We start from the raw sequence: 144,179 nt of genomic DNA on the forward strand, positions 1-144,179 counted from the left end.
GCTGGGAGAGATGGCTCAGTGGTTAGGAACACGGGCCGCTCTTCCAGAGGATACAGGCTCAGTTCCCAGCACCCACATGGCAGGCTTACAACTGCCTGTAACTGCCTATAAGTTCCAGGGGATCCAACTGCATCTTCTGGCTTCCATAGGCAATAGGCATATGCGGTGCACCTATACATGCAGGCAAATCACCTATAAACACTAAAATAAAGCTACTGTCCTTTTGTTATTTTGTTGAGGACAGGTGAAAACACCATCACAGACCAGCAAGGATCTGAGGGCTGTCATTAGAACTTACAAGTTCTGCTGAGTCCTATTGGCCCCCGACAACTTAGAATTATTGAGTCTTAGACCTCATCTTCTCTCTGGGCATTCCTCCCACAAGTAGCCTATTATATCTTCCGGAACACCTTTCACAGGCCCCATGAGCTCCAGTAGTTATTTGGAACCATTCTGATCCCTTTCTAAATTTGATTCTCCTCACTTTACTCTAGCTTCTCATTCCACTCAGGCCCAACGCCACATGCGTACACCACCAGAAACTCCAGGACAACCAGGGACATGTCTTTAAACATTTCAACCGCTAGACCCCCTAGTGACTGAGTTCTGCTTAATCTAGCATATTTTAAACCCCCTAAAGTTAACTCCAAGGAAGCCATCTTTAGAAGTCATTTCCCACCGGTTCAACGGTGCTAACTACCTACTATTTTAATCTCTTCCGGAAGTGAAGGTGAAGCCAACTGGATCCTGCAAGTCTACTCTTAGAAAGTACGCTTGGATAGGGGGATTAGCGTCAACTCTAGCGCTGGAGTGGTGCGGCTGGAGCTGAAGATTGAGAAACAGAGGTCAGCCAGGTGATCAGGGCGGGGAGGACGCGGGGTTCACACCCCTTGCTTGTGCGCCTGTGCGGAGGCGTTGCTTGCGCAGGCGCCGTGAAGGTAAGGAGTGGGCGTTGCCGCAGGAGCGCGAAAGCGTTGAGTGCGAGCTTGAGCTCTGGACCCTCAGGCCGAGTCCTTGCAACTGAGGGGCTGTGCTGAGGATGTGTGATGGATGAGGCCGCCTCCCTCGCCTGGGCAATCCGGGTCCCCTTGGCTTCGAGTTTCAGCTGCAGGTAATAACTTCGGACCCAGGGCTAGAGGACCAGCTGTCTGAGAGCCAGCCGGGCGCCCTCAGCCATCCGAGCTTCTGCGCAGGGGCAATGCTCGGAGTGGAGAAGGGCGGGGGATGAACGCTCAGGTGTGGCCCTCACACAGCATTCACTGTTCGCTGCGTTCTCCCAGGTTGGCCTTCTGTACATATAATCCAGGTCTTCCTGAATCCTGAAGTAGTCTGCCCGGGTTTCTACACCATCGAGTTTTACTAGGTGAGGGTCGCTGGTAGAGCCTAAAAGGCATGCGAGCGGAAGGAAGCATCGTTTTCAGACGTGGCCCCTGAAAGGTGGGTAAAAGTGAGGGATCTGGAGTGGAGGTCCATGTTGAGCAGTGAGCTAGCATCTGTGCTGCTCTCTGGTTCATAGTGCACTTCGGGTGCATTTTCACTGAGCCCATGGCTCCAGGCTTCTGTGTGGTTACATGATATATATATATATATTTTATTATATATATATATAATAAAAATATATATATATTTTTAGCAGTGACTTGTGTGAGGTCAAACCCAAGTGTACTCATGTAGAATATTCCGCACCAGTTTATGTTGCCTTTAAATTTAAGAAATCACAAGATTGGCTTCTGTTGCTTGATCTGGATTTAAGATATGTAAGATGTGGTTGGTATACCTGTCATTTGTAATCCAAAGGGGATAGTTTGTCTTGATCACCTTTAAACTGTCTGTCAAAACTCCCTTTAGTTCCCAGAAAATTGACTCCATTGAGGTGTTGAAGAAACGTCCTTCCATGTCAACATGCCAACCAACTTAATTTCCAAGAACTTGCCTCAGGGCGACTTCTCATTATGTTCCCCAAGTCAGACACCTATAATGATTGGCCACTTGATCTTTCTTTGCTGCCTATTTTTATTTTTGTCCATGTAGCTTTTATTGAATCTGGAAATTCTGCTCAGTAGTGAATTATTACACTATCTCTGCTTCTATACATTGTTCAACACTCTTTTCCATTTTAGATCATTCACTTCTGATGACTGAAGAGATCATCTATCAAACATTCATTAACTACGCTGATCTATTTCTAACCTGTGAGTAGGTCCAAGCATTTGTATAGTATAGATGTCATTGGAGAAATTACAAAGCAGTAGTGAGTTTTTATTGGATTTTGGAAACACACCATTTTATAAATCTTAGGTTTTAAGAATTTTACAAGTTAAGCTCATCATTGAAAAAGTGAAGTCATATTTATTGCAGAGCCTTGCCTTAGTCTTGTTCACCCTCCTGCCTTGTTACCAGTTTAACTATAATTATTCTTTTAGTTCCAATGACTATAGGTAGTTCTGCCTTGTCCCCCCACTCTCCAGTACACACACCTTTTGTAAACATAGAAAAGAGAATACTGTTTAAAATAACATCAAGAAAGGGTATTAAAGCACCTTAAATTTTTATTTCATTTTCTCTTCATGAAGGAAGGTGACTGCCAGAAATAACTATGGTAAGCTTCTCTGAGGTAACAACTCTGTGCTTCTTGCTTGTCCACACATCATATGGCCAGTCTACCTTGCAATACTGGACATTTCTAATAGGCAGTTTTAGATCTTCAGATAGAGAAATCAGTTTCATTTTTAAATCATTTATTCATTAATTCACTTATTCAATTGACATATTATCAATCTCCTAGTAGATAGTATAGATTGTGCTTGGTTCTGGAAAAGAGCAAATTATTGGCCTATCAGGTACTTAATTGCTTATAGACTTGTGACAGAGAACTAAGGTGCATAAACAGATACACAGGATACTACTAATTTATTTATTATTTTGTATTGTTCAAATCTTATGAATATATAGTAATTTAAAATTGAAGTAGATATCTTTGAAAGAACTACTGTACTATAAGGCTGGGAAATAGTTCATTTGGTAGAGTGAGTGCTTGCCTAGCATGAAGTAGGCTTCTATTTCTAACATCACATTAAAAAAAAGTAGACAGATCGGTATACACCTCTAATCCTAACACTCAAGTTGGAGATAGGAGGATCAGAAGTTCTCTGTCTTGGGGCAACACAGAGAATCCACTTGTAGGAAGCCTTGCCAGCAAAAGAAAAGAAAAGTAAAGAAAAGAAAAATCCACGATGATTTATAAAATATTTAGAGTTAATGTTAGGAAGAATTTGCATTCTCACAGAAGAGTAGTAATGCAAATGAACTTCTCTCATAGTTTTAGTTGCCTTTAAAATTCATAGAAATAGGTACATTTCTTCCTTTTAGTGGACTAGCAATTTGGAGAGGATGGCTAGTTGGGTGGCTAGTTCATCTCCTTTGCGTTTTGGATCCTGTTCTGCTAGGTGCCTTTGCTCACTCACAGTTCTATGCTTTTCTCTGCAGGACTTCCTTGTTATTACCACTGTCCACCAAGAGAGGGAAACTAGTAAATCATGTGTCCTGAAAATGATGCAAGAAAGAGCCGTGTCTTAAAAAAAAAAAAAAAAAAAAAAAAAAAAAAAAAAAGCATTTATTTAGAGTTCTCTCTGAATACAGTTAAAAAAAGATCTTTTTCTTATGCCATTTAATCTTCACATCTACTCTGTAAAATGAACATTGAGTTTCAAGTATATCCAAAATAGAATTTCTGGCAGATTATGATATTGTAAATCTCTATTGTAAGATGAAGTGACTAGCTTCATTATACAGTAAATATAAGGCAGCTCGACATCACGCTCTTGTCCTAAATGGCTCACAATGCCAAGAACGGTCAAATTACTACTTTGGTTTCCATTGGTCAGACAGGGTCATGAAAACTTGGTAGACTTTGACTAATCATACTTTCATGTCAACATAATCAAAAACTTTAGACAAAAGGATTGAACTGGATTATGTGGAGAACATGCAAGAGGACAACTACTGTTGAAATTAGTGGATATATATGAATTAACCTACCACCTAGAATTAATCACCTTAATCATTTGGGTAGTCCATGTTTTCTTCACTGCTTCTGAAATATGTAATCATAATGCCAACATCTAGTGGTTCTTTTGCAAATATTAATCGATTTTGAAGCTATAGGATACCTCACTGTTAGCTGGGGTTGTTTTTGGTTTTTTTTAAAAATATATTTCCATTAAAATTTTAGGGTTTCTGGGGATGTAACTCAGTGGTAAAGAGCTTGCCTAGTACTCATAACACACACACACACACACACACACACACACACACACACACACAGAGAGAGAGAGAGAGAGAGAGAGAGAGAGAGAGAGAGAGAGAGAGAGAGAGAGAGAGAGAGAGAGAGAATATTCTAGAGTGGACTTTAATTCAAACTCCTAATAGCTTTACAGACTTTAGTTATTCTATGCTGCAGAAGTGGTGCTAATGCCCCACAAACACAGAAGCCCTTGAGTTGTTGGTGCCCCCAAAGAGTCTGTGTATGAGCTGGAGGAAGCTTTGTTCTCAGCATGGAGAGGGGAATAGAGGAGAGATGCATTATTTTTAATTTCTTTCTCGAATTGCCTTTTCAGTGGCAAGTTTTTTTATTAAGCATATACTTGACAGAACTTTTAAATTTACATTAGGAGAGTTGACCTGTCCAAAAGTTTTGGAGGAAAAAGGGAATCATATTTCTCTATTTCCTGGTTAAGGACTTGCTTTTATGCTAAAATAGTTGTTCAAATCCAAATGTCTTCAATTACCTTGGCAAACCATTATCTAAATATTTACATAAACTCTTGTGTGAACATCTAGTTTTTTGACTTATGGGATGGCTTAAGCAATGAATAAATCCAATGTTGAAAAGATAATCCAATTGATTCTGAGGTATTTTTTTCCTAGACTAGTTCTAAGGCTAGGGAGTTCTAAGTCAGAAGCAGGAGTTCCAATGATGGAGTGGAATGGGCCCACTATCATCAGTTCTACCAACCAATTTTTTTCAGTGTGTGATTCAAGCCTTGATCTACAAAAGACAAGAGTCTGCAAGAAGTATATGTTCTACCTGCCAATATTAAACCTGTGGGTATGTAAGATTCATGCCATATAGTTGGCTTAGATCCCTAAACTGGCACCAGGAACTTCTGGAATAGATTAGGGGCAGTGGCAATGAGTCCTATTAGAATGTACCTAAAGTAAAGCCAGTTAGCCAGATGTTATGTGTTATGACTGCCTTTCCTCACTAGGATAATGGTCTAAGAATTATGGCTGTAGTTTTGTTTTTGAAACATAGAACAATTATTATTCTTACAAGCATTTAAAAATTCATTTATTTGGTTGGATATAGGGCAGTCATCATTCTGTTTAATAATGGCTCAGGTTGTGTTGCTGACAGATATTAAGAGCCATCAGGTCTTTTCAGACACCTATTTCTAGACAGCTGTCTTCAGTATCTTCTGAGTTTAGAAGAAGCTCTCTTCAACTTTGAAAAAAATTACTGATAGTTACATGCAGAATTTTCTATATTAATGTAATAAACAGAATAAAACAAGTCTAAGAAGTAGAGTCAATGATAGAATAAATAAGAAACTAGTGGGAAGTTATAATCATTTTATACATTATTGATACATTATATATCTTCATATACCAATAGTGTCCAAAAGAAAAGCAATGATACAGACTGAAACACAAGTTTCAGGGTTAATAGCTATGGGTAATTACCTTTGTACTTAAAGTAAATATCTTTTTTGTTTGCTTGAAGAGACAAGTTATTTTTTTAAAACAGGTTTCAAGTTGAAACAACTTTAACTTTGTGATGTTCTTGAAGCTATAAAGACTCAGATAGATCTTACTCTAGTGAATAACTGTCTAAGTTCCTTCCATCTGAGTGGAGTGAACTTCTGTGCACATTGAGATGTCAGCAAACATCAGAAGATATTTGTATCTCAACCAAGAAGCATCTGAGTAAAGTCTAACAGACAGTCTTTTCATAAAGAATATGTCATTCCATTTTTCCTGGATTAAGGAAAGACAGTGACATAGTATAATCTCTAGGTTATTACCAACACAGAGCAAAGAGGATTTTGGGACTCTTATGGATTGTGGATGCCATATAGTTTCCCACCACCAACAAAGGTGTCCATAACTAGAGTTCTGTATATGACAATAGAATCTCACTGAGTCTATTAGCTTTATTCTTGCTGAGTGGCCCATGTCCTCTGTTTCTGTATTAGGTGGGCTTATGCTTAATTTTGGCACATAGGTATAAAGCTGTGTAGCTCAGAGCACTTGTTGCAATTTATAAGCATCCTACTTATACACATGACAGTATGAAGTATGGCATAAAACGTTTTTAAATTTGTAAAGAAAGTATAACAAAGTAATCAATTGAAAAAGGAGACACAAAAAAGGGCATAGATATAAAATACATTTTGGTAAAAATGGTTTAAAAATGCTTTCAGATGAGAAAGGATTTGATATAGTAGCTTTGTCCTAATCAGTGTTCCAAAATGTTCATCAAAATTTAGGACAAACCCAGAGAGGTTAAGCATATTACAGGTCTTTGTTAAAAAGGTCCATGAGGGCTAAAAACTTGAAGATAGTAATGTATGATTAAGTTTATATTCATGGCCTGCAGGTAGTTCAACAGATAAAGCTACTTGCCACCTCATAATGCAATCCTGATGATCAGAGTTCCATCCCTAGAAACCTCTTAAAGGCAGAAAGAGAACAAACTCTATAAGCTGTTCTTGGAGTTCTGCATGCATGTTGGAGCATGTGCCCTATTCACTATATAATAATAATAAAAATGTATGACTTTATTGTAATTAAACATTATTTTAAAAGTCCTAACAGCAGATATTATTTGGTGCTTATTTCATTGATCAGTCTACTGTGAACACTAAGAAGATGCTACAAAAGCAAGAAACAGGATATAAATACTCCAAGATAGCTTAAATTTGGAATTTTCTACAACAAAGTTGAAGGAGAGATAGTCCAAAAGGCCCAGGAAAAAAGATACAAGGCAAGAGAACAAGCAGAATCCAACTGGGACCCTGCCCAGTAATGGTTTTGTAACAAAGGTTAACTGTCATAAATAAAGGGCGGGGCAGGGCAAACTGGTTGCCAAGGTTCCGGGGGCTTCCATTCAGGTTCCCACCAGTGTGGGACAGCACTGTGGATCGGTCCCTACTGTATGTCATGTCTCTACTGCACTTTGGCGCACGAAAGCTTCTCTTCACGTGGCAACTTTTTTGGCTGCTGGCCCCAGCTGTTCCCATTCCAGAGTTCACTGGAAATCCAGTCCAGTTGACTTCAGAGTCCTGGGTGCCAACCAAGCTCTGGTCTTGGCACCCTTCTGATCATCCACCTAAAGCTGCACATACTCGAATATCCAAGACAGAAGCAGGGGGCGTTGATCACCTGGGATCCTCTGTTTCCACAGAGATGTTGTCCCCACTTGAGGAGTTGACTGACAGTTTACTTCCGTTCCAGGACCCTAGTACTTTTCGGGAGCTGAACCCAGAGTCCGAGGAGCTCGTTTCCCATAAGGATCTGACCGACAAGCTGATACCAACTGGGAAGCAGCCAGGGAATAATTTAATGCTAAGTGGGGATCAAAATCAGGCTTCCACTCTGCCTTTAGAGTTCAAAAGTACTGCCAGTCTAGTTGGGGCTGCAGATAATCAGTTGTATGATATACTTGTTCCAACACTAGACAGCCAGAGTTCAAAAGCAACAACGTTCATTGTTTCACCCAAGGAGCTGAAGAAAGATCTAGCTCAGCACAAGAAACCTGCTAAAGTTGTTGGAAAACCTCAATTTCAGAAACAAATCATGGATGATTATTATGAAGATCTGACTATGAATAAACCTCATTCTTATAACCTTCCTCTACAATCCCAGGAGAATGCAGGTGAAGCTCCTGAGCTCTTAGAGCAAGTTGAACTCAATCAGATGGGGACACAAACTCGAAATCCAGAGAACTTCCAGCAGGAAGCTCCAGATTATTTCTCACAGTCCCCTGAGGAAGATGAACCTTTAATTCAAAAAGAAGACTCAGCTCACCATCAACTCCATTATACTTTGCCCACTATTACAGGTAAGCCTGTAGATACAGAACTTAAAATAACTTCTGAGCCTATAAAGGAGGTTGAGTCATCTCCATATGAGGAGGAGACTCCAACTCAGACTCCAGGTCCTCTTGTTGGAGCTGAACTTTATCTTAGCCAGCAGCAGCAGCCAGCTAAACCTTCTGAGACTCCTGAAGAAGGTGAATCTTCTGTAATTGATCTGGAGTCTTCAGTTCAACCCCAAGAGGATTCAGAGGCGTTAGGGCCCTTACCAACTCAACAGGAAGATCTATCTCAACATTTAGGCCCTGTTTTGGAGGATGAATCTTCTCTCAGTGAACTAGAGCAACCACTTCAACTTTCTGAGTCTCCTGAGGAGGTAGGATCAGGTTCTGAAAACCAGCCAGAAGCTTCAGTCCAGCCTACAGTGCTCCCTCTAGCCGAACAAGAGGCTCCATTTGGAGCTCCAGAGTCCCCTATTGAGACTGTAGTTGAAACTTCACCAATTCATGAAATCCAGCCAACTCAAAATGAAGATTACCAATATCACTTGCCAAATGTTACAGTTAGACCTGTGGCTGTGATGCTTACTATAACTTCAGAGCCTATCAAGGAGATTGACTCTTTTCTGGTCCAGCAGGAATTCCCAGTGCACACTTTAGAGTATTCTAATGATATTGAACCCTTCCTCAAAGAGGAGGAGCCTCCAGCTCAGGTGTCTGAGTCTCTTGGGGAGAGTCAGTTTGAAAGTCAGCTGGAAGTACCAGTTCAAGCCTCAGAGTATGATGAAGAGTTTAAAAGTTCTGCAGCTGAACAACTAGCTCAATTTCCAGAGAATCATGAAGTGACAGTTTTTCCCTCAGATCGCTATCCGGCTCAGCAATCTAGCTTGTCAGATGTGACTGGTCAACCTTCAGATCTGGATATTACCATAACAGAAAACCCCATAGAGATGGTAACTTCTGTCTATCATGATGCTGCAGCAGCTCCTGAAGAGGTTGAATTCCTGATAAATCAACAGGGTGTTCCATCTCAATCCCTAGAACCTATTTTGTATGATAAACCTTTAAGCCAGCAGGAAGACACAACTGGAATATCACAGATATCTGAGGAAGGAGAATCCTTTCCAGCCCAACAGGAGACTCTAGACCATAGTCTAGAGATGTCTACTGAAGAGATAGCTCAACCTCCAGGTCACCATGAGGTAACAGGTTCACCCCTAGGTCATGGCCAAGTTTATTCTCCAACATCACAGAATATCCTAACTCAGTATCCAACTTCCCCAGAAGAGGATCAGTATTCTCCAGTTGGTCAAGGGGTTCCAAACCAACTTGAAGAGCTTTCTGTGGAACCTTCTCCAAGTCAGCAGAACTCAGCATGGCCTTCAGTGACAGACATGTTTCTTTCACCTGCAGATCTAGAGGCAATATTCAGAGCTACACATTCAGAATCATATAAAACAACCATTAAACATGAGGATCTAGTCCTTAGCATAACTCCAGAGCCCTCTATGGAGGATGGATCTATTCTGTTTCCACAGGAGGACCTACTTCAGCCTATAGATTCCACTGAGCAAGGTGAATTTTCACATATCAAGACCAGTGCCCTTTCAAAACCTCCATATTTCTCCAACACCGAAGCTCTATCCTTCCAAGAGGCCATAGCTGAGACAACACACAACTCTAAACAGGTGGATCTTTCTTCAATGTATCAGGAAGCTCCAGAACTACCTCCAGGTCACACTAGGGGATTAGGACCTTCTCTATATCAGCAGATTACCCAATCTCATCTCAAAGGCCTCCATGAGAATCTGAAACTATTTCCAGTGTTAAAGCCCACTGCAGCTCAGGCCTTAAAACCTTGGATGGGAACATTTTCTCTAATCCATAACATTATTCCACATTACCCTCCAAAACCACTGAAAAATATGGCAACTCATATTCCAGGACACAAAATGACAGTTCCAAGACCAGATCAGGATCAAGGTGAATATGCAATATCATCTAATGGTTCATTTCAATCTTTGGACCTGGAAGTTACTGTAACTTCAGGAATTACTCCAGAGGATAAGCATATACTACCAAATAGAACTGTAAATCCACAGACTAATTCTCAAGTGAAAATCCCACATTCACAGCATGTTGAGACTCAGCATTCAAACCCAGCTAAAACCACAGTTCAACCTTTGGATCTGGAACTTGCCATAAATCTGCAACCTACTCCTAAGGAGAACTTTGCTCAAACTTTGCAGGAGACCACAACTCAGATGACAGGGCCACCTAAAGAGGTTATAGCTCAAGCTCCAGAACATCATGAGGGGAAAATTCCAATACCAACTCAGGATCAAGCTGAGTATTCAACTTCACCCACTGTCTCATTTCAGCCATTAGACCCAGAACTCACCATAACTTCAGAGGCTACCAGAGAGCCTCATCATCCTTCAGTTCCACAGCAGACTATAATAGTTTATCCTCCAAAGCAACCTCTGGTGATAAATTCAGAACAAGTTTACACTCAGCCTCCAAACCCAACTGAAGCCACAGTTCAACCTTTGAATTTGGATTTGAACATAACTTCACAACCTACTGCTGAAGGAGAACTTCCTCAAACTCTACAAGACAGCACAACTCAGATTTTAGAACCACCTACAGTGGTTCTAGTTCCTGTCCCAATCTATCAGGAGGTGACAGTTCAAACAAGTCAGTATCAAGCTGAGTATCCACCTTCACCCACTGTCTCATTTCAGCCCTTAGACCTGAAACTCACCACAACTCCAGAGGCTACAAGAGAGACTCACTATCCTACAGTTCCACAGCAGACTATAATAGTTCATCCTCCAAAGCACCCTTTGGTGATATATTCAGAACAAGTTTACACTCAGCTTCCAAACCCAACTGAAACCACAGTTCAACCTTTGGATCTGGAACTTAACATAACTCTACAACCTACTGCTGAGGCAGAAAGTTCTCAATCTCTACAAGACAACACGTCTCAGATAGGCATAGAGCCACCTATAGAGGTTGTAGCTCTAGTCCCAATCTATCAGGAGGTGACAGTTCAAGTATCAAGTCAGGATCAAACTGAGTATCCAACCCCATCTACTGTCTCATTTCAGCCATTAGACCTGAAACTCACCATAACTTCAGAGACTACCAGAGAGCCTCATCATCCTACAGTTCCACAGCAGACTATAATAGTTCATCCTCCAAAGCATCCTCTGGTGATAAATTCAGAACAAGTTCACATTCAGCATCCAAACTCAACTGAAACCACAGTTCAGCCTTTGGGTCTGGAACTTACCATAACTCCACAACCTACTGCTGAGGGAGAACTTCCTCAAACTCTACAAGACAGCACAACTCAGGTCACAGAACCACCTACAGGGGTTGTAATTCCAGTACCAGTAGATCTGGAGGTGACAGTTCCAACACTAAGTCAGGATCAAACTGAATATCCAACCTCATCCACTGTCTCATTTCAGCCCTTAGGTCTGGAACTTACCGTAACTCCAGAGCCTACTAGACAGGCTGAACATTTTATAACTACAAAGAAGACTACTGCGTTTCCTCCAAAGTACACTCATATGACACTTCCACAACAAGTTCCTGTTCAGCACCTAAAGCCAATTGAAGGCATAGTTCAACCTCTGGATCTGGAATTTACCATAGCTCCACAACTTACTGCTGAGGGAGAACTTTCTGAAACTGTGCAGGAGAGCACAACGCAGATTACAGAACCTCATAAAGAGATTGTAGTTCCAGTCCCTCTATATCAGGAGCTAATAGTTCCACCACCAAGTGAGGATCAAGCTGAGTACCGAACATCATTTCAACCATTGGATCTAGAACTCACCATAACTTCAGAGCCTACAAAAGAGGCTTATGATTCTAAAATTTCAAAGAAGACTGTAACAGTTCATTTTCCAAAGAACCCTCTGGTGATGAATCCAGAACATGTTCACACTCAGCATCCAAACCCAGCTGAAGTCACAGATAAACCTTTGGGTCTGGAACTTACCGTAAGTTCCAGTCGACAACCTACTGCTGAGGGAGAACATTTTCAAAGTATGCAAGAGACCACAACACAGATTTCAGAACCACCTAAACAGGTTGTAACTCCAGGCCCAGAATATCAAGAAGTGGCACTTCAAGCACCTATTCAGGAGCAAGCCAAGTATCTACTTTCACCCACTGTCTCATTTCATACCTTGGACTTGGAACTCACTGTAAGTTCAGAGCCTCCTAGAGAAGCTCACCATATGACAACTCCAGACAAGACTATGGTTCCTCTGCCAAAGTACCCTCTGGGGATCTACCCAGGTCATGTTCATACTCAGCATTTAAATCCAACTGATGTCACCAGTCAGCCTTTGAATCTAGAACTTACTGTAAATCCTCAACCTAATACTGAGGAGGAACATTCTCAAACTATTCAGAAGAACACAATTCAAATTACAGAACCAGCTAAAGAAGATGTAGCTCTAGCTCCAGAAGTTCAAGACATGACAATTCCAATGCCAGTACTGGAACAAACTGAAGCTCCAACACCTCAAAGTATGTCATTGCAGTCTATGGATCAGGAACTCACACTACTTTCAGATCCTCCTGATAGGACTGACCACCCTCCAGATCCAAAGGAGACTAAAAACGATACACAAGGAAAGATATTCCTTCATTATGCAGAACCTCCAATGGGAATGGTAGTTGAACCACCAGATCTGTTTTTTCTCACAACCATACAATCTAAACCTGTGCAAGAGACTACAACTGAAATTACAAAATCAACTAAAGAGGTTGCAGCTCACACCATAGAGTATAAGGAGGGAGTATTTTCAGCTCCAGTTGAGGGTCAAGCTAAGTCCCCAACACTACCAAATATATCACTACAGCCTTTGGATCAGGAACTCACCCTATCTTCTCAACCTTCTGGTTGGCCTCACCGCCCTCCATATCCAAATGAGCCTGGATACCCTACACCAGGAAAGATTTACCTTCATTATGCAGAACCTCCCAGGGGAATGGTGGTTGAACCTCCAGATCTGTTTTTTCTCAAAACTACAAAATCTAAACCTGCACAAGAGAATCCAGCTCAGATTCCAAAATCACCTAAGGAAGTTGCAGATCCCACCCTAGAATATAAGGAGGGGGTGTTTCTGGCTCCAGTTGATCGTCAAGCTAAGTCTGCAACTCCACCCAATATGTTGTTACAGCCTTTGGATCAGGAACTCACCCTATCTTCTCAACCTTCTGGTTGGCCTCACCGCCCTCCATATCCAAATGAGCCTGGACACCCTACACCGGGAAAAATTTACCTTCATTATGCAGAACCTCCCAGGGGAATGGTAGTTGAACCCCCAGATCTGTTTTTTCTCAAAACTACAAAATCTAAACCTGTACAAGAGACCCTAATTCATATTACAAAATCATCCAAAGAGATGGTACCTCAAAGTCCAGAATATAAGGAAGCTGTGCTTCCAGATCCAGTTGAGGGTCAAGATGATTCCCCAACCCCACCCAATATGTCTTTACAACGTTTGGATCAGGAACCTATTATATCTTTTCATCCTCGTGGACTAGTACAGGACTCTCCAAATGCAAAGGAGACTAAAAAACATACATCAGGAAAGATTTTCCTTCATTATGCAGAACCTCCCAGGGGAATGGTGGTTGAACCTCCGGATCTGTTTTTTCTCAAAACTACAAAATCTAAACCTGGCCAGGAGAACCCAACTCAGATGACAAAGTCACCTGAAGAGGTTGCAGCTCACACCTTAGACTATAGGAAGAGGATGCTTCTGACTCCAGATGAGGGTCAAACTGAGTCTACAATTCCATTCAATATGTCATTACAGCCTTTGGATCAGGAACTTACCCTATCTTCTCAACCTCCTGGTTGGCCTCACCACCTTCCAAATCCAAATGAGCCTGGACACCCTACACCGGGAAAGATTTACCTTCATTATGCAGAACCTCCCAGGGGAATGGTAGTTGAACCTCCAGATCTGTTTTTTCTCAAAACTACAAAATCTAAACCAGGGCAGGAGAACCCAACTCAGATTGCAAAATCACATAAAGAGATTATATCTCAAAGTCCAAAATATAGAGATGCTGTGCTTCCAGATCCAGTTGGTGGTCAACATGAGTCTCAAACACCACACAATATGTTATTACAACTTTTGGATCAGGAATATATGATATCTTTTCTTCCTCGGGGACTGGCACAAGAGTCTCCAAATGCAAAAGAAACTTGGAAACATAAACCAGGAAAGATTTTCCTTCATTATCAAGACCCTCCCATTGGAATGGAGGTTGAACATCCAGATATATTTTTTCTCAAATCAACAAAACTTAAACATGTGCAGAAGATGCCGATTGAGATTAAAAAATTACACAAAAACCTTGCAACTCACACAATAGGATATAAAAAGAGGGTGCATACAGCTCCAGTTGAAAGTCATGCTGAGATTGACGCACTACCCATTATGTCATTAAGCCCTTTGGAAAAGGAAATCCTTCTATCTTCTCAACCTCCTAGTTGGACACACCCCGCTCCGACTCCAAAGGATACTAAAAACCATATACCAGGAAAGATTTACCTTCACTATGCAGAACCTCCCATGAGAATGGTAGTTGAACCACCAGATCTCTTTTTTCTCAAAACTACAAAATCTAAATCAGTTCAGGGAATCCCTTTCGAACAGCATTCTCAACCTCCTGCTTGGATTCACCACCCTCCAAAGCCAAAGGAGCCTAAAAACCATACACCAGAAAAGATTTTGTTTCATTATGCAGAATCTCCAAGGGGAATGGTAGTCGAATCGCCAGATCTGTTTTTTCTCAAAACTACAAAATCTAAACTTGGGCAGGAGAACCCAACTCAGATTACAAAATCACCTAAAAAGGTTGCAGCTCAAACTGGAGAATATGATGAGGGGGTGCTACTGGCTCCTGTTGAGGGTCAACCAGAATCTGAAACACCACCCAATATGTCATTACAGCCTTTGGATCAGGAACTAACCCTATCTTCTCAACCTTCTGGTTGGCCTCACCGCTCTCCCTATTCAAATGACCCTGGGCACCCTACACCAGGAAAGATTTACCTTCACTATGCAGAACCTCCCAGGGGAATGGTAGTTGAACCTCCAGATCTGTTTTTTCTCAAAACTACAAAATCTAAACCTCAAATTCCCAAATTGACTAAGGAAGTTGCAGCTCCAACCCCCGCACATGAGGAGGGGGGGCTTCTGGTTTCGGTTGAGCGTCAAGCTAAGTCTGCAAATCCACCCAAAATGTCATTACAGCCTTTGGATCAGGAACTCACCTTATCTTCTCAACCTTCTGGTTGGCCTCACCGCCCTCCATATTCAATAGAGCCTGGGCACCCTACACCAGGAAAGATTTACCTTCACTATGCAGAACCTCCCAGGGGGATGGTGGTTGAACCTCCAGATCTATTTTTTCTCAAAACTACAAAATCTAAACCTGGATGGGAGACCCCACCACAGATTACAAAATCACCTACTGAGGTTGGAGGTGAAATGCTAGAATATGAGGATGGGCTACTTTCAGGTCCGATTGAAGGTCAAGGGGAGTCTCCACCACCACCCAGTATGTCATTACAGCTTTTGGATCAGGAACTCACCATATCTTCTCAACCTTCTGGTTGGCCTCATCACCCTCCATATCCAAATGAGCCTGGGCACCCTACACCAGGAAAGATTTACCTTCACTATGCAGAACCTCCCAGGGGAATGGTAGTTGAACCTCCAGATCTGTTTTTTCTCAAAACTACAAAATCAAAACCTGCACAAGAGAATCCAGCTCAGATTCCAAAATCACCTAAGGAAGTTGAGGCTCCCACCCTAGAATATAAGGAGGGGGTGCTTCTGGCTCCAGTTGATCGTCAAGCTAAGTCTGCAACTCTACCTAATGTGGCATTACAGCCTTTGGATCAGGAACTCACCCTATCTTTTCAACCTTCTGGTTGGCCTCATCGCTCTCCATATCCAAATGAGCCTGGGCACCCTACACCAGGAAAGATTTACCTTCACTATGCAGAACCTCCCAGGGGGATGGTAGTTGAACCTCCAGATCTATTTTTTCTCAAAACTACAAAATCTAAACCTGGATGGGAGACCCCAACACAGATTACAAAATCACCTAACAAGGTTGGAGGTGGAACTCTAGAATATGAGGATGGGCTGCTTTCAGGTTCGATTGAAGGTAAAGGTGAGTCTCCACCACCACCCAGTATGTCCTTACTGCCTTTGGATCAGGAACTCACCCTATCTTCTCAGCCTTCTGGTTGGCCTCACCGCCCTCCATATCCAAATGAGCCTGGGCACCCTATACCAGGAAAGATTTACCTTCATTATGCAGAACCTCCCAGGGGAATGGTAGTTGAACCTCCAGATCTGTTTTTTCTCAAAACTACAAAATCTAAACCTGGATGGGAGACACGAACCCATATTACAAAATCACCTAATGGGGTTGGAGGTGAAATGCTAGAATATGAGGATGGGATGCTTTCAGGTTTGATTGAAGGTCAAGGTGAGTCTCCACCACCACTCAGTATGTCCTTACAGCATTTAGACCAGGAACTCACCCTATCTTCTCAGCCTTCTGGTTGGCCTCACCGCCCTCCATATCCAAATGAGCCTGGGCACCCTACACCAGGAAAGATTTACCTTCATTATGCAGAACCTCCCAGGGGAATGGTAGTTGAACCTCCAGATCTGTTTTTCCTCAAAACTACAAAATCTAAACCTGCACAAGAGAATCCAACTCAGATTCCAAAATCACCAGAAGAGGTTGAAGCTCCCACCCTAGAATATAAGGAGGGGATGCTTCTGGCTCCAGTTGATCGTCAAGCTAAGTCTGCAACTCTACTTGATATGGCATTACAGCCTTTGGATCAGGAAGTCACTCTATCTTCCCAAACTTCTGGTTGGCCTCACCGCCCTCCATATCCAAATGAGCCTGGGCACCCTATACCAGGAAAGATTTACCTGCACTATGCAGAACCTCCCAGGGGAATGGTGGTTGAACCTCCAGATCTGTTTTTTCTCAAAACTACAAAATCTAAACCAGCACAAGAGAATCCATCTCAGATTCCCAGATCACCTAACGAAGTTTCAGCTCCAACCCCAGAATATGAGGAGGGGGTGCTTCTGTTTCCAGTTGAACATCAAGCTAAGTCTGCAAATCCACCCAAAATGTCATTACAGTCTTTGGATCAGGAACTCACCCTATCTTCTGAGCCTTCCGGTTGGCCTCACCGCCCTCCATATCCACATGAGCCTGGGCACCCTACACCAGGAAAGATTTACCTTCATTATGCAGAACCTCCCAGGGGAATGGTGGTTGAACCTCCAGATCTGTTTTTTCTCAAAACTACAAAATCTAAACCTGCACAAGAGAATCCAACTCAGATTCCAAAATCGCGAAAGGAAGTTGCAGCTCCATCCCCAGAAAATGAGGATGGGGTGCTACTGGTTCCACTTGAGCGTCAAGCTAAGTCTGCAAATCCACCCAAAATGTCATTACAGTCTTTGGATCAGGAACTCACCCTATCTTCTCAGCCTTCTGGTTGGCCTCACCGCCCTCCATATCCAAATGAGCCTGGGCACCCTATACCAGGAAAGATTTATCTTCATTATGCAGAACCTCCCAGGGGAATGGTAGTTGAACCTCCAGATCTGTTTTTTCTCAAAACTACAAAATCTAAACCTGGATGGGAGACCCCACCCCAGATTGCAAAATCACCAACTGAGGTTGGAGGTGAAATGCTAGAATATGGGGATGGGTTGCTTTCAGGTTCAATTGAAGGCCAAGCTGAGTCTGCAACTCTACCCAATATGTCGTTACAGGCTTTAGATCAGGAACTCACCTTATCTTCTCAACCTTCTGGTTGGCCTCACCGCCCTCCATATCCAAATGAGCCTGGACACCCTACACCAGGAAAGATTTACCTTCACTATGCAGAACCTCCCAGGGGAATGGTGGTTGAACCTCCAGATCTGTTTTTTCTCAAAACTACAAAATCTAAACCTGCACAAGAGAATCCAACTCAGATTCCAAAATCGCGAAAGGAAGTTGCAGCTCCATCCCCAGAAAATGAGGATGGGGTACAACTGGTTCCACTTGAGCGTCAAGCTAAGTCTGCAAATCCACCCAAAATGTCATTACAGTCTTTGGATCAGGAACTCACCCTATCTTCTCAGCCTTCTGGTTGGCCTCACCGCCCTCCATATCCAAATGAGCCTGGGCACCCTATACCAGGAAAGATTTATCTTCATTATGCAGAACCTCCCAGGGGAATGGTAGTTGAACCTCCAGATCTGTTTTTTCTCAAAACTACAAAATCTAAACCTGGATGGGAGACCCCACCCCAGATTGCAAAATCACCAACTGAGGTTGGAGGTGAAATGCTAGAATATGGGGATGGGTTGCTTTCAGGTTCAATTGAAGGCCAAGCTGAGTCTGCAACTCTACCCAATATGTCGTTACAGGCTTTAGATCAGGAACTCATCTTATCTTCTCAACCTTCTGGTTGGCCTCACCGCCCTCCATATCCAAATGAGCCTGGACACCCTACACCAGGAAAGATTTACCTTCACTATGCAGAACCTCCCAGGGGGATGGTAGTTGAACCCCCAGATCTGTTTTTTCTCAAAACTACAAAATCTAACCCTGTGCAGGAGACCCCTTTTGATCAGCCTTCTCAACCTTCTGGTTGGCCTCACCGCCCTCCATATCCAAATGAGCCTGGACACCCGACACCAGGAAAGATTTACCTTCACTATGCAGAACCTCCTGAGGGGATGATAGTTGAACCTCCAGATCTGTTTTTTCTCAAAACTACAAAATCTAAACCTGCACGGGAGAATCCAGCTGTGATTCCCAAATTACCTAAGGAAGTTGGAACTCCCACCTTAGGATATATGGAGGGGTTGCTTCTGGCTCCAGTTGAGCGTCAAGCTAAGTCTGCAACTCTACCAAATATTGAATTAGAACATTTGAATCAGGAAATCACCCTATCGTCTCAACCTTCTGGTTGGCCTCACCGCCCTCCATATTCAAATGAGCCTGGGCACCCTACACCAGGAAAGATTTACCTTCATTATGCAGAACCTCCCAGGGGAATGGTGGTTGAACCTCCAGATCTATTTTTTCTCAAAACTACAAAATCTAAACCTGCACAAGAGAATCCAACTCACATTCCAAAATCGCGTAAGGAAGTTGCAGCTCCATCCGCAGAACATGAGTATGGGGAGCTACTGGTTCCACTTGAGCGTCAAGCTAAGTCTGCAAATCCACCCAAAATGTCATTACAGCCTTTGAGTCAGGAACTCACCATATCTTCTCAGCCTTCTGGTTGGCCTCACCGCCCTCCATATCCAAATGAGCCTGGACACCCTATACCAGGAAAGATTTATCTTCATTATGCAGAACCTCCCAGGGGAATGGTAGTTGAACCTCCAGATCTGTTTTTTCTCAAAACTACAAAATCTAAACCTGGATGGGAGACCCCACCCCAGATTGCAAAATCACCAACTGAGGTTGGAGGTGAAATGCTAGAATATGGGGATGGGGTGCTTTCAGGTTCAATTGAAGGCCAAGCTGAGTCTGCAACTCTACCCAATATGTCGTTACAGCCTTTGGATCAGGAACTCACCTTATCGTCTCAACCTTCTGGTTGGCCTCACCGCTCTCCATATCCAAATGAGCCTGGACACCCTACACCAGGAAAGATTTACCTTCACTATGCAGAACCTCCCAGGGGGATGGTAGTTGAACCTCCAGATCTGTTTTTCCTCAAAACTACAAAATCTAACCCTGTGCAGGAGACCCCTTTTGATCAGCCTTCTCAACCTTCTGGTTGGCCTCACCGCCCTCCATATCCAAATGAGCCTGGACACCCGACACCAGGAAAGATTTACCTTCACTATGCAGAACCTCCTGAGGGGATGATAGTTGAACCTCCAGATCTGTTTTTTCTCAAAACTACAAAATCTAAACCTGTACAGGAGAATCCAGCTGTGATTCCCAAATCCCCTAAGGAAGTTGGAGCTCCTACCTTAGAAGATATGGAGGGGTTGCTTCTGGCTCCAGTTGAGCGTCAAGCTAAGTCTGCAACTCTACCAAATATTGAATTAGAACATTTGAATCAGGAACTCACCCTATCGTCTCAACCTTCTGGTTGGCCTCACCGCCCTCCATATCCAAATGAGCCTGGACACCCTACACCAGGAAAGATTTACCTTCACTATGCAGAACCTCCCAGGGGGATGGTAGTTGAACCTCCAGATCTGTTTTTTCTCAAAACTACAAAATCTAACCCTGTGCAGGAGACCCCTTTTGATCAGCCTTCTCAACCTTCTGGTTGGCCTCACCGCCCTCCATATCCAAATGAGCCTGGACACCCGACACCAGGAAAGATTTACCTTCACTATGCAGAACCTCCTGAGGGGATGATAGTTGAACCTCCAGATCTGTTTTTTCTCAAAACTACAAAATCTAAACCTGCACAGGAGACTCCAGCTATGATTCCCAAATCCCCTAAGGAAGTTGGAGCTCCCACCTTAGAAGATATGGAGGGGTTGCTTCTGGCTCCAGTTGAGCGTCAAGCTAAGTCTGCAACTCTACCAAATATTGAATTAGAACATTTGAATCAGGAACTCACCCTATCGTCTCAACCGTCTGGTTGGCCTCACCGCCCTCCATATCCAAATGAGCCTGGACACCCTACACCAGGAAAGATTTACCTTCACTATGCAGAACCTCCCAGGGGGATGGTAGTTGAACCTCCAGATCTGTTTTTTCTCAAAACTACAAAATCTAATCCTGTGCAGGAGACCCCTTTTGATCAGCCTTCTCAACCTTCTGGTTGGCCTCACCGCCCTCCATATCCAAATGAGCCTGGACACCCGACACCAGGAAAGATTTACCTTCACTATGCAGAACCTCCTGAGGGGATGATAGTTGAACCTCCAGATGTGTTTTTTCTCAAAACTACAAAATCTAAACCTGCACAGGAGACTCCAGCTGTGATTCCCAAATCACCTAAGGAAGTTGGAGCTCCCACCTTAGAAGATATGGAGGGGTTGCTTCTGGCTCCAGTTGAGCGTCAAGCTAAGTCTGCAACTCTACCAAATATTGAATTAGAACATTCGAATCAGGAACTCACCCTATCGTCTCAACCTTCTGGTTGGCCTCACCGCCCTCCATATCCAAATGAGCCTGGACACCCTACACCAGGAAAGATTTACCTTCACTATGCAGAACCTCCCAGGGGGATGGTAGTTGAACCTCCAGATCTGTTTTTTCTCAAAACTACAAAATCTAACCCTGTGCAGGAGACCCCTTTTGATCAGCCTTCTCAACCTTCTGGTTGGCCTCACCGCCCTCCATATCCAAATGAGCCTGGACACCCGACACCAGGAAAGATTTACCTTCACTATGCAGAACCTCCTGAGGGGATGATAGTTGAACCTCCAGATCTGTTTTTTCTCAAAACTACAAAATCTAAACCTGCACAGGAGAATCCAGCTGTGATTCCCAAATCCCCTAAGGAAGTTGGAGCTCCCACCTTAGAAGATATGGAGGGGTTGCTTCTGGCTCCAGTTGAGCGTCAAGCTAAGTCTGCAACTCTACCAAATATTGAATTAGAACATTTGAATCAGGAACTCACCCTATCGTCTCAACCTTCTGGTTGGCCTCACCGCCCTCCATATCCAAATGAGCCTGGACACCCTACACCAGGAAAGATTTACCTTCACTATGCAGAACCTCCCAGAGGGATGGTAGTTGAACCTCCAGATCTGTTTTTTCTCAAAACTACAAAATCTAAACCTGCACAAGAGAATCCAACTCAGATTGCAAAATCGCGTAAGGAAGTTGCAGCTCCATCCGTAGAACATGAGTATGGAAAGCTACTGGTTCCACTTGAGCGTCAAGCTAAGTCTGCAAATCCACCCAAAATGTCATTACAGCCTTTGAATCAGGAACTCACCATATCTTCTCAGCCTTCTGGTTGGCCTCACCGCCCTCCATATTCAAATGAGCCTGGGCACCCTATACCAGGAAAGATTTACCTTCATTATGCAGAACCTCCCAGGGGAATGGTGGTTGAACCTCCAGATCTATTTTTTCTCAAAACTACAAAATCTAAACCTGCACAAGAGAATCCAACTCAGATTGCAAAATCGCGTAAGGAAGTTGCAGCTCCATCCGTAGAACATGAGTATGGGGAGCTACTGGTTCCACTTGAGCGTCAAGCTAAGTCTGCAAATCCACCCAAAATGTCATTACAGCCTTTGAATCAGGAACTCACCATATCTTCTCAGCCTTCTGGTTGGCCTCACCGCCCTCCATATTCAAATGAGCCTGGGCACCCTATACCAGGAAAGATTTATCTTCATTATGCAGAACCTCCCAAGGGAATGGTAGTTGAACCTCCAGATCTGTTTTTTCTCAAAACTACAAAATCTAAACCTGGATGGGAGACCCCACCCCAGATTGCAAAATCACCTACTGAGGTTGGAGGTGAAATGCTAGAATATGAGGATGGGGTGCTTTCAGGTTCAATTGAAAGTCAAGCTGAGTCTGCAACTTTACCCAATATATCATTACAGCCTTTGGATCAGGAACTCACCCTATCTTCTCAACCTTCTGGTTGGCCTCACCGCCCTCCATATTCAAATGAGCCTGGGCACCCTATACCAGGAAAGATTTACCTTCATTATGCAGAACCTCCCAGGGGCATGGTGGTTGAACCTCCAGATCTATTTTTTCTCAAAACTACAAAATCTAAACCTGCACAAGAGAATCCAACTCAGATTGCAAAATCGCGTAAGGAAGTTGCAGCTCCATCCATAGAACATGAGTATGGGGAGCTACTGGTTCCACTTGAGCGTCAAGCTAAGTCTGCAAATCCACCCAAAATGTCATTACAGCCTTTGAATCAGGAACTCACCATATCTTCTCAGCCTTCTGGTTGGCCTCACCGCCCTCCATATTCAAATGAGCCTGGACACCCTATACCAGGAAAGATTTATCTTCATTATGCAGAACCTCCCAGGGGAATGGTAGTTGAACCTCCAGATCTGTTTTTTCTCAAAACTACAAAATCTAAACCTGGATGGGAGACCCCACCCCAGATTGCAAAATCACCTACTGAGGTTGGAGGTGAAATGCTAGAATATGAGGATGGGGTGCTTTCAGGTTCAATTGAAGGTCAAGCTGAGTCTGCAACTTTACCCAATATATCATTACAGCCTTTGGATCAGGAACTCACCCTACCTTCTCAACCTTCTGGTTGGCCTCACCGCCCTCCATATTCAAATGAGCCTGGGCACCCTATACCAGGAAAGATTTACCTTCATTATGCAGAACCTCCCAGGGGAATGGTGGTTGAACCTCCAGATCTATTTTTTCTCAAAACTACAAAATCTAAACCTGCACAAGAGAATCCAACTCAGATTGCAAAATCGCGTAAGGAAGTTGCAGCTCCATCCATAGAACATGAGTATGGGGAGCTACTGGTTCCACTTGAGCGTCAAGCTAAGTCTGCAAATCCACCCAAAATGTCATTACAGCCTTTGAATCAGGAACTCACCATATCTTCTCAGCCTTCTGGTTGGCCTCACCGCCCTCCATATTCAAATGAGCCTGGACACCCTATACCAGGAAAGATTTATCTTCATTATGCAGAACCTCCCAGGGGAATGGTAGTTGAACCTCCAGATCTGTTTTTTCTCAAAACTACAAAATCTAAACCTGGATGGGAGACCCCACCCCAGATTGCAAAATCACCTACTGAGGTTGGAGGTGAAATGCTAGAATATGAGGATGGGGTGCTTTCAGGTTCAATTGAAGGTCAAGCTGAGTCTGCAACTTTACCCAATATATCATTACAGCCTTTGGATCAGGAACTCACCCTATCTTCTCAACCTTCTGGTTGGCCTCACCGCCCTCCATATTCAAATGAGCCTGGGCACCCTATACCAGGAAAGATTTACCTTCACTATGCAGAACCTCCCAGGGGCATGGTGGTTGAACCTCCAGATCTATTTTTTCTCAAAACTACAAAATCTAAACCTGGATGGGAGACCCCACCCCAGATTGCAAAATCACCTACCGAGGTTCGAGGTAAAACGCTAGAATATGAGGATGGACTGCTCTCAGGTTCAACTGAAGGTCAAGCTGAGTCTGCAACTCTACCCAATTTGTCATTACAGCCTTTAGATCAGGAACTCACTTTATCTTCTCAACCTTCTGGTTGGCCTCACCGCCCTCCATATCCAAATGAGCCTGGACACCCTATACCAGGAAAGATTTACCTTCACTATGCAGAACCTCCCAGGGGGATGGTAGTTGAACCTCCAGATCTGTTTTTTCTCAAAACTACAAAATCTAAACCTGTACAGGAGAATCCAGCTCTGATTCCCAAATCACTTAAGGACGTTGGAGCTCCTACCTTAGAATATAAGGAGGGGGTGCTTCTGGCTCCAGTTGAGCGTCAAGCTAAGTCTGCAAATCCACCCAAAATGTCATTACAGCCTTTCGATCAGGAACTCACCCTATCTTCTCAGCCTTCTGGTTGGCCTCGCCGCCCTCCATATCCAAATGAGCCTGGACACCCTACACCAGGAAAGATTTACCTTCATTATGCAGAACCTCCCAGGGGAATGGTAGTTGAACCTCCAGATCTGTTTTTTCTCAAAACTACAAAATCTAACCCTGTGCGGAAGACCCCTTTTGATCAGTTTTCTCAACCTTCTGGTTGGCCTCACCACCCTCCATATCAAAATGAGCCTGGACACCCTACACCAGGAAAGATTTACCTTCACTATGCAGAACCTCCTAAGGGAATGATAGTTGAACCTCCAGATCTGTTTTTTCTCAAAGCTACAAAATCCAAACATGCACAGGAGAATCCAGCTCTGAATGGCAAATCATCCAAGGAAGTTGCAGCTAAAACCCCAGAACATGAGGATGGGGTGCTTTTGGTTTCAGTTGAGCGTCAAGCTAAATCTGCAAATCCACCCAAAATGTCATTACAGCCTTTGGATCAGGAACTCACCCTATCTTCTCAACCTTCTGGTTGGCCTCACCGCCCTCCATATTCAAATGAGCCTGGGCACCCTATACCAGGAAAGATTTACCTTCATTACGCAGAACCTCCCAAGGGAATGGTAGTTGAACCTCCAGATCTATTTTTTCTCAAAACTACAAAATCTAAACCTGGATGGGAGACCCAAACCCAGATTACAAAATCACTTAATGAGGTTGGAGGTGAAATGCTAGAATATGAGGATGGACTACTTTTAGGTTCAATTGAAGGTCAATCTGAGTCTGCAACTCTCCCCAATATATCATTACAGTCTTTGGATCAGGAACTCACCCTATCTTCTCAACCTTCTGGATGGCCTCACCACCGTCCTTATCCAAATGAGCCTGGACACCCTACACCAGGAAAGATTTACCTTCACTATGCAGAACCTCCCAGGGGGATGATAGTTGAACCTCCAGATCTGTTTTTTCTCAGAACTACAAAATCCAAACCTGCACAGGAGAATCCATCTCTGAATCCCGAATCACCTAAGGAAGTTGAAGCTCCCACCTTAGAATATATGGAGGGGGTGCTTCTGGCTCCAGTTGAGCGTCAAGCTAAGTCTGCAACTCTACCTAATATTGCATTAGAACATTTGGATCAGGAACTCACCAGGTCTTCTCAACCTTCTGGTTGGCCTCACCGCCCTCCATATTCAAATGAGCCTGGACACCCTACACCAGGAAAGATTTACCTTCATTATGCAGAACCTCCCAGGGGAATAGTGGTTGAACCACCAGATCTGTTTTTTCTAAAAACTACGAAATCTAAACCTGTACATGAGAATCCAGCTCAGATTCCCAAATCACCTAACGAAGTTGAAGCTCCAACCCCAGAACATGAGGAGGAGGTTCTTCTGGTTCCAGCTGAGCGTCAAGCTAAGTCTGCAAATCCACCCAAAATGTCATTACAGCCTTTGGATCAGGAACTAACCCTATCTTCTCAACCTTCTGGTTGGCCTCACCGCCCTCCATATTCAAATGAGCCCGGGCACCCTATACCAGGAAAGATTTACCTTCATTATGCAGAACCTCCCAAAGGAATGGTAGTTGAGCCTCCAGATTTGTTTTTTCTCAAAACTACAAAATCTAAACCTGGATGGGAGACAGCAGCCAAGATTATAAAATCACCCACCGAGGTTGGAGGTGAATTGCTAGAAAACGAGAATGGGCTGCTTTCAGGTTCAATTGAAGGTCAAGCTGAGTCTGCAACTCTACCCAATATGTCATTACAGCCTTTGGATCAGGAACTCACCTTATCTTCTCAACCTACTGGTTGGCCTCACCGCCCTCCTTATCCAAATGAGCCTGGACACCCTACACCAGGAAAGATTTACCTTCACTATGCAGAACCTCCCAGGGGGATGATCGTAGAACCTCCAGATCTGTTTTTTCTCAAAACTACAAAATCCAAACCTGCACAGGAGAATCCAGCTCTGATTCCCAAATCACCTAAGGATCTTGGAGCTCCCATCTTAGAATATATGGAAAGGGTGCCGCTGGCTCCAGTTGAGCGTCAAGCTAAGTCTGCAACTCTACCTAATATTGCATTAGAACATTTGGATCAGGAACTCACCGGATCTTCTCAACCTTCTGGTTGGCCTCATCGCCCTCCATATTCAAATGAGCCTGGGCACCCTATACCAGGAAAGATTTACCTTCATTATGCAGAACCTCCCAGGGGAATGGTGGTTGAACCTCCAGATCTGTTTTTTCTCAAAACTACAAAATCTAAACCTGAACACGAGAATCCAGTTCAGATTCCCAAATCGCCTAAGGAAGTTGCAGCTCCAACCCCAGAACATGAGGAGGGAGGGCTTCTGGTTCCAGTTGAGCGTCAAGCTAAGTCTGCAACTCTACCCAATATGAAATTACAGCCTTTGAATAAGGAACTCACCCTATCTTCTCAACCTTCTGGTTGGCCTCATCGCCCTCCATATTCAAATGAGCCTGGGCACCCTACACCTGGAAAGATTTACCTTCATTATGCAGAACCTCCCAGGGGAATGGTGGTTGAACCTCCAGATCTGTTTTTTCTAAAAACTACAAAATCTAAACCTGCACAGGAGAATCCAGCTCAGATTCCCAAATCGCCTATCGAAGTTGAAGCTCCAACCCCAGAACATGAGGAGAGGGTGCTTCAGATTCCAGTTGAAAGTCAAGCTAAGTCTGAAAATCCACCCAAAATGTCATTACAGCCTTTGGATCAGGAACTCACCCTATCCTCTCAACCTTCTGGTTGGCCTCACCGCCCTCCATATTCAAATGAGCCTGGGCACCCTACACCAGGAAAGATTTACCTTCATTATGCAGAACCTCCTATGGGAATGGTAGTTGAACCTCCAGATCTGTTTTTTCTCAAAACTACAAAATCCAAACCTTTATGGGAGTCGGGAAGCCCGATTACAAAATTACCTACTGAGGTTAGTGGTGAAACTCTAGAATATGAGGATGGGCTGCTTTCACATTCAATTGAAGGTCAAGGTGAGTCTCCACCACCACCCAATATGTCCTTCCAGCCTTTGGTTCAGGAACTCACAGTATCTTCTCAACCTTCTGGTTGGCCTCACCGCCCTCCATATTCAAATGAACTTGGGCACCCTACACCAGGAAAGATTTACCTTCATTATGCAGAACCTCCCAGGGGAATGGTGGTTGAACCTCCAGATCTGTTTTTTCTCAAAACTACAAAATCTAAACCTGCACAAGAGAACCCAGCTCAGATTCCCAAATCGCATAAGGAAGTTGCAGCTCCAACCCCAGAACATGAGGAGGCGGGGCTTCTGGTTCCAGTTGAGCGTCAAGCTAAGTCTGCAAATCCACCCAATATGAAATTACAGCCTTTGGATCAGGAACTCATCCTATCTTCTCAACCTTCTGGTTGGCCTCATCGCCCTCCATATTCAAATGAGCCTGGGCACCCTACATCTGGAAAGATTTACCTTCATTATGCAGAACCTCCCAGGGGAATGGTAGTTGAACCTCCAGATCTGTTTTTTCTCAAAACTACAAAATCCAAACCTGGATGGCAGACCCCAACCCATCTTACAAAATCACCTAGTGATGTTGGAGGTGAAATGCTAGAATATAAGGATGGGCTGCTTTCAGGCTCAATTGAAGGTCAAGGTGAGTCTCCACCACCACACAGTATGTCCCTACAGCCTTTGGATCAGGAACTCACCCTATCTTCTCAACCTTCTGGTTGGCCTCATCGCCCTCCATATTCAAGTGAGCCTGGACACCCTATACCAGGAAAGATTTACCTTCACTATGCAGAACCTCCCAGCGGAATGGTGGTTGAACCTCCAGATCTGTTTTTTCTCAAAACTACAAAATCTAAACCTGCACAAGAGAATCCAGATCAGATTCTCAAATCGCCTAAAGAAGTTGAAGCTCCAACCCCAGAACATGAGGAGGGTGTCCTTCTGGTTCCTGTTGAGCGTCAAGTTAAGTCTGCAAATCCACCCAAAATGTCATTACAGCCTTTGGATCAGGAACTCACCTTATCTTCTCAACCTTCTGGTTGGCCTCATCGCCCTCCATATCCAAATGAGCCTGGGCACCCTACACCAGGAAAGATTTACCTTCATTATGCAGAACCTCCCAGGGGTATGGTAGTTGAACCTCCAGATCTGTTTTTTCTCAAAACTACAAAATCTAAACCTGGATGGGAGACCCCAACCCAGATTACGAAATCACCTACCAAGGTTGGAGGGGAAATGCTAGAATACGAGGATGGGCTGCTCTCAGCTTCACTTGAAGATCAAGCTGAGTCTGCAACTGTACCCAATATATCATTACAGCATTTGGATCAGGAACTCACCCTATCTTCTCAACCTTCTGGTTGGCCTCACCGCCCTCCATATCCAAATGGGCCTGGACACCCTACACCAGGAAAGATTTACCTTCACTATGCAGAACCTCCCAGGGGAATGGTAGTTGAACCTCCAGATCTGTTTTTTCTGAAAACTACAAAATCTAAACCTGCACAAGCCAATTCAGCTCTGATTCCAAAATCACCTGAGGAATTTGGGGCTCCCACTGTAGAATATAAGGAAGTGGTGTTTCTTGCTCCATTTGAGCGTCAAGCTAAGTCTGCAACTCTACCAAATATGTCCTTACAGCCTTTGGTTCAGGGACTCACCCTATCTTCTCAACCTTCTGGTTGGCCTCACCGCCCTCCATATCCAAATGGGCCTGGACACCCTACACCAGGAAAGATTTACCTTCATTATGCAGAACCTCCCAGGGGAATGGTAGTTGAACCTCCAGATCTGTTTTTTCTCAAAACTACAAAATCTAAACCTGGACAGGAGAGCCCACCCCAGATTCCAAAATCACCTAATGAAGTTGCAACTCACACTTTAGAATTTAAGGAGGGGGTGCTTCTGATTCCAGTTGAGAGTCAAACTATGTCTGCAACTCCACCCAATATTTCATTACAGCCTTTGGATCAGGAACTCACCCTATCTTCTCAACCTTCTGGTTGGCCTCACCACCCTCCATATTCAAATGAGCCTGGGCACCCTACACCAGGAAAGATTTACCTTCATTATGCAGAACCTCCCAGGGGAATGGTAGTTGAACCTCCAGATCTGTTTTTTCTCAAAACTACAAAATCTAAACCAGGACAGGAGAGCCCACTTCAGATTCCAAAATCAGCTAAGGAATTTGCAGCTCCCACTTTAGAATATAAGGCGGGGGTGCTTCTGGTTCCAGTTGATCGGCAAGCTAAGTCTGCAAATCCACCCAATATGTCATTACAGCCCTTGGATCAGGAAATCACCCTATTTTCTCAATCTTCTGGTTGGCCTCTGCACCCTCCACATTCAAATGAGCCTGGAAACCATAAACAAGGAAAGATTTACCTTCATTATGCAGAACCTCCCAGGGGAATGGTAGTTGAACCTCCAGATCTGTTTTTTCTCAAAACTACAAAATCTAAACCTTTGCAGGAGACCCCAACTCAGATTACAAAATCACCTAATGATGTTGTAGATAAAACTCTAGAAAATAAGGAAGGGGGAGTACTTTCAAGTCTAGTTGATGTGCAAACTGAGTCTCTACCACCACCCAGTATGTCATTACAGCTGTTGGATCAGGATTTTACCCTATCTTCGCAACCTCCTGGTTGGCCTCACCACCCCCCAAATCTGACTGAGCCTGGAAACCATACACCAGGAAAGATTTACCTTCATTATGCAGAGCCTCCTAGGGGTGTGGTAGTTGACCCTGCAGACCTGTTTTTTCTCAAAACTACGAAATCTAAACCTGAACAAGAGACCCCAACTCATATTACAAAATCACCTCGTGAAGTTGTAGATCAAACTCTAGAATATAAAGAAGTGGGAGTACTTTCAGTTCCAGTTGAAGGTCAAACTGAGTCTGTACCACCACCCAATATGTCATTACAGCCTTTGGATCAGGAACTCACCATATCTTCTCAACCACATGGTTGGACTCACCACCCTGCAAATCCAACGGAGACTAAAAAGTATACACCAGGAAATATTTACCTTCATTATGCAGAACCTTCCAGTGGAATGGTAGTTGAACCTCCAGATCTGTTTTTTCTCAAAACTACTAAATCTAAACTTGCAGAGCTGACCTTAACTCATATTACAAAATCACCCAAAGAGGTCAGAAGTCAAACTGTACAATATAAGGGGAGTGTACTTTCAGGTCCTATTGAGGATGAAGATGATTTTTCAACTCTTCCCAATACATCATTACAGCCTTCAGATCAGGAACTCACCATGTCTTCTCAGCCTCCTAGATTTATTCACCCCTCTCCAAGTGCAAACTGGACTGAAAGCCATACATCAGGAAAGATTTTCCTTCATTATGCAGAATCCCCCAGGGGAATTGTAGTTGAACCTCCAGATCTGTTTTTTCTCAAAACTACAAAATCTATCCCTGTGCAGGGGACCACTTTGGACCAGTCTTCTCAACCTCTTAGTTGGACTTACCCTCCAAATCCAAAGGAGACTAGAAACCATACACCAGGAAAGATTTTGATTCATTATGCAGAACCTCCCAGGGGAATGGTAGTTGAACCTCCAGATCTGTTTTTTCTCAAAACTACAAAATCTAAACCTGGGCAGGCGACCCCACCCCAGATTACAAAATCACCTAACGTGGTTGGAGGTCAAACTCTAAAATATGAGGATGGGCTGCTTTCAGGTTCAATTGAAGGTCAAGCTGAGTCTGCAACTCTACCCAATTTGTCATTACAGCCTTTGGATCAGGAACTCACCTTATCTTCTCAACCTTCTGGTTGGCCTCACCGCCCTCCATATCCAAATGAGCCTGGACACCCTACACCAGGAAAGATTTACCTTCACTATGCAGAACCTCCCAGGGGGATGGTAGTTGAACCTCCAGATCTGTTTTTTCTCAAAACTACAAAATCTAACCCTGTGCGGGAGACCCCTTTTGATCAGCCTTCTCAGCCTCCTGGTTGGCCTCACCACCCTCCAAATCGAAAGGATCCTGGAAACCCTACACCAGGAAAGATTTACCTTCATTATGCAGAACCTCCCAGGGGAATGGTTGTTGAACCTCCAGATCTGTTTTTTCTCAAAACTACAAAATCTAAACCTGGGCAGATGACCCCACCCCAGATTATAAAATCACCTAAAGAGTTTGGAGGTCCAACTCTAGAATATGACGAGGGGGTACTTTCAGGTTCAATTGAAGGTCAAGCTGAGTCTCCACCACCACCTAATATGTCATTACAGCCTTTGGATCAGGACCTCACCCTATCTTCTCAACCTCCTGGTTGGCCTCACCATCTTCCAAATCCAAATGAGCCTGGGCACCCTACACCAGGAAAGATTTACCTTCATTATGCAGAGCCTCCCAGGGGAATGGTAGTTGAACCTCCAGATCTGTTTTTTCTCAAAACTACAAAATCTAAACCTGTGCAGGTGACACCAACTCAGGTTACATTACCTGCAAAGGTTGAAGCTCATACTCCAGAATATAAAGAGGGCTTGCTTCCGGTACCATTTGGTGGTCAAGATGATTCTTCATCTCTACCCAGTATTTGGTTACAGCCTTTGGATCAGGAAATCACCATATCATCTCCTCCTCCTGGAGGATCTCAGCAACCTTCAAATCTGAAGGATAGTAAAGAACATGAGCCAGAAGAGATTTTCTATGACCATGGAGAACCTTTAATGGGAATGGTAGTTGAACCTCTGGATCTGGTTTTGCTCAAAACGACGGAATCTAAACCTGTGCAGGAGGCCCCAGCTCAGATTACTGAATCACCCAAAGAGGTTGTAGGTCAAACTCTAGAATATAAAGAGGTAGTGGTTTCCTCTCTAGTTGAGGGTCCTGGTAAATATCTAACACCTAGTGTTTCATATCAACCTTTAGAACTGGGAGTCTTTGAATCCTCTGTCCCCACTACTGAGGTTCATCATTCTACTAATTTCAATGAGACTACAGTTCCTTCTTCAATTCATCTTCAAGTCACAAGTCCACATTTACACTTAACATTTTCTGTAAATCAACAACCTAATACAGTGATTAAACATTCTGCCCGAATGAAGGAGTCTCCAGCTCAGCCTTTAGAGATTCCTATGGAGACTGTAGCTCAATCTGTCAAGCATTATTCAACAGTTTTAACTTCAGTTTATCTTGAAACTCAACATTCAAATTTATCATCTATAGCGACTACACATTCTGAAGTCCTGACACCTACAGCCTCTTTTCCAGAGGCTGTACATTCTGAAGTCCCAACAACCACAGCTCCTTATCCAGAGGCTATACATTCTGAGATCTCAACAACTATAGGGCCTTATCCAGTGGTTAAGCATTCTGAAGTCCCAACAACTATAGCTCCATATCCAGAGGCTGCACATTCTGAAATCCCAACAACTATTGTTTCTTACCCAGAAGTTTCACTTTGTGAAGTCCCAACAACCACAACTCCTTATCCAGAGGTTGAACATTCTGAAGTCCCAACAACTACAGCTCTTTATCCGGAGGCTACATATTTTGGAGTCTCAACAACTACAGCTGCTTCTCCAGAGATTATCCATTCTAAAACCACAGAGACTACAGGTCCTACTTTGAATTGCTCTGGGATAACAGGTCTACCCCCAGATCAGGTTGAGAAACATTCAAGTCCACCTGAAGTCACAATTCAAGTTTTGAAAATTGACTCTACCATAACTCCATATTCTGAAAGTCCTAATACAGAAAATGATTTAACTATAGAAAAAATTGTGTACAATTACACCAACATATGTGACTTCTGCTTGTGTGAAAATGAGACACTGTTGTGTGTTCATCCCAGCCCAAAATGGAGACTCCAGCAAGTGCCTGTGCCAAGACCCAACACCTACAATGACACTTTTGCTATCTTGTAAGACTCACCTTTTCTTATTTCTGTTTTACATTCTGCCTGATTTGGTGACCTTTCCCTCAAAGCCTTCCCAGACCTTTCTTGTCACACCAGCTCCTATTGATTTTTTTTTTTTTTTTTTTTTTTTTTTTGCTTTTACCTTGGCTTGTCAACTTTTTATTGTATGTAGGAATTGTAAGGCGGAATTCTTACTTCAGTGCCCCTTGTCTAAACTTTTAATGATAGCTTTTTTCCCAAATTCATTGCTTAACTTCTGTTCTTCTGTTCCACTACACCCTCTTTATAATTTAATTATTGAAAATGTAGCAAACTGATTAGAGTAGATTGCAGAGCTGGACTCGTGAGGTTGGACCCCAGGTCTTTCATGTGGTAGCTCAGCAACTCTAGGAAGAATGCTTAGCTGTGGATGAACTTCCTCACCTGTAAAATAGGAAGTCTGATAGCTACTCTTTCATAGGACTGTTGTGAGGCTTAGTTGAATACATGGAATATTTATCTTAGTTTTTAGTACACATGAGTGCTAGCTGTTAATACTTTGAAATCTCTCCGTTTTGTCCAGAGCTCATTCTTGTTCTAAGCTTTCTATATTTCTCATTCATTGTGAGCACTACTCAGGGCTAAGAAGTATGGGAGCAATATATGTATGGCGTTTTTCTCTGGAACATGAAATACTAGACAGGAAAAGGGGGAATGCTATGTTAAAACTTTACCTTTGGCTCAAAGTGTTTCTAATTTTTAAATAAAGTAAAAATAGGGATTGCAGCATAGGCAAAGGCATAGCTACAAGAATAAGGATTTATTTACCAGCAAATAAGTAGACTTATTTACCAGCAAAGAGAAAGCAATGAGACATATGAAATACTTGACTATCAACTCTAGTGGTTTGAAAGTCACAGTATGATATGGAGAACTATAATAAATTTCTAAGAACTACTGGACAAGTATTTTAAATGGAGGGCAGAACCATACTGTGTAGTACATAGTGGCCCTGAGTTCATGATCATTTTGCCTCAACCTCTTAAATAACAAATATAGGCATGTGTCATATCACTCAGATATAGGATTATTGGATTATTTTAGCGCCTATGTGTTGAGCAATCCAGGGTAGAAGCTTAATTCTTGATGACCATGTAGAAGGATCTAGCAAAATTTAGGAATAAAGTAAAGGAGAACTGAGCCACTGTAGCCATTTAGTGGGAAGAAAACCCTAAATCCGCACAGAGTAGGAGAGGATAGGATTTAGTGACTGACTACAGAGCTAGAGACTGATGCTGCCTTTAGTCCCAGCACTCAGGAAGCAGCCGTGGTAGGTCTCTGTGAGTTTGAGGTCAGTCTGGTCTACAGAGCGAGTTCCGCACCAGACAGGACTTATAGGTGAGACCTCATTTAAAAAAAATGATCCCACATTTTCTGCCCTTGATGAAAATGAGGAAGACAGTTTAACAGATGGACTCAGGAATGAGCAGTTAGGAACGAGAGCAGCATGGGGGTGTTGAATTCAGTTGTAGGCATTTCCTTTATTGGTGAACATAAAATTAGCTTAGGTTGAGTGGAGATGTCCACTATCAAGTGAAAAGTTTTTTTTTTCTTGCCTAACATAAGAATAAATACATTTAAACTGAGCAAGAAAGTCTTCACTGTGAAGTAAGAATACAACAAAAGGTAAATGCTCAGTGAGTCACAGAACAAAGAAACTGAACATAACTAAGGTATTTAATAGCTTTTTAAAAGCACGTGCCAGTCATGTATATATTTTCATTTTTGAAATGTCGTGGAAGCCTTGTGTGGTGACATGTACCTATAATCTTAGCACTTGGGAAATAATGAGAACCACAAGTTTAAGGCCAGTCTGGACTGTTAGAATGACCAAGGGACTAGGAATACAGCTCAGTGGTAGAGTGCTTGAAAGCACACACAATGCCCTGGATCCCATTATTAGAGCTGACAAAAGGGGGGGGGGGGAGCTGGGACACCTAGGCAGATTACTCAGTTGTTCACATGTCCAAATTGCAAGTGTGGGGACTAGAGTTCAAATACTCAGAAACCCATATAAGTGACAGGTCAGTGTGACAGTCTACCCGAATTTACAGCTTGAAAGCTAGATCCCATTCTCCAGAACAATCTGACTGACAAGTCTACTATATTAGTGAAAGTCTAAGTTTGATTGAGAGACCCTGACTCAGTAAAGTGGAAGAGTGGTTGAGGATGACTCTTAACATCTAACCTGGGCCTCTACATGCATACATGAGGAATGGAAGCAAAATGTACAATGTTTATAAGAAAATTTGAACACTTAACTCCTAGGGCTTGTCCCTATTCTTCTGTGCCCTACCATCCATAACATAAATTCCACTTGCATTTTGAGGTGCAAAATGCAATTTCATTTGTGTTTTTCACAGATAAGCTAAAACTCCTTTCACAGTGATCTTGTGCCTTTTCCCTACATGGTGTGACCAAGAACTATTTCCACACCAGTACATTTCCTTCCACTAATTTTAATTTTCTCATCTTTCTAAAACCTACACAGGCTTCAACAACCGTTGAGCAAAGTTTTGGTATTACTAATGTTTTTATTGGCTAATCGTCATCAAATTTTGCCTATTTTCCTGATTAATTATTAACCACTATATTAAATTTTAAATCACATATCTTTTTGTGGATTCATAGAAGGAATTAATTTAAACACAAGTAGTTTTGAGAAAAATACTTAGTAATTAACTATCATTTTTAACCAAAGGGTAGGTCAGATTAGAAGTTCATCTTTTGAAGAAATATCTCACTGCTTGCACCATTAGCCCTGCATTTACTGTACCCCTTGGAAACTGATAGATTCAGGAATGATAAAGGTGGTGGTGTTCCTTGTTAGGATTTTTACTGATTCTGATACTGATTCTGCTTATTCTTTTCCTACTTATTCAAGTATATCAACTGTTTCTCCACAGAAATTTCAAAGGAAATAATATTTCTTACATTGATAAAAATGTATGGAAGGTATACCGTTGGACTGAGAAACTGTGAGTAGTGTGTGTGTATGTGTGTGTGCATAGATATATTATATCCAAATATTATGCAAAATATTGCACTAAGGCTCTTTTTGTCCAGATTTCGAGGTCAGTACATCTGAGGAAAGACATTGCCTCTGCTCATACCAGTAAATTTCTGTAGAATAGATAATTTAACATGGAAGGTTTAGGGTGGAGATAGGGAGTTCTAATTCTACTAAATAAATTGGTATTCATTACATTTTCTGGTATATTGCATGAGGACTGGGGTGTGGTTCAGTGTTAGTATACTTGCCTAGTGCATGAGACCATGAATTGGAACCTCAGGCAAAAATTTTAATTTAAAAGTTGTGGGTTTTCATTGCAAGAAGAGACAGATTTGTTTTGCAGTACAGAAATAATCTATGATATCATTTTTAATGGTTAGTAATAAGATGGATAGTGAAACTTTCCTTGTGTCATAATTCCTCAGCTCTTAGGTAACCACCCCTCTAAATTGGTATTTATCCATCCAGGCACATTTGCATATAGAAAATTAAGAGTGTCTCTTCTTTCCTTATCATTTTTACATAAATGATAACATTTAATAACAACTCATGATATTTAAAGTTTTCGTTCACACTTGTTGAGGTTTATACTATTCATTTCCATTTCCAGTCCTGAATAATATTTCATAGTATGTACACATTTGTGAGAATTTAATAGTATCCTGCTGGTGTTTAGAGACTATCTGGCTTTTCTGTTACATGTCTGGTTGTAATAAATGTCCTGTATACCTTGGACAGAGTGTTTCTAGAGACCAGATATCCAGAAATAGAATCTTTAGGATGGAGACCATTGTACATATGAAATTTTAATTGACGTAAAAATAAGTAGTGCCAACTTCTGCTCTAGGCAATAGCACATGACAGTGTGTATCTCTTCATCCCATTTCACCACCAATGTTCTCTGTCTGTTTGATGATTTTTGATCCGGGCAACCTTTTAATTTTCCAGAATTCTCAGTGAAAATCACCTGACTGAATTACATAAGGATTCGTTTGAAGGCCTGCTATCCCTCCAGGTTTTGTAAGTTAGTTGAGCATATCTATTTGTAAGTAATGAGTTATCTGTGGATGGATTAGATACTAACATCTCTTCAAGCAATAAAATTGTGCAGTTATTGACTAGATTCAGCAGTGCTTACCTATAATCCCAGCACTGATGAGGTGGAAAATGGGAGGATTGCTGCAAGTTGGAGATCTGCATGGTCTACACAGTGGGTTTCATACCTGTTCCAGGGCTGCTTGGTAAAAGCCTGGCTCTAAAAAACAAATAAAAAAAATCTGCAGTTATGTCAGTCTATGGGTGTGTCAGCCTATCTCTAACATTAAAATGCCGTCTATGTATTTTAAATTTCCTAAATCATATAGACAAGCTTCAAATAGAAGAACTCCATTTATAGAAGGAAAATGTCAGTAAGTAAACGTCCCAGAAATATCTCTGTCATTCACTGATTAAACAATAAAATTCAGGGATACTGGCATATCACTTTAATCATAGCACTGGCGACATAGAGGCAGACAAGTCTCTTGAGTTTGGCTGAGGCCAATGTGGTCTATAGTGAGTTCTAGGCCAGTCAGGGCTTATGTCTAGAGACTGTATGAAAAGGTAAAAAAAAAAAATCTCAACAATTTTGTCAAGGAAAAAAAAGACTTGCAACAGTAACTCAATTTGTTTAGAGATAAGAATATTCTATGTTGTTTAGCGCCAGGGCTAGATTTCTAATCTTTACCCATAGGGTCCATAACAGTACAAATCTTCAATCATTACTGAGCTAAAAAAAAATAGTGACATTTTTTTAAATGAACGGGGTACATTTTTAATTAGAGAGCATTGGGGAAGTGCATATACAGAGCCTTATGTGGTGTTAAAAATTCTTCCATCTGCTGGGTGTGGTGATACACGTCTTTAATCCCAGCATTCTGGCGGCAGAAGCAGGTAGATCTCTCTGAGTTTAAGACCAACCAGGGCTGTATGGTGAGATTTGTCTTTTAAAAACAAAAACACTTTCCTTCCATAGACACTCAGAGGATGATCATGATTGGTCCTATTTTGTATTGGTATTTTGGGGGTGGAGGCAGGGGCTTTTGTGACTAAACTACCAAAGTGTACAAAAATGTTTCGAGAAAATAAAATTAACTTAGTGGAGTAGTCCTCTTATTATTTTAGTTTATAAACAATTACTTCATGTTAACATCATTCATTTATTTAAATGACCCTCAATTTTAAAAATATGTTAAATAGAACATGCTAAATACTGTCATTGGAGGCACATAGATACATAAGACAAGGCTCCCTCCCTTTCAGAGCTCACATACTATGAGAGAAACAATACACAAGCATGAATCTTAATGCTGCTGAGACACAGAAGATTAAGCCATGAAGCCATAAACTTATTTCTTCCAAATAAGCCACTTATTTTTTAATTCACCAACTATGTGTTTATTTTATAAATAATTGAGTTTGCTCAAATACTTGTGTTAGTCTCAAACTTGGTGGGTAATGTAGATAAGTTGAGTTCCATGCTTTCAAGGAGTTTATAATTTAGAAGAAGAGATGCAAAAATAAATTTAAGAGCACGATAGAGCTGGAGAGATAGCTCAGCAGTTAAGAGCACTTGCTGCTCTTCAGAGAACCTGGGTTTGGTTCCCAACATCAACATCAGGGGACTCACAATCTGAATTTCTAGCTACAGAGGATCAGAAGCCCTTCTGGTCCTCTGTGAACATGTGTACAGACACATATATACACAAAGTAAAATATTTTTAATGTAATGAGTCCTGAGAAGCAGGCTCTGTGGGTAAGAGCACAAGTCAGGAAAGCCAGTGACCCACACATTTAGTCCTCAGAGCCCACACTAGAGCTAAACCAGCTGCAGTGGTGTGCATCTTCAGGCAGCCAGCCAGCCTCCAGTAAGCAGTATGGCAGAAACAAGAGACCCCGCTTCAACAAGGTAGAAGACAGGAACTGACTTCTGGAAACTGTCCTCCTACCTCCACACATGTACACATTCATACATGCATAATTTTATAGGTCACTGAGGTATACATTGTGTCTAGAGCACAGAAGAGAAAAACTTGAGTTTGGTTCATGAAAGTTGTTCCTGCACCAGTGTAATTTGAGTAAGACCTTGAAGAGTAACTGGGAATCGTCAGGGAGGTCTCTTGGGGAGAATGTGCTAAACACTAAAAACAAGAATGGAGAAAAAGGTACACATCAAAGTTAAAGGGGTGCCCTGATGAGCATCTGCAGAATAAAAGAGGGAAGGTAGATCAGAGCCAGACCTTCTTTGGATTTGAGTGCCAAGCCAAGGAGCCATGATGGAATCATGGCTCTGTAACTCATGTGCTAAGACAGCTGGGAGACTTAGTGTCACCTAGAGAACTTGTTAGAAAATAACACTATTAAAAATAGGGTACAGAGCTAAACAGAATTTTCAACTGAGGAATATCGAATAGTCGAGAAACACCTAAAGAAATGTTCAACATCCTTAGTTATCAGGGAAATGCAAATCAAAACAACCCTGAGATTCCACCTCACACCAGTCAGAATGGCTAAAATAAAAAACTCAGGTGGCAACAGATGCTGGCAAGAATGTGAAGAAAGAGGAACACTCCTCCATTGCTGGTGGGATTTCAAGATGGTACAACCACTCTGGAAATCAGTTTGGCAGCTCTTCAGAAAATTGGACATAGTACTACCTGAGGACCCAGCTATATCACTCCTGGACATACACCCAGAAGATGCTCCAAAATGTAATAAGGGCACATGCTCCACTATGTTCACAGCAGCCTTATTTATAATAGCCAGAAGTTGGAAAGAATCCAGATGTTCTTCAACAGTGTAATAGATATAGAAAATGTGGTATATTTACACAATGGAGTACTAGTCAGCTATTAAAAATGATAAATTCATGAAATTTTTAGTCAAATGGATGGAACTAGAAAATATCCTGAGTGAGGTAACCCAATCACTAAAGAACACACATGGTATACACTTACTGATAAGTGGATATTAGCCCCAAAGCTCAGAATACCCAAGATAAAATTCACAGACCACATGAAGCTCAAGAAAAAGGAAGACCAAAGTGTGGGTTCTTTGGTTCTTCTGAGAAGGGAAACAAAATACTCACAGAAGTAAATCTGGAGATGAAGTATAGAGCAGAAACTGAAGGAAAGGTCATCCATAGACTGTCCCACTTGGGGATTCATCTCAGATACAGTCACCAAACCCCAGCACTAATGTGGATGTCAAGAAATGCTTGTTGAAAGGAGCATGATATGACTGTCTCATGATAGGCCCTCTCAGAGCCTTTCAAATACAGAGCTGGATTCTTTCAACCAACCATTGGACTGAGCATGGGGTCCCCAGTGGAGGAGTTAGAGAAACGACTGAAGGAGCTGAAGTGTTTGAAGTGATAGGAAGAACAACAATATCAACCAACAAGACCCCCTAGAGTTCCCAGGGACTAAGCCATCAACCAAGGAGTACACGTGGCTCCAGCTGCATATGTAGTGGAGGATTGCCTTGTCAGGCATCAATGGAAGGAGAGGTTCTTGGTCCTATGAAGGCTTGATAGATGCACCAGAATGGGGGAATTGAGGGTGGGGAGGTGGGAGTGGGGTGGGTGGAGGAACACCCTCATAGAAGCAGGGGGAGGGAGGACAGGATAAGGGGCTTCTGGGAAGGGGGAAACTGGGAAAGGGGACAACATTTGAAATGTAAATAAAACATCCAATTAAAAAAAAAAGATTAAAAAAAAAAAGAACTTTCTGATAGCACCTCATCCCCAGATACCAATTCAGTAAGTTTTGGGTAGAGCTGAGAATTTCCATCTTCTAAAGCTCCCAGGTGCCACATTTGTGCTTGTAAATTCAGTATTCAGGAGGCTGAGGTGGGAGGGTTATTTTCTACATAAAAAGACCCTGTTTCAAAAACAAGTCACTTAATTCTCTCAGGAAAGACAACCTCTGAAATTTACCAGGATTTGTAGATATCTATTTATATATGAGGAGCATAAAGGTTGAGATACTTAGGATAGGGTTTCAGGCTAAAGAAAGTTCAAGTATAAAGCCAAAGGTTTAGAGTTTAAACAAAAACAATAATATTATCAATTCTAAATTCTGTTGTTTATTCATACTGATGAGATACCTAATAGCTAATCAAAACAATATTTCCCTTTTACTTTTCCTAGGGATTTATCCTGCAATAAAATACGCTATATTGAAAGAGGGACATTTGAATCATTACCCTTTTTGAAGTACATGTAAGTTACAAATATAACTTGTTCATATTTGGAATTTTAAAACCCCACGCTACTTATTCTGATGCACAATTAAAATTTTGCAAGTAGAAAATAAGCCACACTCAGTACAAATAGCACATGTTTTCTCTCAAATGTGGAAGATAGACTTATGCCTTTTTTTTTCAGTGCTGGGGACCAAACCCAGGGACTTGTACTTGCTAAGCAAACACTCAGTGAGCTAAATCCACAACCCTTAGACTTACATGTAAATACACACACATGTCTCATGAATATAGAAGATGCACTATAAAGAGCAAGAAATCTAGAAGTATATAGAACAAAAGAGGATGATGGGAGAAAGACAATGTGTTTTCTATCAGTTGAAATCTAAATTTAAGTGAATAGTGTGTGTGTGTGTGTGTGTGTGTTTGTGTTTGTGTAACATGAAAGAAAAAGTGAGACTGTGAGGAGGAAGAGAGAGAAGGGGAAGGGACAGTGGAGAGTGGTAGGAAGGATAAGTAAGATATAATGCATACATATATACATATATACCATACATAATGTGAACTGTTATGATGAAACCCATTATATTATATAAATGAAACATTTTGTAGCTAATAAAAAGTAGCTAAAATACACAGCAAATTATTGTGGGTATGTTTATGTATATATACACCCATATGGATGTGTTTATATTTTCTAGCCTTCTACTATATGAGTCCTGGGACTTAAACTCAGCTTGGTGGAAAGCATTTTTATTCACTGAGCTATCTAACCAACCCACAGTTTTTTTGTCTGTGGTAAAACGAGTGAGACTTGTCTTACGATATAGCTTGGGTTCTTAGTCAGTGTGACTGTGCACCCAGGTGATATTTGGCAACTGTAGATTTGCAACTGGCATCTAGTATTCAGAAACTACAGCTATTCTAAACACTCTCCAGTATATAGGACAAACCTCTAAGACAAAACAGTGCTCCAGCCCAAAAATTCAGTGGTACTGAGGTTGTGAAACCCTGTTCTAGAGAAGTAAGATCATTGAAGAAAAGGGGACTTAGTTATTATTTAATGTAGTTGGTACATTGCATATATAAATATGAAGTATAAATCATAAGCCAATATAATCACTGAGATTTTCTTAGTGAATTGAGAAAACACTGAAACAGTTTCTGAGAAGGGTTATGTTTCATCATATGTATATTAGGATGATTTTTAGTGTTTTGAAGGATTTGGATCATGTCTTTAATTTTTTTAAAAATTATTTCAGGAACCTTGGGTGCAATTTACTCACGGAACTGAGCTTTGGAACATTTCAAGCATGGCATGGAATGCAGTTTTTACAGCAGTTGTAAGTAGGCAAAAGAGTCATAGATCCCCCCCACTCCCACAATTAAGAGTCCAACAAGAACACCAAGTCACACAACCATAACATATGTGCAGAGGACTAGCTCAGATCCACACAGGATCTGTTCTTGTTCTTTCAGTCTCTGGGATCCCCTATGAGCCCTGCTTAGTTGATTCTGTGGGCTGTGTTCTTGTGGTATCCTCAACTTATCTGGCCTCTGCTGTCCTCCCCTCCCCCTTTTGTGGGGGTTCCCCTGGGTCTACATAGTGTTTGGCTGTGGTTCTCTGCAATTGCTCCCATCAGTTGCTGGATGGCTCTTCTCTGATAACATCTGGGCTAGGCACTGATCTGTGAGTATAGCAAAATTTCATTAGTAATTTGTGGCCGTCCAGCGGCTTATAGTTGAGCAGGGCTCACCCTATAGGAGGGCTGGAAATGAAAAGGGTGGGGAATGAGAGAAACATGGAGCCAAGACAAGGTTCTGATCAAGGCTCAAAGTTAAATATTCAGCACAGCGTGTATATATAGGGAAAAAAGACAAAATCCATCACCAGAACAGCAATGCAGGGTAGCAACAGCACAGCAGCTAATCTGACAAGTTTCCATATCTTGTCAGCTCATTATTTCCAGTACATCAAAGCTTCCAGCTGCAGCCAAAGCAGTGTCTCTTTTCAGGCTGATAAATGTCAGGTTGACTTGACAGGTTGAACCTGGCGTTCAAGGTCTGTATATCCTGCCTATTATGGCAGTTATTCAAGGTCTGCTTATCCAAGGTCTGTTCAGCCTGACTGGAAAATGTTCAAGGTCTGCTTGAACAGTAATTATTTCACAGTAATTATGTCATTGAATATTTTTCCCAAGTCATGTTTGCTTCTATCCTGGGTCTCTAGGCTGTCTTGCCTCTGGTTCCTAGCCATTAATCATCGTCAGGTGTGGGTTCCCTCTAATGGCATGGACCTCAAATTAGACCAGTCATGGGAGTTGTCCTGTCCCACAAGTTCTGCACCATTGTCTCAGAACATCTTGCATGTGGGATTGAAGCATCATTATTTGGCCTTTCTGCTTTTTAAACTTATTACAGTTGGTGGGTTGTATCAAAAGTATTCTGTGCTTTTTGACTAATTTCTTATTAGTGAGTATATACCATGCATATCCTTTTGGGTCTTGGATGCCTCACTCAGGAGGATATTTTCTAGTTCCATCAATTTGCCTGCAAAATTCATGATGTGCTAATTTTTAATAGCTAAAAGGTATTCCATTGTGTAAATTAACCACATTTTCTGTATCCATTCTTTGATTGCGGGACAAGACCACATGGTATCAGTACAGAGATAGACAGGCAGATCAATGAAATAGAATGGAAGACCCAGAAATAAACCCACACACCCATGGACACTTGATCTTTGACAAAGAATCCAAAAACATACAGTGGAAAAGAAAAAGTATCTTTAATAAATGGTGCTGGTCTAATTGGAGGTCTGTAAGTAGAAGAATGAAAATAGATCCATATTTATCACCTTGCACAAAGCTCAATTCCAAATGGATCAAGGACCTCAACATAAAACCAGAGAGATACACTGAATCTAATAGAAGAGAAAGTGGGAAAGAGCCTGGAACTCATTGGCACAAGGGGAAATTTCCTGAACAGAACACCAATGGCTCAGGCGCTAAGATCAACAATTGATAAATGGGACCTCATGAAACCAAAAAGCTTCTGTAAGGCAAAAGACACCATCAACAGGACAAATCAGCAACCTACTGATTGGGAATAAAATCTTCACTAACCCTATATCTGATAGAGGGTTAATATCTAAAATATATAAAGAACTCAATAAGTTAACTTCCTAAAACCCAATAATATAATTAAAAAAAATGGAATACAAAGCTAAATAGAGAATTCTCAACAGAAAAAAAAATTCAAATGGTCAAGAAGTGCCTAAAGAAATGTTCAACATCCTTAGTTATCAGGGAAATGCAAATCAAAATCACCCTGGATTCCACCTTACACCAATCAAAATGGCTAAGATCAAAAACTCAAGTGACAGCAGATGCTAGTGAGGATGTGAAGAAAGAGGAACACTCCTCCATTGCTGGTGGGATTGCAAAACAACCACGTTGGAAATCAATTTTGTGGTTCCACAGAAAATTGGAAATAGTTCTACTTGAAGACCCAGTTATACCATTCTTGGGAATATACCCAAAAGATGCTTCACCGTGCCACAGGTCGTGTGTTTCACTATATAGCAGCCTTATTTGTAACAGCTAGAGTCAGGCATGAACTTCTTTAGGTTAGGAATGTTTTTATGATTTTGTTGAAAATATTTTCTGGGTCCTTAAGTTGGATTTCTTCTTTCCCCTCCTCTTCCTCCTTCCTTCTCCTTCCTCATCCTTCCTCCTCTTCCTCCTCTTCCTCCTCCTCCTTTGCCTGATTTTCTTAGGTTTGATCTATTCATAGTTTCCCAGATTTCCTGGATGTTTATTGTCAGAAACGTTTTAGATTTGACATTTTCTTTGACCAATGAATCTACTTCTGCTATAATTTCTTCAATGCCTGAGTCTCTCTTCCATCTCTTGTATTCTGTTGGAGATGCTTGCGTCTATAATTCCTCTTCACTTACCTACATTTTCCATTTCCAGAATTTGCTCAGTTTGTTTTTTCTTTATTGCTTCCATTTCCATTTTCAGGTCTTGAATAGTTTTGTTTGCTTCATTCAACTCTCTTTCTTGGTTTTCTTTAAGGTTATTACTCATTTCCTTCTAATTTTGTTTCTTTTCCTTGATTTCTTTAAGGGATTTATTCGTTTCCTCTTTAAGGACCTCTCTCTCCTTCATAAAGTTTGGCTGAAGGTCATTTTCTTGTGCTTCAGCTGTGTTGGTATATTCAGGGCTTGCTAATAGTAGGACAACTGGGTTCTGGTGGTAACATATTACCTTTGCTGTGGTTGTGTTCTTACACTAGTGTCAAGGTATCTGGGTTGAGGGTGATTATAGATCTAGGTGCTGAATTCTGTTTGTCTTTGTTGGATGGGTGTTTTCTTCCTTGGTTTCTGTTTCCTCTCTGGTCTTCTGATGGGGGTAGCTGTGGTTGAATAGAAGATCTCCACCCAAGTTGGTGGCTGGACTTCTGATGCCCAGGTGGCCTTTGTTGGAGCAGAGGCCTTTCACCAGAGTTGTGGGCTGGGGTTCTGGCAGCCTGCATAGCCTCAGAGGATCTGGCAGTAAGCATGGATCTGGTGGGACACAAGATTCTTGCGTCTTTTCCAAAGGCAAGTTGCCAAGGGAGAGAATAGGAGTTTTGTGACACCTAAAATGTGATTCCTGGAGTGTTTTTAAGTGAAGTTCTATCTTCCCTGCATTACAAAATTTGTACAAAGGTCCTAACTGAGGTGGGTTTGTCCAGAACTGAATGGAACCTAACCTCAAAGACTTCTCATTGCACAGAATGTGTCAAAGTCCTGATTGGGGCTCTAGCAACTTCAATATTAATAAAGTCTGCATGATTATTAATCCAATAATTTCTTTCCAAAATTAGTTAAGGCCAGGCCCTTCAAGATTCATAGTCACCTCTGGTTCTAGGTACCTACTTGCATACAACCTCCATGCTACTGTCAAACACTGATGCTGCATTTTAGCAGATGCTTTTGAATCTAAAATTTAGGTTAAAGACACACCAAAAGCTCATTAGTTACATACCATTGTATGGTTGATAGCAGGAATCTTATTTGTAATATTTTATATAAAAATATTACAAAAAAACTAATGGTAGTTTATAATCTACATGGTAAGAGTTTCCCCCCTCCCCCAAATTAAAGTGCTTCCTCATTTACCTACAGAGATCCAGACTGGTGGTTTTAAAAAAAAATTTTAGTCAATTAATTGCTTCTAACAATAAAAATTTATGATTTTACAAACTGAAGAACTCCACAAAGCATATCAGCCTCACATTATTCACATGCTGGCTTCTATAATGCATGCATGCATTATGCTAAAAACAAATACATGCTCAAAGAAAGTGAAAAACCTAAGCTTTACTCTTAGCTTTACTCTTACTAAAGCTTCTAGTTCCCGTTGAACTTACACCTACAGAGTATTATCAGCACTGAGTATAGCCACACGGAGACTAATGGAGCTGGCAGCCTGTTTTGGAAACACCCAGTGTTTCTCCTGCTCCAGTGGAATTGGTTTCCTGTGGGAAAGTTATCCATCTTCAAAAGTTTGCTCCCTTCAGGAAATGCTCCTCCCTTGGGTTTGGACAGGAGACTGGCAGCTGCCTCTCACATTCAGAGAGGCACAAACATTGGGGATGAAAAGAGCAACTTGAGTCTGTCTTTTGGGATGATTTAGTTGGATGTTTAATTTGTAGTCACCCAGCAGTTGTGAGATGGTCACATCCAACACTTTATTTATTTATTATTTTTTATTGAAAAAAGAAGTTAAAAACATTTTATGATAAAATTGAAGATTTATGTGGAAAATATTTCTGATAAAATAGAAGAGATATATAGAAAAACACATTAACATTGACAATTTTCATGGAAAATTAGAGTAAAGTGGTAGACATAAAAAGCATTGCTACATTAATTGAAAAATAACTGATAAGAACAGATACTACACTTGATCTTAGCCAAAAGGCCAAGAAGCGATTAATTGAAAAATAAAATAGAAACATTTTATGATAGAATTGAAGATTTACATGGAAAATATTTCTGACAAAATTGTAGAAAAATATAGAAAATTGTAAAATTGAAGATTATCATGGAAAATTTTATATATATAATAATGGTAGGCATAAAAGTATTCCTAAGTTGATTGAAAGTGGAATTATAAACATTTTTCTGATAAACTTGAAGATTTACATGGAAAATATTTCTGATAAAATTGAAGAAATATATAGAAAAACATGTTAAAATTGAAGATTATCATGGAAGTTATACAGATAAAATGATAGGCAGAAAAATAATTCTAAGTTGATTGAAAGTGGAATTATTAACATTTTCAGGTAAAATTGAAGATTTACATGGAAAATATTTCTGATAAAATTCAAAAAATATATAGGCAAACACATTAAAATTGACTATTTACACTGAAAACATTTCTCTCTCTCTCTCTCTCTCTCTCTCTCTCTCTCTCTCTCTCTCTCTCTCTCTCTCTCTCTCTCTCTCTCTGACAGGGTTTCTCTGTATAGCCCTGGCTGTCCTGGCACTCACTCTGTAGACCAGGCTGGCCTCGAACTCAGAAATCCACCTGCCTCTGCCTCCCAAGTGCTGGGATTAAAGGCATGTGCTACCACCGCCCTGCCATTGAAAACATTTCGGATAAAATAGAAGAAATGTATAGAAAAACATTAAAATTAAAGATTATCATGGAAAATAGTGCAAATAAAATGGTAGACATAAAAAAAATTACTAAGTTAATTGAAAGAGGAATTACAAACATTTTCTGATAAAATTGAAGATTTACACGAAAGATATTTCTGTTAGTCTATATGTCTTTTTACTGGGGACTTGAGTCCATTGATGTTAAGAGATATTAAGGAATAGTGATTGTTGCTTCCTGTTATTTTTGATGTTATTTTTATGTTTCTGTGGATATCTTCTTTTGGGTTTGTTGAAAGATTGCTTTCTTGCTTTTTCCAGGGTGTAGTTTCCCTCCTTGTGTTGGTATTTTCCATCTATTATCCTTTGTAGGGCTGGATTTGTGGACAGATATTGTGTAAATTTGGTTTTATGATAGAATATCTTGGTTTCTCCATCTATGGTGATTGAGAGTTTTGCTGGGTATAGTAGCCTGGGCTGGCATTTGTGTTCTCTTAGGGTCTGTATGAGGTCTGCCCAGGATCTAGTTTTCATCGTCTCTGGTGAGAAGTCTGGTGTAATTCTGATAGGTCTGCCTTTATAAGTTACTTGCCCTTTCCCCCTTACTGCTTGTAATATTCTTTCTTTGCTTAGTGAATTTGGTGTTTTGATTATTATGTGCCGGGAGGAGTTTCTGTTCTGGTCCAGTCTGTTAGGAGTTCTGAAGGCTTCTTGTATGTTCATGGGCATCTCTTTCTCAGAGGATTCAGCAGCTGTCTAGGGGCCATGGCCGTGGTGGAGGCCATGACATGGAGGCCGAGGGGCTCGTGGATGTAAAGCTGAAGAAGACAAGGAGTGGATCCCCATCACCACCAAGCTGGGCTGCCTGGTTAAGGACATGAAGATCAAGTCCTTGGAGATTTACCTGTTCTTCCTGCCCATTAAGGAGTCTGACATTATTGACTTTTTTCTGGGTGCATCCCTAAAGGATGAGGTTCCAAAAATCATGCTATTGCTGAAGCGGACTTGGGCTGGCCAGAGGAGCAGAGCAGGTTCAAGGCTTTCATTGCTATTGGGGACTACAGGGGTCACATTGGCCTTGGTGTTAGGTGCTCCAAGGAAGTTGCCACTGCCATCTGAGGGGCCAAGCTTTCCATCATTCTTGTGTGGGATGGGCTACTGGGGGAACAAGATTGGAAAGGCCCGCACTGTTCCATGCAAGGTGACAGGCCACTGCGGCTCTTTGCTGGTGCATCTCATCCCTGCCCCCAGAGGCACTGGCAATGTCTCTGCTCCTGTGCCCAAGAAGCTACTAATGATGGCCAGTATAGATGACTGCTACACTTCAGCCAGATGCCATCTCCAAGACCTAGAGCTACTTGATCCCTGAACTCTGGAAAGAGACTGTTCCCCAAGTCTCCTGATCAGGAGTTTACTGATTGTCCTGTGAAAACTCACACCAGAGTCTCTGCTCAGAGGACCCAGGCTCCAGCTGTGGCTACCTCATAAGGATTTTTATACAAAAAAATGAAGTGTGTTTTTAAAAACATAATATGTTGAAAGTTCATAGAATAGTATTTGGCACATAATAAATGCTCAAACATCATTATACCTCATTTCTTTTCTTTTTTAAATTAATTTACTTATTGTATATGAATGATCTGTCTTCAGACACACACCAGAAGAGGAAATCAGATCCCATTACAGATGGTTGTGAGCCACCATGTGTTAGCTGGTAATTTAACTCAGGATCTCTAGAAAAGCAGCCAGTATTCCTAACTGCTCTGCCATCTCTCCAGCCCTGCAGTACTACTATTCTTATGCCCAATTTGTGAATGAAAAATGTTGAAACTGAGAGATCTTGACTCACTTGTCCAGGTTCATACTGCTAACATGTATAGAACTTCTTAGCAGCTTGGCATGTAATTCTCTGGGTAGCATTCCTTTCCTTATAATAGGAGCTAAAGTCATCAATCCGTTTCCCTCAGGAAACACTAGAGCTCTGGACACACCACCTTCACCATTCTCAGAGCTCCTGCCCCTGGACCATTGGACATGTGAGCTCACTACTGCCGAGTAGATCTTCTGGGCATGCCTCTCTTAGATGCCTCTCCCTTTCTCATTCTCATTTAGGAAAATGCTATTAAGGACTTTGTAAATCTGAGGTTGTCTAACCCAGTCACATCAGTAGAAAGGTACAGATCTAGAATTTGAGTCTTGCTGGTTCTAGCAGTCTTCTCTCTATTTTCATCGCCAGGCAATCCTCCTTAAGGTGATTCTCAGTATTGTGATTAAGATATCTTGACTTTTCTATTTCCTTGGACCCTACTGGTATAACACAGAATCCTATACTGAGGAGCTTTGAGTGGGGGAGACATTCTTGAAGGCTCATGGACCTTATAGATGAGGAAAAGAAAGGATTTTTTCTTTCCTCACATTCTTGTACATTGAAACAGGGTCTGGGTCACTGCTTATTTTTCTGACTGTTTTCCTCTGAGGAAGCTGTTTCCCTGCCTGCCTTTGGGATTCTGGTGTGAGTGCTTTTGGAGGCAGCCTTAGCTTCTCCCTTCTGCCTGTGCAGAACTGCAAGGTCAGCGGGGTGAACTTCCTTGGGTAGTCTTGGCTGTTTTTTACCTATGCTCATGCATCCACATGAGTATGGGCTTCCAAATAATCAGATATATGCTCCTCTAGTTTTTCAGGGATAGATGGAGGCATCTTAGATTTCCTACAGATGTCTTATTCTTCAGCTTTTCTGTTAAGCTTGTTGCTTAGGCTATTTTTCATCCTAACTATAATCCAATTTCTTATGCAGTTGTCATAGTTAAAACATTTGCCTGGAATTGTTTTCTAAAATCAACTCTTAGGAAGGTTAGCATGCAGTTATATCAAATAAAGACAGGCCATTCTAGTGACATCTCCCAGGGACCCACCAATGAGTCTTTGAAGGATCTCAGCTCAATTTTGTTCACCCTAGTAGTGGGGTTGTGGGCTGTTATGTTTTTATTATAATTATCTATTTAGTCTTGTATATTTTATATTATTTTGAGAATTTCATACTTTCACATAACTCTTTCAGCAGTCAACTGATTTATTGAAAGCAGAAGCACATGTATGTATGCTTGTACACACACACACACACACACACACACACACTCATACACAGTAAAGCACACAAGAGGCATACTCCCCAGGTGGGAAGGGGGCTCAGAACCATGTTTGGCATGGTTCTGACAGTGAATGTTTTTCATGTAACATGTTTTATCCAAACCCATCTCCACATTCTTTCCCCTTTAGTCCATCCCCTACACCTCCCACTACTTTCCCTTCTAACAACTTTGAGTGTTCTTTAAAAACAAAAACTCACTGAGTCTTCTTGGTGCTGCCTGTATGTGCATGGCATGAGTGTAGGACCATCTACTGGAGCATGGATAGCCTCTCAAGACCTGCATCTCTGAATGTACTATTCACCATCACCCAGAAGCCATCAGTTGTCAGAAGCCCCTCAGATAGGGATAGAACTTCATGAGTCTTTCCCTCTTCCATGCTGTGATTTTAGCTAAGTTGGTCTTGTACCAGTCTTGTGCATATAGTCCCAGATAGTATGAGTTCATTTTTACAACAGTGCAAATGTCTAGCAAATACATGTTTCTCTGAAGACATCTACTCCCTATAGCATTTTCAGTCTGTCTTTCCCCTCTTTTATGATAACCCATGAACCTTGGGAGACAGGGTTCGGTATAGTATAGATGTCCTATTTATAGTCGAGTACTCCATAGTCTCTTATTATTTGCATGTTGGCCACTTGTAGGTCTTTGTATTAGTCATCTCCTGTAAAAATAAATAAAAAAGAAGATTCTCTGATTAGAATTGAAAGGTGCACTAATTTGTTGGCATAAAAATAAGAAAGTAGGGAACAGTTCATTATTATGTCCAGAATATAGTACTTGGGTCTTGTCTTAGGGTTTCTATTCCTGCACAAAGCATCATGACCAAGAAGCAAGTTGGGGAGGAAAGGGTTTATTTAGCTTACACCGTCCACATTGCTGTTGATCACTAAAGGAAGTCAGGACTGGAACTTGAGCAGGTCAGGAAGCAGGAGTTGATGCAGAGGCTTGCTTCCTCTGGCTTGCTCAGCTTGCTTTCTTATAGAACCCAGGACTACCAGCCCAGGGATGGCACCACCCACAAGGAGCCCTCCCACCTTGATCACTAATTGAGAAAATGCTCCACAGCTGGATCTCATGGAGGCACTTCCCCAACTGAAGCTCCTTTCTTTGCGATAACTCCAGCCTGTGTCAAGTTGATACACAAACCCAGCCAGTACGGGTCTCCTTTAGAGCCGATGAACTAGCAAATTACAGGTTCTTGGCCTAGTTTGTGCCAGACATGAATTCGGTCTCATGTAGTAGGCTTTAAATCTAATCAGAAAGTGATTGGTAACTTGGATAACAATTATGCCACTATTGCACCAGTGGCATGTTGTAATTGCTGAAGTTTGCAGATTTCAAAACTTGGTAATTTCACCCCCATTAGTGTACATAGAACCTTCCATCATTTTCCAGCTATGAAAACTATCTATTAGGGGATGAAGCTTCCAGATTGAATGACAATAGCCCCCATAAGGCTCATATTTGAATACTTGATCCCCAGTTGGTGAAATTGTTTGGGAAGGACTAGAAGAAGTGGCCTTCTTGGAGTAGTTTTGTCACTGAGTGTAGGCCTTAAGGTTTTAAAAGGTTCTAGCAATTTTCAGTGCTCTTTTCCTCTCTACCTTCTATTTGTGGATCAAGATGTAAGCTCTCAGCTGTTTCTGCAACCTCACCTATGCTTTCCATCAAAGACTAACCTGCTGGAAGTGTAAGCTTAAACACTTTCTACATTTTCTTGGTCATGGTGTTTTATCACAGCTATATAAAAGTAGCTCAGGCAGGTAGCCTCTTGCTTTCTCTATGCCCTATGACTCAAATATGTTGTATCTTCAGCTATATGGTCTTATGATCAAGTACTAGAGGGTAACCAATAGCATTGTCAATAGCCTTTAGTATTTAGAAGGGGATCTAAGGGAACCCCTCTGACCAACAACTTGAAAAGAGGTAATCCATACTAGGTGTGCTTCAGCTTTTTATTTGATAGTGAATGTTGTCTGAAGGGGGCATTCCTCTCCATTATAGAGTGACTCTGTTAAACATACACTTAGACACACACACACACACAGTTTTATTCAAATCCACCTCCACATTCTTTCCTCTTTAATTCAGCTCCTATGACTCCCACCACTTTTCCCTCCCAACATTTTAAAAGGTAGCTTTTATTCTCCAGGTGTAATTGTCACCTCAGAAGCTTACTGTTGAATAAACTCACTCTTGCTAGCTCTTTTTGAACTCTGGCTGGGCTGGTTTAACTTAGCTGTTCTGACTCAAACTCCTCTCCAAGCTTACTGATTCAAACTAGCTTTTCTCAGCTTCTGACTGAATTGCTCTACTTGGCCTCAAACTAACTATAGCATTCTGTTCTAATCTTTTGGCTCTTCATTTTCTGGCTTGTTTTGTCTTCAACCGTGTTTAGCTTGTTTTCTGGGACGTAAAACTGTCCCAGTAAAAAGTGCCTTTAAACTCCATGAATTGAACTGCCATTAACTGAACTGCAATGAACTCAACTCTGCTGTACTGCCTCTCAACTGACTTCCAACTTACTGAACTAACTCTCTCTCTCCCCCTCCCTCCCTCCCTCCCTCCCTCCCTCCATCCCTCTCTCTGTCTGTCCCTCCCTCCCTCCCTCCCTCCCTCCCTCCTTCTATTAAATAGCACCTTTCATGTGTTGTTCTCATGAGAGTTGGGCATATTCTATCCTGTCAAGTCTTCATCACTTTGTTCCTCAATTAGATCTTTGTTTGGGATTAGAGGTGTGTATTAAGGGTTTGTCTGTAACCAGCCAGATCACACAGACCTAGAAGGTCTTTGGATGTCTTTAGAGCAGTCATGTTGCTGGATTAAAATTCCTCTACAAACTTTGGGTGATTATTTTTTTGAAAAAGAAAAAACCCTTACTGAGTCTACTTGATGCTATCTGTGTTTGCATGAATGTAGAACTATCTCCTGGAACATGGATAGCTTCTCAGGGTCTACATATCTGAGGACAACTCATGATATTTATTTTAGAAAAAAATGTATATACTTTAGGAAGCTTCTATAGTGGTAAGTTTCCATGTGGCATTTAAAAGGTCTTTAGTCCAGACAAGGCTGCCCCCTTTCTCCTTATCTTTTCAATATTGTACTTGAGGTACTAGCTCGGGCAATTAGACAACATAAGGAGGTCAAAGGGATACAAATTGGAAAGGAAGAAGTCAAACTATCATTATTTGCAGACGACATGATCGTCTACCTAAGTGACCCAAAGAACTCCACTAGAGAGCTCCTACAGCTGATAAACAACTTCAGCAAAGTGGCAGGTTATAAAATCAACTCAAGCAAATCAGTGGCCTTCCTATACTCAAAGGATAAGCAGGCTGAGAAAGAAATTAGGGAAATGACCCCCTTCACAATAGCCACAAACAGTATAAAGTATCTTGGGGTGACTCTTACCAAACATGTGAAAGATCTGTATGACAAGAACTTCAAGACTCTGAAGAAGGAAATGGAAGAAGACCTCAAAAAATGGGAAAACCTCCCATGCTCATGGATCGGTAGAATCAATATAGTTAAAATGGCCATTTTGCCTAAAGCACTATACAGATTCAATGCAATACCCATCAAAATCCCAACTCAGTTCTTCACAGAGTTAGAAAGAGCAATTATCAAATTCATCTGGAACAACAAAAAACCCAGGATAGCTAAAACTATTCTCAGCAACAAAAGAAAATCTGGGGGAATCAGTATCCCTGACCTCAAGCAATACTACAGAGCAATAGTGTTAAAAAACTGCATGGTATTGGTACAGTGACAGGCAGGAGGATCAATGGAACAGGATTGAAGATCCAGAAATGAACCCACACACCTATGGCCACTTGATCCTCGACAAAGAGGCTGAAAACATCCAATGGAAAAAAGATAGCTTTTTCAACAAATGGTGCTGGTCCAACTGGAGGTCAGCATGCAGAAGAATGCGAATTGATCCATCCTTGTCTCCTTGTACTAAGCTCAAATCCAAATGGATCAAGGACCTCCACATAAAGCCAGACACTCTGAAGCTAATAGAAAAGAAACTGGGGAAGACCCTTGAGGACATCGGTACAGGGAGAAAGTTTCTGAACAGAACACCAATAGCGTATGCTCTAAGAGCAAGAATTGACAAATGGGACCTCATAAAATTACAAAGTTTCTGTAAGACAAAGGACACCATCAAGAGGACAAATCGGCAACCAACAAATTGGGAAAAGATCTTCACCAATCCTACATCAGATAGAGGGCTAATATCCAATATATATAAAGAACTCAAGAAGTTAGACTCCAGAAAACCAAACAACCCTATTAAAAATGGGGTACAGAGTTAAACAAAGAATTCTCACCTGAAGAACTTCGGATGGCGGAGAAGCATCTTAAAAAATGCTCAACTTCATTAGTCATTAGGGAAATGCAAATCAAAACAACCCTAAGATTTCATCTTACACCAGTCAGAATGGCTAAGATTAAAAATTCAGGAGACAGCAGGTGTTGGAGAGGGTGTGGAGAAAGAGGAACACTCCTCCACTGCTGATGGGGTTGCAAATTGGTACAACCACTCTGGAAAGCAGTCTGGCGGTTCCTCCGAAAACTGGGCACCTCACTTCCAGAAGATCCTGCTATACCACTCCTGGGCATATACCCAGAAGACTCCCCACCATGTAATAAGGATACATGTTCTACTATGTTCATAGCAGCCCTATTTATAATTGCCAGATGCTGGAAAGAACCCAGGTATCCCTCAACAGAAGAGTGGATGCAAAAAATGTGGTATATCTACACAATGGAGTACTATTCAGCCATTAGAAACAATGAATTCATGAAATTCTTAGGCAAATGGATGGAGCTAGAGAATATCATACTAAGTGAGGTAACCCAGACTCAAAAGGTGAATCATGGTATGCACTCACTAATAAGTGGATATTAACCTAGAAAACTGGAATACCCAAAACATAATCCACACATCAAATGAGGTACAAGAAGAAAGGAGGAGTGGCCCCTGGTTCTGGAAAGACTCAGTGAAACAGTATTCGGCAAAACCAGAACGGGGAAGTGGGAAGGGGTGGGTGGGAGGACAGGGGAAGAGAAGGGGGCTTACGGGACTTTCGGGGAGTGGGGGGGCTAGAAAAGGGAAATCATTTGAAATGTAAATAAATTATATCGAATAAAAAAATATACAAATAAAATAAAATAAAATAAAAGGTCTTTAGTGTTAGATACTCTCATACCTCCTCCTCTACCCTGCCTTCCCATCCTGAAGGTCACTTAATCCTTTCTACTGCTTTCTTCCTTCATATCACATGCATTCTATCTCTGTTCCTTTGAAGTCCCTCCATCTTCATGGCCCTTTACTATTTTCCTACCCTCTATTTAGACACACATGGACTGAACCACTGACACTGTAAGCCGGTTCCTGTCTCAGTTAGTGTTTCTGTAACTTTGTCCTTACTTCAGTACTTTCATTGATGTCACCATATTGTCATGGCTCTGAGTCTCTCAGGTCTCAATGACAATGAGCTAATTAGGTATTAGTCCTGGTACAAGAATAAAAGAAAACTATATTTCTTGTAGAGATATTTTCAGATAAGCACATGAAGTTTAAACCATTGGCTTAGTTTTAAGTCAGTGTTCATGCCTGTAATCCCAGCACATGATATTTAAATCAGGAGGATCAGAGTTCCAAGGACATTTCTGAGCTGCATAGTAAGTTCTAGTTTGAAGCTATAAAGTGATCTACTTGATGCTTGGCCTCAAAAAACAAAAACAAAATGAGAAGTTATATCTAACTATTTGATACAATTGATATACACTAAAAATTTAAAATCTTTCTATATTAAGTCCTCTGAAAATTAATGTTAAATCACAGCTGTCTTAAATTCCATCTAATAAGTTAAACATAAGCTTTGGTGTCAGAACTGACTTTAAATTCCTACTTTATTTTTTATGATCTTAGAAACACACACATTGTATAGCCTCTGTGTGCCTAGTTTTCTCATGGGTAAATGGACCAATAATAACTTAACCACTTAAGTTATTGTTACAATTAAATGTAAAACAGCACAATAGATTTTAATGCAACGTTTTTATTATTTCTTTGAAAATTTCATACAATGTAATTTGATATTTACCTTCTTTTTCCTCCAACTCCTCCCAGACCCACCCCTAACTTCATGTCTTCTTTTTTAGTCATTTGAATGAATACATGGTCCCCAGTTGGTGGTTCCATTTTGGAAGGTTTAGGAGGTGTAGGCCTTGTTAGAAACTTTGTCTCTGGTGATAAGCTTTAAGGGTTTAAAGACTTGTACATTTCTAGTTTGCTCTCTCTGCTTTGTATGGTTAAAGACGTGAGCCCTGAGCTTCCTACTCATACCTGTGCTCTGCTACCATAAGTCTTAACTCTCTAAGTCCAAATAAACTCTCTTTTTCCTGTGTTGCCTTAGGTATAATGTTTGTCACAGCAAGAGAAGTACACACATTAGGTCCATGCATCCTGTGTGTGGAAGCATCACTGGAGCATGATCATCTCATTCTGAAAAACTGACTTACCCCACTCCAAAAACACTCAGCTGTTCATAACTCTTCAGCTAGGACTGTGTCTTAGGGTTTTATTGCTGTGAAGAGACGCCATGACCACAGAAATTCTTATAAAGGAAAACATTTAATTAGGACTGGAGAAGGAGCTGAAAGTTCTATGTCTTGATGGTCAGGCAGCAGGAAGAGAGAGTGACACTGGGATTGTTTTGAGTTTCTAAAACCTCAAAGCCTACCCCTTGTGACATTCTTCCTCCAACAAGGCCACACCTCCTCCAACAAGGCCACACCTCCTCCAACAAGGCCACACCTCCTCCAACAAGGCCACACCTCCTAACCCTGCCACTCTCTGTGGGCTTATTCAACTACCCCGGGATGGGATCATGAACCCCTTTACACTCCAGACAATTAATGTTAGTCAAAGTAACTATTTATTTGTGCTATAGACATAAACTGAATCATGATTGGCTTTAACCTGAAGGCAGATTTTCTATTCTATTTAATTTCAATTAAATTTATTTTTGGTTGTTTCCCAGGCTGGACAAGAAAACAAGCCCTGTGTCCACAGTGTAGGAGAAAGAATTTATTGATTTCATTGATGTATAAACATTGTTGTTTATTTATCCAGCAAATACTTGTTTAATACCATAGACATTTCAGGCACAGGGATAGCAGCAGCAATAAGTCATGTTCCTTGTGGTCAGAAGTTTTAGACCAGGAGACTGACAGATGAGCACAGATACCCTCACACAGGCTTTTGTTAATCAAGAAGACAAATGAGAGTATTTGATGGAGCATGGATGTGGATCCAGTTCTCCTTCTGACATCCTCTTTTCTTTGGCTCCACAGCCAGGGAAATGGTCCCCCAACCACCCACACAGACCCTCCCACATGTTTCTTCTTTGACTGAGTGAACTGAGCACAAATTCTTTTATATTTTTTTAAATGGACAAGCATCTTGAATAATGGAATGCATTAAAAATAATGTTTTCTACAGTGAAAGGATTTACTACCAGTGTACTTGTTTGTGGGATTAAAAAAATTAGGTGTATTTATTTTTTGTTTCTGAGTATTTTGCCTGTGTGTATTTATATGTACACATTGCCCTCAGAAGACAGAAGACAGTATTGAATCCCCTGGAACTGGAATTATGGATGGTCATGAACTATTCTGTCAATGCTGTGACCTGAAAGCAGCCAGCAGTGCTAACTACCTAACCATATCTCCAACCCTGTGTCTGTAGGATTTTTGACCTAAACGTTCTCTGGCATTTTTTCTTTTTCATCCACTATTTTTTCTGTTTTTCTCCCCCTGATATTGTCTGTTTTGTTTTGTTTTGTTTTGTTTTGTTTTGTTTTGTTTTTTAATGTCTGCTCATTTGTTTTGTGTCTGTGTATGAGTACATAAATGCCAGGTCATGTGGTTGCCATGACTTGTATGTAGAGATCAGAGGACAACTTGGGGAGCTCAGAGTTTTCCTTCTCTCATGCAGGTCCTAGAGACTGAACCTAACTTGTCAGGTTTAGTGGCAAGCACCTTTACCTGTTGAACAATCCTGTTAGCTCACAAAGTGATTTTTTTAAAAAAAAAGTTCCATATTAAAAAAATTAAACTTTATAAGTAGACTCGTACATATTGAAAATGCTGGTAATTTCAATTAAATTGCATTTTTTTTCAGAATTCTCAGCCGTAATCCTCTCACAGTTGTGGAAGATCCCTACTTTTTTAAATTGCCAGCATTAAAATATCTGTAAGTATTATAAGCTTGTGAATCATGACTTCTATCCTTACTGACTTTCACCAGAGAACATTGTTTTTCATTTCTTATTAGTTGTTTGATAGCACCATACACTGTTTTGATCATATTTATCCCTTCCCCAACTCTTCCCAAATCCATACTTCATCCCTTCCCACCCAACTTTGCATTCTTAGACTTTTGTGTGACTTTCCAGTGGAATATGGTCAACTTACCTGGGGCCACACTTTTTCATTCTTTTAATATTTATTTATTATTATATATAAGTACACTATAACTGTCTACATACCAGAAGAGGGTATCAGATCTCATTACAGATGGTTGTGAGCTACCATGTGATTGCTGGGATTTGAGCTCAGGACTTCTGGAAGAGCAGTCAGTGGTCTTAACCACTAAGCCATCTCTCCAGCCTGGGGGCCACACTCTTAAGGAAGGTTCTCCCTGTCTTAGTTGCTATCAGTTTCCAAAAGCCTTTAGCTATGGCCATCACCTCATGCTCCACTTCCCTCTTAGGGTTGGAATTTTGTCTGCCTTGTCTTTGTATAAATGTCTTACGTACATGCTATCACAACTGCGATGAATTCATATGTGCAGCTGCCCTGATGTGTTTGGTAAACAGTTTGCTTGTAGTCATTTCAGGGAATGATGACACCTCTGGCTATTACAATCTTTCTGCCCTTTTTCCTGCAATGACCCTTGGGCCCTAGAAGAGAGACGTGATATAAAATGTCCCATTTAGGGCTGAGTATTCTGCAGTCTCTTATTCTCCGCACCTTGACCTCTGTGAGTCTCTGTGTTAATTGCCATCTATTCCAAAAAGAATATTTCCTAGTGAGAGCTGAGGGATATATTAATGTATGAGTTTAAAGATAAGTCATTAGAATTTAACTTAATACTATGTCCTTTGGCAGGGTACAATAGTAGGTTCTCCCCTAGGGCCTATGACCTGTCTAGTCACAGATTCATGCCCAATAATGTGCTAGCTATGGAATTCTGCTTGTGGAGCAGACCTTAGATTCCATCAGGTGGTTGGTTGACATGTGTGCCAGTATTGTATCAGTGACCATATGTTTCCAGGGCAATTGTTATTTTATCTTGAAAGATTCATGGTTGAGTAAGACTGCGACTACTTTTATCCTCTGGTAGTGTGCACAGCACCTTCCAGCACTATTATAGCCAGTAAATGTGAAGCTTCCAGTTGAATACTACTTTGATTTCTTCATAGTCTGTGGCTTAAGTATGTGGTATCTTCTGCAGTAAGGTATTACCATCAAGTTTTGGAAGATATCAAGAGCATTGGTGATAATGTATAATAATGGAAATCTAAGGGACCTCAATGGCCAACAACTTCAAACAAGTGATTCATCCTCAATACTGGCCTTTTTATTTGTTAGTCTGTGGTGTCTCATAAGGAAATTGTTTCCCTATTACAGGATTACTCCACTTAAACTGTGTGTGTGTGTGTGTGTGTGTGTGTGTGTGTTTGCATGTGCACGAGTACTTTAGGAAGCTCTATAGTCGCAGGTTTCCATACAACATTTTCCAAAGATTTTTAGTGTTAGTTATTCCACCCTATATTCTGTCTTCTGCCCTGCACATCAAAGAATATTTTGTTTTAAGGATAAAAAAGTTGCCAGGTGGTGGAGGCACATTCCCTTAATACCAGTACTTGGGAGGCAGAGGCAGGTGCATCTTTGTGAGTTCCAGGGCAGCCAAAACTACACAGAAAAATCCTGTCACAAACAAACAAGTCACAGTTTTAGTTTTCACTATATGATTTTAAAATGCTAGTGAGGGGCTGGAGAGATAGCTCATTAGTTAAGAGTGTGTGCTACTCTTGCAGAGAACCTGGGTTTCTCAGCACCCAAGTTGGCTGCTCATAACTGCCTTTGTCTCTAGCTTTAAAAGAATCTAATGCTTATTTTTAAAAAGAAAAGAAAATGTAAAGTATGTAGTTATGGAGTAAAGGTGACATGAGAATGAGAAGTAAGGAGGATTGTGTCCAGTGAGCCAGCTGAGTGGATGGCATGAGGAGTAACCTTAGGTAGAGTGAGCACTGTGCACGTTCTGCTAGGACTGGCTTCCTTACCCCTGAGCCAGGTAGTTTTATATGAAAGCTGAAAGTTAAGTAAGTATGTGGTAAAATGGTTCCTCATGACATCTGGCTTTCTCCTCCAGGGACCTGGGGACCACACAGGTACAGCTGACTACAGTTGAGAGCATCCTCATGAAGACTCTGGAGCTGAAACATCTGTAAGGTTTATCTTCTTAGAATAATTTCACCCACTTCTTTAAAAGTTTGCTTTATGCTAGTCTTTTGTTATGTTTGAAGTCAAGATTATTGATTTATAATTTTCATGCAATTCAGTTTGAGTTTGCACAGTCATATAACCACTACTGCACAGCTTAGGCAACTTTGCAGACCCTTTCACCCTCAGAAGGCTTGCCTTGGGCAGGGAAATGGCTCAGTGCATAGCATCACGAAAGCCCAGGGACCTCCACATACGTGCTCAAACACATACATGCACATACACAATGATAATAAAAGTTCAAAGGCCTCTCGTGAGCCTTTGCTCTCAGTCCCTCCTCTTGCCTGTTAACCCATTGCTGGTCTTATTTCTGAGACTATAGTTTCCCATTTCCAGACCATCTCATAAATGACATCCCATAGGTTGTGGCCTTTCGGGTCTGTCTTCTCACTCACCATGATCTTTAGCATCTCACCAGCAGTGTATGGCAATGGCTCCATTTACCTGATCCGTATATTTCAGTTTTTAAAAGCATTCAACTGGATTGGGGGTGTAATTCAGTTGGTACCATGTTTACCTAGCATGTATGATGCTTTGATATGAACTAGACACAGTGGGGAATGCCTGTCCTCCCCAGCTCTCACAGAGTGGAAACAAGAGGATAAAATAGTGACATATGTTTGGCTACATAGATAGTTCTTGGATAGCTTAGGATAAATATGAAATTCTGTCTCAACATTAAGAAAAAGCTGCCTTTCTACTAGCTGGTACCTAGTAGGGTCTATGTCCTCATAATCTACAGTGCATTCACTTAATAACTGCTATTGTGTAGTGTCTAATTATACTCCAGTGTGTTTTAGTGGTATGCATTTAAGCCTATGTCCATATCTGAATCCCATGTTTTTGTTCTTATTGAGCTTTGGTTTTAGTTTGTCTTTGAGACACAGGGTCTTTTTTATATAGCTCAGGTTGCCCTTGAACTTGTGCTATCCTTCTGCCTTTGCCTCCTGAATTCTGTCTTTACAAACTTTGGCCACTATACCAAGTTTCTTAGCAAGGATCTCTTTTTCTCTGTTTATTTTGTGTGCATGTATTTGTGCTCATGATTGTGTGTGTATTTCATGGCACACCTGTGAAGGTCTAAGGATAACTTCCAAAAGTCTCCTTCCACTATATGGGTTCTGAGTATGGCACATGCCCATACACACTAAGCAACCTTGCTGCGTTTTTTTAAAAGTTTGTTTTCTGTACTCTGCATACAAGTCTTTTGTCTCAGATATGTGTTTAGTACGTATCTTCTCTCTGATTATGACTTGTGTTTTCACTAATGAAGTGTCTTCTGAAGAGCACACATGGTTTTACGTTTTTATGTATGGCACACTTAAGAAATCTTTGTCTGAGTTACGAAGTGCAGCCTAGGTGGATAAGAACAGCACTGGGGATGAAAGTCTGGAGGATATCAGCCGAAAAACCACGTAGACGGGGACCAAGTAGTCAAGGTTTGCAGGCGCTGGCCAGTGCTGGAGCCTGACCCTCATTGCAAAGGACCAGGCAGTGGTTAGCTGTCTAGCATGGTCTCCTGCCACCCTTTCCTCTTGAGTAAGGTAGCACAGTTCCCCCCATGGTTCTCTCTCGGGTTGTAGGAAGAAAAACACCCAAATGGCTGGATAGTTTTGCAAATGATGTTTCTGAAGATTCTGTGGAAGCTGCTCGAGCCTGACAGGAGCCATGTGGTGCTACTCTAACACACTCCTTCCAGGTGCCTGTAGATATAGTTATTTTTGCCTTCAGAAGAATTACAGGTATGACTCATCTTCAGGTCAAGTGTGCCAAATGAGAAAGCTGGGTTTTCTGAGGACGATGAGGACCTGGAGCAAAAGTGTGAGCACTGTAGCAGCCTCCATGCGATAAGACACGGGAATTCATCTCTGGTGATGCCAAAGATGCAGAGTCAAAGCAGCACAGTCAATACTAAGAGGAGTGCACACTACAGGCAGGGAAAGAAAGTAGCAAGAGCAGAAAAAGAACCAACAAAGGTAGAATCCTAGTGTATTGCAAAGGACTCAGAGTTCTTACCATCTCTAGAGATAGTGCATGATCAGTGAGTTAGTCTCCAAGGAACTTGACACCCCTAATCAGCAGGAAGGCAATGTTAAAGATAACACTGCCATTTTTTTATTCTTTTAAGAAATATCTTATTTAATGTTAGGGGATTGAAAGGGTGGAAAAATGATAGAGAAGGGTGGAAAAGAGAACCCACAAAGCAGCAAAAGCTATAAGTGGTGCCCAGTCATGGGGCTAGGCAGAATGGAAAATTTGACTTCAAATGCTATTTTTTTTTCAAGACACCAGCAAAATTTATTGTGGCTGCTTCTGCTGAATATCCCCCACTCTGCTTCCAGAGGCAACTTTCTGCTTTTTTTCTTTTTCTTCTTCCTATAATTATGTTTCAAAAAAAGATTAGAAGGAAAAAAAAGATTGGAAGAATGACTGAGCAACTGGAAAAATTGTGGGTGGAAATGGAAGAACCCAAGAAATAAAAAAAATTACTGAAATCGGAAGACTAAAGGTTCACTCTGCTCTCTTCTCTGAGAGTGTTGAGAGTTGTCTGTGCAACTGGAAAAACTGTGGGTGGAAGTGAAAGCACTTGGGAAACCACGAGTGCCATAAAAGGGGGAACAAAGGGGCACAGTTCTGGTTACTGAGCAAGACAGCAGAAGCTTCCTAAAAAAGAAAAGAGGGAAAGACAGTGTGCCAGAGGGCAGGCAAAAGAGCAGAGAAAAGCTGAAAAGGCTGAGGACAATCTGATCAAATAGCCTATTTCAGGAGAAAGGGTTAATCTTGAACCAACCATGCTGCCAGAATGTGAGGACTGGTGGCCCCAGGGTTACAAGATCAATACTCATCAGTTTTCCTGGTAGTCATAGAGTATATGCCTACTAATAGTGGGGAACAAGTTTATGATGAGATGGGATGGTGTCCTATAGAAATGATAGATCTAAGGCAGTTTAAATATGCTGTGCGTTCATATGAAATGTACTTGCCATATCTCAAACAAATTCTAAACTGAGTTACTCAAAATATAATTATTCCCCAAGACTGGAAGAGATTGATGACAGCTCCACTAGAGACCCATCCACAATAGCAATGGCTATCATGGTGGAGGAAAGAAGTCACAAATATTGAACGGTGAAATAGAGTGAGGGGAATAACTATAGTAAAATACCAGTTATTGAGTGAAAGGCCATACACTTATATACAAGAAAAGATTCAATTTGATGATGTTACTATAGAATAATGTTGGCTTGTGGCTTTAAGAGCTTGGGGCAAAGTTGAAGAGCCTGGGAAAAGATTCATCTCATTTATACAAAGATTATACAAAGCCCTAGGGAAGCGTTCACTGATATTTTTTAAAACAAAGATTAGTCTCAGCTGTGAACAAAGCTGTATCAAAGTGTAAATACTAAATAGAAAAAGTTATTAGACCATTAAAGTCTTGAACCTATAGACGAGTGTATAAGGGATACAGTCAATACTGGTTCTAATAAGTCAAGCTATAGCCAGAGGTCTCCAATACAAAATGTCTGGTGCTTCAGTTGTGGGAAATATGGCCATTTGCAAAGAGACTGTGACCAGACTGCTGAAGGTCTCAAATATCACTATGTCCAGTGTGTTAACTGTGAGAAATACAGTAGTTTGCTCTGGAAAAGTGACCAAGGTAATGGTTTTCCTAAATATAAACCAGAAAGAAGGCCTAGGCTTCCAGGGATGTGTAGGTGATGTGACAAGGGTTGTCACTGGATCAATGAGTGTAGATCCAAGAGATATCCAAGGCAAGGAAATGAAATGGAGGACCTAGCTTGAGGCCCTGCAGCAAAAAAGTACAAGCTGTTTTCCTCTTGTCAGCTGGGAAATAAGCAGGAAGTGCTGCTCTAGACTTAGCTACAGATAACAGATAAAGATTAGAATTGAGCAAGAGAGGTCTGAAAACCTTAGCCACCAGACTCAAAGAGCATTTAGTTCATTGAAAACGTCTCTGTTTATAATTTTCCAGCACACACATCACAGTTGATGGCTTAAAATAGAAGTAGGAAAATGTAGTGAGAATTTTAGAGTTTTGGTTTCTTTGAAAAACACAGAAATATTGTGGGAATGTTTTTTCGTTTTAATCCCAGGTGTGGGGCTATGGGACTGCTTCTCAGCAGCTGACTATGACTTGCCTTGTGCTCTAGCAGGGGTGTGATTTTTGCAGCAACAGATAGTTTCTGCAATTTTGTGACATTTGGAATTCATTGGACTTTTCAGAGGGTATATAAAAGTCAGGGTCCCGATAGGTTGTTGGGTTGTTAGTGGCTTGTCAGTTGTTGATTGGGTTGTTGGTTGGTGTTGGTTGTAGTTTGTTGAGTTGTTCACAAAGAAGAAGCAACAACAAGGAATTCGATATCCTGACAGCAAAGATCAAACTTGCCCCAAGGAACTGGACACCCCTAATCAGCAGGAAATGGCCTAAGGATCACAGCACCCCTTTCCTTCCTATTATTGTTTTCTCTCCCCTGTCTAGTGTTAGGGTTATTGAAAGAGTGAGGAATGGGTGAAAGGAGGAAAACCCCACAAAGTAGCAAAAGCCTGCTACAGAGAGTGGTAGCTTTGCTTGCTTACTATGCAAGTGCCCCATGAGTCCTTCACGTCACTGGTCCACTGAAAGCAGGGAATCTTGGACAGAGATTCTCATCCTGTTAGCCTCTGGTTTTACATTAGACACTTCTTCCATAAGCAGTTAGTGCACTAGATTGTATTTTGCTTGACTGGAGAGTTCTTTTGAAGCAAGTGAAATACAAATGGAGGAGTAGGAAGATGAAGATGAGAAAGATGATGACCCAGAATGCTCTAATTTTGTCTCTGCAACATCCATACATTTCTAGAAAAAAGAAAAACAACTAGCCAGCTGAGGACAATGAGAAACATTGTCCCCATAAGTAAGTTACCTCATGGATGGCTGTCCAGACTTCTATAACAACTGTAGACTCCCCAGGTTCATCCTGAGGACCTGATAGGCTGGGTCACATCCACTCAAGAGATCACAGAGCCTGGAGAGATTGCACTAGGCATCCTCAGTCTCCTCTCCTACAGTTGATGGCAGCCTGAGCACTCCTAGATTTGAAGAAACCCCATTCTGTTTCCAGCCTTTACGTTTTTTACTCCAGTGGCTTGCCTTGGCACTCAGGAGGTAGGAGCTCTAGCATTGTTGTGCTTTCTTGGACCTGCCAGCATTTGAATACCGACACAGAGACTTATTAATCTTTATTATATCTTGGGTTACCTACCAGCTAGCGCATCTAACTTAGTTAACCTGACTATTCTAGTCCACATCCACCTGTGGCCCACTACATCTCCCACACTCAGTCCCAGCATCTGTTCCTTCTACCTCCATGGCACGCTGGCAAACCTTATCTCTCAGTCCTTCTCTATTGAGTCCCTCTCTCCGCCCAGAAGTTTCACTCTCACTTCCTGCTTCGGCTATGGCCTTCAGCTCTCTATTTAAGCCAATCAAAAGGTTAGGAAAGAAGAGTGTTTACAAAACATGATACTGCTGATAACCCACAAGAATAACAATACCCAAATCCAGTTTGTACTCAGCTGTCTGCTGGCGCAGAAATCAACATTTGAATGTCACCCCAACATCTCCCCTTTAGTCCAATAAATACATGGTTTTCCCTCTAACATCAATAAAGTATTTATAATAACAATTATGAGAACTCTCGGGCAAGAATTATATTCACAATGTCCAGCCTATTTGTATTTAGCAATCTTGGAGAAAGCACTCCACCATACATATATCCTATCTTGGAGAAAGCATTCTACCATACATATATCCTATCTTGGTGAGTTCAAAATTTTGTACCTAAATAATTTTCTATCATAACTCACTTATCAACCTATAAGCATAGTTTCAGACCTAAAAACACTTTCTTGAATCTTAAACAACTTAAGCCTATATGTGAGACTATAACTATGTAGTCTTCAACCCCATCAGAGACCGGAGAAGGAATACATATTATCTGAGTAAACAGGACGTGCAGAGCAAGCAGCTTCTAAAACTGTAGAAATGATAGCGACTGCGGATTGCCTGGCAGTCACCCAAGGCTGCTCTGTAATGCTGGGACAACCAGTCTTCAGCTTACAGGCCAAGAATAGCTGTCTGATAGACTTTTCTGTGAGGGAGGCCTTTTGAAGGACTATCCTAACCTTGTCTCTGCAAAGTTGGTCAATCAACTTCCCAGTATTCCGCAAATCTACAGTTTGGACAGTATGCTGTCAGCCGTTGTGGCAAGGGCAGTGTTTTACCTAGTGGCTAGCGGTGCAGCAGTTGAAGCACACTCCATATGGAGGTTTTTTGGTGTCCATTCTCATCTTTGAGATAGATTAGGGCTGCTGCCAAGAGCTGATGTGTCTCACTGTCATGAAAAGCTATTTTTTATATTTTTTATTAATTATTTTTATACACTCCATATTTTATTCCCTACCCTGTCAACCCCTGTTCCACATCCCATACCTCCTCCCTTCCCCCTGTCTCCACGGGGATATCCCTACCCTCCACCCCACTTGACCTCTAAACTCCCTTGGGCCTCCAGTCTTTCGAGGGTTAGGTTCATCATCTCTGAATAAACACAGACCAGTCCTCCATTGTATGTGTGCTAGGGGCCTCATATCACCTGGTGTATGCTGCCTGGGGGTTCAGATTAATTGAGACTGCTGGTCCTCCTACAGGGTCACCCTCAGCTTCATTCAGCCTTCCCTAATTCAACAGCAGGGGTCAGCTGCTTCAGTCCATCGGTTGGGTGCAAATATCTGCATCTGACTCTTTTAGCTGCTTGTTGGGTCTTTCAGAGTGCTGTCATGCTAGGTCCCTTTTTGTGAGTGCTCCATAGCCTCAATAATAGAGTCAGGCCTTGGGACCTCCCCTTGCACTGGATCCCACTTTGGGCCTGTCACTAGACCTTTCCCTTAGGATCTTCTCCATTTCCATCCCTGTAATTCTTTAAGACAGAAACAGTTATGGGTTGGAGTTATGACTAGGAGATGCCCCTCTCCCTCATTTGAAGCCCTGTCTTCCTCCTGAAGGTAGGCTCTCTAAATTCCCTCGCCCTACTATCAGGCATTTCAACTAAGGTCCCTCCCTTTTATTCCCATGAATCTCCCCAACCTCTTATATACCCAGGCTGTTTCCTTTTTTTTTTTTTTTTTTTTTTTTTTTTTTGCTGGCCCTCGGGGCTTCAGTCCTTTTCCCTCCCCCGATGTCAAATCAGGTTCCCCCCTCCCCTTTCCACTTTCCCTCCCAAGTCCCTCCCTCTCTCCCCACCTGTGATTGCTTTCTTCTCCCTCCCAAGTGGGACTGAGGTATCCTCACTTGGGCACTTCAGCTTGTTGACATTTTTGAGTTCTGTGGACTGTATCTTGGGTATTTTGTACTTTTTTTTTTTTGGCTAATATCCACTTATTAGTGAGAACATACCATGCATGTCCTCACTGAAGATGACATTTTCAAGTTCCATCCATTTACCTGTAAAACTCAGGATGTCCTCATTGTGAATAGCTGAGTAGTATTCCATTGTGTAAATGAACCACATTTTCTGTATCCATTCTGTCTTGGGATATCTGGATTGTTTCCAGCTTCTGAATATCACAAATAAGGCTGCTATGAACATAGTGGAACATGTACCCTTGTGGTATGGTGGGGCATCTTTTGGGTCTATTTCCAAGAGTAGTATAGCCAGGTCTTCAGGGAGATCTCTTTCCAAATCTCTGAGGAACCTCCAGATTGATTTCCATAGTGGTTGTACCAGTTTACAATCCCTCCAGCAATGGAGGAGTGTTCCTCTTTCTCCACATCCTCTCCAACATGTGTTGTCACCTGAGGTTTTTTATATTAGCTATTCTGATTTGTATAAGGTGGAATCTTAGGTTCATTTTGATTTGCATTTCTCTGATAACTAAGGACTTTGAACATTTTTTTTTTTTTAGGTGCTTCTCAGCCATTCGAGATTCTTCAGTTGTGAAATCTTGTTTTAGTTCTATACCCCATTTTTTGATTGGGTTGTTTGGGTTTTTTGGGCAATTTTAGTTCTTTATAAATTATTGATATTAGCCCTCTATCAGATGTGGGGTTAGTAAAGATTTTTTTCCCATTCTGTAGTTTGCCGGTTTATCTTATTGACTATGTCCTTTGCCTTACAGAAACTTTCCAGTTTCATGAAATCTCATTTATCAATTCTTGAATGTAGAGCATGAGCCATTGGAGTTCTGTTTAGGAAGTTTCCCCCTGTGCCAGTGCACTCAAGGCTCTTTACCATTTTCTCTTCCGTTAGATTCAGTGTATCTGGTTTTATGTTAAGGTCCTTGATCCACTTGGACTTGAGCTTTGTGCAAGGTGACAAATGTGGGTTTCATTTTTCTACATACAGACCTCTAGTTATATCAGCACCACTTATTGAAGAAGCTTTCTTTTTTCCATTGTATATTTTTTTACTTCTTTGTCAAAGATCAAGTGTCTGTAAGTATGTTGTTTTATTTCTGGGTCTTCAATTCTATTCCATTGATCAATGTGTCTGTTTCTGTACCAATACTATGCAGTTTTTATTACTATTGCTCTGTAGTAAAGCTTGAGGTCAGGGATGGTGATTCCCCAGCCATTCTTTTATTGTTAAGAATTGTTTTCCCTATTCTGGGTTCTTTGCCTTTCCAGATGAATTTGAGAATTGCTCTTTCCATGTCTATGAAGAATTGTGTTGGGATTTTGATGGGGATTGCATTGAATCTATAGATTGCCTTTGGTAGGATGGCCATTTTTACTATGTTAATTCTGCCAATTCATGAACAAGAAGATCTCTCCATTTTGTGAGATCTTTGATTTCTTTCTTGAGAGACTTAAAAGTCATACAGATCTTTCACTTGTTTGGTTAGAGTTATCCCAATATATTTTATATTATTTGTGGCTATTGTGAAGGGAGTTGTTTCCTTAATTTCTTTCTCAGCCTGTTTGTCATTTGTATAAAGGAAGGCTACTGATTATTTCAGTTAATTTTATATCTGGCCACTTTGCTGAAGTTGTTTATCAGCTGGAGAAGTTCTCTGGTAGAATTTTTGGGGTCACTTATGTATACTATCATATCATCTGCAAACAGTGATACCTTTATTTCTTCTCCACCAATTTGTATCCTCTTGATTTCTTTTTGTTGTCTTATTGTTCTAGCTATCACTTCTAGTACTATATTGAGTAGAGATTGGGAGAGTGGGCATCCTTATCCCCAATTTCAGTGGGATTGCCTCAAGTATGTCTCCATTTAATTTCATATTGGCTGTTGGTTTGCAGTAAATTGCTTTTATTATGTTTAGGTATGGGCCTTGAATTCCTGATCTCTCTAATACTTTTAACATGATGGGGTGTTGTATTTTGTCAAATGCTTTTTCTGCATCTAAAGAGATCATGTGAATTTTTTCTTTAAGTTTGTTTATATAGTGGATTACGTTAATGGATTTTTGTATATTAAACCAACCTTGCATCCCTGGGATGAGCCTACTTGATTGTGGTGAATGATGGTTTTGATGTGTTCTTGGATTCAGTTTGCAAGAATTTTATTGAGTATTTTTTGCATCGATATTCATAAGTGAGATTGGTCTGAAGTTCTCCTTTTTAGTTGGGTCCTTGTGTGATTTAGGTATCAGTAATTGTGGCTTTATAGAACGAGTTAGGTAGTGTTGCGTCTCTTTCTAGTTTATGGAATAGTTTGAGTAAATTTGGTATCAGGTCTTCTTTGAAGGCCTGGTAGAATTCTGCACTAAATCCATCTGGCCCAGAGCTTTTTTTGTTTGGGAGGTTTTTAATGACTTCTATTTCCTTGTGCGATAAAGGCCGGTTTAAATGGTTTTCCTGCTTTTGATTTAACTTTGGTATGTGGCATCTGTCTACAAAAGCATCCATTTTTTCTAGATTTTCCAGTTTTGTTGAGTCTAGGTTTTTATAGTAGGATCTGATGATTTTTTTGAATTTCCTCCATTTCTGTTGTTATGTCTCCCATTTTATTTCTGATTTTGTTAATTTGGATACTGCCCCTCGGCCCTTTAGTTAGTTTGGCTAGTGGTTTATCTATCTTATTGATTCTCTCAAAGAATCAGCTTCTGGTTTTATTGATTCTTTGTATTTTTTGTTTGTTTGTTTGTTTCTATTTGGTTGATTTCAAACCTGGATTTGACTATTTCCTGCCTTTTACTCTTTTTGGGTGACCTTGCTTCTTTTTGTTATTATTGAGTAAAGAGTTGTTCAGTTTCCACGTGTATGTGGACTTTCCATAGTTTTTGCTGTTCTTGAAGACCAGCCTTAGGCCATGGTGATCTGATAGGCAATCTGAGATTCACTGTGTCTCTCTGTTTAGTTTCTCTCACCAATGACCTGTCCATTGGTGAGAGTGGGTTGTTGAAGTCTCCCACGATTATTGTGTGAGGTTCAATGTGTGTTTTGAGCTTTTTTTTTTTAATTTTTTTATTCAATATAATTTATTTACATTTCAAATGATTTCCCCTTTTCTAGCCCCCCCCACTCCCCAAAAGTCCCGTAAGCCCCCTTCTCTTCCCCTGTCCTCCCTCCCACCCCTTCCCACTTCCCCGTTCTGGTTTTGCCGAATACTGTTTCACTGAGTCTTTCCAGAACCAGGGACCACTCCTCCTTTCTTCTTGTATCTCATTTGATGTGTGGATTATGTTTTCGGTATTCCAGTTTTCTAGGTTAATAACCACTTATTAGTGAGTGCATACCATGATTTACCTTTTGAGTCTGGGTTACCTCACTTAGTATGATGTTCTCTAGCTCCATCTATTTGCCTAAGAATTTCATGAATTCATTGTTTCTAATGGCTGAATAGTACTCCATTGTGTAGATATACCACATTTTTTGCATCCACTCTTCTGTTGAGGGATACCTGGGTTCTTTCCAGCATCTGGCAATTATAAATAGGGCTGCTATGAACATAGTAGAGCATGTATCCTTATTACATGGTGGGGAATCCTCTGGGTATATGCCCAGGAGTGGTATAGCAGGATCTTCTGGAAGTGAGGTGCCCAGTTTTCGGAGGAACCGCCAGACTGATTTCCAGAGTGGTTGTACCAATTTGCAACCCCACCAGCAGTGGAGAAGTGTTCCCCTTTCTCCACACCCTCTCCAACACCTGCTGTCTCCTGAATTTTTAATCTTAGCCATTCTGACTGGTGTAAGATGAAATCTTAGGGTTGTTTTGATTTGCATTTCCCTAATGACTAATGAAGTTGAGCATTTTTTAAGATGCTTCTCCGCCATCCGAAGTTCTTCAGGTGAAAATTCTTTGTTTAACTCTGTACCCCATTTTTTAATAGGGTTGTTCGGTTTTCTGGAGTCTAATTTCTTGAGTTCTTTGTATATATTGGATATTAGCCCTCTATCTGATGTAGGATTGGTGAAGATCTTTTCCCAATTTGTTGGTTGCCGATCTGTCCTCTTGATGGTGTCCTTTGCCTTACAGAAACTCTGTAACCTTATGAGGTCCCATTTGTCAATTCTTGCTCTTAGAGCATACGCTATTGGTGTTCTGTTCAGAAACTTTCTCCCTGTACCGATGTCCTCAAGGGTCTTCCCCAGTTTCTTTTCTATTAGCTTCAGAGTGTCTGGCTTTATGTGGAGGTCCTTGATCCATTTGGATTTGAGCTTAGTACAAGGAGACAAGGATAAATCAATTCGCATTCTTCTGCATGCTGACCTCCAGTTGAACCAGCACCATTTGTTGAAAAGGCTATCTTTTTTCCATTGGATGTTTTCGGCCTCTTTGTCGAGGATCAGGTGGCCATAGGTGTGTGGGTTCATTTCTGGATCTTCAATCCTGTTCCATTGATCCTCCTGCCTGTGACTGTACCAATACCATGCAGTTTTTAACACTATTGCTCTGTAGTATTGCTTGAGGTCAGGGATACTGATTCCCCCAGATTTTCTTTTGTTGCTGAGAATAGTTTTAGCTATCCTGGGTTTTTTGTTGTTCCAGATGAATTTGATAATTGCTCTTTCTAACTCTGTGAAGAATTGAGTTGGGATTTTGATGGGTATTGCATTGAATCTGTATATTGCTTTTGGCAAAATGGCCATTTTAACTATATTGATTCTACTGATCCATGAGCATGGGAGGTTTTCCCATTTTTTGAGGTCTTCTTCCATTTCCTTCTTCAGAGTCTTGAAGTTCTTGTCATACAGATCTTTCACATGTTTGGTAAGAGTCACCCCAAGATACTTTATACTGTTTGTGGCTATTGTGAAGGGGGTTATTTCCCTAATTTCTTTCTCAGCCTGCTTATCCTTTGAGTATAGGAAGGCCACTGATTTGCTTGAGTTGATTTTATAACCTGCCACTTTGCTGAAGTTGTTTATCAGCTGTAGGAGCTCTCTAGTGGAGTTTTTTGGGTCACTTAGGTAGACTATCATGTCGTCTGCAAATAATGATAGTTTGACTTCTTCCTTTCCAATTTGTATCCCTTTGATCTCCTTATGTTGTCTAATTGCCCGAGCTAGTACCTCAAGTACAATATTGAAAAGATAAGGAGAAAGGGGGCAGCCTTGTCTGGTCCCTGATTTCAGTGGGATTGCTTCAAGTTTCTCTCCATTTAGTTTGATGCTGGCTACCGGTTTGCTGTATATTGCTTTTACTATGTTTAGGTATGGGCCTTGAATTCCTGTTCTCTCCAAGACTTTAAGCATGAAAGGATGCTGAATTTTGTCAAATGCTTTTTCAGCATCCAATGAAATGACCATGTGGTTTTGTTCTTTGAGTTTGTTTATGTAGTGGATTGTATTGATGGATTTCCGTATATTGAACCAACCCTGCATTCCCGGAATAAAGCCTACTTGATCATGGTGGATGATCGTTTTGATGTGTTCTTGGATTCGGTTGGCAAGAATTTTATTGAGTATTTTTGCATCGATGTTCATAAGGGAAATTGGTCTGAAGTTCTCTTTCTTTGTTGGATCTTTGTGTGGCTTTGGTATCAGCGTAATTGTGGCTTCGTAGAAGGAATTGGGTAGTGTTCCTTCTGTTTCTATTTTGTGGAATAGTTTGAAGAGTATTGGTGTTAACTCTTCTTTGAAGGTCTGGTAGAATTCTGCACTGAAACCATCTGGTCCTGTGCTTTTTTTGGTTGGAAGACTTTCTATGACTCCTTCTATTTCTTTAGGCTTTATGGGACTGTTTAGATGGTCTAGTTGGTCCTGATTTAATTTTGGTATTTGGTATCTGTCAAGGAAATTGTCCATTTCCTCCAGATTCTCCAGTTGTGTTGAGTACAGGCTCTTGTAGTAGAATCTGATGATTTTTTGGATCTCCTCAGTTTCTGTTGTTATATCTCCCTTTTCATTTCTAAGTTTGTTAATTTGGATACTTTCTCTGTGCCCTTTGGTCAGTCTGGCTAAGGGTTTATCTATCTTGTTGATTTTCTCAAAGAACCAGCTCCTGGTTTTGTTGATTTTTTGTATGGTTCTCTTTGTTTCTACTTGATTGATTTCGGCCCTGAGTTTGATGATTTCCTGCCTTCTACTCCTCCTGGGTGAAATAGCTTCTTTTTGTTCTAGGACTTTCAGGTGTGTCATTAAGCTGGTAATGTATGCTCTCTCCATTTTCTTTTTGGAGGCACTCAGGGCTATGAGTTTTCCTCTTAGCACTGCTTTCATTGTGTCCCATAGATGTGGGTATGTTGTGTTTTCATTTTCATTGTGTTCTAAAAAGTCTTTAATTTCTTTCTTTATTTCTTCCTTGACCAAGGTATCATTGAGTAGAGTATTGTTCAATTTCCACGTGTATGTGGGTTTTCTATTATTTCTGTTGCTATTGAAGACCACTTTTACTCCATAGTGATCAGATAGGAGGCATGGGATTAGTTCGATCTTCTTATATTTGTTGAGGTCTGTCTTGTGACCAATTATATGGTCGATTTTGGAGAAGGTACCATGAGGTGCTGAATAAAAGGTATATTCTTTTGTTTTAGGATAGAATGTTCTATATATATCAGTTAAATCTAATTGGTCCAAAGCTTCAATTAGTTTCATTGTGTCCTTGTTTAGTTTCTGTTTTCCTGATCAGTCCATTGAGGAAAGTGCAGTGTTGAAGTCACCCACAATTATTGTGTTAGGTGCAATGTGTGCTTTGAGTTTTAATAAAGTTTCTTTTATGAAAGAGGGTGCCCTTGCATTTAGAGCATAGATGTTCAGTTTTTTTAATGAATGTGGGTGCTCTTCCATTGGGCAATAGATGTTCAGAATTGAGAGTTCATCTTAGTGGATTTTCCCCTTGATGAATATAAAGTGTCCTTCATCATGCTTGATAACTTTTGGTTGAAAATCTATTTTATTGGATATTGAGATGGCAACTCCTGCTTATTTACTGGGACCATTTACTTGGAAGACCTTTTTCCATCTTTTTACTCTGAGATAGTGTCTGTCTTTGTTATTAAGGTGTGTTTCTTGTTTGCAGCAAAATGCTGGATCTTGTTTGCATATCCAGTCTGTTAGCTTATGTCTTTTTACAGGTGAGTTAAGTCTATTAACATTGAAAGATATTAAAGTGAGATGACTGTTGGTTCCTGATATGTTTGTTTTTGTAGGTGACTTTTTGTGCTTGTGGTCCCCTCTTTTTGGCTTTTTTGTGAGGTACTTACTATCTTGTCCTTTCCTTGGTGCAGGTACCTTCCTTGTGTTGGAGTTTTCCTTCTAGGATCCTCTGTATGGCTGGATTGGTAGATAGATAATTTTTGAATTTGGTTTTGTCATGGAATATTTTGTTTCTCCATCTGTGTTGATTGAGAATTTTGCTGGGTATAGTAGCCTGGGCTGGCATTTGTGTTCTTTAGAGTCTGCATGATCTCTGACAAGGCTCTTCTGACTTTCATAGTCTTTGTTTGAGAAGTCTGGTGTAATTCTGATAGGTCTACCATTGTATGTTACTTTACCCTTTTCCCTTGCAGCTTTTAATATTCTTTCTTTGTTCTGTGCATTTAGTGTTTTGATTATTATATGACAAGAGGATTTTCTTTTCTGGTACCATTTATTTGGTGTTCTATAGGCTTCTTGTACCTTTATGGCCATCTCTTTATTTAGGTTGGGGAATTTTTCTTCTATGATTTTGTTGAAGACATTTTCAGGTTCTTTGATCTGGGAATCTTTGTTCCCCTCTATTCTGATTATTTTAGATTCAGGCTTTGTGTCCTGAATTTCCTGGATGTTTTGGGTTAGGAGTTTTTTATGTTTTGAATTTTCTTTGACAGTTGTGTCAGTCTCTTCTACTGTATCTTCTATACCTGAGATTCTCTCTTCTAGCTTTTGTATTCTGTTGGTGATTCTTAGATCTGTAATTCCTGACCTCTTTCCTAGGTTTTCCATTTCCAGTTTTGCCTCCATTTGTGTTTTCTTTATTATTTCTACTTCCACTTTTAGGAAGTAGATATAATAAAGAATTATTTCTACTTTATTCAAATTCCCTCATCTGTTCACCTGTGTTTTCCTGCATTTCTTTCAGTGAGCTATTGATATCCTCCTTAAAGGGCTCTATTATCTTCATGAGATAGGATTTTAGGACAGGTTCCAGATTTTCAGATGTGTTGGTGTATTCAGAGCTTGTTGTGCTGGAAGACCTGGTTTCTCCTAACCCATATTTTGGCTTCTGTTGCTTATAGTCTTGCATTTGCTTTTCGCCATCTGGATATCCCTGGTGTTTGTTGGTTTGGGTGATTGTCTGGAGACTGCCTCTTTTGTCCCTGGGTTGCTTCAGGTTTCCTGGTGGGCCTGCAGCCTTGGCCTGTGGAGTCTTCCAACTGGGGGCTCTTCACAGGAGCAGAAAAGCTGCTGATCTGTTGCCCTGGCTGCAGTAGATCTCCTGGGAGGCCTTCAGACTGTTGGGTCTTCAGTGGAGCAATCAAGTTGTTATCCGACTGCTCTGCAGCTGATCCTCAACTACTCTGAATGCAGTGAATCCTCAACTGCTCTGAGTGCAGTGGGTCCTCTGGGATGTGTCAGGATATTGTGTCTTCGAGGGAGCAGACTAGCTAGGAGTCTGCCCCAGCAGGAAGGATCTGGCAGAAAGCAGCCTTTTATTTTTAAAATATCTTAAATGCCATATTCTGTAGATCTCTGAAGTGTTTAAAGACTACCTATCTATCTAAAGTATATCTGAATAGGTAAACATTCTATCTGCTTAACTTTGAAAACATATACAGGAGGCTAAATAAAGATTATTTCTGTAATTAACTAAACTAGCATCTAACAAGACTACAAGTAATATTATTATATGTGACTATTTACTAACTTGCATTTCTTAATTATACTAAACAGTTTACAATAGTAGCTTTCAAAGGACTAGAACTTTACATTATATTTTTAAATGATAAAATATATATGTTTTAAAACATATATATACAGTATGTTGTAACAAAAATATCCCTAAATTTCTATTTATAAACAAAAATCCATACCAATGTAAAATACTTGAGACTTGTTGCTTTCTAGTTTAAAAGTAAATTCAATAATCTATTTTTTTTGTTTTTTCATCTCCTTTCCCCTCTTTCTCCTAACACTGGATAGGAGAAAAAGAAGGATAAAGTATAGAAGGAGAAAGAGAGAAAGAGATCTCTGAATCCGACCTCCTCTAATTTTTTCATCCCTGACTAAGACCATTAATAACTTGCAGCCCTTTTAAACAATAACAGATATCCATAACCCACTGAATGACGAAAAACCAACCACCCCACCTCTTGAGAATGCGGATGTTGTGTTCTTAAGATAGCTTCCCTGTCTTGGGGTGAAGGCATCTTTTAGAAAATTGAGATATTGGCCAAGTCCTAGAAGAGCTAGCTATATCATTTCCTGTCCATTCTCTGTAAGATAGGAAAATGCAGGCTAACTGAAGTCCTGAATGGAACAGTCCGTGAAGCTGGACCAATTAGCTAGCCACTGAAAGTTTTCCTGGATGCAGCAACTGAGGCAGTCTGTGGGGCTGGATCACCTGGGTACTTGTTTTGTCTTTGTGTCTGAAAACACATAAACATTTAAAGGAAGTATACATTTCTGCATTAAAACTTGTATGGAATGGGATGTCCAATGAACACAAATCAGCTAAAAATAATTCTCTGCTGTATGTTTGAGCAGGTGAAAGGCATCAAACTTTATATGTCTGTTGGACTGTATAATAATTATTATAATTATATAATAATTTATATGTCTGTTGGACTGTATAATAATTATTATGATAATTATATAATAATTTATATGTCTTGGACTGTATACAGTCTGTTGGACCAGACTGTAATATAATCTCTGTTTGTGCTGTATAAAGGGATGGCATGTAGTGAGCCTCAAGGACTCTGTAGCCAGTCAGAGTCACTGGCTGCATGGAGACATTCATATCTTAGCCAGTCTCAGATTTGTTCCCCAGTAAGCAAATTAGCATTTGTATCACCTGTTTTATTGTTCTTCTGGGTCTCTTCTTTCGTGTGTACAGCCAGGATTTTCAGGTCTCTCCTAGTAAAATCTAATCTTCATTAATTTCGAAGGAATCTACAGCTTTTCACTTTCGGATGAAAAAAAAATCATTTTCTCCAAAGTAACACATTTCCTGATTTCCATTCTGAATTTAACACAGTCTTATAATATATGGGCTGGTTTAATTTTATAGTCCTTTCTTTTTTTTCCCTTTTCTTTTTTATTAATTTATTTTTTATTTTTATTTTTTGTTTTGTTTTGTTTTGTTTTTTTGAGACAGAGTTTCTCTGTATAGCCCTGGCTGTCCTGGAACTCACTTTGTAGACCAGGCTGGCCTCGAACTCAGAAATCCACCTGCCTCTGCCTCCCAAGTGCTGGGATTACAGGCATGCGCCACCATCGCCTGGCTATTAATTTATTTTTTATACTCCATATTTTATTCCCCCCGCTTCCCCCCCATCCACCCACATCCTGTACCTCCTTCCCAGCCCACTGTCTCCATGTGGATGTCCCTAGCTCCTAACTCTCCTGACCTCTAAACTCCCTGGGGCCTCCAGTCTCTTGGATTAGGTGCATCATCTCTGAATGAACACAGACCCAGCAGTCCTCTACTGTATGTGTGTGTGTGGGGGGGAGGGCTCATATCAGCTGGTGTATGCTGCCTGTTTGTTGGTCCAGTGTTTGAGTGTCCTGATTAACTGAGACTGCTGGTCCTCCTGCAGGGTCACCCTTCTCTTCAGCTTCTTTCAGCCTTCCCTAATTCAACAACAGGGGTCAGCTGCTTCTGTCCATTGGTTGGGTGCAAATATCTGCATCTGACTCTTTTCAGCTGCTTGTTGGGTCTTTTGGAGTGTGGTCATGCCCGGTCCCTTTTTCTGAGTGCTTCATAGCCTCAGTAATAGTGTCAGGCCTTGGGACCTCCCCTGGAGCTAGATCCCACTTTGAGTCTGTCTCTGGACCTTCTTTTCCTCAGGCTTCTCTCCATTTCCATCCCTGTAATTCTTTCAGAGAGGCACAATTATGAGTCAGAGTTATGACTATGGGATGGCCTCCCTCTCCCTCATTTGATGCCCTGTCTTCCTGCTGGGACTGGGCTCAATAAGTTCCCTCTCCCTACTGTTGGTCATTTCATCTAAGGCCCCCCTTTGAGTCCAGAGAGTTTCTCAACTCCCAGGTCTCTGGGGCATTCTGGAGGGTCCCCCCACCTCCTATCTCTCAAGGTTGCTGGCCCTTAGGGCGTCAGTCTTTTCCCTCACCCACTACCAACTCATGTTCCCCTCTCCCCCCACTCCTTCCCTCCCTGTCCACCTTCCCTTCCAGGTCTCTCCTCCCTCCCTTTGTGTTCTCCTTCCCATGTGGGACTGAGGCATCCTCACTTGGGCACTTCAGCTTCTTGACCTTTTTGAGTTCTGTGGACTGGATCTTGGGTACTCTGTACATTTTGTTGTTGTTGTTGTTGTTGTTTTGATTTGTTTTTTTCGAGATGGGGTTTCTCTGTGTAGCCCTGGCTGTCCTGGAACTCACTCTGTAGACCAGGCTGGTCTCGAATTCAGAAATCCACCTGCCTCTGCCTCCCAGAGTGCTGGGATTACAGGCGTGCGTCACCACCGCCGGCTTACTCTCTACTTTTTAGCATCCACTTATTAGTGAGAATATACCATGCTTGTCCTTTTGGGTCTGAGTTACCTCACTCAGGATATTTTCTAGTTCCTTTCTAAAATCCAATGTTTTCAGCAGCTGGACTACCTGTCTCATTGACATTTTTAAAAGTTAAAAGTCAATAAAGCACTATTTAATCTATCTTTGGGAGATTGCATATACCCCCCTTCTGTTTTTTGAGCACTTCCTTTAAATCCTGTTAGATCTCTCCACAACTGCGTCACCTGGGGACTGTAAGCTATACTAGTAACTTGTTTGCTGGGGGCCTGGCTGGCCTTAGGACAGGTGCTGAAGTGAAATACAGCATTGGACATAGGCCATGACACTGATAGTCTCTAACCTTGGAAGAAACTTTACTTTCTTACTGTTCTGTGCTAAAAACTTAACTCATTGCTCTGTGCTTCATTAAGCATTGGGGAAAAATAACTCTTTATCTCTTTATAATTCTTTATAATTCTCTGTGCTTGCATAAGCACTGGAAAACTTAATTCTTACTTTATAATTTTTTGGCAATTAACATATGCTGAATTGCACCAGGAAATTCAGTAGCGGGTTTATGGCCAAGAATCCTTTCTCTCTTGCCCAGCTGCCTCACCTCTCACTGGCCAGGCAAGAGGGAGGGAGGCTTGGAGCAAATAACTTTCCGTGAACTAGGAAATGAAGTCATGCTCGCAGAAAGAAAAACTTTTACACAGGCAATATGTACAGAAAGACACACATTTATACACAGAGACACATTCACAATTTTTGTTGGGCCAGACTGCCTGTCTCATCAACTCGACAAATGTTCATGCATACTTATATGCATACACATATAATATATGGTTGGTGGATGGAGCAAAAGCCCTCATGAGCAGGTTTCATTATCAGCGAGGAGAAACCTTCTATTAAGAAAAACCCTGTCTCATGCTAAGAAGAGTTTGCTGCTCTCTCTGCTCTCTGTGCTCTCTGCTGTCTTAGTACCATTGTTCCTTGCTCTTGTACTTTCCCAGGATACATGAGCACATGGTATTTTAAGCAGCGTTTTAAAAAGTTCACAAATTCAAACATAAATTCAAGTCGTAATTGAATAAGAAGTTACAACACATGTTTACATGTGTTTTCATTAAGTCTAATTATCTAATTAAACATTCATTTTCTGTCACTCACAGGTTTGGTAAGTTTAAAACAATGATTTTTTTTAAAAAAACTTTTTTGTATTGAAAAGGAAGTAAAAACACTTTATGATAAAATTAAAGATTTACATGGAAAATATTTCAGATAAAATGGAAGAGATACATAGAAAAACACGTTAAAATTGACAATTTTCATGGAAAATTAAAGAGTAAAGTGGTAGACATGTAAAACATTGCTAAATTAATTGAAATATGAGACAGAAACATTTTATGATAGAATTGAAGAAATATATAGAAAAACGTTAAAATTAAAGATTTTCATGGAAATTATACAGATAAAGTGTTAGGCATAAAGATAATTCTAAGTTGATTGAAGGTGGAATTATAAACATTTTCAGATAAAATTGAAGATTTACATGGAAAATATTTCTGGCAAAATTCAAGAAATATATAGAAAAACATGTTAAAATTGACTATTTCATGAAAATTTTACATATAAAATGGTAGATATAAAAACTCTAAATTAATTGAAAGTGGAGTTAGAAACATTTGTGATAAAAAGATTTACATTGAAAACATTTCTGATAAAATAGAGGAAATATATAGAAAGACATAGTAAAATTGAAGATTATCATGAAAAATAATGCAGATAAAATGGTAGACATAAAAACATTACTAAATTAATTAAAAGGGGAATTACAAACATTTTCTGATAAAATTGAAGATTTACATGAGAAATATTTCTGTTAGTCTATGTCTTTTTATTGGGGAGTTGAGTCCATTGTTGTTAAGAGATATTAAGGAATCGTGGTTGTTGTGTCCTGTTATATTTTATGTTATTTATCTTCTTTTGGATTGTCGGAAGAAGATTACTTTCTTGCTTTTTCTAGGGTGTAGTTTCCCTCCTTGTGTTGTCATTTTCCATCTATTATCCTTTGTAGGGCTGGATTTGTGGACAGATATTGTATAAATTTGGTTTTATCATGGAATATCTTGGTTTCTCCGTCTATGATTGAGAGGTTTGCTGGGTATAGTAGCCTGGGCTGGCATTTGTGTTCTCTTGAGGTCTGTACGAGGTCTGCCCAAGATCTTCTAGCTTTCAACATCTCTGGTGAGAAGTCTGGTGTAATTCTGATAGGTCTGCCTTTATAAGTTACTTGCCCTTTTTCTCTTACTGCTTTTAATATTCTTACTTTGCTTAGTGAATTTGGTGTTTTGATTATTATGGGCTGGGAGGAGTTTCTGTTCTGGTCCAGTCTGTTAGGAGTTCTGAAGGCTTCTTGTATGTTCATGGGCATCTCTTTCTCAAGGTTAAGGAAGTTTTCTTCTATAATTTTGTTGAAGATATTCACTGGCCCTTTAAGTTGGAAATCTTCACTCTCCTCTGTACCTATAATCCTTAGGTTTGGTCTTCTCATTGTGTCCTGGAGTTCCTGGATGTTTGGGGTTACCAGCTTTATGCATTTTGCATTTTCTTTGACTGTTGAGTCAATGTTTCCTATGGTATTTTCAGCACCTGAAGTTCTTTCTTCTATCTCTTGTATTCTGTTGTTGATGCTTGCATCTATGACTCCTGAATTGCTTCCAAGGTTTTCTATCTCCAGAGATATCTCACTATGTAATTTCTTTCTTGTTTCTACTTTCACTTTTAGATCCTGGATGGTTTTGTTTGGTTCTTTTACTTGATTGTTTGTGTGCTTTCCTCAATTCTTTAAAGAATTTTTTTGTGTTTCTTCTTTAAGGGCTTCTGCCTGTTGACCAATGGTCTCTTGTATTTCTTTAAGCGAGCTATTTAAGTCTTTCTTGAAGTCCTCTATGGTGCATCATGAGATATGATTTTAAATCCAACTCTTGCTTTTCTGGTATGTTGGGGTATCTGGGACTTACTGTGGTGGGAGAACTTGGTTCTGTTGTTGCCATGTGACCTTGATTTCTGTTGGTAGGGTTCTTGTGCTTGCTTTTTGCCATCTAGTTATCTCTGGTGCTAGTTGGTATTGTTGTCTCTGGCTGGAGTTTTTTCCTCTTGTGGGCCTGTAAGCCTGTGTCCTTACTCCTCTGAGCTCAGAAGTGGAAGCACTGCTAGGAGATTACTCTCTCCTGGCGGGCTGTGCACACAAGGCTGTGGAGTCTCCTGGCTCCCTGGTGCAAATGGTGGCAAGAAGACTTCTGTCCCAGCTGCTCCACAGATCTTAGGCCCTTTGTGCTCCTAGCTGTTCCCCTCCAGAGAGAAGGTGGAGTTGTCACCTCTTTGCTCAGAAGTGAAAGCACTGCTGGGAGATCAGTCTCTCCTGGTGGGCTGTGCACAGAAGGCTGTGGAGTCTCCTGGCTCCCTGGTGCAAAAAAGCTAAAACAATCATTCTTATGTCTAAGCACAGTTTTGTCAAGAGGCAAATCATCTGCCTTGTATCTCATTGGTATTGAAATTTTGTATAGATAAATACAATCAACATGTTTTCTGTCTTTGAACTTACAACACATTGTCCATTCCCAGTTTATGATCTTAGTTATCACATAGTGGTTTTACAGATAACCTAAAAGGAATGTTTTTCCTGATTGTTAATCCATTTCAAGCCTGCTTTCTATCTTAATGCAATTATCCCATGACACATGAAGGTTTACACAGCCCTAATTGCAGCCATATAGAAGACTCAAATTTTACTTGTATAAATTTAGGAATTCTATAGAATCATTATTAAGAATTGTAAAATCATCAGTTTGTCTACATAGCATTGCTACAAGAAAGTACATCTTCGTTGATCACAGAAAATCTGCCCAATAAGGGGGGAGCTGATGTCAATGAATAATTATATTAATTTAATAATGACAGGAAAGGCATATCGCCTGCAATAATCAGTTCTGAGATGAAATCTCTAAAGGCTCTGCAAACTAGAGTTTATCTGTTACTATATCTTTCCAATCCAATTACCCAGAAAAAGAAATCTCAACTCAATCAGTAACAATACAAGCTATAAGCTTAGACTGGGCAGATCTCCCACTACACTACTCTATTCCCATCTATATTATCCCATATAACTTGCAGTTTCTCCTGGCCACAAGCATTTCTCCAGCCTCTCCATTGATCCTTCATAGCCCCTCCCCTTTCCTGTGGGGGAAGAGAGATTCTTTTCTCTTCCCCCAAACTCTCAGCTCCTCCTCCTTCCTCATGCCCAGTCTTTGGCTCTAGCCTTTATTTGAAAAGTTAAGGTGGGGAAAAAGTTCACAAGGCACTTGTATACATGATTAACATCCTGTCTGCAGCCCCTCCCAGGAATGGAATTAGCATCAAAATACAAGCCCAGAGCTAGCCACAACATTCACCCATGACAGACCATGCAATACAGTGAGTGTGTCATCTCCAGAATGCCACTTGTTTGCCTTCAGTCTTTCCTAGATGGCTCTTGACAATGTTTTATGTTATAACATTTAAAGATTTGTTGCATTTTACTAGATATATATGCCAGAGCATTATCAGTTTTAATCTATAAAGGAATCCCTAATGTAGCCATCACTTCTAATAAATGTGTAATTACAGAATCAGCCTTTTTAGAATTTGAGACAGGAACCCATTGTATTCCTAAATATGTGTCAATTGTATGATATACATACTTCAAAACTCTGCAAAATGAAACAATCATCTGCCAAATTACATTAATTTAGTTACTTTTAGGGTTACTTCTGGTAGGTAATGGTGATTTTATAAAGAACAAGTAGGACAATTCTTTATAAATTTCTTGCCAAGTTAGAGGAACACTTTTCTTTAAACTTCTATTATTTACATGATGTCTTTTATAAAAAATTGAAGTTAATTTTATAAAAAAATTCACTATTAATAATAGTTCTGTTTCTTCATTTCCTAATGCCAATGATCCTGGCAAACCTATATCAGATCAAATATCTAATCTATCTATCTATCTATCTATCTATCTCTCTCTATATATATATATATATACATATATATGATGATCTCTGTTTCAGATTACTTGATACAGTTTATAAATAACATGGTTAATGCTGAGTGTTTCTGAATAAGGTTAATCTGGAATAATTTCTAGTTTCTATATGCAAAACAACTCTCTCTGCATGTTGAGACTCAATAACTTTAAAGAGATTCTGGAAAACCTAATAGAACCATGAGAAGAGCATTTAATTCTGATTTTCAAGTGGAAGAATATGGACTTTGAATTATTTTGCTTATATATAACAGAAACTTTTATTTGCAGAGGTAATTGTCATCTCTGAGGCTTGCTGCCTCAGTTTGCTGTCCTAGACCTAGTCCTGGAAGCTTCTAGCCTTTGTACAATTTTATCTAAGCCTAGAGTATTTTCAGCCTCTGAGACTTGGTGCTCAATAAGCTCACACTTTTTTTTCCTGATCTCTGGCTGGCTGATTCAGCTCAGCTATCCTGGCTCAAACCCCTTTCCAAGCTGGCCTCTCTCTCTCTCTCTCTCTCTCTCTCTCTCTCTCTCTCTCTCTCTCTCTCTCTCTCTCTCTCTCTCTCCTCTTCCCTCACCCCCCACCTCTCTGCCTGCCTGCCTCCCTCCCTCCCTCTCATGAATTGCTCTGCTTGGCCTTATACTAACTTTTAAATTCTGTTCTAATCTCCTGACTCCTTCTCATTCTCATTTTTCTTCACTTGTGTATAGCTTGTTCTCTCTCTACAATCTATCACTGTCCCAGTAAAATGGCATCCTCTTCTTCCTCCTCTCCTCTCTGCACTGTTCCTTTTCACCCTCTCTTCTCATGAGAGTTGGGCAAATCTTATTGTCAAGTCTTTCTCTGATTTATCACTTCGTCTGCTACTCAGCTAGACATCACTTTCAAAAATGGCAGCTTCCTTCTACAAACCAACTTTACCTTAATTGCTTGGGATTAAAGGTGTTTATTAAGGGCATGGCCATATTCCAGCCAGAGAGACTAACTAAAGATGTGTGTGAAGAGCTGAGTCACATCACAATAACACAATCTCAGGGTTCACAACGTGATCAAATATCCTGCAACACTTAATTTTTCTGACTTATAACCTGCCATTCCTGATTTATTGGTGTCTGTATATAAGGTAGGAGCTTTAGAAATTGGTGTTCCTCTCACTATGCAAGGAATAATCCAATTAGTTCTTTTTATAAACTGAAGTTGCTTACTTTGGGGATATTTGTTGTTAATTTCTCTCTCCCACAAATCACTGCAAACTCTTTTCCAATCTTCATTATTACCCATAACAAGGTAGTTTTAGCATTAGTATCAGGCACTACAATCTCTGCTGGGTCTGTTCCTGCTAACTGAAGGCCTTATTCTCCATTTTACAATCAAATCAGAAACTTTTTTGTTTTTTGTTTTGTTTTGTTTGAGACAGGTTTCTCTGTGTAGCCCTGGCTGTCCTGGAACTCACTCTGTAGACCAGGCTGGCCTCGAACTCAAATCTGCCTGCCTCTGCCTCCCAATTGCTGGGATTAAAGATGTGCGCCACCACTGCCCGGCAGAAACATTTTTAATATAGGTTTTAAAGTTCTTATTCTGTTTATATGCCAAAAATATCAATTCTAAGATATTATCTTCTCTTTTCATAAGAATTTCTATTGGAAGCCTGAGTAGAAGGCAGAATAACTAAAATACAATCCAGCTTTGAATCTAAGTGGTCCACATGTGCATCCTGTAATTTCTTTTCTACCAATGCCAATTCCTTTTCAGCTTCAGCTGATAATTTTCTTGGGCTATATAAGTCTGAATAATCTTGTAAGTTTTTTAATAAACTACTTAGCTTTTGATCAGTTAATCCAATTGTGGGACTTGGCCAATTAATATCTCCCAACAATTTTTCTTTTTAAATCATTAATGGTTTGCAATTGGTTTCTTTTGATCTGTATCTTCTATGGCTGGATTTTTTGCAGAACTATCTTATATCCTAGATAGTATATAGAATCTCCTCTTTGTAGTTTTTCAGGAGCAATTCATAATTCCCAACAAGGTAAAATTCTCTTTATCAAACATTTTTTCTAAGTTATCTGAATCTGAATCAGGTAGCAATGTATCATCCACATAATGATAAATTATAGATTGAGGGAGCTGTTTATGAATTATTTCCAACTCCTATTACACAAAATATTGACATAGACTTTTACATTACTTGTGGCAAGACCTTACATTGATATTTCTTGGCTGGCGTGGCATGATTAAATGTGGGCACAATGAAAGGAAATCTTTCTGTATCTTATTTCTCAAGGGGTATTGAGAAAAATTGATCTTTTAAGTCAATCACTGTAATAAGTCATGCCTTGGGTAACAAAGAAGTTAAAGAGATTCTAGGTTGTAAAGAACCCTTAAGCCGATGAGTTTATTGATTGCTCTCAGGTCTGTTAGCATACTCCATTTTCCAGATTTCCATTTAATGACAAATATAGAATTCCAAGGGTTTCTGTATGTTGAGCTTCCAGTTGCTCTTGAACTAGCTGTTTTAGTACCTGTAACTTTTCTTTATTTAAGGGACATTGATCTACATAGACAGGCTTGTCAGGTAACCATTTTAATGGTAGGGTAGTTGGTATCTATCAGCAGTGGCCCTCCTTATCAATTTGGAGAGCCAACCTCTGTTGTGTCCTGATTATGGAGCATGGGCAGTCTGTAAGTGTCTTTGATAATATTTTCCAATATCTTTCTTAGGAACATCTCTCTTACACAGCTTGTCACTGATGTTGGAGAAATTTTAATCAGTGCTTCCAACTGTTGTAATAGAGCTCTTCTTCATAAATTTATGACTATGTCTGCTTTATGGCTTTATTTAAGGGCCATATATGGGTTTAATTTTACTACATGACCTCTGGTCCTATGCATTTTAGACTTTGTTTTACCTATGACAATGTCCCAATTCCTAAGAACTGTGTAGATACTTTTCATCAGTGGCCAAGTTTGATTCAAGGAATTTTGTGATATTATCGGTACATCTGGTCCAGTATCCACTAGACCTTTAATTTTAATTATATCTTATTGTAATTTCACCCTTGGTCTCTTTTAATTTCTAGAAATTTCCCAAAATATCTATTTTCTGCTATCTTTAGAATCTCTTGTTCTGTCTACAAAAGCTGCTTGATTTCTGTTAAATGGTTTAATTAAGCTTTGAGCAGTGTTGTTTGTCAGATTTTAATTTTTCTAGTCAGTTTCTAGCACAGTTTTTCCTTTGCTGACAGGGAAACAGATGATTCATGTTGTCGTTTTGCCACAACCTGAGCAAAGCCTCTTAGTCATTTTTGCAACAGTAAGGAATTGCCTCAAGTATCTGTGGATGATCTACATTCATAGCCCTGTAGATTCCTTCCACGTCTTCTACATATCCAGGAAACTTCCTCCCTGAATTGTCATTAGAGAAAAAATTATCCTTAGGAACTGTTTGTCTACAGTTTTTTAAGAAATGACCTGATCTTTCATAGCAACAGCAATGGATATTTGGAGTTCTCATGTCTTTGTAATTGTCCAACCATAACTGAATTGTGAACTTTAGATTCAATATCTGAAATAGTTTTAAGCCATTCATAAACAGGTGCAAATCTGGCCCTTAATGGTCTAATAGCCCTTTTGCGTTCAGCATTAGCAATTTCAAAACTAAAGATTCAATTAAAATTCTCTAGCACTTGAATCTGATATTGATCTATTTAGAACTGAAATTATCTTTGTAAAAGTCAATAAATGATTCATTTAAACCCTGGGCTATCCTTGTAATTGATTCAGATGCTTGTCCCAAACAGTTACAGCTACTGTATGACATTGTTCTAAGATGGCATCACCATCATAATCTGTACTCTTAATTCAGAATATTGACTTTTACCTAGCAACTGATCCTTGACAATATTTATGCCTCTAGTCTGGGTTTTGTTGCTCCGTAACTGAAGCCTCATCTTTCCACCATGTCAGCCACTGTAGTTGAGGGTTGTGTTCTAAGATAGCTGACATCAACTCTCTACATCTTTTGGAATTATACAATTTTGTGTGGCCCAATTATTAAGTATCTGTCTTACAATAGGGTGAATATAAGCCATAGGGCATTACTACTCCTTTAAATCTTTTTAAGACTCTGTAAGACGATGGTCTCCCATCCAAATACTTAAGCCCTTGTAGATTTCTCTCACCTGGAGCTAATTGTCTTACAGTAGCTAGAAGAATCATTATAGTTTTCTTTTTTTTTATTCGATATATTTTTATTTACATTTCAAATGATTTCCCCTTTTCTGGCCCCCCAATCACCAAAAGTCACATAAGCCCCCTTCCCTCCCCCTGTTCTCCCATCCACCCCTTCCCACTTCCCTGTTCTGGTTTTGCCCTATTGCTACACTGAGTCTTTCCAGAACCAGGGGCCACTCCTCCATTCTTGTACCTCATTTGATGTGTGGATTATGTTTTGGGTATTCCAATTTTCTAGGCTAATATCCACTTATTAGTGAGTGCATACCATGATTGATCTTTTGAGACTGGGTTACTTCACTTAGTATGATGTTCTCCAGCTCCATCCATTTGCCTAAGAATTTCATGAATTCATTGTTTCTAATGGCTGAATAGTACTCCATTGTGTATATATACCACATTTTTTGCATCCATTCTTCTGTTGAGGGATACCTAGGTTCTTTACAGCTTCTGGCTATTATAAATAGGGCTGCTATGAACATAGTGGAGCACGTATCCTTATTACATGCTGAGGAATCCTCTGGGTATATGCCCAGGAGTGGTATAGCAGGATCCTCTGGAAGTGACGTGCCCAGTTTTCTGAGGAACCACCAGACTGATTTCCAGAGTGGTTATACCAAATTGCAACCCCACCAGCAGTGGAGGAGTGTTCCTCTTTCTCCACATCCTCGCCAACAACTGCTGTCTCCCTCTTTCTCCACATCCTGGCCAACAACTGCTGTCTCCTGAATTTTTAATCTTAGCCATTCTGACTGGTGTAAGGTGAAATCTCAGGGTTGTTTTGATTTGCATTTCCCAAATGGATCAAGGACCTCCAGACACTCTGAAGCTAATAGAAAAGAAACTGGGGAAGACCCTTGAGGATGTCAGTACAGGGGGGAAAGTTTCTGAATAGAACACCAATAGCGTATGCTCTAAGATCAAGAATTGACAAATGGGACCTCATAAAATTACAAAGTTTCTGTAAGGCAAAGGACACCATCAAAAGGATAAATCAGCAACCAACAAATTGGGAAAAGATCTTCACCAACCCTACATCAGATAGAAGGCTAATATCCAATATATACAAAGAACTCAAGAAGTTAGACCCCAGAAAACCAAATAACCCTATTAAAATGGGGTACAGAGCTAAACAAAGAATTTTCATCTGAAGAACTTCAGATGGCTGAGAAGCATCTGAAAAAATGCCCAACTTCATTATAGCTTTCTAATGGGCTTCGACTGCCACTTTGCAGTCTTGTCACAAGGTGGCACCATAGGCTTCTTCGTCTGAAGATTTGTTCCATTGCTTGTAACTTAGCATGGATTTATTTTTTTCAGGCCTCTCCTTATCTAAATTCTTATCTAAGTCCCGATCTTTCTTTTTTTTTTTTTTTCATTAATTTATCTATTCACTTTACATCGCTATTACAGCCCACACAACAGCCTCTCCCCCCATACTCCCCTCTCCTCCTCCCCCCACCCCTGTACCAACCCACCCTGGCGCATCAGGTCACTGCAAGACTAGGTGCATCTTCTCTCACTGAGGCCAGACAAAGTGGGTCAGTTAGGTTAATGGGATCTACAGGCAGGCAATAGTCAGGAACATTCCCCATTCCAGTTGTTGGTGACCTGCATGAAGACCAAGCTCTGCACATCTGATATATATATATATATATATATATATATATATATATATATATATATATATATATATATATATATATAGGTCTAGCCCATGTAGCCCATGATTGCTCTTTGGTTGGTGGTTCAGTCTCCAGGAGCCCCTAAGAGTCCAGGTTTGTTGACTCTGTTGACCTTCTTGTGGAGTTCCTATCAGTTTTAGGTCCTTCAATCCTTCCCCCAACTCTTCCATAAGACTTTCCAAGGTCCATCTAATGTTTGGCTGTGTGTATTTGCATCTGTTTTCATCAGCTGCTGAGTGTAGCATCTCAGAGAACAATTATGCTAGGCTCCTGTCTGTATCATTAATAGTGTCAAGGATTGGTTGCTGCCCATGGGATCGGTCTCAAGTTGGACAGGTCAATGGCTGGCCATTCTCTCACTCTTTGTTCCATCTTTGTCCCTGCATATCTTGTAGGCAGGACACATTTTGGGTTGAAGGTGGGTTGGTGTCCTTACCCCTCCACTGGAAGTCCTGCCTCACTAAAGGAGGTGGCCACTTCAGCTCCATATTCCCTACTGATAGGAGTCTCATCTAGAGTCACCCCATGACTCACTGGAGCCTCACCCATCTCAGATCTCTGGTACATCTTAGAGATGACACACCACCCACCTACCACCAGTTTCCATTCCCCCAAGCCCTTCTGTCCCTACACGTGACTCCCCTGCCACATTCCTCTCTCCCACCTAGTTCCCTCCTGCCATCTACCTCCAATATCTATTCTGTTTCCTCTTCTGAGCAAAATTCAAGCATTCTCCTTTGTGCCCTCCTTGTTATTTGGCTTCCTGGGTCTGTGGATTGTAGTGTGGTTACCCTGTGCTTTGTGACTAATATCCACTTATAAGTAAGTACATACCATGCATGTTCTTTTTGGTTACCTCACTCTGGATGATATTTTCTAGTTCCATCTATTTGCCTACAAATTTCATGATGTCCTTGTTTTCAATAGTGGAGTAGCATTCTACTGTGTAAATGAACATTTTCTTTATCCATTCTTTGATTGAGGGATATCCATGGCATGCTTGTGAATCTTATACTTCTCTACCCTTCTCTATGAGTACCTTTCTCTATCCAGAAGGTCTGCCCTTCTTTCCTGCTTCAGCTATTGGCCTTCAACTCTTTATTAAGCTAATAAAAAGGTGAGGGAGGAAGGGTGTCTACAAAATATGATACTGGTGATGAACCTTAAGAATAACTGTACCAGAATCCAGTCAGTACGCAGCTCTGCTGATACAGAAATCAACATTTCTGTACCTTCACACAGTGCACAAAAATGTTATCTATGATTTTGAGGCCAGTATGGTATACATATCAAGTTTCATGACAGTCAGGGCTGCATAGAGACTTTGTCTTTAAAAAAAAAGATGAAGGAAGAATAGAGAGGAAGGAAGAAAGAAAGGAAGAAAGAAAAGAAGGATGAACCAACCTAGGAACCGTTGAGATCTTAAAGATTGTACTGTTTTAGATAATCTTGACTGAACTGTTACTTGGTGGTTGCAATTTTTTCTCCCACATCAGTAAGCTAGTGTTTTCTCAAAGACCTACCCTGCTTTTCTTTTGAGTATCATTAAGAATTCACAAATTCTCCTTACATTATATTATATTTCATTGTTATTATCCCTTGTTCTTTCTCTTTGTATCTCCCAAAATGTTTGTTTGTTTGTTTGTGTGTGTGTGTGTGTGTGTGTGTGTGTGTGTGTTAAAATCAAACCCAGGGCCTTGCACTGCTATACAACCACTATACCAAAGAGCTGCAAAACAGCCCCCTTTTTGGAACATGAAAATAATCCATATTTTGCATATTGCTATTTAACTGTAAGGCATGGGTTAAAGTAGGCTGCTTTAGGCCTACTTTAATATTCTATTGACAAGAATACACTCCCACCCTGACACTCTTCTGTCTATTGAACATCCATGTCACCCTCCATGATTGTTTTCAATATCAGCAGCAATTTGCCATTAAGTCTCTGAGACCCAGCTGCCCATGCCACATGCCTCAAGTACTCCTTCCTCTGCAACCCTGTGGTGGCCTTGGGCTGCCTCTTCTACACCTCAGTAACCCTTTTCCAGTAACCCAATTCTCTGTCGCTCTATTTATAGGATCTTACCTAGCCACATGGTCTGCTGCCTCTGCAAATTTAAAGCTGATATTGAAGTTATCTGCAAGACAGTCAAACTGCATTGTTATACTGGATGTCTGACAAACACCACACATTGTCGTGAGTCTCTTGCCTGATAAATGATTTAATTTTGTCTTAATTTTTAGCTAGTATTGAAAAATTCACTAAAAATAATTGCTTATTTTTATTCATTCATCCATAACTTCTTCCTTGCTGAAAGTTGGGCTCTCGGTTATTATTACATGATTAAAAAGTAGAACTGCTGCATATGCAGAAAGCAAGAGAAAGGAGTGGATGGGAAGGATGACACAAAGGAGTACAGACTCTGCCCCATGCTGGCTGCTCGCCATTTTGCTTCCATGCTGACATAGGCATGCGGTGCTCTGTACTCTGTAAGCTGGTTTATGTACAGTCGGTCGCAAATTCCCTCAGAGTTTTTGACATTTCTACATTGGTTTTGTTTAGTTTACTTTTGTAAGTTTATAAGTGATACTTTTTTATTTATAATCTCTCAAGCTTCTCTTCAACATGAGCAGTGATTTTCTCTTGCTCTGCCAATGGAACAGAAAGCTCTTCATGTCCATACTGACCAACTCCCTACTTGTTTTCAACCTCAATCTTTTCTCTCACCAGATCATTCATACACAGTTTTAAGTATTTTCAAAACTGAGTGTGGAGGCATGTGGAAGTAATCTCAGCCCACAGGGGACTGAGGCAGATGATCCATGTTCAAGGCCAGGCTAGGCACTTTAGTGAGAATATGCAGCAGTGAGTCCAGCCCTAATAGTCCTATAGAGAAACCACCAAATCTAGTTATTATATTTATAAGCTGTGTCTAGATTTGGCAGATCTAACACTATAAACTTATTCTCTAGCTATGGGCCCCTTTGTTACTTGTGTCAGTTACTTTGTTACTACTCCATCTTTTCTTCCTCCTCTTCTGTTCTCTCCTCTTGGGCAGGTAGCAAAGGGCACGCACACACATGTGCACCGCTGCATGCAAGCGCCTGCTTGGGAGAGTAGAGCACTTTACCATACCACTGCCACAAGAACCTGCCACAGTTTGCTTTTTATTTTAAAAGAGGACAGGGATACAGCTTAGTGGTATAGCTTATACTTAGTCCTACAATATTTTTCTATATATTAGGCTTGTTGGCAATAACTTCATTCGAAACTATGAAGTCACTTTTCTTGTCTAAATAGCTTGAATGCAGATCTTTACCCTTGATTCTAGGGGATAGTAAATAGAATGAGCATTTGGCTTTTTATATAAATAATAATTACATTATTCTCTTCTTCCCTAGAAGTGGAAAGCATTTTCCCTCTTTTATATATCAGAAGCATCAACTGGTGTCACTTCATGCCTGAGTCATCTCCCCTAACTCTAGGCTGTTCACAGGCCCACAGTTTTCTCTTCACCACCTCCTTGAACCCTCACTACCATGGAAAATCCTAATAGTTCTCCTGAGACAGAAACATAGCTACACAGTGGTGCCCTTGACGTTCCCACTGTCAGAAGATTACCACATGAAGCTGTAAGAATGAGAAAGGAAGTGAGAAAAGGCCCCAGACAAGAGTAGCTCTGACCTTGTACATTTTGTGACTCAAGTAATATTTATCCATAAATAGCTATTGTTCTGTAAATGAACTGTACAGAGGAATGAATCCAGAAAATTAAACATGCCTTCACTCATACCTCATAGCCCCCAGTCCCAAATATAATGGAAGAACCAGGAAGATGCACAGAGAGAAGGATGCTCCTTCCATTCCAGAAGCTAGAATATGTGGCAACAGAGCCCATGGGAAGAAATTGGAACATATAAGCCAGATGTGAATAAGAGACATCTGCTTTAGCATTTCTGTCCTCTCTCCACTCAAAGGGTATCCATTATCATGGTCAGCTGTGGGTGTATCAGCACAGGGCACACTAAAAAGATAGGGACAGTAAGCATAATGGGCCTTTTAAAATGAGATAGGAGAGTGTGGGTATAGGAGCCCGAGAAGGTTCTCTGCAGGTGGATCAGATATGCAAAGAGCTGACTTTGTCGTCAGGCCCTGGGCTCTCCTGGTCCATTTGGCTGTCTTAAACAGACATTCTTTGTGTACACTGTGAATTGTTACAATGAGGTGGCTACAATGCCAACAACACTCTTTCTTTCTCTTGTTGTCTTATCAAAGGATTAAGTTAAATCGTTTCCCCCACAAACTAATGGTGCACCAGCGTTTTCTGGCCCCTAATTTATTTGATTAGGGCATATGTCTGTAGACTGAGGAAGGGCTGCAAGTCCTCTCTGACTGAAGGCACTCTCTTCTTTTTTGACAGTTGAAGAAGCATCAATAAGGAATCCAGAAGGAGCATTTATGAAAGTGTTGCAGGCCCGGAAGGGGAACACCAGCACTGAACTCACCATTGAACCAGAAAGGGGGAGCTCAGACAAAGATTATGCCAACTACTCCAGTTCCATGGATGAAAAGATAGACTTCAGTGATGAAAATGATGTTATGAGTGCACTAAATTACATACTGCCATATTTCTCAGAGGGAAATATGGAAGACGTAATGTCCTCAATGTTACCATACATTAAACTGCTGTTTTCTCATGAACAAGATGCAGGTAATTCCTTGGGATCTTTGCAGAAGGACACAGAAAGTGTTCCTATTACAAATGAATCTAAGTCCAGTTATGTCACTTACAAAAATAAATTGAATAAACTTTATTTTTTAGAAAATTTGTTAGACACAGAAATTGATGAGGTTCAAAAGGAAGAGAAACCTGGGAGGCACAAGGCAAAATCTAAAAATGTAGGTCCCAAATTTAAACGCCGAATATTTGAAAAGAGATGGGAACCTGCCCGGGCAGAGGAAGACAGTCTTGCAGAGATTGAGAAGGCAGAGAGACAGCTCCACAGCATGAGCAGGGTGCCCAAGGGGACAGGAAGCATACAGAAAAGGCACTTCAAGCAAGCGAGTGGTAAGAAACCGTGGAGCAGGCAGAGTGTCCGGACACCGGTGGAGAACATCTCCAAGGACAGACAGCTCGGGAGCCCACCCTCCACGGAGCTGCAGCAGCTCGGTCTGGAGCAGAAGCCCAGGGAGTCAGTGGGAAATTCCTTCCCCTCAGAGCCCTTGCTCCCAAAGGAGCACGGGGAGGAGGTCTCTTCTTCCCCAGAACCGTCCCTGGTGGGCCAGGCTCCCACTACAAGATCTCTACCTGAGTTCATCGACAGACGAAAAGACTTGTCTTACACCATTTACATTTTAGAAAGTGCAAATGCTAATGTGAAGAGAACGAAGGGTTCTAACCCAGGTTTACAACCTGAACAGAGACATCGAAACCTTAGGAAGAAAAAATCTCATTTCCAGTTGATCGCTAAGAGGCCGGTGGCTTCCTCTGCAGTGAGGAACCTGGTCAATTCCCCTGCACGAGGGGTCTTCTCGTCCTTAGGAGACCCGAGTTACCCAGAAAGGCCCTTTTCAGAATTATATCCTGCTCCAGAGCCTTCTACAGAAAAGCCTCTTGACAGAAATCCGGCTGCAACAGATAATGTTGGAGAAAATATTCTCAAACCAGCCATCACTGTGTCTGAAGAAACTGCATCAGAAAAGAAACCCGCTAAGAATCCTGCTGCAGATTCTGATGTACCGATACCCAATATACCTGGCTCAATTCCAACTGTTCAGCAAACCAACAAGTCACAGTTACACTTCATTTTCGAGTCTGACTCACACAACAACTTCAAAGAAGTTGCTTACCCATCGCTGATGACACCAGGAGAACAGTTTGAATCTCATCTCAACCAGCAACTGGGGGGTCTCATCCCCAACAACGATGTGAGAAGGCTCATCTCTCATGTTATCAGGACGTTGAAGATGGACTGCTCTGACATTCAAGTGCAGCTGTCCTGTGCCAAGCTCATCTCCAGAACAGGCCTCCTGATGAAGCTTCTCAGTGAGCAGCAAGACTTCAAGCTGACCAGGGCCGACTGGGATACAGACCAGTGGAAAATTGAGAACTACATCAACGAGAGCACAGAAGCCCAAGGCGAACAGAAGGGTCTGGAACCAAGTGAGGTGAGGACAGGGCCGGGACAGGGGGCCCCAGTCTCCTCAGAAATGACTAGGGGCTCCTACCCCAGATCTTCTGCTGGCCACATAACATTAGCCTAGCCAAGACAGGTGATTTCCCACTGTGCTTTTAAATTTGTTGCCAGAAGCCGACCTAAAACTCAAAGTATAATAATTACATTAGATAGGTAACACATCCAATTCTGATATCTTAGACACTACCGAAATAGAAATTTTTTATTAGTTTTTTTTCTTATTGACATTTCATATTACAGTGCTGGGCATTAAACTCAGGATGTTGTACACATGGTAAGCAAGGGCTTGGCCACTAAGCTGTCTACTCTACTCTTAGTTTTGCTTGCGTTTATTGGTTGTTTGGGGACTTTTGGTTTTTTTCCTTTTTCTTTCTTTTTTTTTTTCTTTTTTTTTTCTTTTTTTTTTTTTTTTTGAGATGGGGTTTCACTATGTATTTATGGCTATCCTAGAACTTACTAAGTAGACCAGGTTAGCCTTGAACTCATAGACATCCACCTGCTTCTGCCTCCAGACTGCTGAGATTAGAAGTGTGTGCCATCCACACCAAGCCCATCTTTTTGTTTCATTGATCCATAGTCTTATTATATAATCTAGGTTAGGTTATAGATTATCCTATATAATATAGATTATATAGGATAATCTATATAATCCTGCCTAGTATTGTGTCAAGGGTTGTCCTAGAACTCATGGCAATCCTCCAGCCTCATTGGCCTATGTGCTAGATTACATACAAGTATCAGTTACCATGCATAGCTCAAGCAAGAATGGATTTTGAACAATTGGCCTTCTCCTACTTTCATTCTTTTCACTTTATTATTATTTAACAACAGAAATGTCCATTTATCTTATGTATTTCAGATTTCAAAAGAAGTCTCAGGGTTCGGCTACAATAACAAAGTCATCTTGGCTATTTCTGTGACCGTCGTAGTAATAGTTTTGATTATCATTTTCTGTCTCATTGAGGTAAGGACGATAGTTCATCCTCATATCCAGAATGTACCCTGTCTGTGTAGTAGATTTGGAACCTGGAAATTGGAAACCAGAGCCACTTACCCTCTCTGTCTACAAGTGATGTTCCCATGTGTTCTGTCTGTGAGGCATGTCTCTTCATGTCAGGTCCTTACGTAACATTCTGATTGGATGGAAGAGGGATGGTTGACATGAGATACTCGGGAGCACTGCCTCAGTTCTCTCTCAGTGAGGACAGGCTCAATTTTAAGCCTGGAAAGCAGAGATCAGCACGGGGTTGGTTTACGATCCCCTGGGAGGGTGTCCGCTGGCCAGTGCTCAGACAGCACCCTCCACATCTTCTGGTAGTTGGGACCTTCTGGGAGATTTCTGTAAAGTCCTGTGTTGCTCTTTTGTTGTATGTCCAGTGTACCCTTGTGCTTCCATTTATTGACATTTTTGTTATTTCTTCTGCCAGTTTAGATGATAGGCCCTGGGAGAAGAGGAAGCATGCCCAGCATTTTGTCTGTAGTAGATAGCAATGGTGTTCAAAAAAGAGAACGAAAAAACCCCTCAGTTCCACTACTTAAAATATCGTCAGAGCACGAAGTTTGGCATGCTTCTGTAGTTTCAGAACTTGGGAAACAGAAGCAGGGTGATCACGGACATCTTCAGTGATTTAGTGAGCTCAGGCCAGGAATGCATGAAATTATTTAAACAAGCAAACAAGCAAACAAACACAAACAGATATCCTAGAAAATACTGACACAGAAAAGCAATGGACAAACGAACTGTGCAGTGACTGTGCACAGGGACTGTGGTCTGGGACTCATCTACAGCCTATGCATGCTAAACAAGAGTTACGTTCCTAGACTTAGTAAGACTTTGGAGATGTCGCCCTTTAGTAGTTTAGTCAGTGGTGAAAACTGAATACATGATAATAGCACAGCCACCTGTTTTGTGGCCAAGCAATGAAAGGATGGTAGATAAAGTAAGGCACAAGTCATTTAAAAAGATAGGAGTAGAAAGGACCTGTCCAGCCCTGAATCCGCAGGCAGTGAGTCTCACTCAGCACTGCCTTTGGCCTCCTTAGGAGAGCCGGTGCTCTTGCCAGCTGAGCACAGGTCAGAGTCCTTCATTATTGTCTGACCTAATGACAGAGCTTCTCTAGGAGGATCTTGAATCCATCCTCGCCTGAGGTGAAGAAGCAGCTTGAGGCTCACAGGCTAAACCAAGAGCAGAGCTGTGCTCCCCTGGCCTACCCTTCACACCCCTGGTGTGACAAACAGGACAAACAGGAAGTATTGGGAGTTGGAGAGCACAAGGAAACTTTGCAGACCACCCAGAGCATTACTATATCTTGTAGGAAAACAACCCAGTGGAAAAGAAAGTGTCTCACCAAAGCCACTCATCTGCCAGTGGCGCCTCCTTCCACTGAGCTATGCTCTGGTGAAGAGGCTTTGCCGCCTCAGGCCCTTTCTACTTTCTAGCACATTCCTAACACTGTTTTTTCATTTGCAGCTATTTCTCTTGATTTTCCTTTCTTGTTTCTTTGAATCAAGGTCTTAAGTAGCCCTGGTTAACCAAAAATTCACCACTTAACCTAGCCTAGCCTTCAATTCCTCATCCTCCGGCGTCTAGCTCCCTAGTGATAGGATCACATGATCCATCATACCCAAGAGATTTCTCTATTTTTTCAATCCTTTTGTTTCATTTATCTGTTTTTTTAGTAAGGTTGAAGGCAGGGAATCCTTTTTCTCCTAAGTTAATGTACAATTTTGTCCTGAGTATAGGTATCCACAGAGGCCAGAGGGTGTCAAATGCCCTGGAGCAGGAATTACAGGCTATTATGAGCTATCTGAGAGGAGTGCTAGAAACTGAACTCAGACCACTGACCCATCTCTCTAGTCTATTTTGTGGTAGTTTTTATTAAATAAGTCTTTTTCATTGGTCTAAAATACCACCTGTATGTTCTTTTCCATTAGTCCTACTGCCTTTCCAGTACCAGGAACAGGGCCACACCACCAAATGTGGCCTTGGGCAAGAAAGCAAGCATCTGTCTTTGAGATAAATCCCCTGCCTTTCTCTCCTTCTTGTTTTAAAGATTTAATTTTATTTGTCCCTATGCCTGCTCCATGTGTATAGGTGCCCATGGAGGCCAAAAGACAGTATTGGAATCGGTGGACTTACAGGCAATTGTGAACCACCTAATATGAGTGCTGAGCCATCTGTCCAGCTGCTTCTGCACGAATGTCTGTGCAGTCTGTGCATGTGCTGCCTGCAGAGACCCTAAGAGGGTCTGGGGCCCTGGGACTGGGGTTCAGGCAGTCGTAGGCTGCCATGTTGGCTGCTGGAAATCACACCTGGATCCTCTGGAAGATTAGCTCGTGCTGTTTACTACTGATCCAGCTCCCCAGTCTCAGCTTTTTAAATTAAAAAGTATTAGTTGGGAAACAGAGACAAACAGATCTGAATTCAAGACCATGCTAACCTATAATAAGGCGTTCTAGGCCAGCCAGGACTACATAGTAAGACCCTGCCTCAAAACAAAAATTTTATTATGTAGTGGGACATACATGTGGAGATTAGAGGAAGTTAGTTCTTGACTTTCCACCATGTTGGATCCCAGCGATAGACCTTACTCAAGCAGGGTTACTTACACGCACCTTTACTTGCTGAGCTATCTCTCTGGTGCTGGTCTTCTATGTTTTGAAACTATAGTCAAGACTGGCCTGACATTTCTTCCAGAAGAGTTGTGAAGCTTATCATATAGAACTTTCACATCTTTAGTTAAATTTACCCTCCATTCCTTTCCTTCATCAATGTTGTACTTACAGTTTCTAGTGTAGAGGTTGTGTGAGGGGCACCAGAGTTGGCTCTCGGATCTCCTCATTTTGTGACTTGCCACCCTACTGACATGTTATTGCTTCCAATACAATTTCACTTCATCTCTCTGGCTTTTTGTTTGTTTATAATACAAATAGGACTAATTTTCCCCTTCTTCCTAGCATGTGCCCCTTGTTTCTCTTTTGTGCACACTGAGACTGTCTTGACAGGGCGTCCTATGGCTGTCACTGAGGCCTCCTGCCCGTCTTCTTGCTCTTATCCTTGTTTAGGCTCCTGGTGTATACTTTGATAAAGTTAAAAAAATTTCTCATTTTTCACTTTTAACAGAAATTATTTTTATTAGGAATTGTTTTCTGAATTTTATCTGAAACAGTCAGTATTAGTATTAAGTAAAACCTTAAGATTGTGAAGAGAAGAGGAAGACTAGCTCAGTGGGACTTCTGTACTTACTGAGCAGGTAAGACCTCAGTTATAAGTAAAGGAATAAGTGGATTTAGAGACAGTGGTCATTTTGGTAATCAGAATTGTGTTTTCTTCCAAAACAGGTTTATTCCCACAGAACAAAAAAGGGAGATGAAGAAAAGTCCACATGGTAAATATGAGAAAATCTTTTAAGGAGAAGCTAAGAGTTAGCAGAAATCTTGGAACTCACCTAAGTTAATTCACTCATCTGATTGGGAAATAATTTCCAGAAAAAATATTATCCTCTGTTTTACCTGGCTGCCAACGAGGCAGCTGGTATCAGCATGGGTGCCTCTGGTGTCATCAGGCCTTCAAAGAGGGTGGGAACCCTAGGTTTGGCCTTCACCAGCTTTTGCTAACACTACCTGCTACAGCCAGAGGCTCTATATTGCAGTCTACGGGGGAGAAGCAGAGGAGCCCACAGTGTTGAGTGCAGGGCTGTGGATGGTAGGACACAGGCCCTTCCTGAACAGGGAGGAGAATCATCTTCTCATCCCCTTGGCCACTGTTTGATTCTGTTCTTTCTTTTACTGACACAAACCTCATAGAACTATGGCCAGGAGAGATTGTGGAAAAAAGGTACCTCTCTTCTAATGAAATGAAGACTGGAAGAAATTTCTGGCTCTGTGGCCACTTTCTAGGGCATGTCAAAAAGAGGACCATTCCCCCTGGTGGAGCCCTTGTCCTTTCATTCCACTGTGCTCAACCTTTGGTCATGCTTCATTATAAATCTTTACAGTATCTACCTACATCTGGAAAATGCAACCTGAGTTTCCTAATTCTCTTGGAATCAGAAAGGATGGCCAGTGTATGTTGGTGCTAGTCATGTCCTTTACTATCTTTTTTTTTTTCAGTCATCAATAACGTTTTTACTTCAGGTACAGCTGCAACCACATTTTTTTTTTTTTTGAAGACACGATTTCATACTTAGCTCAGGCTGGATTGAAACTCCTATGTAGCCAAGGCTGGCCTCAAAACTCTTATTTCCGCTTCCCAAGTGCTGGCCCAACTAGCCACGTCCTTTAAACTGTTCTCACAACTCACTCGTCAGAGGCAGTCTTCAGGGTGAAATTCTGAGTTTATGAGCTGAGCTGTAGACCCGAGCATTGCACTTGGAGCTTGGCAAACAGGAGCGCCCCCTCCCTCACCTCAGAAAATCTGTAAGTGGGAGTTGGTCTAAAGTCGCCAATGGGAAAGGCTCTGGAGAGCAAAATGAAAATGCTTCTGCCCAGGGTGGTTTCTTCAAAGAGATAGGGTGTCCAAAGGGGTCAGTGGGGCTCTAGTCATGCAGGCACTTTGGCTATGCTCCACGACAACCCACAGACAAAGATCTCCCCAGAGGCCTGTGGGGCCCTTAGAACAAAAGCTCCTAGAAGCCAGGCATGCATGTTGAGTTGTTCTCAAGTCCCAGGGCTGGGGTGATTTTTGTTATGGGAAGAACCAAGATATCCCCCAGGAGAGACACAAAGGAAAATGACTCAGTCACTAACTGACTTTTGTATGTGTTTTCTTCCAAGGGGTAAGAAATACAACAGGGAAGGAAAGAGTCAGGTAAGTCTGAGACTGGGTGCTGTGGAGGAGATGGCAGGGTAAGCCAAATTAATGTCTCTTTCTGTTTCCTAGGGAAAAAATGTCAGACTAAGGTGGCTACCGACACTTAGAAATGTATTCAAACGTAACAAGGAAAGTATGTCTGATATAGGAGCTAAGATATCTTCCGAGAAGTATAGCACTCAGGATGAATTATGGTAAATATCTAGTCAATGAGGAGCTAAGGGCAAGTTTTTCATTTCAAAAATTGAAAGCCTTGGTTGGCATTGTTCTTCCAGGGGTATCAAGAAAGAACCCTCAGTGACAATGAAGATCCCTGAAGAGGAAGACAGTGAAGTAGTTGAAGCCTCAGAATGATCTGCTATCATTTATTAATAAATTATTTTTTGTAGATTTGTGTCAAAGGTCTTTGTGAATATACTTGAAAACTGATGCACAGCAGATGAGATTGTGAGCCAGTAAAGATGGCTTCTCCCCATTGTATGAAAGCAGTTACCGTGCAAGGCTTGTGACCTGAAGTAAATAAGATGAATGTGGTGGTTTGAAGGAAAATGGCCCCCACAGGTTCATATATTTGAATAACTGGTCCCCATTTGGATTAGGAGATGCAGTCTTGTTGGAGGAGGTGTCACTGTGAGTGGAATTTGAGATTTCAGGCCTTTCCCAGTTAGCTCTCTCTCTCTCTCTCTCTCTCTCTCTCTCTCTCTCTCTCTCTCTCTCTCTCTCTCTCTCCCCACCCATATTGTCCCTCCCTTCTTCCCTTCCTCCTGCTGTCTCCTACCCCTTAATACTTTTTCTCTATTCATTCACATACATCCTTACCACAACCTCCCTTTGCTCCATACTCCCAGTCCTCCACATATACACCTTCCCTCTCCCTGAGACCCACTGCTCCTCCATTTCCCATCAGAAAAGAGTAGACTGTGCAGTGATATCAAGAAACACATAACAGGGTACAATAAGACGAGGCCTAAACCCTTATATCAAGACTGGACCAGCCGGGCGGTGCTGGCACAGGCCTGTGATCCCAGCACTCTGGGAGGCAGAGGCAGGCAGATTTCTGAGTTGAGGCCAGCCTGGTCTACAGAGTGAGTTCCAGGACAGCCAGGGCTACACAGAGAAACCCTGTCTCGAAAAAACCAAATCCAAAAAAAAAAAAAAAGACTGGACAAGACAACCTAGTAAGTAGGATCCTAGTAAGTAGGATGGTGTCTTAGGGTTTTGCTGCTGTGAACAGACACAATGACCATGGGAAGTCTCATAAAGGGCAACGTTTAATTGCGGCTGGCATATAAGTTCAGAGGTCCAGTCCATTATCATCAAGGTGGGAGCATGGCAGCATCTAGGCAGGCATGGTATAGGCAGAGCTGAGAGATCTACATCTTCATCTGAAGACTGCTAGTAGAATACTTACTTCCAGGCAACCAGGACCAGGGTCTTAAAGCCCATGCCCACAGTGACACACCTACTCCAATAGGGCCACATTTCTAATCGTACCACTCCCTGGGCCAGGCATATAAAAGTCATCACAGAGGGGAAAAGGTCCTAAGAGCAAACAAAAGACACCCTTACTTCCACTGTTAGGAGCTCCACAAATACCCCAAGCTAAACCAGTCACAGCATGTATGCAGAGTACCTAGCACAGACCCATGTAGGCTCCACGATTGTTGCTTAAGTCTCTGTGAGTCCCTGAGCCTTATTTAGCTTATTCTGTGGGCTGTGTTCTCCTGGTGTCCTTAACTCCTCTGGCTCCTACAATCCTTCCTTCTCTTCCGTGAGGTTCCTTGAATACTGCATAGTGTTTGGGTGTGGGGGTCTCTGCCTCTGCTCCCATCAGCTGCTGGGGGAAGCTTATCTGATGACAATTACTGAACTAGGCACCAATCGATGAATATAGCAAAATATCATTAATTGTTTCATTGGCTTTCAGTGGGAGGGGCTGGTCAGTCTTGTTTAGTACTACAGTCGGTCTCTGGGCTAGCCAGCTTCCGGTTCCTGGCCATACAAAAGATATATTGGAGGGACTAGAAAGATGGATTAGTGTCTACAAGCACTTGCTGCTCCTAAAGAACATGGTGGCTCTGTCTTAAAACTCCAGTCACGGGAGATCTGATGCTGGCTCAGAAGCCTCCATGGATACTAGATTTGTAACATGATGCCCACATATATATGCAGGCAAAACACCCCAAAACATAAAATTTAAAAAAAAGTTAAAACCTTTGAATAGAAACTTTAGACTGGTATTAGGCAGGCAGTGAGACTGGCTCTGCCTGGAGGGTCTGCAAACCTGTGGAAGATTGGGTCCCATCCCTCACTTTTGCCCTCACTCCACCTGAGCTCTCTGAAGAAACCAGCAGGTGTCACTTGCACAGGTGCAGTAGTGTGCCAGAGGTCTTTTTTTCTTTTTCTTTTCCCCTTCTTTTCCAGTTCAGAACATGTATTAGTTTGGGTTCTCTAGAGTCACAGAACGTATGGATAGTCTTTATATAGTTAGGGAATTTGTCGATGACTTACAGTCTATAGTCCAACTCCCCAACAATGGTCAGCAGCAGCTGTGGATGGAAGTCCAAGGATCTAGCAGTTGCTCAGTCCCACAAGGCAATCAGGCAAGGAAGAGTGAGTAAATCTTCCTTCTTCCAATGTCCTTATATATCTCCAGCAGAGGGTGTAGCCCAGATTAAAGGCTGTAGGTCTCCATCAGAGGGTGTGGTCCAGATTACAAGTGTGTGGGTCTCCAGCAGAGGGTGTGGCCCAGATTAAAGGCGTGTGCCTCCGTGCCTTTAATCCCAGATGATCTTGAACTCGGAAATCTCCTTGTCTTAATCTTCTGAAATTCATAGCCACTATGCTTCAAGATCTCCATGCCAAGATCCCAGTCAGAAACTTATATCTCTGAGCCTCCAGATTAGGATCATAGGTGAGCCTTCCAATTCTAGATTGTAGTTCATTCCAGATATAGTCAAGTTGACAACCAGGAATAGCCACTACAATCCACCCCTTGTCAACTTGACACAAATATCTCATGTCCACATGAAACAATAACAAGATTGTGAATGCGCCTAACATGATATAACTATTCCTCGTACAATCGCAAACACATTGGTAAATTTACAAAGGGGCAATGTCCCCTGGGAACATTCTTTTAGTGTCTCAATACCAATTGATGTTAAAGGAATTGGAAGAAAGACAAATGTATCCTTAACACAATAAGATAGAAGCATTCATATTACTTATTTGTAACCTCGTTTCTGCAACTGGTTACATGGCCTTAGCTGGTATTTATAACTACCTTCCTCTGCTACCCATTCTGTATTTCCTTCACCTTCAGCAAGCACCTCAGCAGGTCTTGGCTCTTTTCCTGGAGGATTGAACCATACCTTCATTCCTGATGGGTCATCCTTTGTCATCCTGCTTGGGTTAGGATGTTGTAGTTTCCCATTGACTTTAATCACAGGACATGGTAGTACTAAGAGACGCCCTAGGGGATCTCCTGCACTCCAAACATAATCCTGCTTATCTCCATTGTGGAGAGGCAATCCAATTTCTCCATGGTAATCTGGATCTATCACCCCTCCTAACACTGTTATTCCTTTCTTAGCCTGTTGGTTTAAGGGCATTAGAAGCCCAAAATGGACAGGGGGAAATCTGAGCTTCCAGTTCAATGGAATGTTTGTTGTGGCTCCTGGTAGGAGCACTCCCCCCTCTGGAACCAAAACTTCTAGGCCAGCAGAACCTAAAGTTGTGGGGACAGGAAGCAAAAATTTTCCTAGAGGGTCACTAGGAGTGATAGTGAGTGGAACTATTCCCTTTTCCACCCCTTGATTCCTGGACCCATGGATCCTGGTTATGGGAGAAACTGTACCGTATATTAAACGCTGATTCAAAACATATACTGCCTTCTGAAGAACTCTGCCCCAGCCCTCCATGCTGTTGCCACCTAATTGGCGCCGTAACTATGTCTTCATAAGGCCATTCCATCTTTCTATCAGACCAGCTGCTTCAGGATGATGGGGAACATGGTAAGACCAGTGAATTCCACAATCGTGGGCCCACTGTCGCATTCTCTGGCTGTGAAATGGGTCTAGCTCTGGGTCTCCTGCCAGGGGGTAGGATGGGGAAGAAACTGACTTGGCCGCCTTTCAGAGTCACTGCTCATGCTGAAGAAGGAAACTATGGGTCACTGCCATGACCTGTGTCTGGTCAGTGAGCCCGCTCTTCTCACACACTTGTCTCCTCAAAGGAAGCCCATGTTTGTGAAGGGAGGAGTGCTAGAAGCAGAAAAGAAGAGGGAACTGTGTTAGGTGTGGGGAAGGAGGTCTGTGCCTGTGTCCTGAGCCTTCTGTATGTAATCTGGTTCTCCACACTCGCCAACACTGCAGTGGCTTGTCCTGGTTTCTACACTACCATCTAGGCGAGCCTAAAAACCATGCGACCAGAAGTGTTTTTTACTGATCCTCTGGTACCAGGCTTTCTGGGTGGTTAGATGATTATTTTTAATGTTTCTTACCACAACTGGGTGTTAAAGTGGCCAAACCCAAGTGACCTCGTGTAGCTAGCTATTCCATGGCAGTTTATGTTGCTATTTTAAGAGATCGTCACCACGAGAGTTTGGCTTCTGGTTTGTTTTTACTTTTGTGTGTGTGTGTGTGTGTGTGTGTGTGTGTGTGTGTGTGTGTGTGTGTGTGTGTGTAAAACTGTAACAGGAGCCTCAGGGCACATGTTGAAGTTACAAGATAACTTTATAGAAACAGTTCTTGCCCACCTTTACATGGGTTACAGGAACTGAACTTAGATCTTGAGGCTTGCTTCAGCACATGCCGAGAGCCTTTACCTACTAAGTCACTGTACTGGCTGGTTTTGTGTGTCAACTTGACACAGGCTGGAGTTATCACAAAGAAAGGAGCTTTAGTTGGGGAAGTGCCTCCATAAGATCCAGCTGTGGGGCATTTTCTCAATTAGTGATCAAGGGGGGAGGGCCCCTTGTGGGTGGTACCACCTTTGGGCTGGTGCTCTTGGGTTCTATAAGAGAGCAGGCTGAGCAAGCCAGGGGAAGCAAGCCAGTAAGAAACATCCGTCCATGGCCTCTGCATCAGCTCCTGCTTCCTGACCTGCTTGAGTTCCAGTCCTGACTTCCTTTAGTGATGAACTGCAATGTGGAAGTGTAAGCCCAATAAACCCTTTCCTCCCCACCTTACTTCTTGGTCACGACGTTTGTGCAGGAATAGAAACCCTGACTAAGATAGTCACCTTGCCACTGCTGACTTCTATTATTTTTATGTAGATTTAAGGTGTGAGTTTGACAAACTGTCATCTGTAGCTGACATTACATGACCTTACATAGTGAGAGTAATTGTCATTACTCTCAAAATACCTGTTAGAACTTCAGTTCCTGGGAGATGGACAACGCAGCCTTTAATGCAGTGTTTCTCAACCTGTGGTTGCAACCCCTTTAGTGTTAAACAACTTGCTGGCGCCCTACCAGCCTGGAGAAGGTAGTGGTGGAGTCATGAAGTAGGACTCTGGTGATGGTTTTAAAGTCTGAAGGTATCAGGGCTTTCTAGCTCTCTAACTGTACTGAAATGCTGATGATAACTTCTAAAATGTCCTAGATATTTTCTTGCTCTTTCTGAGGGTGAAAGACTGCTGGCTTGGGTGATTAATATCTGCAGCCTGACAGTGGAGGATTAGGCAATGTAGCCTTTGTTCTATCTCAGCAGGAACTGCTGGGCTCTGACTTTCAGCCTGCAAGTCTGAAGTCAAGGAAGAAAATGGGACACTTAGAAAAGTGGTTATAGTTTATTACTAAGTTGTAAAAAGTTTCCTATGAAAGCTATCTAAGAGAGAAAAGTGGAAAGATCCTAAGTGGAGAAAGGGAAAAATTCTTTGAAGAGGGGAAAGGCAAAAATTCTTCTCTAACTAGGGAAGGGGAAAAATTTCTACTCTAATTCCTCTTCATCTCTTTGCCATCAGTACTTATACATCTTTCAGAATACATGATCACATGTTACAAAGTTCATCACAAATTCACAGAAAAATCAATTCATAAAATGAAATAGAAGTTTACAACAGAGAATGTTTGCATGCATATCCATTAGGAGTAATTAGCTAAACATTTATCACCTGTCTCAGTTCCACAGGTTCACTGAAGGTTTAAAAACCTTAACTAAGTTATTAGCGAAGTTTTGTATAGACAAACCCAGTCAATATTTTATCTTCTGTCCTAGCACCTATAATAAATCTTACTTCCCTTTTTATGACCTTTGGTTAATTGTTTTACAACCTCTTGGATGTGCTCTGAGTAGGAGAAAGTCTAGTTACCATCTAAGAGCAATTAACTGGTGACACTCCAAGACTGACAGAGTTCTCATTGCAGTTTTGACCATCAGAAAAGGACCTAATAGCAGTTTGCATTATAAAAGAGCTTAATAATCACATATTTAATTTTAGGGAATTTCGGGATTCTTATGGGATCATCATTAAAACTTAAGTTATCTGTCTACATAGCATCACTATAAGACAGTACATCTTTGTAGATCTGCATAGATCTGCTCCAAAAGAGTGTGCTATTACTTATTGATTATTATATATGTTTAATAATAACAGGGAAAGCATATTAATAGGAATCTTTCCTAAAATAAGTCTCTCACAGTTTTGTTTAATAAGGGCTCACGTGTCACAGATTATATAATAATAGTGAAGCAGGCCATTTCAGGATGATCACCTGCTATTATATTAGCTTGTCCCACTATGGCTCCTAACAATAACCCTTTCACAGGGGTCAACTAAGACTATTGGAAAACAGATGTTTACATTACAATTCACAACAATGGTGAAATTACATTTATGAAATAGCAATGAAAATAATTTTCTGGTTGGGGTGTTGGGAACAAACAAAAGAAACTTATTCTAAGTACTACCATTTCATTCTCAAACTCCATTTAATCATGGGTAGAAACTATATTCAAAGTCCCAGGCCTTAGGAGAACTGAGCACTTCCCAATAGCTGAATAGCTTCAGCCCCCTCTCTCCTCCCAGTCCAGCCCTTACAAGTCCCTTCCTCCATTCCCCCTCCCTTTTTTCTTAAATATAATCTTCATTTACATTTCAAATGCTAAAATCTTCCCCGTTTCCCCCTCTACCCGAAAACAACTCCTCCCATCCCCTGCCTCCAAGTATATGCCCCTCCACCTGACCCACTCCCACACCCCCGATTTCCCTTTGTTTCCCCCTCCCCTTCTAAGAGAAGGGGAAACTGCCCTTAGATACCACTCCACCCTGGGACATCTTGTTTCAACAGGACTAAGCACATCCTCTGGCACTGAGGCCCAACCAAGCAGTCCAGGTAGGGGAAGGGGAAAGCCACAGAGTCAGAGACAGCCCCCACTCCAATTCTTAGGTGACACACATGAAGACCAAGCTGCACATCTGCTAAATGTGTAAGGAATCTAGGTCCAGCCCCTGCATGCTCTTTGGTTAGTGGTTCAGTCTCTGTAAGCTCCCATGGGCTGAGGTTAGTTGACTCTGTAGGTCTTAGTGTCATATCCCTTGACCCCTCCAAAGGCTCACTTCTATCCCCAACTCTTCCACAAGACTCCCCCTGAACTTCATCTGATGTTTGACTGTGGGTCTTTCCAATTGTTCCCATCTGCTGCTGGATGAAGCTTGCTTCTCAGGAGACCATTAGGCTAGGTTCCTGTCTGCAAGCATAGCAGAGTGTTAGGGGTTGGATTTCTCCCATGTGATGGGTCTCAAGTTAGGGGCAGTCATTGGTTGGCTGTTCCTCAATTTCAGCTCTATCTTTACACCTGCCTTCTTGCTGATGGCCTTGCTGCTTATTCTTATCTGTATTGGTTCCTCATAGTTTAGCCCTTTATTGTCTCTGAGAACTCTACTCAGTAGTAATTCCAAGTACACTACAGCCTTCTTTTATACACCATTGAGATCCTATTCTGTCTTAGACCATCTACTTTCTAGGCCAATGAGACTGCCTATAAAATATCCTTTAATTTCTGGACTATGCCTGTTTCTAGCCTATGACTAGATCTCATAGTCATTTAGATAAAATAGATGGTATTGAAAAGATTAGAAAACATTAAAAAATGTAATGTTTCTAGTACTCTTTGGATCACAGAGCCATTTCATAAACTTTAGGTTTTAAGAATTTCACAAGTTAATCTCATTAACGGTGGTGAAGTCAAGATGTAGTTGAGAGTAGAGAGTGGTCACACAACATTGACTTATTTGCTCAATATAGAACCTTCTCCATTTGTTATTCAATTGGACAATCATTTTTCTTTATATACATAGTTTCTATCCCTTTTTCTCATCTTCAAATACAGAAAATAGAAACTATATCAAAGTAAAATCAAAAGACACCTTAAGCACCTTCACAAAGAGGAGTGTGTATTTCCTCCTCATCAGAGCCACCCATAGCCTGAAGGAAAATGATTGGCAGCAGGAACTATGGTAAGGGCCTGAGTATGATGGCTCAGCAAGTAAAGGCCAAGCCTGACAGTCCAAGTTTGATCCCCAGAACCCACACAATGAAAAAAGACTCTAACAAGTTGTTCTCTAACCTCCAGGTGCACAGTGAAGCATACACATACACACATATAAATAGATGCAACTTAAAAAACAAGGATTTAAAATTTTTTAAAGTAAAGGGCTAGAGAGATGGTTCAATGGCTAAGAACACTAATTGTTCTTCCAGAGGTCCTAAGTTCAATTCCCAGCAACCACATGGCAGCTCACAACTGTCTGTAATGAGATCCAATTCACTTTTCTAGCGTGTGTCTGAAGACAGCTGCAGTGTACTCATATAAATAAAAAAATAAATCCTTAAAAACATTTTTTAAAGTATTAAAACAAATGGCAGTGGCCCTGCATATCCCCCTCCCAGTCTGGACAGTGGCCCGGCAGCACTGTATATTGGGGTGACAACGGCACAGTGGCTAAGAGGGCTTGCTGATGGTGCAGAGGACTGGAGTCTATATCCTAACCTGCTCTCAAATAGTGGCTCACAACCTCCTGTACCTTCAGCTCCAGAGGATCTCCTGCCCTTTTCTGGTCTCCACAAGCACATATAAATACAAATCTTTGAAGTACTTCACAGCAATCAGCTTCATACAGAGAAAGTAGTTTCATTTTTTTAAATTATTCATTCATTTAATCAGTTAACAGACTGTTGATCCTTTTTTAGTAGGTATGACATCTTGGTTCTGGAAATGGAAAAAAAAAACCATTGGTCCCTCGGTGCTTAATTAGCTTAGGAACTCGTGGCAGGAGCAAGATGAGTGAGTATGCAGACCCATAGCCATTCTGCTGTTCCCTTGATCACATTGAATAAATATCAGTGTAATCTGGGCTTTTCCACCCAGCCTCCTTGTTCCCTAAAATAACAACCTGAGACTTCTTATACATGAGTAAAAGCCTAGGCCATAAGCTTGGCTTGTTCCTGCTACGCTTTTTCTTGACAAGTGATGCTTCCACGCAGTACTTATTGATTCTCTCTATATTTCCCCTGTTTTGTCCAATAAAAAGCTCTTTTCTTACAGAAATTAACTATAAGCAATAATAACAATTATAGAAACTATCAGGTAAGATTACATTCATAATGTCCAGTCTATATGAATTTGGCAACCTTGAAGAAATCACCCCACTACATTTCCCCCTTTTTGTCCAATTAAACAGGCTCCTTTCTCTCAGATATAAATTGAACACAATTACAGCAATTATGCAAATTACAAGGTATGATATACACTTACAATATCCAGTCCATCATATTTGGCAATTTAGATAAAGTATTCTATCTATCTTAAATTAATGAGTTTAGAATTATATACCTCAATCATGTTTGATTTCAACTTGTGTCACCATCTGAAAACCATCCTTTCAAGTCTAGAACATCTTCTTTAATGCTAAACAACTTAAGTTCAGTTTTGAGACTATAACTAGTCTTCAACTCCATTAGGGATTTGAAAAGGAATTAAATATTACCTGAATATTCAGGAAGCACAAAAACACAGCTTCCAAAATTAATACAAGAGTTAGAAACAGCTGACTTCCTGGACAGTCCCCAATATTCCTTATAATGTAGGAGCATCTGTCTTCAGCCTTCTGGCCCAGAACATCTGACAGACCTTAAGCAAAGCAGGAATTATGAATGACTAGCTTACCCTATATTGGCAGAGTTTAGCAGTCAACTATTTGTGCCCATTTGTCTTTCTTGGACAACATTCTGTCTGCAGATGAAATTGGGGCATTTCTTGCCCAGTGGCTAGCTTGTCACAAAGCAACTCCACCTGGAAGTATTGATGCTCATCTCCTTTGTTGAAATGGAATGAAGGTGCTTTTAGGAGCAGACATATCTTGTAGTCAAAAGATCTATTAATAATGAAATGATTTTAAATGACATATTCTGTGGATCTCTGACACTTTTCAAAACTATATTGTTTTGAAATTGTTAAACATTGATTACTTTTATCTATTCACTATTTGAATAACCTTGAAAACACTTTATTGTAATTAACTAAATTAGAATCTAACAAGACCATGAGTTTGACTCTGAGTATTAATTTGCATTACTTAATCATCCTAAACAGTTTGTAATAGTATCTATTAAAAGGACTGGGTCTAAGTCTTGTATTTTTAAATGCCTTGCATAGGCACAATGCCTATCTAAGAGCAACAAAATTAATTTTAAATTTTGCATCAATACACAAAGATTTGACCAATGAAAATCTTAAACCTGTATCAATATCTAAAAGTTTGTACCAATGTAAGAAAATATAATTTCAATTATGCATCAGAATATAAAGATCTCTACCAAAGTAAGATTTTTGCTATAAAATGCTTAGTTTAAAAGTGAATTTGATAATCTATCCCCATTTATCTAATTTCTATAATATTACTCTGTCTCCCTGTTTTCCTTTCAACCCTCATCCCTTTACCTAAGAAAGAAGGACAGAGAAGAAAGGAAAGATAAAAATCCTTGAGTCTAAGCTCTCTATTTAGTTTTCTCCCTGTCCAAAATCACAAACATTTCCAAATCATTTCTTAAAATGACAGTATAACTATAATTTATAAAATAACAAAAACCAGATACCCCAATTTAAGGGATTGGGATGATGATTTTATGTGACTGCTTCCTACTGAATTGGGGTGAATTATTTTTTAGGGGGTGTCAAGAAAACTATAAAGACTATTTAGACTTAAGAAAGCTAGCTGTATCATTTGTTGTCCAGTTTCTGAACGCTGAGAAAGTTCAGAGCTTAACTGAAGTCCTGACTGAACCATCCAAAAGGCTGGATAAACCAAAGTCATCAGGGATTAGCAGCCATTTCTGAAGCTGTTCTGGAAGCCAGTATCTGGAAACAGCATCAGGTGAGACAGGATCAGGCAGGGAGCTGGAACAGTGGGTCATCTCTGCATTCCCAAGAGTGAATCTTGTCAGAGCTGCATTCTTGGTGATTCATTCTGTAATATGTGAATCTTACAACCAATATTTAGTTCCATGAAGGCATTTGTATGGATTGTGCAAGGTGCAGAGATCAGTTAAGGATGAATTTTTGTTTCTTGTTTGAGCGGGTGAAAGATAACTGTCATTTAGTTTGATCAATAACCAAATTGTGATCTTCATCCAAGCCATATGAAGGATGGCATGGTGAATTTCGAGGATCCTGTAACCAACAAGGTTTATTGGCTATGTCTCAGCCAGTTTCAGGGCTGCTCCCATGTAGAGGGATCAGCAATCCATGGTACCTGTCCTGTTTGGTCTTCTTGATTTTTTTCTCCTTCCTGTCTGCAGCCAAGATCTTCAGGAGGTCTTCCTCTATTATATATGATCCATATTACTTTGAAAGGGGATCAAAGCCTTTTATGCTTTCCTGTTAACACAAATATAGAGCCTCTCTCCCAAAACAGCATATCCTTTGTCTGGTATCCAGAAATAATAGAAAATCTAGATTGATTCAATTCAACAGCCTCTTTTTCTGCTCCACCTCTCTTACAGCAGCTAGAAGCATTTGAAAAGGCCTTGGCTGTATGGCTATATCACAACATGCCTGGGTCGGCTTTGGGGCACAGCTAAGCCAAGAAACCAATTCTCCCTGCCTCCTAGTCTTAAAGGGATGGCATGTGTTTTCCATTTGGGAAATCTCAAATTAATTTTTTTCAGATTTTTAAAAATTTAATGGGTCTTTATTTACATTTCAAATGTTTTCCTCTTTCCACATCTCCCCTTCAGAAACCCCTGGTCCCATTCACTCTCCCCCCCCCCCCCCGCTTCTATGAGTGTACTCCTCCACCAACCCACCCACTCCCGCCTTCCTGCCCTGACATTCCCCTAAACTGGGGCACCAAACACCCTCAGGCCCAAGGGCCTCTCCTCCCACTGATGTCAACAAGGCCATCCTCTGCCACAAACACGGCCGAAGCCATGGGTCCCTCCATGCGTACTCTTTGGTTGGTGGTCCAGTCCCTGGGAGCTCCAGGGCATCTGGCCGGTTGACACTGTTGCTCCATTCATAGGACTGCAAACCCCCCTCAGCTCCTTCAGTGTCTTCTTTAACTCCTCTCAGTCCAATGGTTGTCTGCAAGCATCCACCTCTGTATTTGTCAGGCTCTGGCAGAGCCTCTCAGGAGACAGCTGTATTGGGCTCCCATCAGGGTTTGGTGACTATATATAGGATGGATCCCCAGGTGGGACAGTCTCTGGATGGCCTTTCCTTCAGCCTGCTCCACACTCTTTCTCCGTATTTCCTCCTGTGAGAATTTTGTTCCCTCTTCTGAGAAGCCCTCCTCCTTCTAGGGCTTCACATGGTCTGTGATTGAATCTTGGGTATTCTGAACTTTTGAGCTAATATACACTTATCAATGAGTGCATACCATGTGTGTTCTTTTGTGACTGAGTTACCTCATTCAGGATATTTTCAAATTCCATTCATTTGCCTGTGAATTTCATGAAGTCATTGTTTTTAATAGGTATGATGCACGGGATTATTTCAATCTTCTTGTATCTGTTAAGGCCTGTTTTGTGACTGATTATATGGTCAATTTTGGAGAAGGTACCATGAGATGCTGAGAAGGTGTATTCTTTTGCTTCAGGGTTCCATAGATATCTGTCAAATCCATTTGGTCCACAACTTCTGTTAGTTTCACTGTGTCTCTCTTTAGTTTGTGTTTCTATGATCTATCCATTGATGAGAGTGGGGTGTTAAAGTATCCTACTATTATTGTATGAGGTAGAATGTGTGCTTTGAGCTTTAGTGAAGTTTCTTTTATGAATGTGGGTGCCCTTGCATTTGGAGCATAGATGTTCAGAATTGAGAGTTCTTCTTGGTAGAACTATCATTTTTCCTTTGATGAGTATGAAGTGTCCTTCCTTATCCTTTTTGATAACTTTTGGTTGAAAGTTGCTTTTATTCACTATTAGAATGGCTACTCCAGCTTGTTTCTGAGGACCATTTGCTTGGAAAATAGTTTTCCAGCCCTTTACTCTGAGGTAGTCTCTTTGACACTGAGGTGTTTTTCCTCTGTGAAGTAAAATGCTGGGTCCTGTTTACATATCCAGTCTGTTAGTCTATCTATGTCTTTTTATTGGGAAATTGAGTTCATTGATGTTAAAAAATATCAAGGAATAGTGATTGTTTCTTCCTGTTATTTTTTATGTTATTTTTATGTTTGTGTGGCTATCATCTTTTGGTTTTGTTGAAAGAAGATTACTTTCTTGCTTTTCCTAGGGTGTAGTTTCCCTCCGTGTGTCTGTAGTTCGAGAAGCCTAGTGTAATTCTGATAGGTCTGCCTTTATATATTACTTGACCCTTTCCCTCATTGATTTTAATATTCTTTCTTTGTTTTGTGCATTTGGTGTTTTGACTATTATGTAATGGGAGAAATTTCTTTTCTGGTCCAAACTATTTTGGAGTTCTTTAGGCTTCTTGTATGCTCATAGTTATCTCTTTCTTTAGGTTAGGGAAGTTTTTTTCTATAATTTTGTTGAAGACATTTACTGGCCCTTTATGTTAGGAATCTTTGATCACTTCTACACCTATTATCCTTAGGTTTGGACTTCTCATTATGTCCTGAATTTCCTGGATGTTTTGGGTCAGGAGCTTTTTGCATTTTGCATTTTCTTTGACTGTTATGTCAATGTTTTCTGTTATCTTTTGCACTTGAGATTCTCTTTTCTATCTCTCGTATTCTGTTGGTGATGGTTGCATCTATGACTCCTGATCCCTTCTCTAGGTTTTCTATCTCCAGGGTTGTCTCTCTTTGTGATTTCTTTATTGTTTTTATTTCCGTTTTTAGATTCTGGATGGTTTTGTTCATTTCTTTCACCTGTTTGATTGTGTTTTCCTGTAATTCTTTAAAGGATTTTTGTGTGTCCTCTTTAAGGGATTCCACCTATTTACCTGTATTCTCCTATATTTCTTTAAGGGAATGATTTATGTCCTTCTTAAAGTCCTCTATCATCACCATGAAGTGTGATTTTAAATCAGAGTCTTCTTTTCTGGTGTGTTGGGGTACCCAGGGCTTGCTGTGGTGGGAGAACTGGGCTCTGATGATGTCAGGTAGCCTTGGTTTCTGTTGCTTATGTTCTTGCACTTGTCTCTCACCATCTGGTTATCTCTGGTGTTCTCTGGTGACTGTGGCTTGTCCCTCTTGCGATCTGTCTGTCAGTACTCCTGGGAGACCAGTACTGTCCAGGAGGAAGACTTTGGCACAAGGTCAGCTCCAGGGTGCAGCCAGAAACCAGAAGGATCCTGCCCTTTGCTGTTCCTTGGTCCTTGTGTTCTGATGAGTCTGGGCAGGTCCCTCTTGGGCCAGGAATTTGAACAGAAATGATGGTCTTACCTGTGCTCTCAGGCATGTCCACACTCCTGGGAGACCAGCTCTCTCCCGGCTGCATTCGGGTAAGAAGCACTGTGGTACAGGATCAGCTCTGGGCACAGATGGAAACCAAGGATTGTTCCCCAGGCTGCTCCTCGGTCTCTGTGTCCTGAGGGTTCAGAGCAGGCCCCTCTGAACAGAAGTGGTGGTCTTACCTGTGCTCACAGGCTTGTCTGCACTCCTCAAATTAATTTTTTAAAAGTGAGTTTTTGACTGATATTAAGGCACCATATATTGTAAAGCAAAATATTAAAATCCCATCATGGGTTTTTTATCCACCTTAAACCATTTATTTCCCAGATGAAACACACACACACAGTCTTTATATTTTAATATGCCTTAATCCACATAATAGCTGGGCAACTGCCTACATTCCATGCTGTTATAATCCACTTTCTTACTGATAACTCCGAGTTGCTACTTGTTGTAGTCTGTTGTTATTGGGGGCTGGTTCCTGGAAGAGAAACTTAGGGATAGATGGAGAAATGGCGAAAAGAGAAATGAGTCAAGTCAACAACATGCTGATCAAACTTTAATAAATATTAGTCCAATATGTAGCTTAGGAAGAAATCCCTCCCCCCAGACTTCTAGGAGAGGTTCGAGACCTCGCTGGCTCTGATCTCAGCAGGTCACTTCAAGTCTAGCAGATCTGGGATGCTTCCAGGCGAGGCTGCCCTGAGGCTGCCCATGACTTCCAGGTGATAGCAGCAGCTGTATTGTTCTCTGAAGAACAAAGGCCAGGAATGACACAGGTGGAGAGCAGGGGCAGGTGGCCAGGAATGTTGCAGGTTGGGCTAAGAGGCCAAAAAGCCTAGCTCAGTGCTGGAGGGGGATGGGACAGCTACTCACTACTTCTATGTTCCATCTGGGCTGCTTTTAACTCCAGGTGGCCAGCGACATGGTCACTGCTTTATGGCTTAGCCATCTCTCTGCAGCTCTCCTCCCTCCTCCTGCTCCTCCGTCCTCCTGCTCCTCCCTCCTCCTGCTCCTCCCTCCTCCTGCTCCTCCCTCCTGTACATTCTTCCTTTTCCAGGTGGCTCCTTTCTCCTTTTTCTTCCTCTTCCTCGTGGTCCCAACCCTGGGACCTAAACCTAAGCCCTGCCTATGTCTCTTCTCCCCAACTATTGGCTGCTGGCGTCTTTATTTACCAATCAGAATTAACTGGGGGCGGGTCCCTCAGTGCAGCTGCTCTTTTGCAGTTTTGGAGGATCGAAATTAGCATTAGAATACAAACAGCTTTAGGCCTTCCTGGAGAGTTCAGAGTTCTTTTTTTTCTTTTTTTCTTGAATATCGTCTTCGTTTACATTGCCAATGGTAAAGAGTTCAGAGTTCTACACTTAAATCTCTTTCTAGCATAACTTGCATTATCAACCTAAACCACCTTCTTAGACTTAAGAACATTTTTTTCTTAAATCCTAAACAACTTAATTGTGAGACTATAGCTAACTAGTCTTCTTCCCTATCAGAGACCTGGGAAGGAATAAATATTGCCTGAGTAAACAGGAAGTGTAAGGCAAGCAGCTTACAAAACTATAGAAATAATAGAGAAGCTGACGGCCTGGACCCAAGGTTTTTCTGCATCATGGGAGCATCCATCTTTGGCCTTCTGGCCCAGAATATCTGACAGCCTTTCTCTGAAGCAGGAATTATGAAAGACTGCTTACCTGGTCTTGGCAAAGCTCAGCAGTTGACATCCCTGCATCTTGTCTGTCCACTTTGGACAGCATACTGTTGAGAGACCCCAACTCAATGTTTTTAGACCCCTAAACAACTAGCCCAGCACAGAGTAACTTGTTTTTCTGCTTTCAGCTTGAGAATGATAGCCCCCTGTTCTAGTTCCAATGTTTAACTATACAATGCCCCAAGGACGTTTGCTCCAGATAATCTTTAACCTTCCTTAAGGCAAAAACTATTGCCTGACTTCCTCATTCTGTACTTCCCCATTCCGGGTATGATTTGTCCTCCACCCCTTAGCTTGTTTGTGATTTTTGTCCTCCACCCCTTGCCTTGTGATTTTTCCCCTTTAAATACCCCTGACTTCAGTTGCACGGGTTCCCACAGTACTCTACCCCTGAGTGGTCTATGACTGTGGACCCCAGAGCTCTGGAATAAAAATCCTCTTGCTTATTGCATTGAGACCATTTCTCGTGAGTGATATGGCTGTCGCCTTCTGAGGCATGGGGAGCTGGGGCTTACACTGTGAGCAGTTGAAGCAAAGGCAGTTTCTTGCCCAGTGACTGGCTAGCTAGCCACATTTGAAGAAAATTCCATATGGATGTTCTTTGAAGTAGAATGGAGTGCTGTCAGGAGCTGGTGTGTCCCACTGTCCAAATAAAGACCTTTGATTAATTAAACATCTTTAAATGCCATATTTTATAGATCTCTGAGGTTTTTGAAAACCATCTATCTATAGTATATCTAAATAGGTAAATGTTGCTTGTTTCTATCTATTTACTATCTGTTCAACCTTGGAAAGATATTTCTGTAATTAACTAAACCAGTATCTAACATGACCATGAGTTTATTAATTTGGATTTTTAAATTATCTTAAACAGGTTTTTTAATTTTTATTTTTTTAAAAATTTACATTCCATATGTTGCTACCCTCTTCCCAGTACCCCCTCCAAGAATACTTCACCCTACCCCCCCTTCCATTTGGGGGTTATGCATAGCTGAGAGGGTGCTCCCACCCATTCCCTAACCCTCTCGCCTACCCATCTATCTCTACCTCTTGTAATAGCCACTTTTTAAAAGGACTACTAGAACTTAACATTGCTTTTTTTTTTTTTCCTTAGTTCCATGGTAGGGGGGTACTGAAGAGATGGCTTAGTGGTTAAGAGCAATGACTGTTCTTTAGAGGTTCTTAACTCAATTCCCAGTAACCACATAGTGGCTCACAACCATCTATAATGAGATCTAGCACCCTCTTCTGGTGTGCAGGCCTGTGTACATAATAAATAAATAAAAAATTTTAAAAAGAATTACATAGATAGAATACCTTAACAACAGTTGGTACATAGTATGTTATAACCAAATAGAACCTTAATTTTGTATCAATATACAAATGTCTATACCAATATAAGATTTTTGGCTAGTAGCACCTCTATAGTTTAAGAATAGATTCAATAATCGACCCTTTATTTCGGTTATTCCTGTATTATTACTATATCCTTCTCCGTTTTTTCTTTTTAAACCCTTTCCCCCAACACTAGATAGGAAAGAAAGAATAGAGGAAAGAAAAAGAGGGAAATCCCCAAGTCTAACTTCCTATATTTGGAAATGGGGGTGTCTCTCTCTCTTAAAGCTGCTTCCTGCTGAGTTGGAGCATAATTTTCCTTTGGGGGGCCATAAAATATTGGGATGTTGGTCCATCTTAAGAAAGCATTTCTGTAGCATTTGCTGTCCAGTCTCTGTATGCTGAGATAGTTTAGAGCTTAACTGAAGCCCTGACCAAAACAGTCTGTGATGTTGGATGATCTTGCTAGCTGTTTTGAAATGGTTCCTAATGCAGATTTTTTTGAGGAAACAGCACTGAGGCAGTCTGAGGTAGGATCACCTGAACTATTTTGCTTATTTTCTTTGGTGGCTGGTCCTTTTGCTCTGTGAACATATAAACTTTACATAGTATTATACTTTTGTGCACTAATTTACTATGGAATATGCAGTGTGCATAATTCAGTTAAAGATGATTCTCTGCTCTCTATTCAAGTAGGTAAAGCATCTGCCTTTTCTTTCTTTTTTTCTTTTCTTTTTTTTCTTTTTTTTTGGGGGGGGGGTGGGATTTAGTTTTTTTTTTCCGAGACAGGGTTTCTCTGTGTAGCCCTGGCTGTCCTGGAACTCACTCTGTAGACCAGGCTGGCCTCGTGCACCACCACCGCCTGGCTGCATCTGCCTTTTCTATAAGTTAGTTTGGATTATATAACCAAACTGTAATATAAATTTCTATGTATACCATTGGAAAGGATGGTCTTGAAGATTCTGTAGCCAACAAAATTTATTGGTTATGCATAGCTGAAGTTCTGGCTGGAGACATTTTCATCTCTCAGCCAGTTTCAGAGCTGTTCCCATTTAGAGGGATCAGCATTTTTTTTTTTTACCTCTTTTGTTCTTTTTCTTGATTTCTTTCTTCCTGTCTGCAGCCAAGGTCTTCAGGATGTCTCCTCCTGTCAAATCTGATTTCTATTTGTAAGTGTGATAGTTTGAATATACTTGGCCTATGGGAAGTGGCACTATTAGAAGGTGTGACCTTGTTAGAGGAAGTATATCACTGTGAACGTGGGAATTTGAGGTCTCATACATATACTTAAGTCTGGCCAATGTAATCCAAAGTCTTGTGGTCTTCACAACAAGATGTAGAACTCTCGGCTCCTTCGCCAACACCATGCCTGCCTGAATGCTGCCATGCTTCCCACTGTGATCATAATGAACTGAACCTCTGAACCTGTTAGCCACCCCCAACTAAATGTTGTCTTTTATAAGAGTTACCTTGGTCATAGTGTATCTTCACAGTCACTGAAACCCTAACTAAGGCAGTAAGAATCCATAGTTTTTCTTCTTCTGTTGAAATCAGGGCGTATTCTCTTCCCCCAATGCAACACGTGTCCTGCCTTCCATTCTGAGGTTACCATATATTTCTATTGATCTAATTCAGCAGGGTATTTTCCTAAATCAGTGCTTTTCAGCAGCTGTGCTATCTGTTTCATTGGCATTTAAAAAATTTAAAGTCAATGAGGCATTACTTAAACAGTCACAAGAAATAAATACAGATACTGAGATGCACACATTCACATGCAGAGAAACCCATAAAAAATTGGAAACCATAATGTATGTGCAAAAATAAAATTCTGAAGTTTCTTTTTTTTTTTTTAAGATGCCTAAGCAAAGCCTTATGAGCCAAATTCAAAAATACAGCATTGAGTTTGTTTTGTGTTGGCTATCTACTGCTGGGCATGGGGCCTGCCCAGAGACTCAGTTGGAGAAAATGAACTTTTCCTTTGTGAGTGGGTTTTCAACTAGAGACAGCCTCTGGGTTAAGAATGAGGGCTTGTGTCTACTTCCCCTCTCAGCCCTGGGGCCCCCTCTGTCTTAGACCTGTGCACACCCTGAGCATGCTACCCCAGTCTCTGTGAGTTCACGTGTGTTAGTCCTGCTGTGTCTAGAAGGCCTTGTTCCCTTGATGTCCTCCATCCCTGGGGCTCTTCCTGTGTTTCCTCATCTTCTTCCACACAACTCCCTGAGCCTGGAGAGGAAAGTCTAATGGGGACATCATATTTAATTTTTTAAAAAATAAGCACACCTTTATGCTTACTTATTTTTACTTTTATTCCTCTCTCATACATTACACCCTGACCACAGTTTCCCCTCCCTCCACTCCTCCTAGTCTATCCCTCCATTTTCCCTCTCCTTCATATCAACTCCTCCTCTGAAAGAAAAAGTAAAAAAGAGCAGACCTCCCAGGGGTATCCACTGAACATGGCCTAACCAGAGACAATAAGACTGGGCACAGACCTTCATATCACATGATTAGACAAGGCAGTCCAGTTACCTAAGGGTGCCAAGGTCAAGCATAAGAGAAACAACCCTCATTGCCATTGCTGGGAGTCTCACAAGAACAGCAAGCTTCGCAGAGCACATGTGCTATGCAGAGGACCCTTACAGGGTCTGTGTTTGCCAACTTCAGTTTCTATGAGCATCTATTGAGCCTCTGATAGTTAAGTCTGTAGGCCATGTTCTCATAGTGTCCTCACCATCTGGCTCCTACAGTCCTCCTCCCCTTCTTCTTCAGGGGCTCCTCTGACTCTGCCTAGTATTTGACTGTGGGTCTTTGCATCTGCTCCCATCAGTGGATGGATGACACCCCTGTGATGACAATTGGACTAGGCACTGATCTATGAGTATAGCAGAATTTCATTGTTCGGTTTGTTTTTGTTTCTGTTTCTGTTTCTGTTTCTGTTTTTGCTAGTCCTGTTTGGTTCCATTCTGGGTATCTAGGCTGTCCTGCCTATAGTTTCTGGCCATCTAGGCAATGTCAGGCATGAACTCTCTCTCCTGGCATGGATGTCAAGTTGGACCAGTCATGGGTTGGCCACTCCCACAAGTTCTGCATCACCATTGCCCCAACATGTCTTGCAAGCCGAAAGAGTGTAGGTTGAAGGTTTTGTGACTAGGTTGGCATCCTGATCTGAGTTTTGGGAGCCTTGCCTGATTATAGAAGATGGCCAGTTCCAGCTCCATATTCACCATTACTAGATTTCACTAGGGTCACTTTTGTAGATTCCAGGGAGTTTTCATTGGACTAGGTTTCTAATCAACCTCCAAAGTCCCCTCCTCCAATTCTAACCATCTCTCCCAGTATTCTTTCCCTTCCCATCTTTAATTCCAGTGCTCAGAGGCAGAGGCAGACATATCTCTGTGAGTTCAAGATAAGCCTGATTTATATAGTAAGTTCCAGGACAGCCAGAACTACATAGTAAGACCCTGACTCAAGATAAAAAAAATTTTTCTCAAGTTAAAAATAAATAAATAGGTCTTTCCACCGCCATTTGCACAAGGGAGCCAGGAAACTCCACTGCCTTCAGTGCACAGCCAGCCAGGAGAAAGTGATCTCCCAGCAGTGCTTTCACTTCTGAGCACAGAGGTGAGATCTCCACTTTCTCTCTCTGGAGGGGAACAGCTAGGAGCACACAGGACATAAGATCAGTGGAGCAGCTGGGACAGAAGTATTCTTGCCGCTATTTGCACCAGGGAGCCAGGAGACTCCACTGCCTTCAGTGCACAGCCTGCCAGGAGAGAGTGATCTTCCAGCAGTGCTTTCACTTCTGAGTGCAGAGGTGAGATCTCCACCTTCTCTCTGGAGGGGACCCACTAGGATCACACAGGGCATAAGATCAGTGGGGCAGCTGAGACAGAAGTCTTCCCATTGCTATTTGCACCAGGGAGCCAGGAAACTCCACAGCCTTCTGTACATAGCCTGCCAGGAGAGAGTGAACTCCAAGCAGGGCTTTTACTTCTGAGCTCAGAGGAGTAAGGACACAGGCTTACAGGCCCACAAGAGGAATAAACTCCAGCCAGAGACAACAATACCAACTAGCACCAGAGATAACCAGATGGCAAAAGGCAAGCACAAGAACTCTACCAACAGAAACCAAGGCCACATGGCAACATCAGAACCCAGTTCTCCCACCACAGCAAGTCCCGGATACTAAAACACACCAGATAAGCAAGAGTTGAATATAAAAGCACAATTTGTGATGCTGATAGAGGGATTCAAGAAAGACTTAAGTAATTCCCTTAAAGAAATACCGGAGAACATTGGTCAGCAGGTAAAAGCCCTTAAAGCGGAAACACAAAAATCACTTAAAGAAATATAGATCATGGGTCAACAGGCAGAAGCCCTTAAAGAAGAAACAAAAATCCCTTAAAGAATTGCAGGAAAGCACACAAACAATCAAGTGAAGGAACCGAACAAAACCATCCAAGATCTAAAAAGGGAAGTAGAAACAATAAAGAAATCACAAAGTGAGACATCTCTGGAGATAGAAAACCTTGGAAAGAATTCAGGATTCATAGATGCAAGCATCAACAACAGAATACAAGAAATAGAAGAAAGAACTTAAGGTGCTGAAAATACCATAGAAAACATTGACTCAACAGTCAAAGAAAATGCAAAATGCATAAAGCTGGTAACCCCAAACATCCAGGAACTCCAGGATACAATAAGAAGACCAAACCTAAGGATTATAGGTATAGACAAGAGTGAAGGTTTCCAACTTAAAGGGCCAGTGAATATCTTCAACAAAATTATAGAAGAAAACTTCCCTAACCTTGAGAAAGAGATGCCCATGAACATACAAGAAGCCTTCAGAACTCCTAACAGACTGGACCAAAACAGAAAGTCCTCCCGCACATAATAATCAAAACTCCAAATTCATTCAACAAAGAAAGAATATTAAAAGCAGTAAGGGAAAAAGGGCAAGTAACAACCAGTTCCGGGGCCTCTGATGCTCTCTTCTAGCCTCTATGAGCATTGCATGCATGTGGTGTACTTACATACAGGAAGACAAAATACCCAAAACTAACATTTGGAAACCCCTACCTTTCCCCCACTTTTTGCTACATGCAATTCCAAGGTAAGTACAGATGTGCTTTAGTTGGGACTCCAATCTGATAACCATGTTTTTTGTTGTTGTTGTTTTATTTTTTTATCCTTGTAGCTAAATTACAAGAAGGTTAAGACACCTTTTATTGCAAATGTGATTTCTGGTGAGATTTCTAAAAAATTGCAGGTTTGCAGTTGGGAAAGGAGAAAGACCATATAGGCTTAGTTCATAAGCATGATTAATTTGTTATTTTAATATATTTGAAAATGTCTTTGTATAAAATATAAAGTTTCTTTTATATGAAATGTTTTAGTCTGAATATATACTGAGTATACATAAAAGTAATGTTTTAGTCTAATTTCTGTTGATATGATAAAATACACTGGCCAAAGGCAACATAGAGAATGAAAGAGTGCATTGGGAATTGTAAATTCCAGGTTTCAGTCCATCCCTGAAGGGAAACCAAGGCAAGAACTCAAGCAGCTTGTCACATCACATCCACAGCAAAGAACTGAGAGGAACAAATGGACCAGTGCTCTAGCTTTCTACTGCCATGCAGCTCTGGACCCAGCCTAAGGAATAGTGCTACTGAAAGGATAGAAAATAATACAGCCTAACTCTAATGACCCCAAGAAATCAGGAGTTTAAAATGCTATCTCGCTTTGTTAGAAACTAGGTGAAAGGTCACATTCCAGAGCCCACCCTTTGTTTAGACCTAGCAGAAAGGCCTTGAATAGATGATCCTGGCCCCATAGGGTAACTGGAAATGGGCTAAGCTTATCTTCTGTAAACTTACGCCATTACCCCTAAGCAGGAGTTCAGCTGTAGACATTATAGGAAACTAATTGGTCCACTGAGCGCGGGCTCCGATAATTTAAACTGATTGGCCTAAAAACCATGGAGTGGTACAAATCATTTGGCTCCTATTTTGCGGGCTCTCCATGCTAAGAAATGATTGGTTTGTGATTCGCGGGCTCTGTCGTAAACTTATAAAAGCTGTCGCAATCCGGCACTCGGGTCCATAGTCCTCTAACCCTGCGTGGTGCACGGCTATGGAACCCAGAATTCTGGAATAAAGAAATCCTCATGCTATTGCATTGAGACTGTTTCTCTCGAGTGATTTGGATGTCGCCTTCCGGGGTGTAGGATGCTGGGGCACCCTCGGTTTTGGGGGTCTTATACATAGTGGACTGGATCAATTAATAATCAAGATTATTCCTTGACAGACCTGCCCATCGGACAACCTGTTCTAGATAATTCCTCAATTAAGACTCTTTCCAGGTAATCATAGGTTGTAGAAATTTGACTTTAAAAACTATCACAAGTATCTAAAAGGGAAAAACAAGTAAACCAAAACGTAAATGAGGGTCACAACTATTGATTTAGACTTGGAACTTATCTTTGTAATTAAGAGTATATTTTGTTTTGTTTGAAGAGGCCGTTTAAGTGCTAAGTCCTGCATGCATGGAAGGGCCAGTATGACATGGCTCCTGCCCTTAGAACATAGCTAGCAGGGTGTGGGTCTCTACAAGTGTTGATGGTTGCTAGGAGTGAGGCTTGTTTGTATAAAAATATTTTTTTTATTTCATGTTCCTCCTTCAGGAAATATTCTCCCAGTCAAGATTATCAATGAGTGGCCTTTCTGCCAAAGTTAATGACTCCATGGGAATCAGAGACAGCACCAGTCTGGGAGGGTGTGTTTATGTTCTTAGCAAAAAAAAACCCACAAAAAAACAAAAACAAAAACAAATTGGTAAACATTGTTACCTTCAGGACAGCCCATAAGGCTGTGGGAAAGAACTCAGAAAACATAAGTTCAAAAATATATACAGGATTTTTCAACTATGCAAAATTTGAGGATGCAATATGAATTATATGAGGGGCTTCACAGACCTAAAAACAAAAAACAAAAGCCAAAACAAAAACAAAAATCCTAGTGGCAGCTACACTATGAACCAGCTTGTCAGAAAGATATTGAGGAAGGAGATAAAGAGATTTGGGAAATGGTGATCACCAGACAAGATCCCACTGAGCTCAAGTTTATTGTTTGTACTTAAAAAGGCAGGCAGATTCCTGAGTTCAAGGTCAGCCTGAAACAGAGCAAGGTTAGGCCCAGAATGAGATCCCACCCAGCTAACTTATTGTCTGAGTTTACAAAAGCAGGCAGATCTCTGAATTCACTTGCAATTGTTTTTGTTGTTGTTTGTTTGTTTGTTTAATGTACTTGCTGTCTTTTTCCTACTAGCTAAGGTCAAAAAATGCAGATTGGTGGGATAATCAAAAAGGAAGCTGGGTGGACAATTGTATTGATATGTAAATAAAAGACTAGACTTTGGTATGCAAGAACTGGGCTATCTGGTAATCTTTTGAAAGCTGTCTCTAGCAGAACACCAGCTGTCAGCTTGTACCCTCTAGTTGACTTTGAGGGCTTCTTTTGGCTGCTCCAGAATACCCTTTTTTCAAAACCCCTCTCCAAGCTGAGGCTGGTCCTCAGCGTTTAAGTTTTTAGCAGGTTTTGGATTAGGGCAACTTTAACTTTCTTAAATATTTGAAGCTGGTAAAGACTCAGAAAGGATAGATTTTTATTCTAGGGAAAAACGTATTTCAGTCTGAGTGGAGTAAGCCTCTGTGTACATTGAGATGTCAGCAAACATCTGAAGACATTTGTGTCCTGATAAAAAGCATCCGAGTAAAGTCTAACAGCCAGTCTCTTCATAAAGAATATGTCATTCCATTTTCCTAGATTAAGGAAGAACAGTGATATAGTATAACTTCTATGTTATTACCAAGTTAGAACACAAAGGGAATTGGGACTCTTACAGACTGTGTGCCTCATAAGTTTTTCCCACAAAAGGCACAAGTAACTAGAGCAGTCAACTATTCTCTTCTCAGACAACATGAACACAAGGCCCCTTAGTGCCAGGAGCCATTCTCACAGAGATCTCAAAACCCCCTCCTCTCAGCCATTTCTAGCCTGCTTTCTCTAGGCTGCTTTTAGAAAGAAATGTACTAGTTTAAAGATTAACCAAGTAAGCTAGATGGTCAGTACATACAGAGCTCACTTGAGTGGGCTTGAACAAAGGAAGTTCACCTGTGGTTAAGTTGCCACAGCAACTCCTTTCCACTTCACCTCCTCATGATCAAAATATGCCAAGTTCCTACTGCACCTGCCAAATCTTCCCTGAGATCCTGAGAGACAATTCTGAGAAACTGTTCCTGAGGAATGATGCTAGCCCCCTGAGATTGTTCCTGAAATACAATGACTTTCCCCCTTCACCCCTCCCTACACCTGCTTGCCTGCCTTTATAACACCTTGTGTGAAAATTAAAGTTTGACAGCTTGATCAGAGTATAGACTTGCTGTCCATTTCCTTGTGTCTCTTGTCTCTTACCTTTTCCTAGGTGGTTCCAGAGACCCTGTTGACTGTCCTGCAGGTCAGGACACCTTAGTAATTCTTTCTCGTCTGTGTATGACAACAAGATCTCACTGAGTCTATTAGCTTTATCCTCACTGAGTGGCCCATATCCTCTGTTTTTGTATGAACTGGGCTTATACTTAATTTTAGCACATAGGTATAAAGCTGTGTAGTTCAGAGCACTACTGATAGCTGTTACAGCTTATAAACACCCTGCTTATCTACATGTTTTAGAGTGTATCGGGGACATTTAGGGACAAAATTCAGGGACAAAATCATGCCTTGCCATCCTGTTAAATTTAGACCATTTTCAAGGCTGGGGATAGCAACAATAACTCCTTTGGCTTTGGGGAATTTCTGTCAAACTGACTTGTTTAGAAAGAGGTCCTGGGTTATTCATTAAGATAGAGAATAAAGTTCCATAATAGAAAGAAAACACTGGCTGGGCAGTGGTGGCACATGCCTGAAATCCCAGCACTTGGGAGGCAGAGGCAGGAAGATTTCTGAGTTTGAGGCCAGCCTGGTCTACAGAGTGAGTTCCAGGACAGCCAGGTCTACACAGAGAAACCCTGTCTCAAAAAAACCAAAAAATAAAATAAAATAAAACCAAAAAAGAAAAAAAAAAGAAAATGAAAATGAAAAAAAGAAAGGGGGGATGGAGGGAAGGGGAGAGAGAGGGAGGGAGAGAGAGAGAGAGAGAGAGAGAGAGAGAGAGAGAGAGAGAGAGAGAGAGAGAACGAGAACAAACACTGGGGGCTGGAGAGATGGCTCAGCGTTTAAGAGCACCAACTGCTCTTCCAGAAGACCTGAGTTCAAATCCCAGCAACCACATGGTGGCTCACAACCATCCATAACAAGATTTTACGCCCTCTTCTGGAGTGTCTGAAGACAGTTACAGTGTACTTAAATATAATAAATAAACAAATCTTTTTTTTTTAAAAAAAGAAAGAAAGCACTGTTATCTGTTCTGTTAAGAACTACTCGAGGTACTTTTTAAATGGTTATCTAAAGTCTGTTGAGATTTCACTGAGGAACTAGAACAGCATCGCTCCTCATTATTGGAGCTGAAGGGTCATCTTCCTCTTGGAGGGTAAACATGGCTTCTTATAGTGATTCCCTCCTTGTAGAGGGTACAAAACCTGCTTTTTTGTTTGCTTGTTTGGTTGGTTAGTTTGGTTTGGTTTTAGAAAAGTGTGGTTCTTTTCCAGTGTCCTGGTTTACCAGAGATATGGCAAGCACTGCTCTTTAGAACCTTCTTGCTTTAAGGTTTCTCTGAAGTAATGGGGCTTTGTTTTAATGTTTTTCTTTGTTCTAAAGCAATTTCATACATGTATTCAATGCATTTTGGTCATTTCACCCCCAAATATTCTCATCTCTTCTTAATTCCACTGAACATTTTCTTCTAAACAAGTTCCTCTCCCACTTTAAAAAAATCGTTTGAGTGTTTGCCTGCATTGTATGTCTGTGTGCACCATGCCCATGCCTGGTACCTGTGGAGGCCAGAAGAGGATGTCAGATCCTCTAGAACTGTAGTTACAGTTGACCACGTGAGAGCTGAGAACCAAAACCAGGGCTTGCTCTTAACTGCTGAGTCATCTCTCCAGATAGCCCTTCTCCTAGTTTCCTGTCTTTGTTGTTGTTGTTGTGTTTGTGCTTTAATTTTGGTTTTATTGCTGTGATAAAATACCATGACCAAAAGCTAAGAGAAGGGTCCATCATCAAATCGAGTCAGAACAGGAACTTGGAGGCAGAATGAATGAAGCAGAGCCATTGAGGAGTACTGCTCACTCTCTTATTCGTCATGGCTTGCTCAGTCTGCTTTCTTATATAACTCACTGCTAACTTTCCACAGGTAGCAGAATCCCCTGTGGGCCAGGCCTGACTATATCAATCACTAACCAATTAAGTTCAGTACAAATTTGCCTATAGGCAATCTGATTAAGGCATTTTCTCAATTGAGGTGCCGCTTCCCAGATAACTTTTTTGAAAACCAGACAGGACAATTGACCCCTTGTCAGCTTGACATTCAAACACATCACTAGTGAACAATAATCTTTCCCTTCTTGTGTATCCTCAAGGTCTCATGTTAATATGAGTATCTAAATATAAAACACATCCCAACTTTTAAAAGTCTTTAAAAATTCAAGTACTTTACAAGTTCACTCTCTTTAAACCATCCAAATTCTCAAAGTTCAAATTCTCCTTAAAATATTCGCTGTCTCTAAAATATCACAAGTATCTCTTAGATTCTAAAATCTCTGTAAAATTTCAAGTTTTCTTTTTGTGGCCTCCAATAAAATAAAAATTAAGTTAAATATTCTTTCTTAACTTCAAGAGGGAAGAACAAGGGCATAATCACAATCAATCAAAGTAAAGCCAAACTTCAACAGAGTGTCAACAAATCTTTCAACAAAACTTCAACAAACATTTCAGTGCCTGACTTCTGGGATCTGTTCATAGTCCTTTGGGCTCCGTAGGGCCCGGAGATGGTTCCATCGTTTTTGCTGACCCATCTGAAGCACACACAGTCTGTCTCCTTTGTTCAAGATGGCTCCACTCCACACATATTCTGTCCTTAGTGTTTGTCCTATGGTACTGATATTTCCAAAATGCTGGTGTCTCTGACGCAACTTCATCAATGTCTCTCCTGGCCTCTCTTCAGGGGCTCTAACCCTGCCACATGAGGCCAAGCCTCAGTTTCTCTCTATTATTCCTGATGCTTCTTTTGCAACTGAGGCTGCGCCTTCACCAGTAGCCTCCCCTGGCCTCTCCTGGTACCAAAACTAGGCTTCTGTCTTAGTCAGGGTTTCTATTCCTGCACAAAACATCATGACCAAGATGCAAGTTGGGGGGAAAACAGGGTTTATTCAGCTTACACTTTCCACATTGCTGTTGATCACCAAAGGAAGTCAGAACTGGAACTCAAGCAGGTCAGGAAGCAGGAGCTGATGCAGAGGCCATGGAAGGATGTTACTGACTGAGTTGCTTCCCCTGGCTTGCTCAGCCTGCTCTCTTATAGAACCCAAGACTACCAGCCCAGAGATAGTACCACCCACAAGGGGCCTTCCACCCTTGGTCACTAATTGAGAAAATGTCTTACAACTGGATCTTATGGAGGCATTTCCTCACCTGAAGCTCCTTTCTCTGTGATAACTCCAGCTTGTGTCAATTTGACACACAAAACCAGCCAGTACAATTGACCCCTTGTCAACTGTACAGAGCCATATTGGGGCAGTCATGCACATGGTTTCAATTTGACATTGGTCAAGGACAATCCCTGGCTTTGGGCAGGAATCTGCAGTTAGGACATAATAGGGAAGTAGGTTAAAGCAGGAATTTTTATCCTAGGGTGAAGCTCAGTGAAGGTTAAGCTCATTGTTCCTCCAGGTCTAGGAATTCCTGAATTAAGCAGGTGACCCACCCAGCTGCCGGAGCAGTCAAGACAAGAACCTCCAAGAGAAGCTAGACAACTTCCACCGGAACTCAGCCCAGAGTCTAGGGGGAAAGGTTTGCCCAAACTGTTAAAAGGTCTGGCGCCATTAAAATTTCCGGCCTTGATCAGTGAAACGTTGTCTTGGCCCTTCTTCTTTCCGCCCCTTCCCCATCCATCCCTCAGCTTCTGTTCCAGCAACCCAGTTCGTAATAGCTGCAGGCAGCTATGGAATACAACAGTCAACTTGATACACAAACACATCACTATTAAGCCTCAACCCTTACTTTCGTAATCACCCCCCAAAATCTAAATAACTTTAAGAGTCCCACAGTGTTTACACATTAAAAGTTCAATCCCTTAAAAATATCCAATCTTTTAAAATTCAAAGTAATTTTACAATTAAAAGTCTTTTAACTGTGAGTTCCACTAAAATACCTTCTTACTTCAAGAGGGAAAGATATCAGGACATGGTCACAATCTAAAGCAAAATCAAACTCCAACGTTCAATGTCTGGGATCCACTCACAATCTTCTAGGCTCTTCCAAGGATTTGGTCACTTCTCCAGCTCTGCCCTTTGTAGCACACACCTTGTCTTCTAGGCTCCAGCTGCCTGTACTCCACTGCTGTTGCTGTTCTCCGTCATTCATGGTACTGGCATCTCCAAAACACTGCAAACTAGGCTTCACCAATAACCTCTCATGGGCTCTCTTCATAGTGACAAGCCTCAACTCCTTTGCATGACCCCTTCAGTCCTGGGTTGTCAATTGCAACTGAGGCTGCACCTTCACCAATGTCTTCTGTGCCCTCTCACAGTACCAAGCCTCAGCTACTCTTCAGGACCCCTTCATGCCTTCAAAACCAGTACCATCTGGGTCATTCTTACACATTACCAAGTCCTGCTGCAACACAAGATACAACTTTGGCTATTTCTGGAACACAGCCTTGTTGTGCTCTCAGAAAACACTTCCCAGAATATTTTACCTCAATGATGTTGGTCTCTTCTTAATCACTGCTAATTTCTTAGCTCCAGTTAACCAGCATCAATAGTCCCAGTAATGCAAAGGTCTTACTGTAGTAGTTCTGGTATCTTGTTAAACACAGCTGATTCTTCAGCCTTAGCTAACCAAAACCACAGAGTCTTCACAAAATAGCAACGGCCCTGATAAGAGTCTTTAATCTTCCCTCTGAAATTTCACAAGCCAGGCCCCCATCTTCTGCACTGTTCTTAACATTATCTCCCAAGCTCCTACACAACATCCCACAGAGCTCTTAACACTGAATGGATCTCCTAGCTCAAAGTTCCAAAGTCCTTCCTCAGTCCTCCCTAAAACATGGTCAGATTGTTACAGGAATACCCCCACTGTGCTGGAACCAATTTGTCTTAGTCAGAGTTTCTATTCCTACACAAAACATCATGACCAAAATGCAAGTTTGGGAGGAAAGGGTTTATTCATCTTATACTTTCCACATTGCTGTTGATCACCAAAGGAAGTCAGGACAGGAACTCAAGCAGGTCAGGATACAGGAGCTGATGCAGAGGCCGTGGAGGGATGTTTCTTACTGGCTTGCTTCCCCTGGCTTGCTCAGCCTGCTCTCTTATAGAACCAAAGGCTACCAGGCCAGGGATGGCACCACCCTTGATCACTATTTGAGAAAATGCCCCACAGCTGGATCTCTTGGAGGCATTTCCTCAACCAAAACTCCTTTCTCTGTGATAACTCCAGCCAGTACAGCTTCTCTTCATGACTACTAACACCTGGGTGTACCAGATTTCTCTGCCAGCACAAGTTACTTCTGTGGTCCCTCTGGATCACAGTTTCTGTGTGCTGACCCTGTGGAAACACATCCCAGATTTCACTTCAGTGATGCTGGTGGTCTCTTAATCACAGTGGGTTCTTCAGCTCCAAATGACCAGCATCAACTGGTTCAGCAAAGCAAAGATTTCACTTTGGTGATTGTGTTCTTAATATCAATCAATCTATCTATCTATCTATCTATCATCTATCTATCTATCTATCTCTAAATAAAGAGTTTTTTTTAATTTATTGAAAATAGGGTTTTCTCCCATAATTTATCCTGATTATGATCCCACCTCCCTCTGCTCCTCCAAGTTCCTCCCACCGCTCTTCCTATCTCGATTCATTCCCTTTCCGTCTCTCATTAGAAAGCAAACAGGCTTTTAAGGGATAATGATATATGATATATGATTGATATATGATATATATGATGAAATCACATCAAAATTGGACAAAACAAATAGAAGGGAAAGAACCCAAGAGAAGGGACAAGAATCAGAGACCCACTCATTTGCACACTCAGGAATCCCATACAGACGTTAAACTGGAAGCCATAATATGTACCCCGAGGACATGGTACAGAGCTGCTTAGGCCTTGTGCCTTTTGCCTTTGTCTCTGTGAGTTTGTGTGAGCTTTTATCATGTTGATTTAGAGCACCTTGTTTTCTTGGTGTCTTCCATGCTCCCTGGCTCTTAAGACGCATTCTATCTCCTTTTCCCAGGGTTCCCTGAGGCCTCTGGGGAGGAATTTGATGAAAATATCCCCTTTATAGCTGAGTGTTTTGAGACTCTCATTCTCTGTGTAATGTCTGGCTGTGGGTCTCTGTATTTGTTCCTCATGCTACAGGAGGAAGCTTCTCTGGTAATGGCTGAGCAAGACACTGATGTTCAAGTGTAGCAGAATGTCACCAGGAGTCATTTTATTGCTGTTTTTTGTCAGTCCGTCTGTTTTTTATAACACTATTATTTGGTTTTACCTTAGGTCCCTGAGGTATGTAGTCTCACGTTCTTGGTCACCCAAGCAGTGTTGGGTATGGGCTCCACCTTGTGGAGTGCGACTTTAGAGATAGGAAAGCGTGAGAGGCAGTATTAATGGCACCAGGATGACTTGGAATTCAGTGCCTTGGATTTCTCAAGATGAATCTCAGCGAAATATTTTGAAGGCTATGCAAATGTGTCCCTCTGAAGATGGCATGCATTTTCAATGAGAAATATAAATCTAAGACTTTATCCCCTAAAGTTCTGTAGTTCAGGGAGTGGTTGGAATCACCTGACAGGGTTCTTCTCCTCCATACTGAGACTGATGCCTTATAGTTCATTCAAACATACATGGGCGTGGGGGGAGTGAGCAGCTAAGAGCACTTGGTGATTTTGCAGAGGACCTAGGTTCAGTTTCCAGCACCAACTCAGTTCTGGGGATCCAACATCTTCTTCTGGACTCCTCAGGCACCAGGCATGCACATGGTACACATTTATACTTGTGTGCAAAACATTCATACACACAAAAATACAAAATAAAATTACATAACACACATAGTTATATCAGAGGCATTTGGATAAAACTTAATCAGGTTTCCAATGGCCCATTCAGTAAGGAATAAAACATAAAAGTCTTCTTTTCCAAGTTATTCTTAGCAAATGTATATTGTTTTTAGAGACAGAATCATGCATATCCCAGGTTAGGCTCACATTCAGTTTGGGAGACTAGCTTTGAGTACCTCCTCCTCCTCCTACCTCTGTCTCCTAAGTGATAGGATTATAGGTGTGAGCCACCCTGCCTGGCCATTTTTTTGTTTGTTTATTACAAATAAATAGTTTTAGTTCTACATATCAGTATATTTAATTTCACCTAATGTTTATATTCTTTAGGTATCATAAGTTTAACCAAACATGTGTGTGTGTGTGTGTGTGTGTGTGTGTGTGTGAGAGAGAGAGAGAGAGAGAGAGAGAGATCTTTAAGTTTCATGTTTTACATTTTCTTTTCTTATGTCATACTTGAACTTTCTGGTTTTGTCCTCTTTTTGGAAAAAAAGTCCTTGATTTGGTATAAAACTTTATCATTTAAAATCTTTTTTTTTTTTGGCTAAAAATAGTTCTTTTTTTCCTCCTTGGGTATTTAGGATCGAACCCAGGTCCTTGAACATGCTAGGCAACTGCTCTACCACTGAGCTATGCCTTCAGATTTCCTCTTGAACTGAAATTCTCCTGCAAAAGCATCCTTAGCAGGTAGACCCACAAGCCTTCATCACCAGCCCAACAAAAAACACATTTTCTAGGGCTAGAGAGATGGCTGGCTCAGCAGTTAAGAGTGCTCGCTGCTCTCCCAAATTTGGGTCCTATCACCCATGCCAGATGGCTCACAAGTGCCTGCATTTCCCTCTCAAGAGAATCTGAAGTCACCTGCATCACTTGCATCTGCGGGCACTTTCTCTCTCTCTCTCTCTCTCTCTCTCTCTCTCTCTCTCTCTCTCTGTCTCTCTCTCTCTCTCTCTCACACACACACACACACACACACACACACTTAAAAATGGTTTTCACCATAAGTTTTTATATCCATTTTTCATAATTAAATGAGTCTTTTTTCTTTTTTTTAATTTTTTTTTTTTTTGTAATTTTTGTGTGGTTTTGTTTTCTGGGCTTTTGTTATTTTGAGCCAGGGTCTCAATCACATACCCAAGCTGGACTTGAACCTGTTCATTTGCACAATGAAGATAGTTCAACAGGTTAACATGATTGCTGCCATGCCTGATAACCTAAGTTAGGTCCCCAATAAAGAACTGACTCCCACAAGTTGTCTTCTGACAGTTGTAGTTATGTGTGCAGTCACAAGTATGAGCAAATAAATTTAAAATGAGAATATTTTTCAATGTGTTGACAGCGTAGAAGCATTTTTTACCAAAAAATTAATTTATTAGTTTTACTGAAATAAAAGGAATTTGAACTAAGTTTATGTATGTGCTTACTTAGAAATGCTTTTGGGGGGGAAAGACTTTATTATGTAAACATATCATATGACATATCTAATGGTAGCATACAGAAACATCTATAATGATAAGTCAATATAATAAAAATTTTGTTAAATCATAAGAAAAAGGAAAATTCTTTCCATATTTCACCAATTTAACAGTGAAATAAATCCAAATATACAATGTAATAAAATAAATACAAACTACCCATTTGTCTGGACAAATCTTTTTTGTTGGTGGTGATACTCAAGTGAACCTCATCACTGCATAAACTTTAGGATGTTTCACTTGTATATAGCCTTCTTCAACCCAACCCAGTGTGTGTGTGTGTGTGTGTGTGTGTGTGTGTGTGTTTGTGTGTGTGTGTGTGACGGAGATATGGACCTAGGCCTTTGTGCATACCACTGAACTATATCACTAGTCCTGAAACTTACTCTTGGTAGAGGGTAAGTTGAGACAGTAACATTGAATAACCAGTTTTATTAAGAAGAAGCAGATTCATGTTTCAGACATGGTGGAGAGGAAGGGATTGTCAGATCAGAAATGAATACTTTCTTTAGGCTATAACAAAGAATAGGTTTGCTGAATATGCTACAAAGGGACTGTAGGCTGGACAATAGCAAGTACCTGCAGCATAAGGCAGTGGTTTGGGAAAGAACAATTGTGGTGGACGGTCCTGATGGTAAATTACTTTGTATACAGTTTCCTGGCATATAATCCCAGTTTTACCAATGTGGGAGTCACTGGGACATTTAGGATCAAAGCCTGACATTTCTAATAAACTAGGCTCAGTTATTCATCTTGAATATGCCGATTAAAGGAATGGGGAGAGAGATGGCTCAGCAGTTAAGAACACTCGCTGCTCTCCTGGAGAACTGAGTTTGGTTCATAATACCCATATAAGGTGATGCACAGTTTTTTCGGTAACCCCAGTTGCAAGGGATCAAACATCTTGTGCCTGAATGCACACAGTATCCATGTATACAATCAAAGACAAACATACACATGAAATAAAAATAAAAGAGGGAAGAGTAGGAGTGAAGGTCAGAGGAAGGAGATTCAGTGCAGCCAAAGAAGGAAGAAGGGCAGTAGAAGAGCAGTGGTTCCAGAGCCCACGGCCCCAGAACCTGTCTTTAGGACCCTGATGTGTGCTGCTCTCTAAAGAGTAAAGGTCTGCATGAGCTCATGTCCAGGTATGTCACGCATTCACCTATCACTGCGGTTCCTTTCTCCCAGTCTAATATTTGGTGTTTGTGTGGAGGGGGAATTAAACATTTTGGGGTCCATTGTTTCAATAGTCTATTAGTCATGGAGGGGTAAAATGTCTTTTTAGAATATATTCATGCTACCAGGAAGGTCATATTTTCCCCATTGTTTTGACATCTTAATCCTGAGGCAAACTATACCTGTGTCTAAAATAAATGTCATAAACAGAATCCATGTAGGATCCAAGGTCAGAAAATACTCAGGTCGGGTAACCATACGTAAATGTGGTTTCTCCATAGCTTCTTGGCTTTAATTGCCTTCTTCCAAACGTGACTCAATTTTTGTTGTTGGCTTTAAGACAGAGTCTTGCTACCCAGTATAGTTCAGGCCCAACCTCAAACTCAAAATCTTCATACTTAGCCTCTCAGATATTATAATTATGGGCAAGGGCTACTATGCTCAGTGTGACATTTTATGCTTTAAATTCTAGAAAGACTCCCCTTCTCCCTAAACAGTATTCTCTGAAGACATCAATGATCGACATCCTGTGGTTTGATTTCAACTGTTCATTAGCAGGAGGAGATCTGTCATGGTTAGTCTGAAATGCCTCCACACTGGTGAGGTGCAAACATCAAGAAATCACTGCTAATAAAATCCTTTATGTCCAACTTTAAACAACTAAGGGGGTCTTATTATGTAGTCCTGGCTAGCCCACCTCTACTTCTGGGATCAAAGTGCTGGGATCAAAGGCTTGCACCATCACACCTGGCTCTAACAGCACATATTTAAAGAAGAGTAATTTGAAAATTAAGTAAGTGTTTAGAGATGCATCCCTTAGAGGAGCAGTGTCAAATCTCTTTTATGAGGAAGCACCCTTTGGAGTGTACAATGTTAGAGCAGTCTGACCATCTTTACTTAAAGAGAATTGCAAAGATACAATTGGGCGTGGTGCAAACATAAACCTTAAAAAGGCTAACACACTAACAATTCTAGTTGGGTGGCTACTAGCTTGGTAAAAAGTTTTCCTTACCACTGTCAACAGGACAAAATGGCAACCAACAGATTGGGAAAAAATCTTTACCAACCCTATATCCGATAGAGTGTTAATATCCAATATATACAAAAATTTTAAGAAGTTAGACTCCAGAGAACCAAATAACCCTATTAAAAATGGGCTACAGAGCTAAACAAAGAATTTTCACCTGAGGAATATCGAATGGCTGAGAAGCACCTAAAAAAATGTTCAACATCCTTAGTCATCAGGGAAATGTAAATCAAAACCCTGAGATTCCACCTCACATCAGTCAGAATGACTAAGATCAAAAACTCAGAAGACAGCAGGTGCTGGTGAGGATGTGGAAAAAGAGGAACACTCCTCCATCGCTGGTGAGATTGCAAGCTGCTACAACCACTCTGGAAATTAGTCTGGTGGTTCCTCAGAAAATTAGACATAGTACTTACTACCTGAGTACCCAGCTATACTACTCCTGAGCATATACCCAAAATATGCTCCAACATGTAATAAGGACACATGCTCCACTATGTTCATAGCAGCCTTATTTATAATAGCCAGAAGCTGGAAAGAACCCAGATGTCCCTCAACAGAGGAATGGATACAGAAAATGTGGCATATTTACACAGTGGAATATTACTCAGCTATTAAAAACAATGAATTCATGAAATTCTTAGGCAAATGGGTGGAACTAGAAAATATCCTGAGTGAGGCAACCCAATCACAAAAGAACACACATGGTATGCACTGACTGATAAGTGGATATTAGCCCAGAAGCTCAGAATAACCAAGATACAATTCACAGACCACATGAAGCTCAAGAAGAAGGAAGATCAAAGTATGGATATCAGTCCTTCTTAGAAGGGAGAACAAAATACCCATGAGAAAAGATATAGAGACAAAGTGTGGAGCAGAGACTGAATGAAAGGCCATCCAGAGACTGTTCCACCTGGAAATCCATTCCACATATAGTTACCAAATTTAGACACTATTGTGGATGTCAACAAGTGCTTGCTGACAGGAGCCTGATATAGCTGTCTCCTGAGAGGCTCTGCCAGCGCCTGACAAATACAGAGGTAGATGCTCAGAGCCAACCACTGGACTGAGCACAGGGTCCCCAATAGAGGAGCTAGAGAAAGGACCCAAGGAGCTGAAGGGGTCCTTTAGCTCCATAGAAGGAACAACAATATGAATCAACCAGTATCCCCAGAATTCCCAGGGTCTAAACCACCAACCAAAAATTACACATGGAGGGACCCATGGCTCCAGCTGCATTTGTAGCAAAGGATGGCCTTTTTGGACATCAGTGAGAGGAGAGGCCCTTGGTCCTGTGAAGGCTCAATGCCCCAGTGGAACGGGAAGGGGTGGGTTGGTGAGCAGGGGAAGTTGGGGATAGGATGGCGGGTTTTCAGAGGGGAAACCAGGAAAGGAGATAACATTTGAACTGTAAATAAAGAAAATATCTAATTTTTAAAAAGGAAAAAATACTGATATTATCTATAAAAAAAAGTTTTCCTTAGCTTTGCATCTTAGAAAGCTTATATAAGACACATAAATTTAAAAAATAAAAAAAAATTAAGGCCAGCAACAATTGGCATGGATGAAAACAGAAGAAAGTAAACATTCAGGCAGTTGAGAAGCAAGGACCTCGGAACACAGCAGTTCTATATTCTTGTCTTTGACAGAGGCCAGAAATGCTAAAATTACTTAGGAACACTGGATACAATTTCTTGTTAGTTTTCCTCTCATTATAGACAGCAGTGAGCGCAGCTGCCTGCAGACAACACAGGAGGGCAGTCCAGACTTAAATTCCAGTCCAGACACAGAGCCCTAAATACAGAGGCGATGGCTATCTCCTGGCTGGAACCCCTGCACTGAACCACTTGTGCTCAACCTGGTAAGGGCCCTCGACGGGGACTTTCAGAGTAGGAAGCCATCTCTGGGACCTGCTCTTGCAGGAGCTCAGTTTGCTTCCTGTAATTTGTTTCCCCCTTTTCAAGAGTAATTCATTTTTGCATACATCTTTCTGTATGTGCGCATCTGTATGCAGGCTACTTATCTCAAGCTCTCACTCCTGAACCTGTAATAAATTCTCATCTAAAAATCCATCTTTCTGTTGCCTATGAAATCCATTCATCAACTTCACTAGAAAAAAAGGATCCAGAAACCAATGGCTTTGGTTGTCACTGACTGACTGGGACCCTTGCTCCCAAATGATCATCTGAGATGAGAAAAACATTTGTCACACTCACAAGGAGCTTGGCTTTATCCTCAACTTCCATGAATACTATGACTACAAAAAAGTTCTTTACATAATAACTAAGCTTCTAATTTTAAAGCAAAATTTATCATCTTCGAATCAGTAGCATAACGACTGGGCATATATGTTCCTCCTGGGAAATATACCATTTAACATGAAAACATAGCGGTGTGCTTGAAAAAAAAAAAGGCCTTAAATATTCCCCTTTGGGGTGGGAAGAACATATTTTGAACCTACTTACAAAATTATTCTTTATTCCAAAACACCAGCAACCTTTTGGTCTATTTTAGTATTTATAACTTGGAGTTGTTTATGATTGAAAAGGAGTAGAGTTAAAGAACCAGACCGGACAGACACTTTGAGTCATGCCCACCCCCGCTTCTCCCAACCCCCTCTTCCGCTCCCTGTCTCCCCCTCCCGCGCGTGCCTGGTTACTTTCTTTTGAAGTTCGCCCTACAAAAACAAAGGCATGTGGATGAGACCTAAATCCGGGTTACGGTTAGTAGACCCGGAAGAAATCAGTGTTCTTCTCAGTCTGGGTAATGGAAACTTAGTTCCTGTCACATAGAAGGGTCCCTTCATAGTGCGGAATCCACTTAGTGACGCTTTGGTAACCAAGGTGTCCTGTCATAAAGGGCGGGGCAGGGCAGCCTCAGTTGCCAAGGCTCCCTGAGGTGAGGGGCCTTTCCTCCGGTTTATCTCCTGCCAGCGCACTCCAGTATTGTGGATCGCC

The 144,179-nt window shown here is 41.2% G+C and overlaps 3 protein-coding genes, 1 long non-coding RNA gene and 1 pseudogene across 4 annotated transcripts; 3 read left to right on the plus strand and 2 right to left on the minus strand.

Moving 5' to 3' along the window:
- Window positions 1-7,221: 7,221 nt before the first annotated feature.
- Window positions 7,222-16,634, plus strand: LOC127693619 (titin-like). The gene is made up of 3 exons (XM_052194609.1): window positions 7,222-14,217; window positions 15,025-16,508; window positions 16,625-16,634. Exons 1-3 carry the CDS (start codon window positions 7,222-7,224, stop codon window positions 16,632-16,634), a joined length of 8,490 nt encoding a protein of 2,829 aa, XP_052050569.1.
- Window positions 16,635-16,696: 62 nt separating this feature from the next.
- On the minus strand, window positions 16,697-18,013 carry LOC127694239 (uncharacterized). The gene is made up of 3 exons (XR_007979817.1): window positions 17,982-18,013; window positions 17,340-17,401; window positions 16,697-16,759 (listed from the first exon to the last, which is right to left on the minus strand). It is a non-coding gene; the product is annotated as an uncharacterized LOC127694239 (long non-coding RNA).
- A 4,202-nt stretch (window positions 18,014-22,215) lies between these two features.
- On the plus strand, window positions 22,216-24,861 carry LOC127693621 (leucine-rich repeat-containing protein 37A-like; the record flags this gene model as incomplete). The annotated part of the gene is made up of 1 exon (XM_052194613.1): window positions 22,216-24,861. A coding segment is annotated over exon 1 (2,646 nt), but the record flags the coding sequence as incomplete, so codon positions are not given.
- A 5,424-nt stretch (window positions 24,862-30,285) lies between these two features.
- LOC127693623 (leucine-rich repeat-containing protein 37A-like) lies at window positions 30,286-104,727 on the plus strand. The gene is made up of 16 exons (XM_052194615.1): window positions 30,286-30,580; window positions 31,907-32,986; window positions 33,167-33,584; window positions 36,527-36,598; window positions 37,582-37,653; window positions 41,822-41,893; window positions 43,137-43,217; window positions 59,879-59,950; window positions 62,135-62,209; window positions 94,442-94,560; window positions 96,785-98,532; window positions 99,421-99,525; window positions 102,903-102,949; window positions 104,337-104,370; window positions 104,443-104,567; window positions 104,649-104,727. The coding sequence occupies exons 1-16, from the start codon at window positions 30,286-30,288 to the stop codon at window positions 104,725-104,727; spliced, it is 4,494 nt and encodes a 1,497-aa protein (XP_052050575.1).
- Window positions 47,763-47,858, minus strand: LOC127695745 (uncharacterized; annotated as a pseudogene).
- Window positions 104,728-144,179: the final 39,452 nt, after the last annotated feature.

Source organism: Apodemus sylvaticus, chromosome 10 (genome assembly GCF_947179515.1).
Source record: "Apodemus sylvaticus chromosome 10, mApoSyl1.1, whole genome shotgun sequence".
Taxonomy (NCBI): domain Eukaryota; kingdom Metazoa; phylum Chordata; class Mammalia; order Rodentia; family Muridae; genus Apodemus; species Apodemus sylvaticus.

What these genes read in the sequence shown, in the direction of transcription:
- LOC127693619 (XM_052194609.1), top strand. Translation starts at nt 7,222, where the DNA reads ATGTCTCTACTGCACTTTGGCGCACGAAAGCTTCTCTTCACGTGGCAA. An exon ending in ATGCTGTGCTTCCAGATCCA is followed by an intron (nt 14,218 to 15,024) that starts GTTGGTGGTCAA and finishes GAATATGATGAG; the next exon opens with GGGGTGCTACTGGCTCCTGT.
- LOC127693623 (XM_052194615.1), top strand. Translation starts at nt 30,286, where the DNA reads ATGTCATTACAGCTGTTGGATCAGGATTTTACCCTATCTTCGCAACCT. An exon ending in ACTCTGGAGCTGAAACATCT is followed by an intron (nt 62,210 to 94,441) that starts GTAAGGTTTATC and finishes CTCTATTTATAG; the next exon opens with GATCTTACCTAGCCACATGG. An exon ending in AGGGTCTGGAACCAAGTGAG is followed by an intron (nt 98,533 to 99,420) that starts GTGAGGACAGGG and finishes TATGTATTTCAG; the next exon opens with ATTTCAAAAGAAGTCTCAGG.